This window comes from Pleurodeles waltl, chromosome 2_1 (genome assembly GCF_031143425.1).
Source record: "Pleurodeles waltl isolate 20211129_DDA chromosome 2_1, aPleWal1.hap1.20221129, whole genome shotgun sequence".
NCBI lineage: Eukaryota > Metazoa > Chordata > Amphibia > Caudata > Salamandridae > Pleurodeles > Pleurodeles waltl.
In genome coordinates this window covers 31,389,831-31,511,726 of record NC_090438.1, presented here as the reverse complement: position 1 = coordinate 31,511,726, position 121,896 = coordinate 31,389,831, and the positions used below count along the sequence as shown (strand labels likewise).

Sequence of the window (121,896 nt, the reverse complement as noted above, 5' to 3'; positions counted from 1 at the left end):
ACCAATGAAACTGAACTGTGTCATATAGTATAATAAACAATTTTATTTCTATCTGTAAATACTTTACATTTGGTAATATAATAAGGTAAGAAATGTGCAAATCAGTATATAGATAGTTAAATGCAGAGGGCTAAACTGCAACACCAACACACATACACACTCCCAAAGAATGCTTCCTTCCATGGGCTCAGTCATTAGTTAAATTACAACCCTTCATTACAAAGAAATCCATACTACATATTGGGGGTCATTCTGACCCTGGCGGTAATTACCGCCAGGGCCGGGGTCGGCGGTAGCACCGCCAACAGGCTGGCGGTGCTCCGCCGGGCATTCTGACCGCGGCGGTACAGCCGCGGCCAGAAGCGGAAAGCCGGCGGTGTACCGCCGACTTTCCGCTGCCCATGGGAATCCGCCATGGGGATTCTGACACCCCATACCGCCATCCTGTTCCTGGCGGTTCGCCCGCCAGGAACAGGATGGCGGTATGGGGTGTCGTGGGGCCCCTGGGGGCCCCTGCAGTGCCCATGCCTATGGCATGGGCACTGCAGGGGCCCCCATAAGAGGGCCCCACAAAGAATTTCAGTGTCTGCTTTGCAGACACTGAAATTCGCAACGGGTGCAACTGCACCCGTCGCACCTTCCCACTCCGCCGGCTCCATTCTGAGCCGGCTTCCTCGTGGGAAGGGTGTTTCCCACTGGGCTGGCGGGCGGCCTTTTGGCGGTCGCCCGCCGGCCCAGTGGGAAACCCTAGAATGACCGCCGCGGTCTTTTGACCGCGGTACGGTCTTCTGGCGGTTCCCGCTTGGCGGGGGGCTCCCGCCGCCCGCCAAGCTTAGAATCACCCCCATTGTATTTATATGTGTACATTTTGCACAAGATATGTTTTTCTCAAACAGTTTAAAAATGACAAACAAACCATGAAGACAGGCACAACCAGCAACAGCTCCAGGCATTGGCTGGCTGGGAACACATGCTCTCTAGGCATTGGCTCATTGGCTGGCAGGGGACACGGGCTCTTGCATGCTCTTCAGACATTGGCTGGCTGGGAACACTAGCTCTTGCATGCTCTCCAGTGATTGGCTGTGTGATGACACTGAGTCTTGCATGCTCTCCAGGCATTGGCTGGGTGGGGACACTGACTCTTGCATGCTGTGTAGGCATTGGCTGGCTGGGGACACTGGCTCTTGTATGCTCTCCAGGCGTTGGCTGGCTGGGAACACTAGCTCTTGCATGCCCTCTAAGCATTGGCTGGCTGGGGACACTGCCTCTTGTATGCTCTCCAGGCATTGGCTGGCTGGGAACACTAGCTCTTACATGCCCTCCAGGCATTGGCCGGGTGGTGACCGTAACTCTTGCATGCTCTCCAGGCATTGTGTGGCTGGGGACACTTGCTCTTGCATTATGGTGACCCAATTTTGAGGAGCAAAAACTGGGACAGGTCAGACATAAAAGTAGGACTATAGACATTACTCTCACTTTTTACACACACACACACTTTTTTTTTTTTACAAGACTACATATATAAAATTAGCTATGGCTTGACCGCCCAACCTGCCCTCACCCACCTCTCTCTGCTGAGAGCAGACAGGGTACTGTGCTGCCTGACAGTAACATATAAAATACTTAAATTATTTCATACTTTGTAGGCCTCTTTAACTTAAGGAGTCCAGAGGTCACAAGGATACAGATCACAGGTAGGAGGTAAAAGGTTACATAACTGTCGGTCTAAGGCTCAGAGGCCACAAGTCCAGAGATCACAGATTGGAGGCCAGAGGACATCGCATCATGGGTCAGAACTTGGCACAGTTGGAGCAGTTGCTGTTTTTGAGGGTCTTGTTTTTCAGGGTGGGGAGGACGACGTTGGGGTCCCTCTTGGAATCCGTGCCCTCCTCGTTGGCGATCATGTTCTTTATCAAGCAACTCGCAGCCTCCTCGATGTTCAGATTGTCCTGATGAGAGGGAAAATCAAAGAATCTTTTATACAGCCTACAGGTAAGAGGCGTCAGGTAACCGTGAACAGTGCCGTGGGCCCTGGTGCAGCCTACAAGTAACAGGCCTGAGGTGAGTGCGAGCAGTGCCGCGGGCTGTGGTGCAGCCTACAGGTAACAGGGCTCAGCTGAGCATGAGCAGTGCCACAGGCCCTGGTGAAGCCTACAGGCAACAAGCCTCAGGTGAGCAGTGCCATGGGCCCTGCTGCAGCCTAGATGGAACAGGACACAGGTGAGCATAAGCAGTGCCGCGGGCCCTGGTGCAGCCTACATGAAACAGACCTCAGGTGAGCATGAGCAGTGGTGCGGGCCCTAGCGCAGCCTACAGGTAACGGGGCTCAAGTGAGTGTGAGCAGTGCCGCAGGCCCTGGTGCAGCCTACAGGTAGCAGGCCTCAGGGGAATATGAGCAGTGCCACGGGCCCAGGTGCAGCTTGCAGGGCTCAGGTGAGTGTGAGCAGTGCCAAGGACACTGGTGCAGCCTACAGGTAGCAGGGCTCAGGTGAGTGTGAGCGTTGCAGTGGGCCCTGGCGCAGCCTGCAGGTAACAGGGCTCAGGTGAGCGTGAGCAGTGAGGTGGGCCCCGGTGCAGCCTACAGGTAACAGGCCTCAGATGAGTGTGAGGAGTTCCATTGGCACTGGTGCAGCCTACAGGTAACAGGCTTCAGGTGAGCATGAGCAGTGCCGCGGGCCCTGGTTCAGCCTACAGGTAACAGGCCTAAGGTGAGCATGAGCAGTGCCGCGGGCCCTGGTGCAGCCTACAGGTAACAGGCCTCAGGTGAGCATGAGCAGTGCCGCGGGCCCTGGTGCAGCCTACAGGTAACAGGCCTCAGCTGAGTGTTGGCAGTGCTATGGGCCCTGGTGCAGCCTACAGGTAACAAGCCTGAGGTGAGTTTGAGCAGTGCCGTGGGCTTTGGTGCAGCCTACAGGTAAGAGGCCTCAGGTGAGTATAAGCAGTGCCATGGGCCCTGGTGGAGCCTACAGGTAACAAGCCACAGGTGAGTGTGAGCAGTGCCATGGGCCGTTGTGCAGCCTACAGGTAATAGGGCTCAGGTGAGTGTGAGCAGTACTGTGGGCCCTGGTGCACCCTACAGGTAGCAGGACTCACGTTAGTGTGAGCAGTGACGTGGGCCCTGGTGCAGCCTACAGGTCGCAGGCTTCAGGAGAGTGTGAGCAGTGCCGCAGGCCCCTGGCGCAGCCTACAGGTAGCAGGGCTCGGGGGAGTGTGAGCAGTACCCTGACCGTGGTGCATCCTACAGGTAACAGGCCTCAGGTGAGCGTGAGCAGTACCGCGGTCCGCGGTGCAGCCTACAAGTAAAAGGCCTCATATGAGCATGAGCAGTGCCACGGGCCCTGATGCAGCCTACAGGGAACAGGAGTCAGGTGAGCATGACCAGTGCCGGGTGCCCTGGTGCAGGCTACAGGGACCAGGCCTCAGGTGAGCATGAGCAGTCCCGGGGGCTGGTGCAGCCCACAGGTAACAGGGCTCAGGGGAGTGTGAGCTGTGCCGCGGGCCCTGATGCAGCCTACAAGTAACAGGCCTCAGGTGAGTTTGAGCAGTGCTGCGTGCCCTGGTGCAGCCTACAGGTAGCAGGGCTCAGGTGCAGTTCCATGGGCCCTGGTGCAGTCTACAAGTAACAGGTCTCAGGTGAGTGTGAGCAGTTCCATGGGCCCTGGTGCAGCTTACAGGTAACAGGGCTCAGGTGAGTGTGAGCAGTGCCGCGGGCCCGGGTGCAGCCTACAGCTAACAGGCCTCAGGTGAGTGTGAGAAGCACCGCGGGCCGGGTACAGCCTACGGATAACATGCCTCAGGTGAGTGAGAGCAGTGAGGTGGGCCCTGGTGCGTCCTACAGGTAACAGGCCTCAGGTGAGTGTGAGCAGTGCCACGGGCCCTGGTGCAGCCTACAGGTAACAGGCCTCAGGTGAGTGTGAGCAGTGCCACAGGCTCTGGTGCAGCCTACAGGTTAACAGGCCTCAGGTGAGTGTGAGCAGTGCTGTGGGCCCTGGTGCAGCCTGCAGGTAACAGGCCTCAGGTGAGTGTGAGCAGTTCCATTGGCCCTGGTGTAGCTTACAGGTAACAGGCCTCAGGTGTGTGTGAGCAGTGCCGTGGGCCCTGGTGCAGCCTACAGGTAAGAGGTCTAAGGTGAATGTGAGCAGTGCTGCGGGCCCTGTTGCAGCCTACAGGTAACAGACCTCAGTTGAGCATGAGCAGTGCCACAGGTCCTGGTGCAGCCTTCAGGTAACAGGCCTCAGGTGGGTGTGAGCAGTGCCACGGGCCCTGGTGCAGCATACAGGTAACAGGTCTCAGGTGAGTGTGGGCAGTGCTGTGGGCCCTGCTGCAGCCTACAGGTAACAGGCCTCAGGTGAGTGTGAGCAAGGCCGTGGGCACTGGTGCAGCCTACAGGTAACAGGCCTCAGGTGAGGGTGAGCAGTGAGGTGGGCCCTGCTGCAGCCTACAGATAACAGGCCTCAGGTGAGGGTGAGCAGTGAGGTGGGCACTGGTGCAGCCTACAGGTAACAGGCCTCAGGGGAGCGTGAGCAGTGCCGCGGGCACTGGTGCAGCCTACAGGTAACAAGCCTCAGGTGAGTGTGAGCAGTGCCATGGGCCCTGGTGCACCCTACAGGTAGCAGGACTCACGTTAGTGTGAGCAGTGACGTGGGCCCTGGTGCAGCCTACAGGTCGCAGGCTTCAGGAGAGTGTGAGCAGTGCTGCGGGCCCTGGTGCACCCTACAGGTAGCAGGACTCACGTTAGTGTGAGCAGTGACGTGGGCCCTGGTGCAGCCTACAGGTCGCAGGCTTCAGGAGAGTGTGAGCAGTGCCGCAGGCCCCTGGCGCAGCCTACAGGTAGCAGGGCTCGGGGGAGTGTGAGCAGTGCCGCGGGCCCTGGTGCAGCTTGCAGGGCCCAGGTGAGTGTGAGCTGTGCCGTGGGCTCTGGTGCAGCCTACAGGTAGCAGGGCTCAGGTGAGCATGAGCAGTGCAGCGGGCCTTGGTGCAGCCTACAGGTACCAAGCCTCAGGTGTGTTTGAGCAGTGCCGTGGGCTTTGGTGCAGCCTACAGGTAAGAGGCCTCAGGCGAGTATAAGCAGTGCCATGGGCCCTGGTGGAGCCTACAGGTAACAAGCCACAGGTGAGTGTGAGCAGTGCCATGGGCCGTTGTGCAGCCTACAGGTAACAGGGCTCAGGTGAGTGTGAGCAGCGCCACAGGCCCTGGTGCAGCCTACAGGTAGCAGGGCTCGGGGGAGAATGAGCAGTGATGCGGGCCCTGGTGCAGCTTGCAGGGCTAAGGTGAGTGTGAGCAGTGCCGGGGACGCTGGTGCAGCCTACAGGTAGCAGGGCTCAGGTGAGTATGAGCAGTGCAGAGGGCCCTGGCACAGCCCACAGGTAACAGGGTTCAGGTGAGCGTGAGCAGTGCTGCGGCCCCTGGTGCAGCCTACAGGTAAGAGGCCTCAGGTGAGTATGAGCAGTGCCGCGGGCCCTGGTGTAGTCTACAGGTTAACAGGGCTCAGGTGAGCGTGAGCTGTGCAGTGGGCCCTGGTGCAGCCTACAGGTAGCAGGGCTCAGGTGAGTGTGAGCAGTGCTGCGGGCCCTGTTGCAGCCTACAGGTAACAGGCCTCAAGTGAGTGTGAGAAGTGCTGCGGGCCTTGGTGCAGCCTACAAGAAACAGGCCTCAGGTGAGCGTGAGCAGTACCGCGGTCCGCGGTGCAGCCTACAAGTAAAAGGCCTCACATGAGCATGAGCAGTGCCACAGGCCCTGGTGCAGCCTACAGGGAACAGGAGTCAGGTGAGCATGACCAGTGCCGGGTGCCCTGGTGCAGCCTACAGGGACCAGGCCTCAGGTGAGCATGAGCAGTCCCGGGGGGCTGGTGCAGCCTACAGGTAACAGGGCTCAGGGGATTGTGAGCTGTGCCGCGGGCCCTGATGCAGCCTACAAGTAACAGGCCTCAGGTGAGTTTGAGCAGTGCTGCGTGCCCTGGTGCAGCCTACAGGTAGCAGGGCTCGGGGGAGAATGAGCAGTGCTGCGGGCCCTGGTGCAGCTTGCAGGGCTAAGGTGAGTGTGAGCAGTGCCGGGGACGCTGGTGCAGCCTACAGGTAGCAGGGCTCAGGTGAGTATGAGCAGTGCAATGGGCCCTGGAGCAGCCTGCAGGGCTCAGGTGAGTATGAGCAGTGCAGAGAGCCCTGGCACAGCCCACAGGTAACAGGGTTCAGGTGAGCGTGAGCAGTGCTGCAGCCCCTGGTGCAGCCTACAGGCAAGAGGCCTCAGGTGAGAGTGAGCAGTGCCATGGGCCCTGGTGCAGCCTACAGGTAACAGGGCTCAGGGGAGTGTGAGCTGTGCCACGGGCCCTGATGCAGCCTACAAGTAACAGGCCTCAGGTGAGTTTGAGCAGTGCTGCGTGCCCTCGTGCAGCCTACAGGTAGCAGGGCTCAGATGAGCGTGAGCAGCGTCATGGGCACCGGTGCAGCATACAGGTAGCAGGGCTCAGGTGAGTTTGAGCAGCGCTGCGGGCCCTGGTGCAGCCTACAGGTCTCAGGTGAGTATGAGCAGAGAGGTGGGGAGCGTGAACTGTGCCGTGGGCCCTGGTGCAGCTTTCAAGTAACAGCCTCAGGTGAGTGTGAGCAGTGCTGCACGCCCTGGAGCCGCCTGCAGTCAGCAGGCAACAGGTGAGTGTGAGTAGTGCTGCGGGTCCTGGTGCAGCCTACAAGTATCAGGCCTCAGGTGAGCATGAACAGTGCCGTGGGCGCTGGTGCAGCCTACAGGTAACAGGCCTCAAGTGAGTGTGAGAAGTGCTGCGGGCCTTGGTGCAGCCTACAAGTAACAGGCCTCCGGTGAGCGTCAGCAGTGCCGCAGGTCCCTGGGGCAGCCAACAAGTAAAAGGCCTCACACCTGAGCATGAGCAGTACCGCGGACCGTGATGCATCCTACAGGTAACAGGCCTCAGGTGAGCATGACCAGTGCTGGGTGCCCTGGTGCAGCCTACAGGGACCAGGCCTCAGGTGAGCATGAGCAGTCCCGGGGGCCTGGTGCAGCATACAGGTAGCAGGGCTCAGGTGAGCGTGAGCAGTGCCATGGGCCCTGGAGCATCCTACAGGTAGCAGGGCTCGGGTGAGTTTGAGCAGCGCCGTGGGCCCTGGTGCAGCCTACAGGTAACAGGCCTCAGGTGAGTGTGAGAAGTGCTGCGAGCCGTGGTGCAGCCTACAGGTAACAGGCCTCAGGTGAGTGTGAACAGTGAGGTGGGCCCTTGTGCAGCCTACAGGGAGAGTGCTCAGGGGAGTGTGAGCAGTGCTAGGGACATTGGTGCATCCTAGAAGTAACAGGCTTCAGGTTAGTGTGAGCAGTGCTACGGGCCCTGGTGCAGCCTACAGGTAACAGGTCTCAGGTGAGTGTGAGGAGTTCCATTGTCCCTGGTGCAGACTACAGGTAACAGGCCTCAGGTGAGAGAGAGAAATGAGGTGGGCCCTGGTGAAGCCTACAGGTAAGAAGCCTCAGGGGAGTGTGAGCAGTGCCGTGGGCCCTGGTGCAGCCTACAGGTAACAGGTCTCAGGTGAGGGTGAGCAGTGCCGTGGGCCCTGGTGCAGCCTACATGTAACAGGTCTCAGGTGAGGGTGAGCAGTTCCATTGGCCCTGTTGTAGCCTACAGATAACAGGGCTCAGGTGAGCAGTGAGGTGGGCCGTGGTGCAGCCTACAGGTTACAGTCCTCATGTGAGTGTGAGGAGTTCCATTGCCCCTGGTGCAGCCTACAGGTAACATGCCTCAGCTGAGTGAGAGCAGTGAGGTGGGCCCTGGTGCGGCCTACAGGTAAGAAGCCTCAGGGGAGTGTGAGCAGTGCTGTGGGCCCTGGTGCAGCCTAGAGGTAACAGACCTCAGGTGAGTGTGAGCAGTGCCGCGGCCCCTGGTGCAGCCTACAGGTAACAGGCCTCAGGTGAGTGTGAGCAGTGCCATGGGCACTGGTATAGCCTACAGCTAACAGGCCTCAGGTGAGTGTGAGCAGTGAGCAGTGCCACGGGGCCTTGTGCAGCCTACAGGTAACAAGCCTCAGGTGAGTGTGGGCAGTGCCGCGGACCCTGGTGCAGCCTACAGGTAACCGGCCTCAGTTGAGTGTGAGCAGTGCCACGGGCCCTGGTGCAGCCTACAGGTAACATCTCAGGTGAGTATGAGCAGTCCCGTGGGCCCTGGTGCAGACTACAGGTAACAGGGCTCAGGTAGGTGTGAGCAGTACCACAGGCTCTAGTGCAGCCTACAGGTAACAGACCTCAGGTGAGTGTGAGCAGTTCCATTGGCCCTGTTCTAGCCTACAGATAACACAGCTCAGGTGAGTGTGAGCAGTGAGGTGGGCTGTGGTGCAGCCTACAGGTAACAGGCCTCATGTGAGTGTGAGGAGTTCCATTGCCCCTGGTGCAGCCTACAGGTAACAGGCCTCAGGTGAGCATGAGCAGTGCCAAGGGCACTGGTGCAGCCTATAGGGAGCAGGCCTCAGGGGAGTGTGAGCAGTGCCGTGGGCCCTCGTGCAGTCTACAGGTAACTGGCCCCGGGTGAGTCTGAGCAGTTCCATTGGCCTTGGTGCAGCCTACAGGTAACCGGCCTCAGGTGAGTGTAGGCAGTGCCGTAGGCCCTGGTGCAGCCTACAGGTAACAACACTCAGGTGAGTGTGAGCAGTGCTGTGGGCTTTGGTGCAGTCTACAGGTAATAGGCCTCAGGTGAGTATAAGCAGTGCCATGGGCCCTGATGGAGCCTACGGGTAACAAGCCTCAGGTGAGTGTGAGCACTGCGGTGGGCCGTGGTGCAGCCTACAGGTAACAGGGCGCAGGTGAGTGTGAGCAGTGCAGTGGGCCCTGGTGCAGCCTACAGGTAACAGGCTTCAGGTGAGTGTAAGCAGTGCTGTGGGTTCTGGTGCGGCCTACAGGTAACAGGCTTCAGGTGAGCGTGAGCAATGCCGCTGGCCGTGGTGCAGCCTACAGGTAACAGGGCTCAGGTGAGTCTGAGCAGTGCCGCGGGCCCTGGTGAAGCCTACAGGTAACAAGCCTCAGGTGAGTGTGAGCAGTGCCGTGGGCCGTAGTGCAGCCTACAGGTAACAGGCCTCAGGTGAGTGTGAGCAGTGACGCGAGTCGTGGTGCAGCCTACAGGTAACAGGGCTCAGGTGAGTGTGAGCAGTGCCATGGGCACTGGTGCAGCCTACAGGTAACAGGTCTCAGGTGAGTGTAAGCAGTGAGCAGTGCCGCAGGCCCTGGTGCAGCCTACAGGTAACAGGTCTCAGGTGAGTGTGGGCAGTGCCGCGGGCCCTGGTGCAGCCTACAGGTAACAGGTCTCAGGTGAGGGTGAGCAGTGCCGTGGGCCCTGGTGCAGCCTACATGTAACAGGTCTCAGGTGAGGGTGAGCAGTTCCATTGGCCCTGTTGTAGCCTACAGATAAAAGGGCTCAGGTGAGTGTGAGCAGTGAGGTGGGCCGTGGTGCAGCCTACAGGTTACAGTCCTCATGTGAGTGTGAGGAGTTCCATTGCCCCGGTGCAGCCTACAGGTAACATGCCTCAGCTGAGTGTGAGCAGTGCTGTGGGCCTTGGTGCGGCCTACCGGTAACAGGCTTCAGGTGAGTGTGAGCAGTGCCGTGGGCTGTGGTGCAACCTACAGGTAACAGGCCTCAGGTGAGTGTGAGCAGTGCCATGGGCACTGGTACAGCCTACAGGTAACAGGCCTCAGGTGAGTGTGAGCAGTGAGCAGTGCCACGGGGCCTTGTGCAGCCTACAGGTAACAAGCCTCAGGTGAGTGTGGGCAGTGCCGCGGACCCTGGTGCAGACTACAGATAACCGGCCTCAGTTGAGTGTGAGCAGTGCCACGGGCCCTGGTGCAGCCTACAAGTAACAGCTCAGGTGAGTATGAGCAGTCCCGTGGGCCCTGGTGCAGACTACAGGTAACAGGGCTCAGGTAGGTGTGAGCAGTACCACAGGCTCTGGTGCAGCCTACAGGTAACAGACCTCAGGTGAGTGTGAGCAGTTCCATTGGCCCTGTTCTAGCCTACAGATAACACAGCTCAGGTGAGTGTGAGTAGTGAGGTGGGCTGTGGTGCAGCCTACAGGTAACAGGTCTCATGTGAGTGTGAGGAGTTCAATTGCCCCTGGTGCAGCCTACAGGTAACAGGCCTCAGGTGAGCATGAGCAGTGCCAAGGGCACTGGTGCAGCCTATAGGGAGCAGGCATCAGGGGAGTGTGAGCAGTGCCGTGGGCCCTGGTGCAGTCTACAGGTAACAGGCCCCAGGTGAGTCTGAGCAGTTTGATTGGCCCTGGTGCAGCCTACAGGTAACCGGCCTCGGGTGAGTGTAGGCAGTGCCGTGGGCCCTGGTGCAGCCTACAGGTAACAAGCCTCAGGTGAGTTCGAGCAGTGCCGTGGGCTTTGATGCAGCCTACAGGTAATAGGCCTCAGGTGAGTATAAGCAGTGCCGTGGGACCTGATGGAGCCTACATGTAACAGGTCTCAGGTGAGGGTGAGCAGTTCCATTGGCCCTGTTGTAGCCTACAGATAACAGGGCTCAGGTGAGTGTGAGCAGTGAGATGGGCCATGGTGCAGCCTACAGGTTACAGTCCTCATGTGAGTGTGAGGAGTTCCATTGCCCCTGGTGCAGCCTACAGGTAACATGCCTCAGCTGAGTGTGAGCAGTGCTGTGGGCCTTGGTGCGGCCTACAGGTAACAGGCTTCAGGTGAGTGTGAGCAGTGCCGTGGGCTGGGGTGCAACCTACAGGTAACAGGCCTCATGTGAGTGTGAGGAGTTCCATTGCCCCTGGTGCAGCCTACAGGTAACATGCCTCAGCTGAGTGTGAGCAGTGCTGTGGGCCTTGGTGCGGCCTACAGGTAACAGGCTTCAGGTGAGTGTGAGCAGTGCCGTGGGCTGTGGTGCAACCTACAGGTAACAGGCCTCAGGTGAGTGTGAGCAGTGCCATGGGCACTGGTACAGCCTACAGGTAACAGGCCTCAGGTGAGTGTAAGCAGTGAGCAGTGCCGCAGGCCCTGGTGCAGCCTACAGGTAACAGGTCTCAGGTGAGTGTGGGCAGTGCCGCGGGCCCTGGTGCAGCCTACAGGTAACAGGTCTCAGGTGAGCATGAGCAGTGCCAAGGGCACTGGTGCAGCCTATAGGGAGCAGGCATCAGGGGAGTGTGAGCAGTGCCGTGGGCCCTGGTGCAGTCTACAGGTAACAGGCCCCAGGTGAGTCTGAGCAGTTTGATTGGCCCTGGTGCAGCCTACAGGTAACCAGCCTCGGGTGAGTGTAGGCAGTGCCGTGGGCCCTGGTGCAGCCTACAGGTAACAAGCCTCAGGTGAGTTCGAGCAGTGCCGTGGGCTTTGATGCAGCCTACAGGTAATAGGCCTCAGGTGAGTATAAGCAGTGCCGTGGGACCTGATGGAGCCTACATGTAACAGGTCTCAGGTGAGGGTGAGCAGTTCCATTGGCCCTGTTGTAGCCTACAGATAACAGGGCTCAGGTGAGTGTGAGCAGTGAGATGGGCCATGGTGCAGCCTACAGGTTACAGTCCTCATGTGAGTGTGAGGAGTTCCATTGCCCCTGGTGCAGCCTACAGGTAACATGCCTCAGCTGAGTGTGAGCAGTGCTGTGGGCCTTGGTGCGGCCTACAGGTAACAGGCTTCAGGTGAGTGTGAGCAGTGCCGTGGGCTGGGGTGCAACCTACAGGTAACAGGCCTCATGTGAGTGTGAGGAGTTCCATTGCCCCTGGTGCAGCCTACAGGTAACATGCCTCAGCTGAGTGTGAGCAGTGCTGTGGGCCTTGGTGCGGCCTACAGGTAACAGGCTTCAGGTGAGTGTGAGCAGTGCCGTGGGCTGTGGTGCAACCTACAGGTAACAGGCCTCAGGTGAGTGTGAGCAGTGCCATGGGCACTGGTACAGCCTACAGGTAACAGGCCTCAGGTGAGTGTAAGCAGTGAGCAGTGCCGCAGGCCCTGGTGCAGCCTACAGGTAACAGGTCTCAGGTGAGTGTGGGCAGTGCCGCGGGCCCTGGTGCAGCCTACAGGTAACAGGTCTCAGGTGAGGGTGAGCAGTCCCGTGGGCCCTGGTGCAGCCTACATGTAACAGGTCTCAGGTGAGGGTGAGCAGTTCCATTGGCCCTGTTGTAGCCTACAGATAACAGGGCTCAGGTGAGTGTGAGCAGTGAGGTGGGCCGTGGTGCAGCCTACAGGTTACAGTCCTCATGTGAGTGTGGGGAGTTCCATTGCCCCTGGTGCAGCCTACAGGTAACATGCCTCAGCTGAGTGTGAGCAGTGCTGTGGGCCTTGGTGCGGCCTACAGGTAACAGGCTTCAGGTGAGTGTGAGCAGTGCCGTGGGCTGTGGTGTAACCTACAGGTAACAGGCCTCAGGTGAGTGTGTGCAGTGCCATGGGCACTGGTACAGCCTACAGGTAACAGGCCTCAGGTGAGTGTGAGCAGTGAGCAGTGCCGCGGGCCCTGGTGCAGCCTACAGGTAACCGGCCTCAGTTGAGTGTGAGCAGTGCCACGGGCCCTGGTGCAGCCTACAGGTAACAGCTCAGGTGAGTATGAGCAGTCCCGTGGGCCCTGGTGCAGACTACAGGTAACAGGGCTCAGGTAGGTGTGAGCAGTACCACATGCTCTGGTGCAGCCTACAAGTAACAGACCTCAGGTGAGTGTGAGCAGTTCCATTGGCCCTGTTCTAGCCTACAGATAACACAGCTCAGGTGAGTGTGAGTAGTGAGGGGGGCTGTGGTGCAGCCTACAGGTAACAGGCCTCATGTGAGTGTGAGGAGTTCCATTGTCCCTGGTGCAGCCTACAGGTAACAGGCCTCAGGTGAGCATGAGCAGTGCCAAGGGCACTGGTGCAGCCTATAGGGAGCAGGCCTCAGGGGAGTGTGAACAGTGCTGTGGGCCCTGGTGCAGTCTACAGGCAACAGGCCCCAGGTGAGTCTGAGCAGTTTGATTCCCTGGTGCAGCCTACAGGTAACCAGCCTCGGGTGAGTGTAGGCAGTGCTGTGGGCCCTGGTGCAGCATACAGGTAACAAGCCTCAGGTGAGTTCGAGCAGTGCCGTGGGCTTTGGTGCAGCCTACAGGTAACAGGCCTCAGGTGAGTATAAGCAGTGCCGTGGGACCTGATGGAGCCTACAGGTAACAAGCCGCAGGTGAGTGTGAGCAGTGTGGTGGGCTGTTGTGCAGACTACAGGTAACAGGGCTCAGGTGAGTGTGAGCAGTGCCGTGGTGCAGCCTACAGGTAACATGCTTAGGGTGAACGTGAGTAGTGCCGTGGGATCTGGTGCAGCCTCCAGGTAACAGGGCTCAGGTGAGTCTGAGCAGTGCCTCAGGCCCTGGTGAAGCCTACAGGTAACAAGCCTGTGGTGAGTGTGAGCAGTGTCGTGGGCAGTAGTGCAGCCGACAAGTAACAGGCCTCAGGTGAGTGTGAGCAGTGCTGTGGGACGTTTGGCAGCCTACTGGGAACAGGGCTCAGGTGAGTGTGAGCAGTGCAGTGGGCCCTGGTGCAGCCTACAGGTAACATGCCTCAGGTGAGTGTGAGCAGTGTCTAGGGCCCTGGTGCAGCCTACAGGTAACAAGCCTCAGGTGAGTGTGAGCAGTGCTGTGGGCCGTTTGGCAGCCTACTGGTAATAGGGCTCAGGTGAGTGTGAGCAGTGCAGTGGGCCCTGATGCAGCCTACAGGTAACAGGCTTCAGGTAAGTGTAAGCAGTGCAGCGGGCTCTGGTGCAGCCTACTGGTAACAGGCCTCAGGTGAGCGTGTGCAGTGCTTTGGGCCCTGGTGCAGCCTACAGGTAACAAGCCTCAGGTGAGTGTGAGCAGTGCTGTGGGCCATGATGCAGCCTACAGGTAACAGGCTTCAGAAGAGTGTGAGCAGTGCCGCAGGCTGTGGTGCAGCCTACCGGTAACAGGCCTCAGGTGAGTGTGAGCAGTGCAGTGGGCACTGGTACAGCCTACAGGAGACAGGCCTCAGTTGAGTGTGAGCAGTGCCACAGGCCCCGGTGCAGCCTACAGGTAACTGCTCAGGCGAGTGTGAGCAGTCCCATGGGCCCTGGTGCAGACTACAGGTAAGAGGGCTCAGTTGAGTGTGAGCAGTGCCACGGTCTCTGGTGCAGCCTACAGGTAACCGGCCTCAGGTGAGTGTGAGCAGTTCCATTGGCCCTGTTCTAGCCTACAGGTAACAGGCCTCAGGTGAGTGTGAGCAGTGCTGCGAGCCGTGGTGCAGCCTACAGGTAACAGGCCTCAGGCGAGCGTGAGCAGTGCCATGGGCCCTGGTGCAGCCTATAGGTAACAGGCCTCAGAGGAGTGTGAGTAGTGCCATGGGCCCTGGTGCAGCCTACAGGTAACAGGCTTCAGGTCAGTGTGAGCAGTACCGTGGGCACTGGTGCAGCCTACAGGTAACAGGCCTCAGGTGGGTCTCAGCAGTTCCATTGGCCTTGGTGCAGCCTAAAGGTAACCGGCCTCAGGTGAGTGTAGGCAGTGCCGTAGGCCCTGGTGCAGCCTACAGGTAACAACACTCAGGTGAGTGTGAGCAGTGCTGTGGGCTTTGGTGCAGTCTACAGGTAATAGGCCTCAGGTGAGTATAAGCAGTGCCATGGGCCCTGATGGAGCCTACGGGTAACAAGCCTCAGGTGAGTGTGAGCACTGCAGTGGGCCGTGGTGCAGCCTACAGGTAACAGGGCGCAGGTGAGTGTGATTAGTGTCGTGGGCCCTGGTGCAGCCTACAGGTAACAGGCTTCAGGTGAGTGTAAGCAGTGCTATGGGTTCTGGTGCGGCCTACAGGTAACAGGCTTCAGGTGAGCGTGAGCAATGCCGCTGGCCGTGGCGCAGCGTACAGGTAACAGGGCTCAGGTGAGTCTGAGCAGTGCCGCGGGCCCTGGTGAAGCCTACAGGTAACAAGCCTCAGGTGAGTGTGAGCAGTGCCGCAGGCCCTGGTGCAGCCTACAGGTAACAGCTCAGGTGAGTTTGAGCAGTGCCGTGGGCTTTGGTGCAGCCTACAGGTAAGAGGCCTCAGGTGAGTATAAGCAGTGTCATGGGCCCTGGTACAGCCTACAGGTAACAGGCCTCAGGTGAGTGTGAGCAGTGCCATGGGCACTGGTGCAGCCTACAGGCAACAGGCCTCAGGTGAGTGTGAGCAGTGAGGTGGGCCCTGGTGCAGCGTACAGGTAACAGGCCTCAGGTGAGTGTGAAGAGTTCCATTGGCCCTGGTGCAGCCTACAGGCAACAGGCCTCAGGTGAGTGAGAGCAGTGCTGTGGGCCCTTGTGCGGTCTATAGGTAAAAAGCCTCAGGGGAGTGTGAGCAGTGCTGTGGGCCCTGGTGCAGCCTAGAGGTAACAGGCCTCAAGTGAGTGAGAGCAGTGCTGTGGGCCCTTGTGCGGTCTATAGGTAAGAATCCTCAGCGGGAGTGTGAGCTGTGCTGCGGGCCCTGGTGCAGCCTACAGGTAACAGGCCTCAGGTGAGTGTGAGCAGTGCCACGGGACCTGGTGCATAATACAGGTAACAGGCCTCAGATGAATGTGGGCATTGCCGGGGGCCCTGGTGCCGCATACAGGCCTCAAGTGAGTGTGAGCAGGGCCACAGGCCCTGGTGCAGCATGCAGGTAACAGGCCTCAGGTGAGTGTGGGCAGTGCCGCGGGCCCTAGTGCAGCCTACAGGTAACAGGGCTCAGGTGAGTGTGAACAGTGCTGCAGGCCCTGGTGCAGCCTACAGGTAAGAGGCCTCAGGTGAGTGTGAACAGTGCTGCAAGCCCTGGTGCAGCCTACAGGTAAGAGGCCTCATGTGAGTATGAGCAATGCCGTGAGCCTTGGTGCAGCCTACAGGTAACACCTCAGGTGAGTGTGAGCAGTGCTGTGGGCCCTCGTGCAGCCTACAGGTAACAGGCCTCAGGTGAGTATAAGCAGTGCCATGGACCCTGGTTGAGTCTACAGGTAGCAGGCCTCAGGTGAGTGTGAGCAATGCCTCAGGCCCTGGTGCAGCCTACAGGTAACAGGCCTCAGGTGAGTACAAGCAGTGCCATGGGCCCTGGTGGAGTCTACAGGTAACAGGGCTCAGGTGAGCATGAGCAGTGACTGGTCCCTGGTGCAGCATACAGGTAACAAGGATCAGGTAGTGTGAGCAGTGTCGCGGGCCCTGGTGCAGCCTGCAGGTAACAAGCCTCAGGTGAGTGTGAGCAATGCCGTGGGTCCTGGTGCAGCCTACAGGTAACAGCTCAGTTGAGTGTGAGCAGTGCCGTGGGTCCTGGTGCAGCCTACAGGTAACAGCTCAGGTGAGTCTGAGCAGTGCTGCGGGCCCTGGTGCAGCCTACAGGTAACAGCTCAGGTGAGTGTGAGCAGTGCCGCGGGCCCTGGTGTAGCCTACAGGTAACAGCTCAGGTGAGTGTGAGCAGTGCCGCGGGCCCCGGTGCAGCCTACAGGTAACAGGGCTCAGGTGAGTGTGAGCAGTGGTGCGGGCCCTGGTGCAGCCTACAGGGAACAGGGCTCAGGTGAGCATGAGCAGTGCCGCGGGCCCTGGTGCAGCCTACAGGTAACAGGCTTCAGGTGAGCATGAGCAGTGCCGCGGGCCCTGGTTCAGCCTACAGGTAACAGGTCTCAGGTGATTGTGAGCAGTGCCGTGGGCCCTGGTGCAGCCTACAGGTAACAGCTCAGGTGAGTGTGAGCAGTGGTGCGGGCCCTGGTGCAGCCTACAGGGAACAGGGCTCAGGTGAGCATGAGCAGTGCCGCGGGCCCTGGTGCAGCCTACAGGTAACAGGCCTCAGGTGAGTGTGAGCAGTGCCGCGGGCCCTGGTGCAGCCTACAGGTAACAGGTCTCAGGTGATTGTGAGCAGTGCCGTGGGCCCTGGTGCAGCCTACAGGTAACAGCTCAGGTGAGTGTGAGCAGTGCCGTGGGCCCTGGTGCAGCCTACAGGTAACAGCTCAGGTGATTGTGAGCAGTGCCGTGGGCCCTGGTGCAGCCTACAGGTAACAGGGCTCAGGTGAGGGTGGGCAGTGCTGCGGGCCCTGGTGCAGCCTACAGGTAACAGGCCTCAGGTGAGTGTGAACAGTGCTGCAGGCCCTGGTGCAGCCTACAGGTAAGAGGCCTTAGGTGAGTATGAGCAATGCTGTGAGCCCTGATGCAGCCTACAGGAACAGGGCTCAGGTGAGTGTAAGCAGTGCGTGGGCTCTGGTGCTAGCAAGGGAAACAGAGCCACTGCACCCAGGTAGTGAAAAGCAGCCCCTGCTGGGGTGCGTTGGGGCGTGGCACTGTGACTGCTGCACTAATGAGAGCCACAACAAGAATTGTCTGCAGAAAGGACAGTGAATGTTAGAGGGAACATGTATCAGGACAGTTTCAGAGTGAGATCTGTCTGCAGACAGGACAGTGCATGTACGAATGAACATATAGAAGGAGTGTGTCAGGACGCGCTGTGGGACAGGGAGGGACAGAGCTCAGGTGTGTCTTGTCTGTCAGCTGGTGGGGCAGTGAGTCTCACGGGCAGTACGTGGAGAGCACCTGGGACAGTGCCATTTAAGGGGGCATGCACATGAGGACAGCAGAGATAACAAGGGCACCTGTGTGCCCCCCCCCCCAGCCTTGAAGTACTGGTGTCACCGAGTAACCGGTTCACGTGGCTGCCATGGTTACCCATGAGAGTACTGATGAAGCAGAAGATGAAGGTTTTGATTTAGTAACGCTTAAACGTAGTGCTGAAATAATCATGTGTGACATTAACCGAATTAATTAAGATTGTACGGGGACAAAATGTGCCCTCAGAGTAGTTTGCCATCATTTATACGCGTGCTTTATATAACGTGGTGTGGTAGAACTGCACTAATCCGACATAATCATAAACGTGTGCTACGATTTGCTTGTTTGAAATGTTTTAGCTTAGCATTACTTTAGCAGAGGCTTTGGCCTAGTTGCCTGGTCTCACGGTTTAGATGCTCGTATTTTTCCACTGTGCTAATAAACGTGTATTTTGCTTGAAGCTGTACTTTTCCACAGAAACTGTTCACATGCTTATCTTAAAGTTGGTGCCAGCCTGGCATATTTTCTCTTAAATTCAAGGCCGACTTGCAGGTGCGGACAATGGAGGCTCTGAGAGTAAGCTAATTGGAAAACAATGTTGCAATTTGCGTACCCATCTCCAAGGATAATGTATGCTTAAGTAAAAGCTTGAGAACTGTCGTGTTTGATTGGTCAATTTGAAGCTAACCTATGAACCCACCAATGGAGACCCTACTGGACTTGAACTGTTGTCTATAAAACCCAGGTGCACGAGAGGAAAGCTCTCTCTCTGTCATCGGACATCCTGCCATTTTGACTTCGTAGCTATTATGACCCACTTTGCTGCGACGCCATTTTGAGAGACTTTGATGCTTTCTCTAAATCGAGAGAAAGAGACCTTAATGATTCTTGCCCTAGAGACTGTAACTTTGATTTGATCCCTTTGCATGAAGTAATAGTTTTACCTTGCCGCCGTGAGGCATTTGCCCCGTTCACCCCTGCCCTTTTGTCCTGCCCCATGCTGATCGAGTAACGGTACCCATGCTGACCGAAGAACGGTACCTGTGAGACGAAGACTTCCTTGTATGCTGATTGTAATTGGTAAATATGAGAAGAAATTGTAAAATTGCATTGTGTTTCTTTTAGGTAACCAACTGCTGATTTTGGTAAGAGCCCTAGCTAGGAGTTTTCTAAATTGATGTTGCCAAATTGTTTTTTTTGCATGAAGTCCCACATGCTGATGCTAATTTGAGGATAGACGAGGATTCCATATGTTGTACGATGCAATTGAGATCTTGTTATGCTGACTAAATGTACGCAATTAGTTCATTACAGATTATCGTATTAGTGATTTGCATTGCTATTATCGAATGCCTTGTGATTCAAATGCTTCATAGATTGCACTTGTTTCGACGTTATGGACAGCTATTAATGTTCATATATGTTTATCATTTGGTGTTGAGACACATTTACATTGTGCTAGCTTTGTTAATATAGGGAAATAAATTCACTAACTTTGCAATAAACTGGTGTGGTTATTCCTGACTGAAAGGTCAGGGTTCGCCGAAATGTATTCTGGATTAATTGTAAAGTGTTATGTTGTTCAAGGTGTTGCTAATGTTCGTTATTGATTATTGATTAAGAGGAGACTGACCGGATTAAGAGTACAGAGAGTTCCCACTTAGTCAAAAGATTCATCGACCTAAAGAGCGTCCGAACGCAGATAAATTGTTACCACGTTCCGCTCTATCAGTAGATGGTAGCAGAGGACGGTTACGTCTTTTGGGACCCTGTACTATTAAAGTACATGGTGTCGAATTAACGGTTACACATTTTGAGACCCCATTCGAAAAGATGAATTAGATTTTCTTGGGTAGAACGGATTGACAAGATGATGATGGGCTAGGTCCACCGCGACTTTCCCGGGATCTCGAAGCTTGCGAATGGAGAGAAAGGAGATGTGGAAACAGCGTTGGCAGTACTAGTGATGGTATGAGTGAAGTTAGGGTTTTGCGCTTGCACAGCTTATTGCCGCAGGGTGTGTGAAAAGGTTGCGAGGGTTTTCCTTTAAGGATAGCGGAGGTGCGACTCCGAGTGTAGAAGTAGAGAAGTCGTCGAACTTCATAGAAATAGCGGAGGTGCGGCTCTGAGTACGAGAGTAGGGAAGTCGTCGAACTTCATGTGCGTCTGGCGCTTTGTGCATAAAAAGGTCCACGTGGTTGTTGTTGTTGGGACGGGCCCTGCGAGGTCAAGAGACTCCGGAGTATGTTGATCCATGTTGTGGTCTGGGCGGTTTAGTAGGTTGATCGGGCGTGGTCAACGAGTGGGTACGTGTGTTAGGGAGTGATAGAAACTTCGACTTCGGGCTTTGACGAGATTCTAAGTGCACTAGAACAGATCATTGACAAGTTGAGAGTAGGTCTGCAGGTCAGATTTGCTTGCGAATGTGGGGACTGAGAAAGACCGAATAGCGGCCGAGGCTGGTGAAAGAGATCGAATAGTGGTCACGGTTGGTGAAAAGTCCCTAAGGTCCTGAAGCGATTATGTTACCCTTCCTGTAGTAAACTGACAGATCTGTTTTAGTTTTTGGTAGCTCGCGATACATGCAAAAAGTTGTTACGGGAGGAACTGAGTGAAGGAGGACTAGCCGCGAGGCTTTGTCAGCCGCAGTGTGTGTGAGTGTGACGTCACTAAGAGCCGCGCTGGGATAGGTTGGTTGGAGAGAAGGGTCGCGCACGGATTGGACGCAGTCCGTGGCACTCAATTGGAAGGGGAAAGGCAGGTGAAGAGTATTCCGGGAATTAAAGTCACCTATTGATTACAAATTTTGTGGAATAAAAGTGATCTATTGATTATAAACTTTGTGAAATAAAAGACGAGAAAATGAAATTCCTTAAAGCATTCAGGAGCGCGATGAAGGGGGAGTCTTACATTAAAGCGAGCGTAGGAGAGGAGACGCCACCCGAAGGTACACCAGCTTACATTGTAATGGAGGAAAAAGGAGTAGCTCCGTGTCTTTGGCTAAAGCAATGGCACAAGTGGACAGAGAAACATGGGAGCGTAGCATTCCCGATACATGGGACATTCAATATAAGGGTCCTAGAGAATTTGAGATTCACGATGTATGACATGAAGGTACCTCCAAGGCCAGCACAGTTTGAGGCTCTAGCAATCTGGGAACTCATGGCTAGACAGCAACAGAAAAACAAGTTTGAAACAAGGATGAGGAAGGTAGAAAAGACACTAGCGGATGCTAGGTGGGATAATGCGCAGAAGGTGTGGAGGTCAGATGTATTGCAGGGAATAAAATTGTTCCCCGCAATTACTAAGGACGAAGAGGAGACAGGTAAGAAAGCTACCTGTAAGACAGACAGGAAGTGTTCCAAGGACAGAGAGGACGAGGAAAAGTTGAGAAGAGAAGAGGAGTTAGAGGATGAGGAGTTGATAATGCAATTGCTAAACGACCGTCCACCGCCTTATGCAGAGAATGGACAAGGTCCAAGTACCAGTTCTGCCCCTCCGGCATCGGTACAGAACAGTGAAACGCAGAATTCAGGAGCACCATCGGGATCTAAGGACCCGAGTTTACTGCTCACCCCACAGATACCGCAGGTCAGGAGAATGTATCCAGATGTGCCCGTGTTGAAACCAGCAGAACATTATCAGCCGCAGATGCCAGGGTACTACAGCAGTGACAACAATGGAGGGATGATTCTAGATCCAACCGTAAGGGGCGTACAGAATGGTTACAACCCAACAATGGCACAAGCTGAATCAACTCAGTTTATGATGCCTCAAAAGCAGATGCAGGGAGGAAATGTTCATGCTCAAATGACGGGGAGTCAGATGGGCATGCCGGCAATGATGGCCCATAATATGGGGATGAACATGCCTCAGAATATGGGAAATGGACAACATCCAGATGCGATATCACTGCCCATTACCGTAGGTCCAGTGGTACCTTTGTATAGTCAGCCTAACTTAGGTATGAGCAGTCAGGGACAAATGCTGCAGAATGGGACAGAAAGAAGGTGCATAGAGAACACTCCAGGGATAACCCCGATAGTGGCTCAGCCAACTGGGTCTGGGTCCTTGATGGAGTTTAGTCCCGTATGCGCTCAGTCAACACTGGTGAGGTCGAGCCCCCCACTGATAATACCTCTCACATCGAACACTGAAAAGCTGCCACAGCCATTGATGGCAGTCGATGTAAACGCTACCCTGATGGGAGTAAATGCGCAACAGCTGACACAGCGGTTCAACAGTTTAAATTCCACACAAAGTTCAGACAGTGGGAAAGGAGACGATTACTTGAGCAGGATGAGGCTGAACATGGAAGCACAAGAATTGGTGGAAGGGAATATGGGTGTGAACAGGTTAGAATCCTACACGGAAGAGGAGTTGAGGTATCTATGTCCAAAGATCACAAAAGAAGTAAACAAGGTACATAAAAGTTTGCAGGAAGTAGCAGACAGGAACGGGATTGACATAGGCAAGACGAAACACTTGAGCAGGAGCTATAGGTTGGATTTTGGGACCACAGATTTTGAACACATGAGATCAGCAGGCATGAAGGCACACCTTAGAGAATTGTTGCAGAGTGCCCAAGTGTGGAGGTGCTTAGACAAGTGGGAAAGCAGATGGGTAAAGAGGAAGGATAAGAGGAGGGACAGTGCCACAGAGCACAATGAGAAAAGACCGCAGAGCAGCGAGACCGTAACCATGTTACCCATGAGGGAGACAGCAGGGGGAAAATTAGTACATGTACCATGGCACAGGAGTGATATTCAGTCTTTTACGAATGATTTTCCCAAAGGGAGAAGCCGATCGAATGGTATCAACAGACTGATAGGTTTGTGAAGCTTGCAAAATGTCTCTGGGAAGACCTGAACACTTTATTTGAGATTGTAGTTCCGGCAGATTTGTGGGAGGATTGCAAAAGAGCTGTAGGTTGGCCGACAAGTGAACCAGAGAGAGACAGAGAGACGGGTGCACCATCACCTATGGTGATGTGTCTGTACTATAAGGTGATTGAGCATTTGAAGACGAAGGTTGCCGCGAAAAATGTGGATTGGCAGAAAATTGATCGAACTGCCCAAGAGGCTAAAGAATCGATTCATAGTTACTATGAGAGGTTGTTTAAGGCGTTCAAGAATTACAGTGGCACGGAAGCAATTGAGGCGAAAGATATGCTTCATTTTGTGTTCAGATTTGTGGAAGGGCTGAGACCAGAGATAAGTCAGATGATAAAATCGCATTTGATCTGCTGGCAGTCGAAACCGATTGATGAAGTCTTGACTTATGCGAAGTACTGTAGCGACGAAATTGAGGTGAAACAGAAAAAGCTGAAAGAGAAGGTGATGATGATGCAGCTTAAGGCGGCTCAGACAGGCTTGCAAGGTCTGCAAGGGCTGCAAGGGTTGCCAGGGATGCAAGGGTTCCAACAGCAGGTACCGCAACCGCAGCCGCAGTTGCAGGGAAACATGGTGTTTCAGCAACCGCAGCCGCAGTTGCAAGGAAACATGGCGTTTCAGCCACAGGCCAGAGGCAGAGGCAGAGGAGGTTTTGTGAATAATGGTCCGGATTTGAACACTGTTGTGACGGGTGTGCAGGCAATGAAGAAAGTAATGCTGTGTCACGCGTGCGGAAACGTAGGTCACTGGAAACGCGAGTGCCCGATGGTGGTGCAGGAAGGTGCAGGTGTAGGTGCAGGTGTTGGTCAGCAAAACAATGATGTCAATGCATTTCAGACAATGAGAGGACCGAAAATGAGAGGTCCAAACGCAAATTTTCAGACTGTAAATCAATTGCAGGGATTACAACCTATGCAGCCGCAGCAGATGCAGATGCCCCGTGTGCAAATGACGCAAATGCAGCCGATGCAACAGCAGTTACCTATGGTACCTAATCAGCAAATGCAAATACCATTGGCACCAATGAGTCAGCAGCAAGTGATGGTTCCTCCACAGGTAACGGGTCAGGTAATGAGTACAAATGGCACCGTACAACAGTTCCCCTTACACAGTGAGAGTGGAATAAACAACGTATGGGAGAGTGAAAGTTCAGGAGAAGAAGGAGATTGTGTGCTTGCGGCATCCTTGGAAGTTGATCAAAGGGGTCCGTACGTAGAGGGAAGAGTAATGGGTCATCGTGTGTCATTTTTGGTTGACACGGGAGCCACACGTTCAACAGTTAAGAGCAGTGAAGTTCCAAATTTGCCACTCTCAGGGAGGACAGTTCAAGTGGTGGGAGTAGCAAACAGACATCTGACGAACCCGATAACAGATCCGGTTCCAGTCAGCATCGGTAACTACCAAGGGGTACATCAGTTTGTGGTGTGTGACTCAAGTCCGATAGCACTGTTAGGGAGAGACCTATTGTGCAAATTGGGTTGTTCGATAATGTGTTCAAACAAAGGAATCACAATAGAAACGAGCAATGATGGGGAGGAAGAGGACAGTGTAGAAGGGGATGAAATGGAAACAGTCGACGAAGAGTATCCTCTGATTTGTCTCTTCCCGATGATAACTGAAGAAGATATCCCAGCAGAATTGCGGGAGACAGTCGGAAAGGAAGTGTGGGACATGACAGGGAAGGAGGTGGGATTGATGAAAGGAGTAGAGCCAGTAAAAGTGATGGTAAAGCCCAATGCGATCTTTCCCCAGACCCCACAATACCACATGCCACAAGATACCCTCATGAAAGTTGCCCAACTTATTGACGAATTCGTGAAGCAGGGAGTACTGAAAGAAGTATTAAGCAGCCCATGTAATTCACCGATAATGGGTCTAATAAAGCCAAGTGGGAAAGTCCGACTTGTACAGGATTTGAGAAAAATAAATGACATCATAATAAAATGCTGCCCTGTCGTACCGAATCCAGCTGTGATAATGTTCCAGATTCCTTGCGAAGCTGAGTGGTTCTCAGTCATCGATTTGTCACAAGCATTCTTTTCTGTGCCTCTTCATGAGGACAGCCAATTCCTCTTTTGTTTCAAATTCCTAGACAGAGTATACAGTTGGTGTCGAATTCCTCAAGGGTTCTCTGAGTCACCGTCGATATTCAATCAGGTTCTAAAGAAGGACTTGGAAGAGTTAGAGTTGCCATTCGAGTCAACCTTAGTACAGTACATTGACGACTTACTGGTTGCATCAAAGACAGAAAGTGGCTGCACAGCCGATACCATTGCTCTGTTGAACCATTTGGGAGGGAATGGACACAAGGTGTCTCCTTCCAAACTACAGTTCTGTCAGAAGAAAGTGAAATACTTGGGTCACCAAATAGAAAAAGGGTCACGGAAAATAATGAAGGAAAGAATTACCAGTGTACTTCAAATGAGTCCACCAAAGACAAGGAAGGAGGTGAGGAAGTTTTTGGGAATGGTGGGATACTGTCGCCAGTGGATTCCCAACTTCTCGTCTCTAGCGAAGCCTTTGCTGAAATTGACCCAGAAGGATGCCTTGGATCAGATCGAACTGAAAGGGGATGAGATGGATGCTTTTGTTGAATTAAAGGAGTGCATGTGCAGGGCTCCAGCTTTAGGTATGCCTGACTACACGAAGCCTTTCACATTGTTTTGCCATGAACGTGATGCATGTTCTTTGTCTGTCTTGACCCAAGCCCATGGTGGCGTGAATAGACCAGTAGCGTATTTTTCAGCTACTTTGGATCCGGTTGCAGCAGCACTCCCAGGGTGTTTGCGCGCCGTAGCAGCAGTTGGTATCAGCCTCACTCAGAGTGAAAGAATAGTGATGGGACACCCAGTAACAGTCATGGTCCCCCACTCAGTTGAGATACTTTTGACCCGCTCCCGAACGCAGCACATGACTGGAGCAAGACTCACAAGGTATGAAACGACTATTCTGGGCTCACCGAATGTGCAGCTGAAAAGGTGCACCACGTTGAACCCAGCTACCTTGCTTCCTGGAGAAAATGCTGAAATTGAGAACGCTGAAGACGTCAAGCATGACTGCCTTCAGGTGACTGAATTTTGCACAAAACCCCGACCGGACATCAGGGATACAAAACTTGATGAAAATGACCAAATTCTTTTTGTTGATGGTTCATGTCTAAGAGATGGGGTGGGAATTTTGAAAGCAGGATATGCTGTATGTACTGTGACAGGGGTCTTGGAAGCGGGATGGCTCCAAGGAGTCTATTCTGCACAAGTAGCAGAACTTGTAGCCCTTACTAGAGCATGTCAATTGTCTGCATTGATGAAAGTCACCATTTACACGGATAGCCAATACGGGTTTGGGATTGTGCATGACTTTGGACAACTGTGGTCACAGAGAGGTTTCCTGACTTCTTCAGGATCCCCAGTGAAAAATGGGGAGAGAATAAGGGAGTTGTTACATGCCATTCAAGTGCCAGCTGAAGTTGCAGTGGTAAAGTGCAGTGCTCACACGAAAGGACAGGATTATGTGTCTCTGGGAAATGCCTATGCAGATCAAGTCGCAAGGTTTTGCGCTTTGAACTGTATATTGCTAAGGGATGATTGGAATACAATAAGTGAACCAGAACTCGAACCAGCTGAAGCATTTGCCTTGAAGGTCGTAGATACAATAGAAGAACTAAAAGCACTACAGAATAATGTCAGGGAGGATGAAAAAGATTCCTGGATTAAATCACAATGTATAAAGAGACAAGACGAGCTATGGGTTTCACATGAGGGAAAATTTGTTTTGCCAAATAGTCTCTTATCACAGCTTGCGCGGTTCTATCATGGGCAAGCTCACCTAGGGAGAGATGCCATGATAAGATTGTTCAAAACTGATTGGTTTAACCCCAGATTTCGCCAAGCTGCAGAAGCAGTTTGCCATCGATGTTTCACTTGCCAGCAGATGAACCCAGGAAAGGGAACAGTTGTGAGCGCGAGTCACATTGGTAGGGCAAGCGGTCCTTTTAGCCGAATGCAGATGGACTTCATTGAAATGCCTGTGCATGGGGGTCTGAAATATGTGTTGGTGATTGTGTGCATTTTTAGTCACTGGATTGAGGCATACCCCACACGTAGAAATGACAGCCTTACAGTTGCCAAGCTATTGTTGAGGGAGTTGATACCACGTTTCAGATTCCCGATCTCTTTAGAATCAGATAGGGGAAGTCACTTCAACAATGAGGTAATGAAGTTACTTTGCGAAGCACTGAACATTGAGCAAAAGCTGCACTGTAGCTATCGCCCTGAAGCATCAGGACTGGTGGAGCAGATGAATGGTACGCTGAAATCGAGAATGGCAAAAATATGTGCATCGACAAATTTGAAATGGCCTGACGCATTGCCCTTAGTGCTAATGTCAATGAGAAACACTCCCGATAGAAAGACTGGATTATCTCCACATGAAATACTCATGGGCAGGGCTATGAGACTTCCTGCAGTTCCCGCAAACATGCTTTTGAATATTACAGATGATATGGTGTTAGACTACTGCAAAGGACTGGCTGACGTGGTTCGCTCTTTCTCTCACCAGGTGGAAGCGACCACCTTGCCACCGATCCAAGGTCCAGGACACGCACTGAAAGCAGGTGACTGGGTCGTGATAAAGAAGCACGTGAGGAAGTCGTGTCTGGAACCCCGTTGGAAAGGCCCTTTCCAAGTGATCCTGACGACAACTACCGCTGTGAAGTGCGCGGGGGTTCCCAACTGGATTCACGCCAGTCACACAAAGAAGGTGCTGTGTCCCACAGATGAGGAAGTTGAAGCGCTGAAATTACCAGTGCCTGATAAAACAGTGCCGAGTGTTGAGACAGAACAAAAGCGAACTGAAAGCGAACAAGCAACAGCAGGAGAAAAAGAGATATTATTGGAGAACGAAGAGTCCGACTCGCTTGGGGAAGACCAAGGAGAAAGTTCAGACAGCGACGAAGAAGCTGCAGGTGACAAAGAGCCTGAAGCAGCTGAGGGTAGCAAAAAGCCTGAAGCAGCTGAAGGTGACAAGGAACCTGAAGCAGCTGAAAGTGATACAGAGCCTGAAGAAAGTAACGGTGACGAAGGGCTCGAAGAAAGTGAGAAAGCAGGAGAGCCTGAGCAGAAGGGGGCTTTCCCAGAAACAGACGATACTGAAAAAGAAAAGGAAGACGTGATTGATTCCCCTGAAGGTGGGGACAAAGAAGAGCAGAACGAAAAAGCTCAAACCTCTGCAGAAAAGATCGCAGGTCCATCAAATGGACACGGTGCAAAAAGAAGATTAAGGGCCTGATTCTAACTTTGGAGGACGGTGTTAAACCGTCCCAAAAGTGGCGGATATACCACCTACCGTATTACGAGTCCATTATATCCTATGGAACTCGTAATACGGTAGGTGGTATATCCGCCACTTTTGGAACGGTTTAACACCGTCCTCCAAAGTTAGAATCAGGCCCCAAGTATCTCACCGATAAAAGAAAAGGGTAAAGAAGGTTTGAACGAAGGAGGAAGGCCGAAAGTGAAAGAGAAAAGAAAGGAAGTGACTGTCGTGGAACAATCGTCAAGTGAAGAAAAAGACTTGGCGAAGGAGGAGAGTGCCAGCGAAGCAGAATCGAAAAGAGAAGCAAAATTGAAAAGGAAAAGGATACCAAACAGGAGGTATTCTGGTCCTGAATGGGCATATGCGGTAAACGATGATTGGACTGATGAGTTTGTATCTCTAAGCATCGAGAACGAAGAAGAAGAAGAGATACCAATAGAAAAGAAAAGTTTCATAGACTCTGTTGATTGAAACGGTAGTAAATGGTATTGCTTGCTGCAATCTAACGTGAGACAAACAACAGCTGAGACATTGCTAAACCGAATTGAGACAAATGCTGCTAACCGATAAGTGACTGGCCTTTTGAAGAAGACGGTGTGAACATTGTGCTCGTTCATCTTTGTAACTGATTTGCTAAGTAGTTTCATTTATAAGTGCTTCTAGCTCTCTGATTCTATACAGATCATGCCTGGGTACGCTATGCAGAATAATAGAAAGAGATATTGTAAATATGTGTGTATAGGCTTGGTACTAACATGTGTATTAATAATAATGGCAATTGTGTTTGGAATGCATGGGAAGGGTGAGAAGGAAAATATTGCTGCTTCTACTATTGTTCCTGTTACTGTCACTGAACTAACACCATTGAAAAGACTAGCAATGGACGAGAGGCTCTTGCATGATAAGAAAGAGCTTTCGTATAACGTTTTCTATCGCTTACTAACAGAGTATGTTGAGACTATGGATGCGAAAGATTGTTATGTGTGTACCCAGATTCCGACATCAGTAAAGGAAGGGGTGACTTATCACCACATGCCTCTTACATACGGGATTACATGTAGTATAGTAATGTCTAGGTTTTATGGTCAAGCTAACATACAGTATTTTTTCTCAAATTATGATGTTACCTTTGCTTACGTTCCTATAATAGCGCAGCTAAGCGAGACTGCAAAATATTGGGATTACAAAATTATGAGGGACTTTTTCGAGCCAATGCAACCTTTTGAAACGGCTCACGCTCATAGGGAAAATCTTACCTGCTCACTCTCTGCAGTAGAAATAAGCTTTTTAGATCGCACAGATGATGGAAGGGCTCAAATGAAGGCGAAATTAGAAAAGGAGCTGCAGAAGAGGACTTCAGTAGATAATTATGATTTTGCTGCTATAAAGACACAAGGGAAAATTGCTTTAGATGCTTGGCATGTAGGGAAATTTTGTATATATCGAGGTGAATCTTACTATGACAATATTTTTGTAGGAGCGAGTGAATGCAAACATACGTTTATTTTTAAGGCCAAATGGACATTCATGATGGACGGACTTGACCCTGTCATTCCAGGGGTGTATTACATTTGTGGGCATAATGCCTATTATCGTCTTCCAAAGGGATGGTGGGGAAGATGTTATTTGGGTATAGTGTTTCCAAAGGTTTATCAACTGGATGACATATCGATGATTGAAAAGACACCTGGATCCCATCGTATCCAGAAAAGAGAGACCGCAGCTGCTGTGGTAGGTGATATATTTGGAGCTATGATTCCTTCATTGGGAGTTGTGCTGAATTCCATCAAAATAAGAAAGTTGTCTACTATAGTGGATAACATGCTGACAAAGTTTTCAGGTGCTATAATCCTGATGGATGCTGAGCTTGCAGCGGAAAGAGCTATGACTCTTCAAAATAGGCTTGCTTTAGACATTCTTTTAGCAAAGGATGGAGGCGTTTGCAAAATGATTGGTGCACGTCACTGCTGCACCTATATACCTGATAATAGTGTGAAGATTAAAACTATGCTTGCTAATCTAACAAAAGAAAGTGCAGATTTGAAAGAACTGAAAGAACCAGGAGTGTGGGAGAAGGTTGGAAAGGGACTTGCTTCAGTGGGACATTGGATTGGGGGAATTTGGAATGGAATATTATTGAAAATAATAGAAGGGATATTAATAGTGATAATTTGTGTATTTGGAATTTGGGGAATAAAAAGGGGAATAATAATGATTATGGAGAAAATTAAAAGAAGAAAGGAGGAGAAAATAACGAAAAGAATGGCAGAAGAATACAAAGCGCAAACTAGGGGAACTAAAAGGAAAAGGGAGCTGACAGAATTTTAATGGGATAAAATTTGTGGGCTAAATTTGTGTGATGACAAGTAGTCATCAGAGGAGGGATTGATGAAGCAGAAGATGAAGGTTTTGATTTAGTAACGCTTAAACGTAGTGCTGAAATAATCATGTGTGACATTAACCGAATTAATTAAGATTGTACGGGGACAAAATGTGCCCTCAGAGTAGTTTGCCATCATTTATACGCGTGCTTTATATAACGTGGTGTGGTAGAACTGCACTAATCCGACATAATCATAAACGTGTGCTACGATTTGCTTGTTTGAAATGTTTTAGCTTAGCATTACTTTAGCAGAGGCTTTGGCCTAGTTGCCTGGTCTCACGGTTTAGATGCTCGTATTTTTCCACTGTGCTAATAAACGTGTATTTTGCTTGAAGCTGTACTTTTCCACAGAAACTGTTCACATGCTTATCTTAAAGTTGGTGCCAGCCTGGCATATTTTCTCTTAAATTCAAGGCCGACTTGCAGGTGCGGACAATGGAGGCTCTGAGAGTAAGCTAATTGGAAAACAATGTTGCAATTTGCGTACCCATCTCCAAGGATAATGTATGCTTAAGTAAAAGCTTGAGAACTGTCGTGTTTGATTGGTCAATTTGAAGCTAACCTATGAACCCACCAATGGAGACCCTACTGGACTTGAACTGTTGTCTATAAAACCCAGGTGCACGAGAGGAAAGCTCTCTCTCTGTCATCGGACATCCTGCCATTTTGACTTCGTAGCTATTATGACCCACTTTGCTGCGACGCCATTTTGAGAGACTTTGATGCTTTCTCTAAATCGAGAGAAAGAGACCTTAATGATTCTTGCCCTAGAGACTGTAACTTTGATTTGATCCCTTTGCATGAAGTAATAGTTTTACCTTGCCGCCGTGAGGCATTTGCCCCGTTCACCCCTGCCCTTTTGTCCTGCCCCATGCTGATCGAGTAACGGTACCCATGCTGACCGAAGAACGGTACCTGTGAGACGAAGACTTCCTTGTATGCTGATTGTAATTGGTAAATATGAGAAGAAATTGTAAAATTGCATTGTGTTTCTTTTAGGTAACCAACTGCTGATTTTGGTTCCTAGCTAGGAGTTTTCTAAATTGATGTTGCCAAATTGTTTTTTTTGCATGAAGTCCCACATGCTGATGCTAATTTGAGGATAGACGAGGATTCCATATGTTGTACGATGCAATTGAGATCTTGTTATGCTGACTAAATGTATGCCATTAGTTCATTACAGATTATAGTTTTAGTGATTTGCATTGCTATTATCGAATGCCTTGTGATTCAAATGCTTCATAGATTGCACTTGTTTCGACGTTATGGACAGCTATTAATGTTCATATATGTTTATCATTTGGTGTTGAGACACATTTACATTGTGCTAGCTTTGTTAATATAGGGAAATAAATTCACTAACTTTGCAATAAACTGGTGTGGTTATTCCTGACTGAAAGGTCAGGGTTCGCCGAAATGTATTCTGGATTAATTGTAAAGTGTTATGTTGTTCAAGGTGTTGCCTATGTTCGTTATTGATTATTGATTAAGAGGAGACTGACCGGATTAAGGGTACAGAGAGTTCCCACTTAGTCAAAAGATTCATCGACCTAAAGAGCGTCCGAACGCAGATAAATTGTTACCACGTTCCGCTCTATCAGTACCACTTAGGCCCTTTTTGTTTCTATTGCAATTGCATGAACAGTAGAGGAGCTTTGTTACTTTTAGGAGAAACGAAAAACGGACTGGACAGAGGGAACCTGGTGACTGAGGCGTACTCTTTGTTGAGTTGATAATGCAGGGTACTGGAGTAGGGTGACCACAATTTGAAAGTAAAATACCTGAACATTTCGTAAACATGGAAAAGGGACTACAATTTTGCTTCAGCCGAGCGCGCAGGATGGTAGCGCTCATCAGCACAGAATTGCAGCAGAGGCACTAAGAACATAAATAAAATGCAATTTTAAAGCTAGTGTCATGCTGGTTAATTAAATTGCTTTCTTATGACACCTGCTAACTGTCCCTGCTTTGGAAAACATAAAAGCGCACCTCACACCGTTTACAGTCGACCCACTCTAAAAACCGGGACATGAGCTAAACTTCCCGAAATCTGCCAGGAGAGCTGGTGAAAAACTGGGACTGTCCCTGCAAGTCCAGAGCGCCGGGTCATCCTGCACTGGAGTGTATGGCCTGGGCTCAAGGAGAGGTGCGCGTACCTTGGCTGAGGTCTCGAACCAGCCGCTGAAGCCGTTGTCCCGGCAGAAGTGGTCGAGTCGGGGCAGGTCGGTGCCCAGCCCCTCCAGTAACTGGTCGCACTTGTTGGCCAGCAGGATGATGGGGATTGGCTTGCCACTGTGGAGGGACACCTTGGAGTCCAGGTCATCCTTCCACCTCGGCACGGCCTCGAAGGTGGAGGCGCGAGTGACGTCGAAGACGATGAACGCGCCAACGGCATCGCGATAGTACAGGCGCGTCATGTTCCCAAAGCGTTCCTGACCTGTGAATAAGGAGAGGAAAAGCAACAATAAGGGTTCAGGTAAAGAGAAGAAAATCTAGAATAAAAAACGCAGGGCCTGATTTAGATCTTGGTGGATGAGTTACTCCATCACAACGGTGACGGATATCCCCTCCGCCAAAAATAAATCTCATAGGATACAATGGGATTTAGATTTCAGCGGACGAGTGACCAGTCACCCTCATGACGGAGGAACTTGTCCGCCAAGAACTAAATAAGGCCCCCTATCTCCTCTCTAATCCATCTATTCATCCCTCCAACCATCTGCATGAACTCACGGACCCTCACTAATGAGCACAACTAACCCCTGTCCACTAAACCCACCACAAAGAAACTGAAGCAAATGTGTGCAATGGATTCCTTGAGGGCGCAAAACTCATCCCACTAGCCCCTGGATTCACCTGCATTCCATGTTCCGGAGTAGCGTGCTACTCGCCACAAAGCACTTCAATGTCTTGTCCGGGGTAGTAAGCGCTATATAAATGTAAATACAACACACTAGGAGTCCAGGGAAACAGAAGAAGATTTTGGATAAAGAGGGGGAAGTCTGAGATAACAGGTCAGGTGAAGGGAGGACAATGAGTGTTTGGGTGCAGAGAGGGGATACAGAATAATAATTCAAGTAAAGAGAGCACAAGCTGGAAAAATAATTCAGGTAAAAAAGAGAAGAATCCAGAAGAAGAGTTCAGGTAAAGACTAAAAGGAGATGTGATGAAGAGAAACTGTCATAAGAGATTTGTTGGAGAAAAATTTAGCTGGAATGAGAGTTCAGGTAATCCAGAACAAGACTTTGGGTAACAGGGGAGATTGATGGGTAGGGGGTCATGCAAGCGAGAAGATTCCGGGATTAGCGTTCAGGTAAGACAGGTGAGCGCGGAATACGTTCTATGTACCTGGGACCTAGGAGGCTTGTGACTAGCAACCAGGTGCACCACTACATCTGGAGCAAGAGGGCTAGCCTCTGACCCTCCAAGAGAAAGCCCTCAAGCTGTTCAGACAGGGTAGGATCCAAGGGAGAAGGTCAGACCCTGGAGAGGAGCCTCCACCCTTCCTCCACCACTGCTACAAAAATGGGAACTAGCATGATTTAAGAATGTTTGTTCTACAGCAAATTAGCCATAAACAATTTCAACACTGAAACATGAAAACCTGGGGTACACATCATGTGCAAAAAATGTAAAAAATCAACTTTATGTACAATTTTAGTGACTTGTTTTTCTTTCTTTTTGTGTGCGTCGGACGCCTTAGTGAGTCAAGCAATGACTGTTCCTATCAGTGTATTGATATTTAAGCCCTAAGCTCTGATCCTGGCAGGGTCAATTCAGCCTTCTATCCTTCTGAGGTTGATAAATTGACTACTGTCAAACTGTGCGTTGGTAACAGCAAGTAATACATCTTTTCGAAATGTTGGAACAGTGGAGCTGGTTTATTTTTATCACTGCTGGCTGCAGTGCTTAATTTGAGCCAGTGCTTGCCGGTGGGGGCCACCTGCACTCATGTTTGAGCAGCGGCACTTATTTTCCCCAGACCAAATGTTTCCCGAGAGCAAAAGAAGAGAAACACACAAGTGGGGGAGAAGGATGAAGAGAAAGATGGAAAAGCAGCACAAAGGTGGAAAGCAGGGATCTGCAGGAGTGAGACGAAGGTGAAGGGAGTTCCTGGCAGTGGGTTAAAGAGTCCTGGGTGCATTTGAGACTACGCAGCCCTGCTATTCAGCCTCCAACCTTTCATTGCACCGGCTTGGGCTTCTGGCGTAGCCACTCTTTCTTTTACAAATTAAGCACCAGCTGGCTGACTGGTCCAGTATTTAGTGGAGCACCTGACACCAGAAAATCAGATCTAGACAACATTAAGGAAGAAGTAGGACACTACAGAGACGCAAAAGCAAGAACTGAAGTCCAGTGATTGACTCAGTGCCAACCCTGCCAGCCTGCCTGCTGACCCCGACCATTGCGACAAGGATGCCTCATCCTGCAGCTGCTTGTGCCTCCAAAAGCCTGGGGGGACTGCCAGCCTTCAGCCAAGGACCAGGAACTCCTGTGGAGTAACAGAGCTGCTCCCCTGAATTTTGCAGGCACCCAAGACAAACTGCGAGGACTCCGGACCACCAAAATTAGAAAATGGAAGGCACCGCTGAACCTGTGCCCCCCAGCCTGAGTCGAAGTGGCCCAATGGTGCCAGTGTGGTCCCCGGAGAAGAAGCCACCTTGAGCCAAGTCCCCCTGCCTGGTGAGACCTGAGTCAACCTATTTGTTAAGCCGGACTGGACACCAAGTCCGCACCTGCAGACTCTTCTTGCAGGCCCCCTCTACTGCTACTGCCTCCGGTGACCGAAACCCGATGCCGCAGGACACCTAAGGACACCTCTGCACCAGCCATAATGGACCCAGGGAAAGAGGACCAATGGCGCCCCCACATCCCTGAGCATCACCAGTTCTGGATCCCCTTGTTTGTTCACTCAAAATGGCCCCCAAGTCTCTACCTACAGCACCGTTCTAACCGGACCCATCCCCATTGATTTCAATGTGGCACCTGACACTGAACTGCACCTCCGCACCTGGCTGCCCCAGTGCCACCCGAAGTGACCTGTTGGTGTGGCCTAGGACCCTGCCCTATACTCACCTTAAGTCTGTATTGGTCCTGTCAGTCACTGTTGAGTCCCTGTTTGCCGTATATGTTTTTGCTCCATAGGTTAACACTGCAGCTTCAGAAAATTGCACTGTCGATGTAGGAAGCTGGCCTGGTGTGTGGTGAGCAGCTATGGTGTTATCACCTTATACCAGGTGTCCCCTATTAGTGAAGTGCAGTCAGTGTCTAGAAGCCAGGCTCTCTAGAGGGAGTTAGCTGTGGATGAGCAGCCAAGGCTTATCTAGGAGACGTGCAAAGCTTATGCAATACCACTGGCGTCACACAGCACTTACACACATGAAAGAACCACACAGTGTTACAAAAATAAAGGTACTTTATTATAGTAACGCAAATACTAAAATACTGTATACGCAATACTCCACTAGGAGGTGAGTAAACACACTATTATGTACACATTAGAAGTCAGTGATTAGAATAGAAAGCAATAGCAAACAGTAAAACAATAGACAATAGTGAGGGCCGCAAGGGGGAAACCAAACCATGTACTAAGTGGAATGTGAAAGGCAGTCCCCCACCAAGGAAGTGGAATCTGTAGAGGGGAGCTGGAGGAACTAGGAACCCTAAAAGGTAAGTACCAGGGTGCCCCCTCAGCGACCGGGAGAGAAGAGGTAAGTACCTGTTTTTTCCCCAAACCCACAAGAGAACTTTGGAAAAAGACTGTGCAAGACACATACAAGACTGGAAGAAACCAAAGGTGGATCCTGACAGAAGAGGACCTGCAAAAGAAAGGGACCAAGACCAGTTCCAGTTGGGGTGTCCGGCTGTGGCAGGAGCCACTACCCACTCTTCTGTGGATGCAGGACCAGGTCGACGATCAATGAAGAAAGTCAGCAGTGCAGCATAGGAGCCAAAAAGAAGTCCTAGACGTGATGCAAGTGATGTCCTACGTCGGCGGTCATGTCGCAGTCATTCAGTGGTGCTGGAAAACCACCAACAAGCCTTGGCAAATGCAAGAGTTGGTGGAGAAGGTTTTGCAAGGCTGAAGAGGACCATTAAGGCCCAGGGGACTCCACCCAAGGCGGGGAGTCCGGGGTGACCCTCAGCAGCTGGGAGAGTCACAAGAAGAGGAGGCAGCCCCCACAGGCAGAAGGCAGTGGGGCCCACTCAGCACACCTGAAGAGGAGTCCCACGTCACTAGAGCAGCAGGCAGGAGACTGTGCATTGCAGGAAGAAGTGCTGGAGGCTGGGGCTACACAGAGCCAGAAGATCCCTTGGAGGAGGAACAAACAAGCCTTGGTAGCTGCAAAAGTCATGGTGCACAGGGGTAATGTCGTGTAAGGGGAGGCAAGGGCTTACCATCTCCCAAGTTGGACAGATGGTAGAGAGGATCGAGGGGACTACTCCAGACTACCACCTGTGTTGCAGGACCCATGCAGATCCAGAGAAGAGACGCAGCAAGTCGCCTTTGAAGTTAGTGCCTGCAGATGCAGGGAAGTGACTCCTTCACTCCAAGGGAGATTCCCTCCTTGCTTCTTGTGCAGGCTGATGTCTCGCCGACCCCAGAGGATGCACAACTGGGGAAATGTTGCAGCTGCTTGAAGGACCTGGGGAACCAATGTTCCAGTGCGGAGTTGCCACTGGAGTTGCAGGTTATCGGTTCCTGGAGGGTCCAGTTGCCATCCCAGTGGCTAGAAGATGAAGTAAACAATGCAGAGCAGTTCTGCTTGAATCTTGCACGTCGAATCTGCAGACCCACCCAGGAAGGAAACCCTAAATAGCCCAGGATTGGTCACCTCGCAGGGTGGTCACCTATCAGGAGGGGGCAGTGATGGCAGAATCAAGTGGCCACCTGGAGGAGCTCTGGGCACCACTCCTGGGGTGGTGATGGACAGAGGAGTTACCACTCCTCTTTCCATTGTCCAGTTTCATGTCAGAGCAGGGACCGGGGGTTGCTGGACTGGTGCACACTGGTTTATGCAAGGAAGGCACCAAATGTGCCCTTGAAAGCATACCGGTGGCTTGGAGAGCCTACCCCTCCCAAGCCATGTAACACCTAGAGCAGCAGGAGGGCAGAAACCTGTCTGAGGGGTGGCAGCAGAAGACTGGTAAGAGCAATGCTGGGGGTCCTCTAAGGGGTCCCCAGAGTGCCTTGAATCATACATCCAATACTGGCAACAGTATTGGGGTATGATTCCGACATGTTTGATGCCAAATGTGCTCAGGTTCGGAGTGACCATTATGTAGCTGGACACAGGTAAAATGTCTTCCCCCACTTACAAAGTCCAGGTAAGTGGACCTGGCGTTCATAGGGGCACCTCTGCTCATGCAGGGGTGCCCTCACACACAGATACCTGCACTTTGCCATCTGGCCTAGGAGGGCCTGCCATAGGGGTGACTTACAGTGACCTAGTGCAGCGACCTGTAGGAAAGGGTGCATGCATCTTTTTACGCAGTCTACATTGGCGGGCCTGCAGACACATTTTACAGGGACTCCAATGGGTGGCACAAAATCCATGGGGCTGCAGCCCATGGGGAACCCCTATGGCCCCAATGCCCAAGGGTCCTAAGTATCATATACTAGGGACTTATCTGGGGGCACCAGTATGCCAATTGTGGGGTGTGCTAAGTTCTAAGGAACCAAATTTAGAGGGAGAGAGCACATTCACTGGGGTCCTGATTAGCAGGATCCCGGTAAACACAGTCAAACCACACTGACAGCAGGCAAAAAGTGGGGGTAGCCATGCCAAGAAAGGAGGTACTTTCCTACAGTCGACTTTTCAAAACTGTAAGAATTTCTCTTTCTAAAGATACTTACCTGATCGCATTGATTCTGGTGTCTAAACATATATAAAGATACTGGTTATTCTTGTAAATTGGTGTGGCTCTCCTTATTGAGTCATGTGTCTCATTTATTGACTGTGTGTGTATTTGCAGATGTCTCACTCCTCTCTGATAAGCCTAAGGCTGCTTGACCACACTACCCCCTAAGAGAGCACCTTGGAATTGGTAGAGTAAGCCCCTGTCCAGTCATAAGGGAACCCCTGGACTCTTTGCACGGTATACCTTATTTTGGTATACCATATAAAGAGACAGCTTCCTACAAAGTCCCACTGTGATGCCTTGCTGTGTCCTGATGAATGAACCCCGCTTGTGAGCTAAATGCCTGTAATGCAAAACTCAGTCTCTGCTCCCTGTAGGGACATGTGTGACCTGACATGAAGCACCCACTCTCTCTCCCCAGGATCCTTTAGGGGATATAGCTTCAATGTTGTGGAATCTCGTAGTCTAACATCTCCCAGGGTCCTGACTGATCACCCCTGGGACCGCAGTGTTACTCCTCTGTTCCCCGCAGAGGCATTTGTGACCTTGAATCAGGGACTCACTCCTTCCCCTGGGAACCTTTGATGTGTGGTCTGTGCCTCATGGGTTCTCACAGTCCAGCATCTCATCCACAAGATCTCAGTCTGGTGCTTCTGAAGCAACTGCTGGCTCCAGTTCAATGTCCCCCGTCTTCCAAGTGAATCAAAGATGAGGTTTTGCCCCAGTTGAACTCCATGTTCTGTTGGATCAAAGAGTTTGGGCAAGGGAAGGCTGACCTTGCTTGACCCACAGTCCACCTCAGCAGGGAGTCTTTGTGTCAACAGGGATTTTGCTCCACTATAAGGTCCTTCCATAAACAGGACCTTTATGCTAGTAGCATGTGAGCACCTTACCTCCTTGGGTCACTCAACCATCACTGCTCGTGTCCTCAGCACCACCTGTGCAGCTGAGGGAGAGGACACCCTGTGATCATCTCACCTCCTTCGGTTGATCCATCATTGCATGGGCCCTTAGCAGGTCCTCGGTACCACCTGTGCAGCTGCTGGAGAGGGCACCATGTGATCATCTGACCTCCTAGGGTCACTCCTCCATCACTGCGCAAGCCCTCAGCACCACCTGTGCAGCTGAGGGAGAGGGCACCATGTGGTCATCTCACCTCCTTGGGTCGGTCGTCCATCACTGCACGAAACGTCAACACCACTTGTGCAGCTGAGGGAGCTCTCCGGATGTGCCTTGCCACCAACCATCACTGCCAACCTAGTTCCGTCTGTACCACAACCTCTCTTCTATCAGATGCTCCTCTGCGTGGTCCAGTCTTCATGGGTCCTCCTTTTCCTCCTTGTTCTCTACTTCCTATTTTCACCACTTCCTATGTACCAGCCCCCTCTTTCAGCTGGGAGCTAGAACATACCTTAAGTAGAGGCAGAAGTCATCACTCGAGGTGGTGCTTCACAATCACACCCAAAGCTCCTTACAGAGAAGGCCCCCTGGATTGTCCCTTCTGGTTTTAGGGGTTATTCATGCAGGGGTTATTATTACCCCTGGAGGTAACATGGAGTCCCGGAAGTAGAGCCGGCCTCAGAGGGGCAATCACCCTCCAGCCTGTCCGGCACCAAGGAGGCAGCTTTTAAAGAACACATTCATCTGCAATGGAAGGGACTACAGTTTATATTGTATCTCCACATGTCTCAAGAGGCAGCCTGAACTTCCCTCCTTGAAAAAGACATACAAAGAAAATCCCAAGCAGATCACAGCCTCAGTTAAAACATAAAGAACCAAATTACACAAGGATGGAGTGTAAGAAGCTTGGACCCTAAGATGGTTCCTTAATTCAAGGAGAAATGCTTGCAATGTGTTGTTATTTTGCAGAATTACACAAAATGTTAAAAGTTTGAAATTTAAAAAAGTCCAACTTTTGCTCATGCAGTTTAGAAGGAGGACAAATTATCACTGGCAAGGCACATTATTTCAGCTTTAGTTTCATGGTAAATACACTTACTGCATCTTAATATTTAGAAATATACATCAATCAGAGTATGGTCCGTGGGCCTTCATAACATATAGAACAAGCACTGGCATAGCCATTATATCTGCCCTCTTTATAAGTAAGTGGGCTTTTTTTTTACTAGAAAGTTGTGTGTATGTAAAAATTAGTCAATGTATGGATGAAGAAATTAATGAGTGAGAGCATGGATGAATGCATTTACACACTCATATGTCCTTCTTTCATCCAGCCATGAACTCATCTACTCATTGTCTTCAAACTATAGGTCCACCCATGTATTCCCTCACCTGCATGCTTACTTGAGATGCCAGTTCGGGTACAGAATCGATGTACGCCAAATTATCACAGGCTTATATATGGTCTAACACGCATTTGCAATATAATAGGTGTGAGAGGAGGCCTCTTTTTGCATGGTTAGCTTCCACTTTGTGCCTGATGTTGATGTGTTCTAGAAGTTGGTAGTGCCCAGGGCCCCTGCTAAACATGTTCCCTGGGCTAGATATCTTTCCCTAAAACTGATGTGATGCTTGGCACAGTTGGTTATACTCTTAAATACCCCTGTAAGTCCCTAGTAAATGGGTACCTCAGTACCCAGGGCAAGAGCTATTAAGAGTAGGTCCCTGGGGGCAGCAGCACTGATTGTGCCACCCCCAAGGACCCTGCACCCAGCACTGCCATTGCAGGCTGAATTTACTGGGCAACCCTAAAACGATAAATTCGACATGGCACACTCTCTGTGTGTTCTGTCCAACATACACTGCATATACTATGGGTAAGTCACCCATCTAGCAGGCCTTTCAGCCCAAAGGCAGGGTGCGCCATACTATATGTGAGGGCATAGCTGCATGAGCAATATGCCCCCACTGTGTCCTTGCTAAACCTAGGACATAGTGAGTGAACAGAGCAGCCATTTTAATGTTTGTACTGGGCACTGGTCAAACATGAATTCCCCAGCTACGTAATGGCCACTCTGCACCCTGGGTTGTTTGGTATCAAACAGCTCAGAATATTAAATCCAAACTGATACCAGTGTTGGATTTAACCTTAAATGTACCCAGAGGCCACCTTAGAGGAGCCCCCTGCAAAAGCTAACCCTAACTGGCAGAGTTGCTGGCTGGTTTCATCCAGCTGCCACTCCAGACAGCCAATATACAAACCTGGGGGAGAGCCCAGGCTCTCTGGTTTGTAAGACAATGCCCTTCCTGGGTGGAGGAGCTAACTCCCCCTCCCTCAGGAATGTGCAACATCCTGGCGGTGAGCTTCATAGGGCTGCAGCCCCTGAAATTCGAGCCCCAGGCCTGCTGCTAGCAGCAGAGGGCTTCCCCCTTTGCAAACCCACACTTTTGGCTGGAGCAAGGTGGAAAACCAGACAAAGGTTAGGAGGAGTGGTCTTACTGAGTATGCACCGACCCTAAGGGCTTGCATGCGAAGTGGACCCTCTGATTCAGTCTTCTCCCTCTTGGAATGGAGAGATAAAGCCAGTGAGATTTAAGGAAGTGACCCTCTTCACAGGAAGTGGTCACTGTAGTGGGTGTAGCCACCCACGGGGAAGTGTCCCATTGGACACTACCAGGTTCCCCCTAAAACACCCACTAAATTCCATATTTAGTGGGTTCCCCTAGACCTAGACCAAGATTTTTAGATTTGAAAAGGACTCAAAGAAGATTCAAAGAAGACAAGAAAACCAGCACCAGAGAAACCGCCAGGATGAGAACTGAGGACCTGCTGCACCAGAAGAGGCGCCAAGACCTCTGCTTGCTGCACCAGAGTCCCGACAATCGCGACAGCGGAGGAGCTGAACACTGGACCGACCCCAAGAAACCTAGCGGACCTCCAGGCTTAAGGATCACCCCAGATCTCCCTCCTGAGTGAAGGCACCACTCAAGAAAAGCAAGTAAACTGCGAAAGACCAAGAAACCAGTGAAGGACATCACCGATATCTCCACGACCGTTAGTCACAGCTGGCCACAACAATACACAAACAACAGTCTGGAAGTGCCCCCAACTGTACCGAGTTTGGTGGCGCTGCAACCGCTGGTGGCTGAGATAGAGCAATACCCTTGGTTCTGATCAGCTGACGTCGGACCAGGAGAAAACCAGCTCCCCCAGAGCTAACAAAGGATCAAGAGGAGGCTCCAGTCGAGGGACTTCAGGAACACCTTGGACCTCTGACCAGGGTGCCCCCGTTGACCTGCAAGTGACCCCAAAAGAGACTTACCTCCAGAGGACTTTGTTGCGCACAGCATCCAAGACCTCCAAAACACCCGCACCTGGCCACACTGGGCCTTGCATCGCGGGTTCTGCCATGTGCCCCAGGTCCCCAACCCCTTGTGACCTCAACAGCCAAAGGGGACCCCCAAGCACCACTTTGAAATTGCAAACCAGCTCCTTTTCCAAGTGGCCCATCTAGGTGGCCCTGTGCCTGTGCCAAGAACTTTGCCAGCGCTGCTCCCGCTGAAACCAGGAGTTGTTCGAAGCTCTCTAGCTGGCACAAGGTGCCCACCGACCTCTGCGACCATCCTGCAAAAGAAGAGACTGGTAACTCAACCGTACGATTTTTTATGCATTTTTAAAAGTGGCTGCCTATTGATTCCTATGGTGCGTAATTACGCACAGAAATACTAACTTTGCTAAAACTTTAAAAAGGCAAAACAAGAAAAGTACTTAACCTATTCTAAGGATTTTGGTCTTAACAATTATATATAAGTATTTTTATAAATTCTGGTCATGAGTTATTCATTGAGTGTGTGTGGTGCAGGATTGGATTTGTGAGTACAGCAGATACTTAGCACATCTCCTGGATTAGCCTAACTACTCGACCAGCTGCCATAAAAATTAGAGCATTAGGTGGTCTGATTTTTACCCCTGAAAACTAACATGTGGTTGTTCGGACCCTCTGCATAGTGTACTTGGTTTTTGTACACTACATAGAGGGCCAGCCTCCAACATTTGGTGGCAGCAGTGGGATAAAGACTTTGGGCCTGATTCTAACTTTGGAGGACGGTGTTAAACCGTCCCAAAAGTGGCGGATATACCACTTACCGTATTACGAGTCCATTATATCCTATGGAACTCGTAATACGGTAGGTGGTATATCCGCCACTTTTGGGACGGTTTAACACCGTCCTCCAAAGTTAGAATCAGGCCCTTTGTGTTTGCTGATACTACTTTCACAATTATGTCAACACATGAATAACTCTCCAAATTGTCTTTTAGATAATTGTTTTTGATTTTTCTAATTGACTAACGTTTTGTACACATTTTTTAAAGTACTTGTTAGGGCCCTGGCTAGGTTCCTACAGCTGTAGAAAATGTTTAAAAGTATTTGCTTTAGTTGGTTATCCAAAAAGGGGATTCCAAAAAGCTCCTAACTTTAGTAAGATAAAAATGTCTGATTCAGAGTCCAGAAACCAGGAGCTCAACCTGGAACCTTATGAGGCATATAGCTATGACCAATTAAGGAAACTCTGCAGACTTTACAAAATTCAAACTGGAAAAAGCCCCAAAACACAGAAACGTAGGTTTCTGGTGGCCCAGTATGAAAAAGATCATCCCCCAGCTGATGATGATGATGACTCTGAGGAGGAGGAAGATACTGTGGTAAATGGAGATGAGGGTAGCTCCTCTTCTCACACAAGCCCTGTAGCCTCCACAGATACAGACCTGAAAATTGCAAGGCTGGCCAAAAGACTGGCTTTAGAAAGTCAGCTTTTGGAGATAGAACAAAAGAGAAAAGAGGTGGGCTTGGCACCCATCTCTGGTGGCAGCATACAAGTGTTGAAAGAAAAGGCTTCCAACATTAAACTCCCAAAAGGAGTTGTCCCTCCCTTCGCAGAAGGGGATGATATAGTTAAATGGTTTTCTGCCTTTGAAAAAGCCTGTATTGGGTGGGGAATTGAAAAGAAGCACTGGGGCACACTGAAGTAGAAGTTATTCTCAGGAAAGTTCAGGGATACGCTCCTGACACTGAATGAGGCAGATTCTAAGTCCTATGACCTCATGAAGGGTACCCTAATTGAGGCCTTTGGATTTACAACTGAAGAGTATAGGATAAAGTTCAGGGAGGCTCGAAAATCCCAGAGCCAAACCTGGGTTGACTTTGTGGACTATTCAATAAAAATCCTAGGTGGTTGATTAGCTGGGAACAAGGTACACGATTCTGATGGGCTATATAATTTATTTATGAAAGAGCATCTGTTGAGTGATTGTTCTAATAGTAGATTACATCAACATCTGGTAGACCTGTGTCCACTTTCCCCTCAAGAGGTGTGGAGGAAGGCAGACCATTGTGTCAAAACAAGGGTTACCAAAACTACTACTGGTGGGGGAGACCAAAAGAAAGAGGCCGAATAGCCCCCAAGGGAAAGATGGGAGCCAGGGTAAAAACAACAAAGAGTCTTCTCAAGGCCCCTTAAAATCTTCACAGGAGAGTGTGCCTAGAGACCGCTCACAGACCAGGGAAGGGTACAAAGGGAAACACTTTGACCCCAAAAAGGCTTGGTGCTCGGACTGTAAAACAAAAAGGCACTGAACCGGAGACTCTGACTGTAAAAACAAAAAGAATGCCTCTAGTCAACCTGCAGTAAATGCAGTTGCCAATATCCAAATGGGGTCAGAGGTGTGGCCTGACCATGTCAGTGTCCCCACAGAGGCAACCTTAGCCACTGAGGGTGGGGTAGAATTATCCTTTGCTGCTTGGCCAAGTAATATGTCCAAATAGAGGCAGCACCCTATGATTAATGGGGAGAAAATATAAGCTATAAGGGATACAGGGGCTAGCATCACTATGGTGTCTCAGCACCTAGTCCCCACAACTCAGTTCCTAGTAGGGAGGTCTTATCCTGTCACCAGTGCTGACAATGAGACCAAGTTCCACCCCATGGCTATGGTAAACTTTGAATAGGGAGGAGTAGCAGGGCAGAAAGAAGTGGTTGTGTCCTCATCCATCCCTGTAGATTGCCTACTTGGCAATCTTCTGGAGCATTCCCCCTGGGCTGAGGTAGAGCTAAAGACCCATGCAGCAATGCTTGGAATACCTGAGTGGGCTTGTGTGAAGACTAGGGCACAGAGCAAACATCAGATAGAAAAAGGAGAGCTGGATCCTGAAATAGTGGATCAGCCTCCCAAGAGAAAAGGGAAGAAGACTGGGGGACCAGCTTCACAAAAGGCAAGAAGACTGTGGGACCAGCTGCACAACAGATCCCAAGACAGGACCCCTCCTCAGGAGGAGAAGGAGTCACTCATCTTAGAGGGAACTGAACCTGAGGAGTTTGGGCCTTACCAGCCAGAGCTCTTGGGCCCAGGGGGGGGGCACTCTAGGGAAGATCTGTGCCAGGGAACAATGAGAATGTGTCCCACTCTTGAAGGCCTGAGAGAGCAAGCTGCTGAGGAGGAAATAGCAAATGTCAGTGGGACCCACAGGGTCTACGGGGAGGAGGGGCTCCTGTACACTGAGGCCAGAGGCCTCAATCCTGGAGCAACCAGGAGGGTGGTAGTGCCCCAGAAGTTCAGGGACTTCCTTCTCACTTTAGCCCATGACACCCCCTACCAGGGCACCTGGGTCAGAATAAAACATGGAGTAGGTTGGTTAACCACTTCTACTGGCCAGGAATGTCCCAAACAGTGAAGGACTTTTGCCAGTCCTGTCCTTCTTGCCAAGCCAGTGGCAAAACAGGTGAGCACTTAAAGGTCCCTTTAATTCCACTACTTATGGTTGGGGTTGCATTTGAGAGGGTAGGGGTTGACGTTGCCCCCCTTGACCCTCCAACAGCATCAGGACATAGATACATCCTAGTGGTAGTGGATCATGCCACAAGGTATCCTGAGGCTATTCCCCTTAGGACCATCACTGCACCTGCAGTGGCCAAAGCCCTCCTGGGTATCTTTCCCAGAGTGGGGTTCCCTAAGGAGGTAGTATCAGACAGTGGGTCAAACTTCATGTCTGCATACTTAAAACATATGTGGCAGGAATGTGGAGTGACTTTTAAATTCACTACCCCATACCATCCACAGACCAATAGGCTGGTAGAAAGTTTCAACCAGACCAACGGGCTGGTAGAAAGGTTCAACCAGACCCTGAAAGGCATGATTAGAGGACTCCCTGAAAATCTCAGAAGGAGATGGAATGCCCTACTTCCTTGCCTGCTGTTTGCCTACAGGGAAGTGCCACAAAAGGGAGTAGGTTTTTCACTCTTTGAACTTTTGTTTGGACATCCTGTTAGGGGACCACTGAGTCTTATAAGGGAAGGCTGGGAGAGACCTCTCAAAGAGCCCAAACAGGACATTGCGGATGATGTGCTTGGCCTACGTTCCAGAATGGCTGAGTACATGGAGAAAGCCAGCAAAAATCTTCAGGCCAGCCAAGAGCTTCAAAAGCTTTGGTATGACCAAAAAGCTGCTATGGTGAAGTTCCAACCAGGGCAGAAAGTTTGGATACTGGAGCCTGTTGCTCCAAGGGCCCTCCAGGACAAATGGTCCGGGCCCTATCCCATTCTTGAAAGAAAAGGGGAGGTCACTTATCTAGTGGACCTAGGCAGTTGCAAAAACCCCACAAGAATCGTTCATGTCAACCGCCTAAAACCCTACTTTGACAGAGCTGATGTGACCATGCTCATGCCCAGTAGTGTTAGTCCCAAAACTCATTCCAAGGGTGACAAGAAAGAAATTAGGTTTTGTATGGACTACAGGGGCCTCAATTCAGTAACCAAAACTGATGCACACCCAATTCCAAGAGCTAATGAACTCATAGACAGACTAGGGGCAGCCAAATATCTGAGTACTTTTGATTTAACATCAGGGTACTGGCAGACTGGCCTGACCCAGGAGCAAAAGAGAGGTCCCCATTCTCTACTCCTAGTGGGCATTATCAGTTCACTATTATGGCCTTTGGACTCAAGAATGCACCTGCCACCTTCCAGAGGTTGGTGAACCAAGTCCTTGCTGGGCTGGAAACGTTTATTGCAACTTACTTAGATGATATAGCTGTCTATAGTTCCACTTGGCAGGATCACCTGATCTACCTGGGGAAGGTCCTTGAGGCCCTGCAAAAGGCAGGCCTCACTATCAAGGCCAGCAAGTGCCAGATAGGGCAGGAAAAGTTGTTTACCTGTGCCACCTGGTTGGTGGAGGCCAAGTACAACCTCTACTACCCAAGATTCAGACTATTCTGGCTTGGGAAGCTCCAACAACCCAGACCCAAGTCAGGGCATTCCTTGGCTTGACTGGATATTACCGGAGGTTCGTGAAGGATTATGGCACCATAGTTGCCCCCTTCACAGAACTGGACAGTGAGTTGTCAAGAGGCCTTTGACACTCTGAAGAAAGCCATGTGCTCTGCTCCAGCATTTCAAGCACCAGACAACTCAAGGGAATTCATATTCCAGATAGATGCTTCAGAGTTGGGGATAGGAGCAGTCCTCTCCCAAAGGAATGATGATGGACATGACCAGCCAGTTGCTTTTATTAGCAAAAAGCTACTCCCTAGGGGACAAACATTGAGTGCCATAGGGAGGGAAGCCTTTGCTGTGGTTTGGGCTCTGAAAAAGTTGAGGCCATACTTGTTTGGCTCTCACTTCACCGTTCAGACTGACCACAGGCCTCTCAGGTGGCTACAACAAATGAAAGGTGAAAATCCCAAACTGCTTAGGTGGTCCATCTCCCTACAGGGAATGGACTTTGAAGTGGAACACATCAACATCAGGCAAAAAGTGGGGGCTAACCATGCAAAAAGAGGCCTCCTCTCACACTATAGGTCTCACATTTGTGATAGAGCTATTGGTGTTGTAAATGACAATGGGCCTGATTACAACATTGGAGGAGGGTGTTAATCCTTCCCAAATGTGACGGCTATACCACCAGCCGTATTACGAGTTCCATAGGATATAATGGACTCGTAATACAGCTGGTGGTATATCCGTCACATTTGGGACGGATTAACACCCTCCTCCAAAGTTGTAATCAGGCCCAATGTCTTTTACTTATGTGTTTTAGTTTGGAGTGTAGTGGATGTATGCCAGGTGCCACAGCAAACCACCCAGCCCTGTTGCTGCAGGAGAGAGGACACGACAAGGCTACCATCTTGGGAGTGTTTTTGCCTAATTTCTATAGACTGGCTGTGATACCCTAGAGATGCAACCCTTTTCTAGTGTGTTTATCTAAACTTTTATAGCACCAAACAAGGCACATTTATGGCATTTAACCCAGAGAATTAGGAAGTCAAGAGTTAGGAGCAAAGAAAAGGGGCAGACCCATATTTCTGTGTGTTAAAGTTTTAAAGGAATTATTCCTCTACATTGGCAATACCAGTCTAACTTTTAAAAACATTGACTGCATGCAAAGAGAATAACAGAAGAGGCAGCTTAACTGCAAATGAATTACAGCGATTATGTTAAGAATGGCACCTGATTTGCAGCGCTATGAAATGGCAGAACATATATTACCAAGCGCTATATTAAAAAACAAATACTTTTTTCCAAACTGCCCCAAAAGGCACCAGACAAAGAACCCTAGGGGAGAGGATGTGGTATAAGGGCCAGAGCTGCTGGCTTTGGAGCTGGGGAACACGGTTTGAGTCTCAGCGCCGGCTCAACATCCTGTGATTCAGCGCAAATCACTTAATCTCCCCTTGCTACCAAAAATGAATGTGTAATGTAACCGGTGCTCATGTAAAGTGCTGTAATACGTTTGTATCGAGTTTGCACTATATAAAAGTGCAAAAATAAATAGATAAAGAGCTCCAATATGTTCGTGTTGAGTTTGTGCTATATAAACCTGAAAAAAATAATAAAATAAAAAAGCCCCCATTGGCAACTCAAAGAAACAGAAAGATTCCGTAAACCAAGGAAGACGAAAAAACAATATCTCACCATGAACGAAGCGGAGAGGCAAAAGGAAAAATAGTGCGCCACACTAAGGTACAAACCCGATCGTGCAATATTCCATGTAAAAGGGTCAGTCTCCAAGGCGGTAACAAAACAGCCTCAACTTGGGACAAATATAAAGCATTTACCAATGACATCAAGGGATTTTTGAAAGGCAGGCCCAGAACCGAAAGAAAGTGGTGGGCGTAGTTAAAGCCCTCAGAATAGATTACAACATATCAAGAAGAGCAGCGCTTGCGTGCTGCTATGCTCAACCTCAAAAGTGAGCCGCTGAGTGTGTTGGCTGGTATACACACTCAGTCATTTAAAAAAAAAGAGCAGATGCTACTCGATTTGGATGGTACTTGGTGCAGGAATATTCTCCTCATGCAGGATGAAATCCCGTAGCAAAATAAATGTACTTGAATCAATGTGTGCCACAGCAATGACTTCTTGCCTACTGGGTCAGGAGGTATATGGAATGCGCGGGGGTGCTGCTGCACCCGCTGCACCACCACATTGGCGCTGGCTCCATTAGGAGTCAGCGTCAATGTTAATGCTCAGTTCACCGCAGGGCCAGCGGGGGAAACACTGTTTCTGCCCGCCAGCTCTGCTGTGAATCCTTAATAGGGCTGGCGGGGTTCAGGCTGCACAGGTGGTCTGAAGGCGAACGAGTTAGGCGGGCGGCCTCCGCCACACGCCGAACTCATAATGAGGGCCTTAGGCCCTGATTTATACTTTTTGACGCAAAACTGCGCTAACACAGTTTTGCCTCAAAAAGTATAGCGCCGGCTTGCACCATTCCAGGACGCCAGCCGGGCGCCATATTAATGGAATGGCACAATCCAGCTAAAAGGGTGGCTAGCGTAAAAAAAAATTGACACTAGCCGGATCGGGGTGGCGTTATGGGAGAGGGGGGTTAGCGTTAAAAAATGACGTTAGGCTGGTTACAGTAAAAAATGATGACTCTAACCAGCCTAGCGTCATTTCTTGATGCTAAACCTACCATACCACATGACTTCTGTCTTATAAAAGACAGGAGTCATGCCCACCACCCCAATGGCCAGCACAGGGGACAAGGGTCCCCTGGGCATGGCCATTGCACTCTGTGCCATGTATGGCAGCTCATATCTGGGCCCCCTATGGCATTTAAAAAAAAAGGTAAGTACTTACCTTTACTTACCTGTACTTACCTGGGATGGGGTCTCCCATCCTCTGCTGTCCCTCTGGTGTGGGGGGGGGGTTGTCCCTGGGGCCTGGGGAGGGCACCTGGGGGCTCTTTCTATGGTTTCCACCAAGGAAATGAGCCCACAGGTCCCCTAACGCCTGCCCTGACCCAGGTGTGAAATAATGGCGCTAAGCAGCTTAGCGCCATTATTTAGGCCCGCCTCCCTCCCATGCACCATTTTTGCACAGGAGGATAAATAAGACACCTGGGCCTTAGAGTCATTTTTTGCCCGGGAACGCCTACCTTGCATCTCATTGACTCAATGTAGTTTTCCGCAGGCAAAAATGACATCAACTCCAATATTTTGACGCTAGACGGGTCTAGCGGCAAAATATAAATATGGACTTAAGTTTGCGCTGAAATAGCGTAAAAAAATGACACTTTTTCAGCGCAGAGTATAAATATGCCCCTACGTGTGCCAAATTAGGAGGTAGTTGCTTCACAGTAAGGGGTTCCATGTTACAAGAAGTCACTCTGAAAGCATCCAGGGCCTCAAAGGAGACACTTAGAAACTCACAAGGTGTCAGCCAGAGGCCACCAGGAGGGTCGAGTCCAGGTCCTGTTGCCAGGGTCTGGTGGGCAGCTGCAGGAAAGGCCTCTTGCAGCTTGTTGTATCCCTGTTGCTTAAACAGGAGGTCAGCCTAACCAATGGGGTCATAGTTCCCGGGGATACACCTACCAACACTTGGGCATTTTCATGATGGCGAAATTCTTTGGCCACACTAGACTTGGGCTCGGAGGGCTGGGTGTGTGTACGTGTATGGTGAGTGTACTTAAGTAATCCTAGTCTCCTTCCACATCTAATACCAAAATCCAGTTTCAGGCAGCAACTGTTCCCTCAATAAAGCCAGACACAAAACAAATGTAGGGGTTCCCAAAAAACAGACAGTGGATGCACAAGAAATGTTTTGCCGTTGTATTTTGCTTCCTTTTAATTGCACCCCACAGTGTGATATATAAACCCAGCAGACCTGTTTAGTAAGATTTGGGATATTCAAGCAGGAATTCGAACTGTAATATCAAAACGGACGCTCACCGCCCTGCCCGGCCTATGGAATCAGGTTCGGAGACGTTATCTCTGCCCAATCAGGTCAGCCTATTGTTTGCTCCTGGGAGGCACTCACACCGTTTTCACACATACTCAAATGCTAACTAATGGCTAGCAGAGGTCAGAGGACAAATTAAATTGAGCCTCTAGGAACTTCAGGCAGGGAAATGGTAACTTTCTAAAATTAATTTTTCTTAATATATATTAACATCTGAACACACCATTGAATTTACTTTTTAATAACTATTAAAAATAGTTGTTCAATCATTTTTCTAGCTAGTCCCATTCCCAATACGATACCAGATTTTTTTAACCTGCACTCTGGTTTTCTAAATCAACAGCTACCACAGTAAAAAATAGCTTTCGGGGGCTACTCACTGTAAGGACATGTTAATATTAAGGGCCTAATTTACAAGAAACTGGTGCATCTGAACAGTTTCCTTGTGTCACGCTGCGCCTCCCTAATGACACCATGGGAGCACTGTATTTATAATACAGCGCACCATGATGCTCTTTACGCAGTTGTGGCACTTTGCTGGACTAGCGTAAAAGATGTTGACGCTAGTCCAGCAAAGCTCAGGGACGCCCATTGAAAAGAGCCTAGGGTCAGTTTAACGCCTGACCTGGGCAGGCATTAAAAAATTATGCTAGAATGGTGCTGTGAAATCTTGTAGATTTCACTGCTTAATTTTTTTGGGCCTCCCTGCGGGAAAATGCCTCCCTTGCATACATTATACCTTGATGCAGGTATAATGTGGTGCAAGGGATCACAAACTGGCGCAATGGTGGCATTGTACCAGTTTGTAAATACAGCGTAGGGTGGGGGACTGTTTTACATCGACGTAGCATTAAAAAAAATATGCTACGGCAACACAAGGGGTTTGTAAATGAGCCCCTAAATTTCTACATGCCCTGCTTTTAAATATCATGCACCATGCCTTAGGGACGACATAACCTGTGTAAGGGTAACTTATTCATCTTTAAAAGGGAGGTGTTGATCTGTTAAGAGAGTTTATTTTTGACAGGTCAAATTGCATTTTTTACACTGCTGTAGTCAGGCTACACTGGTAGGCCTGGCACCATGTTTTACACGGTTACTCTAATGGATGCCACAATAAATACTGCAGTTCACTAGTGACTTACAGGCCCCGGAAACATTTTGTACCACATACTAGGGACGTATAGGTAAGTTAAATATAGGATTTAGGAATAAGCAAATTCAACCATGTTTAAAGGAGGATTACAGACACTTTACCACAGGCTGGCAGGGTTAACGTACACAGAGGTCTAACACTAGCGAAAATATAGCATCCGGCAAAAGGCAAAACAATCCAGGGTGAGGCAGATAAGGTGAATTTCCCACAACGGTGAGATGTTTTGACCTCTTCTGTAACAGCAGGACATGCCTGGGGTGCACCAGCAGTGGTGGTTGGGAATGGTGCAGCCTGACTGAAGGGACGGTGCTAGGCACAGAAGCAGGGACCACACAAGGGAGGGCAACAAGCAACGACGTGACTAACAGTGGAGGGCTTTTTTTGCTGTGCAAAAACAGTGATTCTTCAGATACCAATGATGCTATGAATCCCCTCCCTCAAATTATGTTTCATATATTGGACCAAGTTTCATCCTCTTTGTGGCCTCATCATGCCAGTGATGAGATCTGTATTTTAACTACAGACCCTGACAAGATTCGGTTATCTTTCAAGCGAACGCTTCCTTGAATACTTCAGTACCCATTACCTCCCAACGCAGAATCAATAATCAACCCCAACTTAGATGCTGGAGTGGCACAACTTTTTACAACTGCACAGAAACCTCTTTCTAATCAGTGGCATCGTGCAGACAATATTACTCTGCAGGATCCCACTTCCCTCAAACTCTTATCTTATCCAGAAGCCTGCTCCCGCACCATAAAATGCGAGGAGGAGGTCTTTGCTTCTAGGGCCGTGATTGGCTTGTTCTGCCTATTTAAACAAGTTAGATGCCACAAAGCAAAGGCAGCACTCGCGTAGCATACGAATTGCGCTAAGTGCATCGTCGTCATGCAGTAAAGCCGGTAGTCAGAAGATGAGATGGCTGGAATATCCACTTAAATTATTTGTAAGATAATAGACCTCCGACTGTACATTATAACAATGCTGTGAATAACCAAGGAGCTCCAGGTTAATTTAGAGGAACAAGGTCAAAGGATTAGTTCCTTTGTAAGGTCATGGAACTCCGAGGTGACTTGAATTATTCTTGTAACATGCAGCAGAGGGTATTTTATTCCTTATAATACCTGGTCATACTATCACAGATCCCACAAACTGCTTAAAACCTTGGGCCCGTATTTATACTTTTTTTAGTGCCGCATTTGCGCCGCTTTTTGACGCAAAACGGCGCAAACCTACAAAATACAATGGTATTTTGCAAGTTTGTGCCGTTTTTGCGTCAAAAAACGACGCAAATGCGGCGCTAAAAAAGTATAAATACGGGCCTTGGTGTCTTGAAGTTTCATGTAAAAAGGATAGCATAATTGCACACATAAAAACAAAATCCGAATCTATAGTCTGAAATCAATCATTCTAAAAAAGCATACAGTAGTTTGTTGCAAAAAGATATTAGAATCAGGATAATGTAAGCCAGATTTAAATATGCTGATGCTCATAATGATCAGTAACATGGAGAGATTTTATCTTTCTGTAATGACCTCTAGCGTGAAAACAACAAACATGTTGCCATAAATATCCCATTTCAGCTGATCACTGTTAATTTTAGGTAACAACACAGGTTAAAAAACGAAAATCCAGTGTAGGAAAGGACCCTCTTTTTGGCATGGTTACCCCACTTTTTGCCTGATGTCAGTGTGTTTTTGTTTGTGTTCAATGGGGTCCTGCTAACCAGGACCCCAGTAACTGTGCTCTCTTTTCTAAATTCAGTTGTTGGGTTTTTACACTCCACAATTGGCATACTGGTGCCCACATGTAAGTCCCTAATATATGGTACCCAGGATATTGGGGCACCAGGGGTCCCCCATGGGCTGCAGAATGCATTATGCCACCCATGGGAGCCCATTCAAAACCTCTCTGCAGGCCTGCCTTTGCAGCCTGTGTGAAATGGTGCATGTATCCTTTTCACTACAGGTCACTGTAGAACACAGGTGCCCCCACGAACTCCAGCTCTGTTTTCATGGACTTCGTGAGTGCGGGGAAGCCATTTTACGCGTGTACTGGACATAGGTCAGTACCTATGTCCAGCTACATAAAGGTAACTCCGAACCTAGGCATGTTTGGTATCAAACATATTGGAATCATACCCCAATACTGATGCCAGGATTTGTTGTATGATTCCATGCACTCTGGGGGCTCCTTAGAGGATCCCTAAGGAGTGCTCCTACCAGCTTTCTGGGGTTTTCCAGGCAGCCCACACTGCTGCCACCCCTCAGATGGGTGTCTGCCCTCCTGCTACTTGATCAACTCAAGCCCAGGAAGGCAGAACAAAGGATTTGCTTTAGGAGAGTGGGGTAACACTCCCTCCCTTTGAAATAGGTGTTACATGGCTTGGGAGGAGTAGCCTCCCCAAGACACTGGTATGCTTTGAAGAGCACATTTGGTGCCCTCCTTGCAAAAACCAGTCTGCACCGGTTCAGGGACCTCAAGTCCCTGCTCTAGCGTGAAACTGGACAATGGAAAGGGGAATGACCACTCGCCTGTCCATCACCACCCCAGGGGTGGTGCCCAGATCTCCTCCAGAGGGTCACTTGATTCTGCCATCTTGAATCCACAGTAGGCAAAGGCCTCTGGGAGCATCTGAATGGCGAGATCAGGCAGGTGATGTCAGAGCCCTCTCCTGATAGGTGGTCACCTGGCTAGGTGATCAATCCCCCTTCCAGGGCTATTTAGGTTCTCCCTTTTGGGTGGGTCCTCAGATTCGGCTTGCAAAATTCCAGCAGGACTCCTCTGCTACCTCTACTTTGACTTCTGGTCATTGGAACTGCGATTGGACCATCCAAGAACCGACAATCTGCATCCATGACGAAGATTCTGCTTGTAACTTTGTTTCCACAGCTCCTTCTAGCTTCTGCAACATTTCTCTGGCTGTGCATCCTCAGAGGGTGGCAAGTCTTCCTTCTGCACGAGAAGAAAGAAGGAATCTCCCTTGGAGTGAAGGAGTTACTCCCCGGCATCTGCAGGCACCAACTGCAAGGATGACCAGCTGTATCGATCTCCTCTCATCCTGAGCTGCGTGAATCCTACATCACAAGTGGTGGTCTGTAGTGGTCCCCTCGGTCCTCCATGCCAATGGTACAACTTTGCCGTCCCAAGCAGGACAGTACCCCATGCACCATGTCTCTTGCAGCTACCAAGGATCGTCAGGTTACATATAGTCCCAGCACTATTCCCTGCCATGCACAGCCCTCTGCGTGCTTTTCCTGTTGCGTGGGACCCTTCTTCAGTTGTGCTGTGTGGGCTCCTCTGCAACTTCTGTGTCCTCTTCTAGTGCATCTCTTGTGGGGGCTGCCTTTTCTTCTGTGGACCCCCTGCATTGCTAAGGGTCCCCTGAGACTCTCCCATGGGTTGAATCTTCCTGGACCTTGCTGGTCTTCGGCAGCTCAACTTTTCTTCTACCAAGGCTTGTTGGTGGCTTTTCCACGCCACAAACAGACTGCAATCTTCCATCCGGCATGGGACGTTGACTGCATCGTCCACGAACTCTTCTCTGGCCCCAGGGCTGCATTACTGACCGTCATCGTCCTCAGTCGACCAACTCCTGCAACCACAGACGGGTGGGTAGTGGCTCCTGCCACCACCAGACACTCTTGCGACTTCTGGACGTGGTCCCCTTCCTTTTCAGGTCTTCCTCTACAGGAATCCACTGCTGGTTTCTTTAAGTCTTGTCTGGGTGTTGCATTATCTTCTTTTTAGTCCTTTTGGGTGGTTTGGGGAAAATCCAGTAACTTATTCCTTTCTTCCTGGTTGCTGGGGGCACTGTGATACTTAACTTTGGGGTTTCGTAGTCCCCTAGCTCCCCTCTACACATTCCACTTACCTGGAGGGGGAGTCCTGTGTTCGCATTCCATTTGTTTAGTACGTGGTTTGGGTCTCCCCAGGGTCACTATTGCCTGTTGCTATTGCACTGTTTTCTACTTCTTTTTATGCCCATGACTGATTACTAGTGTACGTATCTAGTGCGTTACCTACCTCCTATTGGGGGGTTGCCTCTCTTGTACTTTTTGGTAATTGTGTCACTGAAATAAAGTACTTTTATTTTTGTACAACTGAGTGTTTTCTTTCATGTGTATAAGTGCGGTGTGAATACAGTGGTATTGCATGAGCTTTTCATGTCTCCTAGATAAGCCTTGGCTGATCACACACAGCTACCTCTAGAGAGCCTGGCTTCTAGACACTGACTACACTACACCAAGAGGGGATACCTGGAGCTGGAATAAGGCGTAAGTGCCTTAGGTACCCACCACACATCCAGCCCGCTTCCTACCGCCAGTTTTTGATTTTGTTGTTTAAACAGCAGGAATTCTGTCATTACAAATCAATTGAAGTAACTTATTACAGCTGAGTGGCTATGTCATTTCTTTGTTAAAGATGTCTAGAGACAACACATCTCAAGTGTAATAAGGACATTAGACAGGTTTTTTATGCAGGACTTACAGGCTCCGATTTATTATCTATAGAATCATAGATGGGTGACAGTGATTAGTAGGGTTTAGTTCACCGAGGGGTTCAGAGTGATACCAAATAACCAATAAGAGTGAAGCACCTTTATGGAAACATGTTTTTTGGGGGGGTCTATTGTGCTTCCACAAGGGGCAAAATAACTTTACACTTTAGTTTAGCCAATTTAAATGATTTTCATTTAGGTTATTTGTGTATATCACACATTTTGTGAGAATATATTACAAATCTGAAATGACTTCTGCTCTGATGACCAATGCTGGACCCTCCTGTCAAATATTTCCAAATCACTTGGGACCTATAGGCTTTAAATCCAAACAGTTCAATTAGAGTGAACCATAAACACAACTCCAGGCTGCATTTGTGGTAATTGAATGCCCAGCGCGTGAACAGAATGGGCCAGATTTATGGAGATTTGAAGCAGGGCAGGGCGGCGAGTCACCGTGCTGCTCTGTCCTGCGTCCAAGGGAAAGAAGAGGAGTGTGCTGTATCTATGGCATATGGTGCAGCCGTGACCTTTCCCCCTGGGCTGGTGCTGTTTTGGCAGCATAGAGCTAATGCAGGCACCCTAGCACCATGGTGCAAGGGAGCCTGCGCTGCATGCAGGATGGTTTTTGTGCAGGGAGGGGCACCTTCCTGCACACAAACAATCCTGGTTGGCTTTTTCCTCTTTCTGTGTGTGCTGCAGGATGATAAAGATATTTCTCCTTGTTGCACCGGTCCTGGGCAGGCGTAAGGTTTTAGCATCCCCAGGTTTACATGGTCATGTAAATCTGGGTATACGTCAAAATCCATAGGCGGTGCGTGGGAAAACCCACTGCATCGCCCATGGAACGCCCTTAGAACGCTGCCCTGGCGCAGAGTAAGACAAGGCAGTGACTTGCGTCGTCTTTCCTTACGCCATATCCACGAGACCACAGAAAGCCACGCAAAGTGGCCCTGCTTGACTGATAGATATGGTTGAGAGGTTCGAGCCGCACTGACACACCGGCAGTGCAAGGGGCTCATAAATATGCCCCAGGGCCCCTGGTGACACAGAGTCATCTGGTGCCCTGGGGGAGGATGCCCCAATGCCACTGGTGATAGAGTCATCTGGTGCCCTGGGGGAGGATGCCCCAGTGCCCCTGGTGACACAGAGTCATCTGGTGCCCTGTGGGAGGATGCTCCAATGCCCCTGGTGACACAGAGTCATCTGGTGCCCTGGGGGAGGATGCCCCAGTGCCACTGGTGATAGAGTCATCTGGTGCCCTGGGGGAGGATACCCCAGTGCCTCTGGTAACACAGAGTCATCTGGTGCCCTGTGGGAGGATGCCCCAGTGCCACTGGTGATAGAGTCATCTGGTGCCCTGGGGAGGATACCCCAGTGCCACTGGTGATAGAGTCATCTGGTGCCCTGGGGGGAGGATGCCCCAGTGCCACTGGTGATAGAGTCATCTGGTGCCCTGGGGGAGGATGCCCCAATGCCACTGGTGATAGAGTCATCTGGTGCCCTGGGGGAGGATGCCCCAGTGCCCCTGGTGACACAGAGTCATCTGGTGCCCTGGGGGGAGGATGCCCCAGTGCCCCTGGTGACACATAGTCATCTGGTGCCCTGGGGGAGGATGCCCCAATGCCACTGGTGATAGAGTCATCTGGTGCCCTGGGGGAGGATGCCCCAGTGCCCCTGGTGACACAGAGTCATCTGGGTCCCTGTGGGAGGATGCTCCAATGCCCCTGGTGACACAGAGTCATATGGTGCCCTGGGGGAGGATGCCCCAGTGCCACTGGTGATAGAGTCATCTGGTGCCCTGGGGGAGGATACCCCAGTGCCTCTGGTGACACAGAGTCATCTGGTGCCCTGTGGGAGGATGCCCCAGTGCCACTGGTGATAGAGTCATCTGGTGCCCTGGGGGAGGATACCCCAGTGCCACTGGTGATAGAGTCATCTGGTGCCCTGGGGGGAGGATGCCCCAGTGCCACTGGTGATAGAGTCATCTGGTGCCCTGGGGGGAGGATGCCCCAGTGCCACTGGTGATAGAGTCATCTGGTGCCCTGGGGGGAGGAGTGCTAATTGTCTTGACTCTGATATTTGCTTGAACTGGTGAATAGAACGCCCATCACTTCTTGGTCTGACTTCCTGTTCTTGCTGCGGTTCTGATAAGCAGCTCCAGGAAGTGTCACCAGCCTTTTAGACCTGATAGTATCTGAGGAACGGAAGAACTGGTGAACTGTGTGCACCCCTAGCCCTGGAGCAGTGAGAGTGCCATGAGTCAAGATTGAGGTACACCAGGTGAGGACTGGAAGAGCAGGGGAGCTGCAGTTCAGTACTGAGGTACCTCAGTAGAGCTGTGAGTGGAGCTTGTACCTGAAGAGCAGGGATGCTGAGGTTTAGAAGTGAGGTACCTCAGTAGAGCACAGATGTTTATGTACGTCAATACTGTGACCAAGTAACACCACGGGGAACTTCAGTGACAAGGCTGGTGCTGCATTAAATGAGCCTTCGGGTGAATGATGTCACAAAACCCAAGCAGACGTCATCAAACATGGGCAGATTGTTCTCTACACTGGCTGGACCTTTAGGGCTACTCTGACATCACCACAGATCACCAGAAGGGATGCACAACTACAACAAATGAGCACACACCAGGCCCACGTCAGCAGAGCCCCCCCAGCCCCCAGCTGGAACTGGGTGATTCAGTCTACGCCGTGCACTGAACTGCAGATTGTTCCGGGGTCTCCAAGGAGAGGTCTCTGTTCTACAGACTGATTTGACCTGGACCCTGTCGGCTGTGATGGACCTGTCCAAGAGCCGGCTCGCCCGGGCGTGCGACGTCCCTTATATACACAAAGGGCCATGCTTATGACCCTAGTTGAATTGTATTTGCAATGTGCTGCATGAGCGGCACAACTCAAAAATGAGATTTATGAGGCCAGGCAGGGCCAGGCAAGGCCAGCCTAGGGGCGTCGCCGGTCACCTCAGGCTGCAGGGTCCCCATCAGTAGACAATCCCCTGCCAGGTGTTACACCTGCCTTCAGGGAGGGACCTCACAATGACCTGGAAACATCTGGTGACGTTGCTTCATGACAGAACGTCAGAGCTTGTCAACTTGGTAGGCAGTTAGGTGCTTCCCGACTGCAGGACATCTGCTCCTTAAAACAAGCATTGGCAAAGCCAGTAGGTCTTGCCTTTGGGACCTGCTGGCGGCGCCAATGATTATTAACCATGCTGTACAGCATCCTTGGTTTGTGCAGCATGGCTAAAGAACGAAAAAGAAGCCTATGACGCAAATGGTCACGTCATTTTGTAGGCACGTGCACACCACTTTGTTTCTTTTCATTTACCATTTCAAGTTGGATTGGTAAATAAAAAGAGGAAGTAATGTGAAATCGTTTTATTTGAAAGCGACCCAGGAGGCCGGTGGGAAGGGCGTGGAAGCAAGATGGAGGGCGCAGCTGAGAGCAAGGTGGGGCACGAGGGTGGAGAAAAGAAGCCCACAGGCAAGAAAGCAACGCGAGCTGGGGGAGGGGGCCGGGGGCGAGATAGCAACATTGTGGGAGAGCACTGGGTGAATGTATCACGAGGGAGGTGGGGAAGAACAGTGTGCACAAGAGAGTGCAACACACCCCATGGACGGGGCAACAGAAGCACACTAGGGAGACAGCTGGAAAACATATGCACTCTCATGGAGTGCTCATACAAAAAGAGTATCACCTAAAGAGTGAGCAGTGGAAGGACACTAGCAATGCGACAATGGCCATGCCCAAGGAGAGGGACAAACACCAGAAGAAAGAAAGCCAACACAAGCTAACGAATCAAAAGCAAGCAACTGAAAGTGACAATAAAGCCAACCAATGGTAAACAATGGGCGGGCTCTAAGCCCACTGTATGCTAACAACAGGTCTTTTCGCTATAGACAGCTTGCTTTGCCAGTTAGGTGAGACCTAAAAAGGGTGCACTGGGCCCTACTCAGGCTGCACTTTACCCTCCATTACTCTTCTAGCGGCCTTGGCCTATCTGCTTGAGTAGAGGCTACATGGCTGCCGGCTCATCTTGGCGAGTCCAACACATGACTCGTGACAGCCAGGCATCGGCCAAGACGAGGGACTCACCCTGCCCTGGTTCTGTGCGTCGAGGAACTGAGGTCTGCCCTTCATTATGATGATGTGGAGGGCTTCTCTTGCCCATTGAGGTGGGGGTTGAGGGTTCGGCACTTCAATGGTTCGCATCATTTGAGAAAGGACGAACTCTCAAAGTGCTCCCGTGACTTTGGGGGTGCAGCGGGCATCTTCCTAACATTCTTAGATCTTTTAGTCGGAAATCCTTCTCCTGTGCAGATGACTCTCAAACTGTGGTCTGTTTAGATCATCAATGCCCAGTTCTCTACCTAAAAGTACCAGCTGGCATTCAGCAGAGGACGGGCTCAGCAACTGGAAATGAAATGCGAGGAAATAGAAATCCAAGTATTGTTAAAGAACAGAAAATAATTGTCCAATCACTATTGCGATGACCCAGGTGTCGCCACTTAGCAGTGAGGACCCAGGTGTCCCCACTCACCTGCGAGGACCACGGTGTCCCCCTACCTGCTCTGCCACAGTTACTTTCACTCACCTGAGATGACACAGGTGTCCCCACTCACCTGCAATGATACAGGTGTCCCCCTACCTGCTCTCTCACAAGTGCCCTCACTCACCTGTGATGTTCCATGTGTCTCCACCCACTTGCGATGACACAGGTGTCCCCACTCAGCTGTGATGTCCCAAGTGACCCCATTCACCAGCAAAGACACAGGTGTCCCCACACACAGGTGTCCCCACTCACCTGCGATGTCCCAGGTGTCCCCACTCACCTGCGATGGCACAGGTGTCCCCACCCACCTGTGATGTCCCACGTGGCCCCATTCACCTGTGATAACCCAGGTGTCCCCACTCACAGGTTACCCCATTCACCTGCGATGACACAGGTGTCCCCACTCACAGGTTACCCCATTCACCTGCAATGATACAGGTGTCCCCACTCATCTGTGATGTCCCAGGTGACCCCATTCACCTGCGATGACACAGGTGTCCCCACTCACAGGTGTCCCCACTCACCTGCGATGTCCCAGGTGTCCCCATTCACCTGCGATGACACAGGTGTCCCCACTCACAGGTGTCCCCACTCACCTGCAATGACACAGGTGTCCCCACTCACAGGTTACCCCATTCACCTGCAGTGATACAGGTGTCCCCACTCATCTGTGATGTCCCAGGTGACCCCATTCACCTGCGATGACACAGGTGTCCCCACTCACAGGTGTCCCCACTCACCTGCGATGTCCCAGGTGTCCCCATTCACCTGCGATGACACAGGTGTCCCCACTCACAGGTGTCCCCACTCACCTGCAATGACACAGGTGTCCCCACTCACAGGTTACCCCATTCACCTGCAGTGATACAGGTGTCCCCACTCATCTGTGATGTCCCAGGTGACCCCATTCACCTGCGATGACACAGGTGTCCCCACTCACAGGTGTCCCCACTCACCTGCAATGACACAGGTGTCCCCACTCACAGGTTACCCCATTCACCTGCAGTGATACAGGTGTCCCCACTCATCTGTGATGTCCCAGGTGACCCCATTCACCTGCGATGACACAGGTGTCCCCACTCACCTGCGATGTCCCAGAGCTGGAGTCGAACGACGGTCTCTGGCCCCCACTTGAGAACTTTGAGTGCGAAGTCCACTCCGATAGTGGCGCGATAGTGCTGTGAGTAGACCTTGTGCACGTAGCGCTGGATAATGGACGTCTTGCCCACTCCGAGGTCCCCCACAACCAAAACTTTGCAGAGGTGCTCCGTCAAGGGCGTCCCCATGATGTGGGCTGGGCCTCCGGCGCTAGGGAGCCAGAGAGAAGGCGTGAGTGGTCAAATACCCTCTGGTCCAACTCCTGGAAGTGCAATTCTCTACTCCACCACCCAGTGGCCACCTCTCCCAGGTCACTAGAATCCCCTACGGAGAATACAGGGCCTTTCTTCTCCCAGGTCACTAGAATACCCCACAGAGACCATACAGGGCCTTTCTTCTCCCAGGTCACTAGAATACCCCACAGAGACCATACAGGGCCTTTCTTCTCCCAGGTCACTAGAATACCCTATGGTGACCATACAGGGCCTTTCTTCTCCCAGGTCACTAGAATACCCCACAGAGACCATACAGGGCCTTTCCTCTCCCAGGTCTCTAGAATACCCTATGGTGACCATACAGGGCCTTTCTTCTCCCAGGTCACTAGAATACCCCACAGAGACCATACAGGGCCTTTCCTCTCCCAGGTCACTAGAATACCCCACAGAGACCATACAGGGCCTTTCTTCTCCCAGGTCACTAGAATACCCTATGGTGACCATACAGGGCCTTTCTTCTCCCAGGTCACTAGAATACCCCACAGAGACCATACAGGGCCTTTCCTCTCCCAGGTCTCTAGAATACCCTATGGTGACCATACAGGGCCTTTCTTCTCCCAGGTCACTAGAATACCCCACAGAGACCATACAGGGCCTTTCCTCTCCCAGGTCACTAGAATACCCCACAGAGACCATACAGGGCCTTTCCTCTCCCAGGTCACTAGAATACCCCACAGAGACCATACAGGGCCTTTCCTCTCCCAGGTCACTAGAATACCCTATGGTGACCTTACAGGGCCTTTCTTCTCCCAGGTCACTAGAATACCCCACAGAGACCATACAGGGCCTTTCCTCTCCCAGGTCACTAGAATACCCTACGGAGAATACAGGGCCTTTCTTCTCCCAGGTCACTAGAATCCCCTACGGAGAATACAGGGCCTTTCTTCTCCCAGGTCACTAGAATACCCCACAGAGACCATACAGGGCCTTTCCTCTCCCAGGTCACTAGAATACCCTATGGTGACCATACAGGGCCTTTCTTCTCCCAGGTCACTAGAATCCCCTACGGAGAATACAGGGCCTTTCTTCTCCCAGGTCACTAGAATACCCCACAGAGACCATACAGGGCCTTTCCTCTCCCAGGTCACTAGAATACCCTATGGTGACCATACAGGGCCTTTCTTCTCCCAGGTCACTAGAATACCCCACAGAGACCATACAGGGCCTTTCCTCTCCCAGGTCACTAGAATACCCTACGGAGAATACAGGGCCTTTCTTCTCCCAGGTCACTAGAATCCCCTACGGAGAATACAGGGCCTTTCTTCTCCCAGGTCACTAGAATACCCCACAGAGACCATACAGGGCCTTTCCTCTCCCAGGTCACTAGAATACCCTATGGTGACCATACAGGGCCTTTCTTCTCCCAGGTCACTAGAATACCCCACAGAGACCATACAGGGCCTTTCCTCTCCCAGGTCACTAGAATACCCTACGGAGAATACAGGGCCTTTCTTCTCCCAGGTCACTAGAATCCCCTACGGAGAATACAGGGCCTTTCTTCTCCCAGGTCACTAGAATACCCCACAGAGACCATACAGGGCCTTTCTTCTCCCAGGTCACTAGAATACCCTATGGTGACCATACAGGGCCTTTCTTCTCCCAGGTCACTAGAATACCCTACAGAGACCATACAGGGCCTTTCCTCTCCCAGGTCACTAGAATACCCTACGGAGAATACAGGGCCTTTCTTCTCCCAGGTCACTAGAATCCCCTACGGAGAATACAGGGCCTTTCTTCTCCCAGGTCACTAGAATACCCCACAGAGACCATACAGGGCCTTTCCTCTCCCAGGTCACTAGAATCCCCTACGGAGAATACAGGGCCTTTCTTCTCCCAGGTCACTAGAATACCCTATGGTGACCATACAGGGCCTTTCTTCTCCCAGGTCACTAGAATACCCTACAGAGACCATACAGGGCCTTTCCTCTCCCAGGTCACTAGAATACCCTACGGAGAATACAGGGCCTTTCTTCTCCCAGGTCACTAGAATCCCCTACGGAGAATACAGGGCCTTTCTTCTCCCAGGTCACTAGAATACCCCACAGAGACCATACAGGGCCTTTCCTCTCCCAGGTCACTAGAATCCCCTACGGAGAATACAGGGCCTTTCTTCTCCCAGGTCACTAGAATACCCTATGGTGACCATACAGGGCCTTTCCTCTCCCAGGTCACTAGAATACCCCACAGAGACCATACAGGGCCTTTCTTCTCCCAGGTCACTAGAATACCCCACAGAGACCATACAGGGCCTTTCCTCTCCCAGGTCACTAGAATACCCCACAGAGACCATACAGGGCCTTTCCTCTCCCAGGTCACTAGAATACCCTACGGAGAATACAGGGCCTTTCTTCTCCCAGGTCACTAGAATACCCTATGGTGACCATACAGGGCCTTTCCTCTCCCAGGTCACTAGAATCCCCTACGGAGAATACAGGGCCTTTCCTCTCCCAGGTCACTAGAATACCCCACAGAGACCATACAGGGCCTTTCTTCTCCCAGGTCACTAGAATACCCTATGGTGACCATACAGGGCCTTTCTTCTCCCAGGTCACTAGAATCCCCTACGGAGAATACAGGGCCTTTCCTCTCCCAGGTCACTAGAATACCCTATGGTGACCATACAGGGCCTTTCCTCTCCCAGGTCACTAGAATACCCTATGGTGACCATACAGGGCCTTTCCTCTCCCAGGTCACTAGAATCCCCTATGGTGACCATACAGGGCCTTTCTTCTCCCAGGTCACTAGAATACCCCACAGAGACCATACAGGGCCTTTCTTCTCCCAGGTCACTAGAATACCCCACAGAGACCATACAGGGCCTTTCTTCTCCCAGGTCACTAGAATACCCCACAGAGACCATACAGGGCCTTTCTTCTCCCAGGTCACTAGAATACCCCACAGAGACCATACAGGGCCTTTCCTCTCCCAGGTCACTAGAATCCCCTACGGAGAATACAGGGCCTTTCTTCTCCCAGGTCACTAGAATACCCCACAGAGACCATACAGGGCCTTTCTTCTCCCAGGTCACTAGAATACCCCACAGAGACCATACAGGGCCTTTCCTCTCCCAGGTCACTAGAATACCCTATGGTGACCATACAGGGCCTTTCTTCTCCCAGGTCACTAGAATACCCCACAGAGACCATACAGGGCCTTTCTTCTCCCAGGTCACTAGAATACCCCACAGAGACCATACAGGGCCTTTCCTCTCCCAGGTCACTAGAATACCCCACAGAGACCATACGGGGCCTTTCCTCTCCCAGGTCACTAGAATCCCCTACGGAGAATACAGGGCCTTTCTTCTCCCAGGTCACTAGAATACCCCACAGAGACCATACAGGGCCTTTCCTCTCCCAGGTCACTAGAATCCCCTATGGAGAATACAGGGCCTTTCTTCTCCCAGGTCACTAGAATACCCCACAGAGACCATACAGGGCCTTTCTTCTCCCAGGTCACTAGAATACCCCACAGAGACCATACAGGGCCTTTCCTCTCCCAGGTCACTAGAATACCCTATGGTGACCATACAGGGCCTTTCTTCTCCCAGGTCACTAGAATACCCCACAGAGACCATACAGGGCCTTTCCTCTCCCAGGTCACTAGAATACCCTATGGTGACCATACAGGGCCTTTCCTCTCCCAGGTCACTAGAATACCCCACAGAGACCATACAGGGCCTTTCCTCTCCCAGGTCACTAGAATACCCTATGGTGACCATACAGGGCCTTTCCTCTCCCAGGTCACTAGAATACCCTATGGTGACCATACAGGGCCTTTCCTCTCCCAGGTCACTAGAATACCCTATGGTGACCATACAGGGCCTTTCTTCTCCCAGGTCACTAGAATACCCCACAGAGACCATACAGGGCCTTTCCTCTCCCAGGTCACTAGAATACCCTATGGTGACCATACAGGGCCTTTCCTCTCCCAGGTCACTAGAATACCCTATGGTGACCATACAGGGCCTTTCCTCTCCCAGGTCACTAGAATACCCCACAGAGACCATACAGGGCCTTTCCTCTCCCAGGTCACTAGAATACCCCACAGAGACCATACAGGGCCTTTCCTCTCCCAGGTCACTAGAATACCCTATGGTGACCATACAGGGCCTTTCTTCTCCCAGGTCACTAGAATACCCCACAGAGACCATACAGGGCCTTTCCTCTCCCAGGTCACTACAATACCCCACAGAGACCATACAGGGCCTTTCCTCTCCGAGGTCACTAGAATACCCTATGGTGACCATACAGGGCCTTTCTTCTCCCAGGTCACTAGAATACCCCACAGAGACCATACAGGGCCTTTCCTCTCCCAGGTCACTAGAATACCCTATGGTGACCATACAGGGCCTTTCTTCTCCCAGGTCACTAGAATACCCCACAGAGACCATACAGGGCCTTTCCTCTCCCAGGTCACTAGAATACCCCACAGAGACCATACAGGGCCTTTCCTCTCCCAGGTCACTAGAATACCCTATGGTGACCATACAGGGCCTTTCTTCTCCCAGGTCACTAGAATACCCCACAGAGACCATACAGGGCCTTTCCTCTCCCAGGTCACTAGAATACCCCACAGAGACCATACAGGGCCTTTCCTCTCCCAGGTCACTAGAATACCCTATGGTGACCATACAGGGCCTTTCTTCTCCCAGGTCACTAGAATACCCCACAGAGACCATACAGGGCCTTTCCTCTCCCAGGTCACTAGAATACCCTATGGTGACCATACAGGGCCTTTCCTCTCCCAGGTCACTAGAATACCCTATGGACCCCATACAGGGTCTTTACTTTCCCCGGTCACTAGAATACCCCATGGACACCAGACAAGGCCTTTCCTTTCCCAGGTCACTGGACTACCCTATGGACACATTATGTGCCTTTCCTTTATCAGGGCACTAGAATACTCTATGGACCCCTTACAGGGCCTTTATTCTCCCAGGTCACTACACTACTCTATGGACACCCTGCAGGGCCTTTCCTATCCTAGGTCACTAGACTACTCTTTAGACACCCATAAGGGGCATTTCCCTTTCCAGGACATCAGTCTTCAGTAGACCAACCATTCTCAGGGAAGTAGACCAACCATTCTCAGGGCAGAAGGCCAACCATTCTCAGGGCAGTAGATCAACTTTTCTCAGGGAAGCGGACCAACCATTTTCAGGGCAGGAGATCAACCTTTCTCAGGGCAGCGGACCAACCATTCTCGGGGAAGTAGACCAACCATTCTCAGGGCAGGAGATCAACCTTTCTCAGGGCAGCAGACCAACCATTCTCAGGGCAGTAAACTAGCCATTATCAGGGCAGTAGATCGACCATTATCAGGGCAGTAGACCGACCCTTCTCAGGGCAGTAGACCACCTTTCTCTGGGTAGTAGATCAACCATTCTCAGGGCAGTAGACCAACCAAGCTCAGGGCAGTAGTCCAGCCATTTTCAGGGCAGTAGATCGACCATTGTCAGGGCAGTAGACTGTCCATTCTCAGGGCAGTAGACTGCCGTACTCAGGGTAGCAGACCAATCATTCTCAGGACATTAGACCAACCAGTCTCAGGGAAGTGGACTAACCATTCTAGGCTAGGACAGTAGACCAACCATTCTTATGGCAGCAGACCAACCAATCTCAAGGCAGCAGATCAAACATACTCAGGGCAGTAGGCAGACCATTATCAAGGCAGTAGATCAACCATTCTCAGGTCGGTAGGCCAACCCTTCTCATGGTGGTAGACCACCCATTCTCAGGACAGTAGAATAACTATTCTAGGACAGTAGATCAACCATTCTCAGGTAGTAGACCACCGTTGAAGGACAGTAGACAAACCATTTTAGGACAATAGACCACCATTCTCAGTCAGTAGACCACCATTCTCAGGCAATAGACCAACCAGTCTCAGGGCAGTAGATCAACCATTCAAAGCACAGTAGATCAACCATTCTCAGAACAGTAGACTAACTATTCCTAGGACAGTAGACAAACCATTCTCAGGGCGTTAGACCACCCATTCTCAGGACTGAAGACCAACCAACCTCAAGCCAGGAGATCAGTCATTCTCAGGGTAATAGACCACCATTCCCAGGGCAGAAGACAAACCATTCTCAGGGCAGTAGACAAACCATTCTCAGGGCAGTAGACCTACCATTCTTAGGGCTGTAGATCAAACATTCTCAGGGCAGCAGACCAACCATTCTCAGGACAGTAGATTAACCATTCTGAGGGCAGAAGACCAACCATTCCAATGGCAGTAGACTGACCATTCTAGGACCGTAGACTCACCATTTTCAGGGCAGTAGACCAATCAATCAATTAATTAGGAATTTGTAAAGCGCACTACTCACCCATGAGGGTCTCAAGGTGCTGAGGTGGGGGGTAGGAGGTGGTGCTACTTCTCGAACCGCCAGGTCTTGAGAAGTCTCCTGAAGACCACCATTCTCAGGACAGTGATACAACCATTCTCAGGGGAGTAGACCAACCATTCTCAGGGCAGTAGACTGCCATGCTTAGGACAGTAGACCAACCATTATCAGGGGAAGTAGGACAACTCTTCTCAGGGCAGTAGACCAACCATTCCCGTTCTCAAGGCAGTAGTCCCTGTGAATACTAGCCCTCGCATACAGGAGCCCTAGCCCTTGTAAACACTAGCCCTCACATACAGGAGCTCTAGCCCTTGTGAACACTAGAACTCACATACAGGGGCCCTGGCCCTTGTGAACACTAGCCCTCACATACAGGGGCCCTGGCCCTTGTGAACACTAGCCCTCACATACAGGGACCCTGGCCCTTGTGAACACTAGACCTCACATACAGGGGCCCTGGCCCTTGTGAACACTAGCCCTCACAAACAGGGGCCCTAGCCCTTGTGAACGCTGAACATCACATACAGGAGCCCTTGTGAACACTAGACCTCACATACAGGGGCCCTAGCCCCTGTGAAGACTGGACCTCACATACAGGGGCCCTGGCCCTTGTGAATGCTGAACATCACATACAGGAGCCCTTGTGAACACTAGACCTCACATACAGGGGCCCTAGCCCCTGTGAATACTAGACCTCACATACAGGGGCCCTGGCCCTTGTGAACACTAGCCCTCACATACAGGAGCCCTAGCCCTTGTAAACACTAGAACTCACATACAGTGGCCCTTGCCCTTGTGAACACTAGCCCTCACATACAGGGACCCTAGCCCTTGTGAACACTAGACCTCACATACAGGGGCCCTTGTGAACACCAAACCTCACATACAGGGGCCCTGCCCCTTGTGAACACTAGACCTCACATACAGGGACCCTGGCCCTTGTGAACACTGGACCTCACATGCAGGAGCCCTAGCCCTTGTTAACACTAGACCTCACATACAGGGACCCTGGCCCTTTAGAACACTGGACCTCACATACAGGGGCCCTGGCCCTTTTGAACATTGGAGTTCATATACAGGAGCCAAGCCTTCTCAGGACACTAGACCTTGTGAACACTAGCCCTCACAAACAGGGGCCCTAGCCCTTTTGAACACCAGACCTCACATACGGGAGCCCTAGCCCTTGTGAACTCTCACATACAGGAGCCCTTGTGAATACTAGACCTCACATACAGGGGCCCTTGTGAACACCAAACCTCACATACAAGAGCCCTAGCCCTTGTGAACACTGGACCTCACATACAGGGACCCTGGCCCTTGTGAACACTGGACCTCACATGCAGGAGCCCTGGCCCTTGTTAACACTAGAACTCACATACAGGGGCCCTGGCCCTTTTGAACATTGGACCTCACATACAGGAGCCAAGCCTTCTCAGGACACTAGACCTTGTGTGAACACCAGCCCTCACATACAGGAGCCCTAGCCCTTGTAAACACTAGAACTCACATACAGGAGCCCTTGCCCTTGTGAACACTAGCCCTCACATACAGGGACCCTGAACACTCGACCTCACATACAGGAGCCCTGAACACTCAACCTCACATACAGGAGCCCTAGCCCTTGTGAACACTAGACCTCACATACAGGGGCCCTGGCCCTTTTGAACATTGGAGTTCACATACAGGAGCCAAGCCTTCTCAGGACACTAGACCTTGTGAACACTAGCCCTCACATACAGGAGCCCTAGCACTTGTGAACACTAGCCCTCACATACAGGGGCCCTGGCCCTTGTGAACACTACACCTCACATACAGGCGCCCTGGCCCTTGTGAACACTAGCCCTCACATACAGGGGCCCTGGCCCTTTTGAACACCAGACTTCACATACAGGTGCCCTAGCCCTTGTGAACTCTCACATACAGGGGCCCTTGTGAACACTAGACCTCACATACAGGGGCCCTTGTGAACACCAAACCTCACATACAGGAGCCCTGGCCCTTGTGAACACTGGACCTCACATGCAGGAGCCCTAGCCCTTGTTAACACTAGACCTCACATACAGGGACCCTGGCCCTTTAGAACACTGGACCTCACATACAGGGGCCCTGGCCCTTTTGAACATTGGAGTTCACATACAGGAGCCAAGCCTTCTCAGGACACTAGACCTTGTGAACACAAGCCCTCACATACAGGGGCCCTAGCCCTTGTGAACACTAGCACTCACATACAGGGGCCCTAGCCCTTTTAAACACCAGACCTCACATACTGGAGCCCTAGCCCTTGTGAACGCTGAACATCACATACAGGAGCCCTAGCCCTTGTGAACACTGGACCTCACATACAGGAGCCCTAGCTCTTGTGAACAGTAAACCTCATATACAGGGGCCCTAGCCCTTTTAAACACCAGACCTCACATACTGGAGCCCTAGCCCTTGTGAACGCTGAACATCACATACAGGAGCCCTTGTGAACACTAGACCTCACATACAGGGGTCCTAGTCCCTGTGAACACTACACCTCACATACAGGGGTCCTAGTCCCTGTGAACACTAGACCTCACATACAGGGGCCCTGGCCCTTGTGAACACTAGCCCTCACATACAGGGGCCCTAGCCCTTTTAAACACCAGACCTCACATACTGGAGCCCTAGCCCTTGTGAACGCTGAACATCACATACAGGAGCCCTTGTGAACAGAAAACCTCCCATACTAGGGCCCTGGCTCTTGTGAACACTACACCTCACATACAGGGGCCAAGCCTTCGCAGGGCACTGTCTAAAACCTCGCCATTGCTGTGCACACCCTCGCCAGTACAGTCCACACCTCACCAGTACAATCCTTACTCTCACCAGTGCTGTCCACACCATCAAACGTACAGAGCACACCCTCACCAGTATCGTCCACACCCTCAGCAGTGCAGTCCACACGCTCTCCAGTACAGTCCATATCCTCACTAATACAGTCCACACCCTCTCCAGTACAGTCCATATCCCCACCAGTACAGTCAATACCCTCGCCAGTACAGCCCATATCCCCACCAGTACAGCCCATACCCTCTCCAGTGCAGTCCATATCCTCGCCAGTACAATCCATACGCTCTCCAGTACAGTCCATATCCTCGCCCGTACAGTCCATATCCTCACCAGTACAGACCATACCCTCGCCAGTACAGTCCACATTCTCTCCAGTACAGACCATACCCTCGCCAGTACAGCCCATATCCCCACCAGTACAGCCCATACCCTCTCCAGTGCAGTCCATATCCTCGCCAGTACAGTCCATACCCTCTCCAGTACAGTCCATACTCTCTCCAGTACAGTCCATATCCTCGCCAGTACAGCCCATATATTCGCCAGCACAGCCCATGTCCTCGCCAGTACAGCCCATATCCTCCCCAGTACAGTCTGGGTAGCTGTCAGTGCAGCCCGTCCCCTGCCAGGAACAGTTCATGAACTGCACAGCACATAACACATGGCCCTGATTGCCCTGGTGAGTTAATGCACCCCTGGAGCCCGTCTACTGCACAGTACGGTCCCATTACCCCCAGTACAGTATATGCACCCCCACAGACACCCATACCCCCCTATGCACCCCGACACAAACTTGTTCTCACCAGTGCAGGCCTCTGTGTCCCTTCCGGGAAGGTGGGGTGCGGGTGGCTCTATGCCCCTTCAGTGCCGACAGAGGTCTCCCCGTCTCCTGCAGTTCCTGGCACTCTCATTCAGATTTTGCGGACACTCGTTTGTCTCCGGGGATGTCGCTCAGGTCAGGTCTCCGGCTGACAGTCTCGCCAGACCCTTGTCTCGCAGGATCTCGGTCACTCCTCTGTCTGCTGCTGGGACTGTCGTGCACACGCTGCTGACAGTCTCTCGCTAGCAGTCTGACAGTCTCTCGGCAGCAGTCTGACAGTCTCTTGCTAGCAGTCTGACAGCCTCTCGATAGCAGTCTGACAGTCTCTCGGCAGCAGTCTGACAGTCTCTCGGCAGCAGTCTGACAGTCTCTTGCTAGCAGTCTGACAGTCTCTCACTAGCAGTCTGACAGTCTCTTGCTAGCAGTCTGGCCGTCTCTCGCCAGGAGTCTGACAGTCTCTCGATAGCAGTTTTACAGTCTCTCGCTAGCAGTCTGACAGTCTGTCGCTAGCAGTCTGCTGCAGATGGTGATGACAGTCTCTTGTATCTCGTCTCCTGCTGTGAGTCTCGTTCAGGTGCTTCTAGCAGTCCCTTGTCTCTGGCGGATGTATCTCTTTTACTCTGCTGACAGTCTCGGTGAGTCTCGTGCTGATGAGGCTGTCAGTCTCTTGCTACCGTCTGCTGCAGATGCTGCTGGCAGTCTCATGAAGATTCTGCTGACAGTCTCTGCCTCTTGCGCCCAGGCGACGTGGCTCAACCCCTGTACCCTGCTGACAGTCTCAGCAGACGCGGACCTGAAACGCTGCTGAGAGCCTAGTGTCTCCTGCTGGGAGTCTCAGCAGGTGCTGCCAACAGCCTCTAGTGTCCGGCGGTTGTGGCTCAGCTGACAGTCTCGGCTGCTGTAAGTTCCTTGTCTCTGGCGGGTGTGGTCCAGCCCCTGGTACCAAGCTGACAGTCTCAGCAGTCGCTGCTGTGAGTCTCGTAAAGGACCTACAGACAGTCTCAGTAGACGGTCTCAGACGACGCTGCTGTGAGTCTCGGGAACACCCAGCTGACAGTCTCAGCAGTCGCTGCTGTGAGTCTCGTGAAGACCCCGCTGACTCAGAAGGCGCTACTGACAGTCTTGTATTTCCTGCTGGGAGCCTCTGCAGGTGGTGCCGACAGTATCTCGTGTCCGACGTGTGTGGCTCAGCCTCTTGTACCCAGGTGGAAGTCTCAGCAGACACTGCTATGAGTCTCGTGAAGGCCCACAGACAGTCTCAGCAGACAGTCTCAGCAGACGACAGTCTCAGCAGACAGTCTCAGCAGACACTGCTATGAGTCTCGTGAAGGCCCACAGACAGTCTCAGCAGACAGTCTCAGCAGACGCTCTCAGAAGACACTGCCATGAGTCTCGCGGAGGCCCTAAAACGATCTCAGCAGACAGTCTCAGCAGACACTGCTGTGAGTCTCGTGAAGGAGCACACACGGTCTCAGCAGACGCTCTCAGCAGACACTGCTTTGAGTCTCGTGAAGGCCCACCGACGGTCTCAGCAGTCAGTCTCAGCAGACACTCTCAGCAGACACTGCTATGAGTCTCGTGAAGGCCCACAGACGGTCTCAGCAGACAGTCTCAGTAGACGCTCTCAGGAGACAGTCTCAGCAGACACTGCTGTGAGTCTCGTGAAGGCCCTACAGATGGTCTCTTGCCTCCTGCTGGCCCTCGGACCCTTGCCATGCACCGAGGGCGTCACGCCTCCTTGCTGAGTGTTCCTCACATGGGAGTGTGAATGAAGTCTGCCCTCAACGCTCACTCACACCCTGGTGCCAGTCCCTCCTCTGCCAGGGCCGGGCATGTGTCTCCCATCACAGCTGTTCACCGTGCAGGGTCTGGTATACAACTGACACTGTCCCAGCCCTGTCGACCTTTCAAAGGCATTGGCCTGACATATGATTGGCACCACCCCAGCCCTGCTGTCCTTTCAAAGGCACCAGCCTGACATGCGACTGACGCTGCCCCAGCCCTGCTGGCCTTTCAAAGGCACCGGCCTGACATGACTGACGCTTCCCCAGCCCTGCTGTTCTTTCAAATGCACCGTCCTGACATGCGACTGACGCTGCCCAGCCCTGCTGGCCTTTCAAAGGCACCGACCTGACATGTGATCACCTTTTCTCCAACCCTACTGGCCTTGAGATGTTTTACCTGAACACCTGACTCTGTGCCAGAGCCCTACAATGTGCAGGTACCCACAAGACCCGGGGGCCTTTGGGCCTCACCCCCAGAACACCCCAGCTCCCTGCTGTATCTGCAGCACAAGTAATGCACTACCAGGGGGCGGTTGGTCAAACTGCTGGGGCGTAATACTTGCCAGGAGTTCACCCCACTTTTTCAGAATTTGCCTCTGCTGTGCCCCATATGTGCAGAATGCCAGTGCCAGCATTTTGATGAGGGTGCCTGTTAGACCTGACAGCCTTAGGGTGGTCACCCCTAACTTTATGCCTGCCTCCCTCCACTTTCTGGACTCTGTTTTTGCTGGCTTTTAGATTCTGCGCACTTTACCCCTGCTAACCAGTGCTAAAGTGCATTTGCTCTCTCCCTTTAAACATGTTAATCTTGGATCATACTTGATTGGACTATTTAATTTACTTATAAGTCCCTAGTAATGTGCACTATATGTGCCTAGGGCCGGTAGATTAAATGCTCCTAGTGGGCCTGCAGCACTGGTTGTGCCACCCACTTAAGTAGCCCTTTTACCTTGTCTCAGGTCTGCCATTGCAAGGCCTGTGTGTGTAGTTTCACTGTCACCTCGACTTGGCATTTAAAAGTACTTGCCAGGCCTAAACCTCCCCTTTCTCCACATATAAGTCACCTCTAGTATGTGCCCTAGGTAACCCCTAGAGCAAGGTGCTGTGTGGGTGAAAGGCAGGACATGTACCTGTGTAGTTTACATGTCCTGGTAGTATAAAACTCCTTAATTCGTTTTTGCACTACTCTGAGGCCTGCTCCCTTCATAGGCTTACATTGGGGCTGCCCTCTTACAGTATTGAAGTGGTAGCTGCTGATCTGAAAGGAGTAGGAAGGTCATATTTAGTATGGCCAGAATGGTAATACCAAATCCTGCTGACTGGTGAAGTTGGATTCAATATTACTATTCTAGAAATGCCACTTTTAGAAAGTGAGCATTTCTTTGCACTTAAATCCTTCTGTGCCTTACAATCCACGTCTGGCTGGGCTTGGTTGACAGCTCCTTGTGCATTCACTCAGACACACCCCAAACACAGGGTACTCAGCCTCACTTGCATACATCTGCATTTTGAATGGGTCTTCCTGGGCTGGGAGGGTGGAGGGCCTGCTCTCACACAAAGGACTGCCACACCCCCTACTGGGACCCTGGCAGACAGGATTGAACTGAAAGGGGACCTGGTGCACTTCTTAGCCACTCTTTGAAGTCTCCCCCACTTCAAAGGCACATTTGGGTGTAAAACAGGGTCTCTGCCCTACCTCATCAGACACTTGCTGGAGAAGAAACCTGAACCAGAAAATGCATCCTGCCAAGAAGAACTGCCTGGCTGCCTAAAGGACTCACCTGACTGCTTTCTACAAAGGACTGCTGCCTTGCTGTTGCCCTGCTACCTTGCTGAACTCTTGTCTGGCTTTAAAAGTGCTCTCCAAGGGCTTGGATAGAGCTTGCCTCCTGTTCCCTGAAGTCTCAGGACCAAAAAGACTTCTCTTTTTCATTTGGACTCTTCGTGCGCCGAAAATTTTGATGCACAGCGTGCTCCGAGGCGAGAAAATCGGCGCACACTGACGCTGATCGATGCAACACCTTCGGGGCGACCGGAACTTCGACGCACGGCCTCGCAAGGAAAACGCTGCCTGACTTCCAGAGGGGAAATCGATGCAACGCCTGCTGTGAGACCGAGAATTCCACGCACAGCCTCCTGGAACATCGCGCAGCCGGAAAACAAGCCAAAGAATCCACGCACAGACCCCGGGACATCTGGTAATCCCGCGACCCACAGAAAGAGACTGTCAGCATGCCAGAAAATGACGCACGACTTCCCCGCGTGAAAAATAACGACGCAAGTCCGTGTGTGCAGGGGAGAAATCGACGCACACACCATTTTTCCACGTAACTCTTCTTCTGCCGCCCTTTGCGGAGATTTTCCACTTTAAAGCAGGTACTTTGTGCTTGAAAGAGACTTTGTTTGCTTTTTAAAGACTTAAGACACTTTATATCACTTTTCAGTGATATCTCTAAAATTTCACATTGCATCTTTATTCGTTTTGACCTACAATTATCCTGATAAATATTATATATTTTTCTAAACACTGTGTGGTGTATTTTTGTGGTGCTATTTTGTGTTATTGTATGATTTATTGCACAAATACTTTACACATTGCCTTCTAAGTTAAGCCTGACTGCTCGTGCCAAGCTACCAGAGGGTGGGCACAGGATAATTTTGGATTGTGTGTGACTTACCCTGACTAGAGTGGGGTTCTTGCTTGGACAGAGGGTAACCTGACTGCCAACCAAAAACCCAATTTCTAACAGTACCCATCATGCCAAGAATGACATACACTAGTCCAGTGGCAGGACTGTGCCATTGATTATTCCTCTGTGCCAAGGGCGACCCTCATGTCATCAAGGTTTGCTTCCCCAACCTGCACTTTTCCATGGGTGTGCCTATCTGTCAAGTGTCATTTCCAGTACTTCCGGGTATGCATTCTGCCAGGGAGCCCCCTTTATGCTAAGACTTACCCCCGACGTCCCACCGGAAGCATGGTGCAAGGGTGCCACATGTTTCCTCCAGTATGCCAGCGCCAGCATGTGTCCAATCCTCCCCATGTGCCAAGAATTGCTTCTAGTGTGGCAGAGCCTGTATACTGCATGGGTGCCCTCCCTTATGCCTAGAATTACCCTCGATATACCAGTGGCAGGATCTTACCTTGGGTGCCACCATAAGCCCAAAATGAAATGGAGTATGCTGTGGCCAGCGGCACACCCACAATCACAAAACACACAAACACACTATTACCCACTGCACTCACTCACTCACACTTATTCCCTCTCTCGCCCCTCTCCTGCTCTCACTCACTCATTCTCACTCCCACCTAGTCACTCACACACAAACACACTCTTACTCACTGGCACTCTCTCACTCACACTTATTCCCTCTCTCGCCCCCTCACTCTCATTAACTCTCACTCACTCATTCTCACTCCCATCTAGTCACTCACACACAAACACACTCTTACTCACTGGCACTCCCTCACTCACACTTATTCCATCTCTCTCGCCCCCTCACTCTCATTAACTGTCACTCACTCATTCTCACTCCCACCTAGTCACTCACACACAAACACACTCTTACTCACTGGCACTCTCTCACTCACACTTATTCCCTCGCTCGCCACCCTTACTCTTTCACTCACTCATTCTCACTCCTACCTAGTCACTCACACATAAACACACTCTTACTCACTGGCACTCTCTCACTCACACTTATTCCCTCTCTCGCCTCCTCACTCTCATTAACTCTCATTCACTCATTGTCACTCCCACCTAGTCACTCACACACAAACACACTCTTACTCACTGGCACTCCCTCACTCACACTTGTTCCATCTCTCTCGCCCCCTCACTCTCATTAACTGTCACTCACTCATTCTCACTCCCATCTAGTCACTCACACACAAACACACTCTTACTCACTGGCATTCCCTCACTCACACTTGTTCCATCTCTCTCGCCCCCTCACTCTCATTAACTGTCACTCACTCATTCTCACTCCCATCTAGTCACTCACACACAAACACACTCTTACTCACTGGCACTCTCTCACTCACACTTATTCCCTCTCTTGCCACCTTTACTCTCTCACTCACTCATTCTCACTCCCACCTAGTCACTCACACACAAACACACTCTTACTCACGTGCACTCTCACTCATACTTATTCCCTCTCTTGCCACCCTTACTCTCTCACTCACTCATTCTCACACCCACCTAGTCACTCACACACAAACACGCTCTTACTCACTGGCACTCTCTCACTCACACTTATTCCCTCTCTCACCACCCTTACTCTCTCACTCACTCATTCTCACTCCCACCTAGTCACTCACACACAAACACACTCTTACTCACTGGCACTCTCTCACTCACACTTATTCCCTCTCTTGCCCCCTCGCTCTCATTAAATCCCACTCACTCATTCTGACTCCCACTTAGTCACTCACACACAAACACACTCTTATTCACTGGCACTCTCTCACTCACACTTATTCCCTCTCTTGCCACCCTTACTCTCTCACTTACTCATTCTCACTCCCACCTAGTCACTCACACACAAACACACTCTTACTCACTGGCACTCTCTCACTCACACTTATTCCCTCTCTTGCCCCCTCGCTCTCATTAACTCCCACTCACTCATTCTGACTCCCACTTAGTCACTCACATACAAACACACTCTTACTCACTGGCACTCTCTCACTCACACGTATTCCCTCTCCCACCTCCCTTACTCTCTCACTCACTCATTCTCACTCCCACCTAGTCACTCACACACAAACACACTCTTACTCACTGGCACTCTCTCACTCACACTTATTTCCTCTCTTGCCCCTTCACTCTCATTAACTCCCACTCACTCATTCTCACTCCCACCTAGTGTAGGAAGTTGGCTCTGTATGCACTATTTCAAAGTAAGGAATAGTATGCACAGAGTCCAAGGGTTCCCCTTAGAGGTAAGATAGTGGCAAAAAGAGATAATACTAATGCTCTATTTTGTGGTAGTGTGGTCGAGCAGTAGGCTTATCAAAGGAGTAGTGTTAAGCATTTGTTGTACATACACAAGCAATAAATGAGGAACACACACTCAGAGACAATTCCAGGCCAATAGGTTTTTGTATAGAAAAATATATTTTCTTAGTTTATTTTAAGAACCACAGGTTCAAGATTTACATGTAATACTTCAAATGAAAGGTATTGCAGGTAGGTACTTTAGGAACTTTGAATTAGCGAAACAGCATATACACTTTTCACATAAATCACATATAGCTATTTTAAAACTAGACAGTGCAATTTTCAACAGTTCCTGGGGGGAGTAAGAGTTTGTTAGTTTTTGCAGGTAAGTAAACCACCTACGGGGTTCAAGTTTGGGTCCAAGGTAGCCCACCGTTGGGGGTTCAGAGCAACCCCAAAGTTACCACACCAGCAGCTCAGGGCCGGTCAGGTGCAGAGGTCAAAGTGGTGCCCAAAACGCATAGGCTTCAATGGAGAAGGGGGTGCCCCGGTTCCAGTCTGCCAGGTAAGGTAAGTACCCGCGTCTTCGGAGGGCAGACCAGGGGGGTTTTGTAGGGCACCGGGGGGGACACAAGTCCACACAGAAAGTACACCCTCAGCGGCACGGGGGCGGCCGGGTGCAGTGTGCAAACAAGCATCGGGTTTGTAATAGAAAGCAATGGGAGAGCAAGGGGTCTCTTCAGCGATGCAGGCAGGCAAGGGGGGGGCTCCCCGGGGTAGCCACCACCTGGGCAAGGGAGAGGGCCTCCTGGGGGTCACTCCTGCACTGGAGTTCGGATCCTTCAGGTCCTGGGGGCTGCGGGTGCAGAGTCTTTACCAGGCGTCGGGATCTGAGGAGCAGGCAGTCGCGGTCAGGGGGAGCCTCGGGATTCCCTCTGCAGGCGTCGCTGTGGGGGCTCAGGGGGGGCAACTCTGGCTACTCACGGTCTCGCAGTCGCCGGGGAGTCCTCCCTGAAGTGATTGTTCTCCATAAGTCGAGCCGGGGGCGTCGGGTGCCGAGTGTCAAGTCTCACGCTTCCGGCGGGAAACGCAAGTTGTTTTAAAGTTAATCCTTTGTTACAAAGTTGCAGTCTTGGGTGAACAGAGCTGCTGTCCTCGGGAGTTCTTGGTCCTTCTAGAGCAGGGCAGTCCTCTGAGGATTCAGAGGTCGCTGGTCCCTGGGGAAAGCGTAGCTGGAGCAGTGTCTTTAGAAGTGGGGAGACAGGCCGGTAGAGCTGGGGACAAAGCAGTTGGTGTCTCTGTCTTCTCTGCAGGATTTTTCAGCTTAGCAGTCCTCTTCTTCTTAGGTTGCAGGAATCTGAGTTCCTAGGTTCTGGGGAGCCCTTAAATACTAAATTTAAGGGTGTGTTTAGGTCTGGGGGGTTAGTAGCCAATGGCTACTAGCCCTGAGGGTGGGTACACCCTCTTTGTGCCTCCTCCCAAGGGGAGGGGGGTCACATTCCTATCCCTATTGGGGGAATCCTCCATCTGCAAGATGGAGGATTTCTAAAAGTCAGAGTCACCTCAGCTCAAGACACCTTAGGGGCTGTCCTGACTGGCCAGTGACTCCTCCTTGTTTTTCTCATTATCTCCTCCGGCCTTGCCGCCAAAAGTGGGGCCGTGGCCGGAGGGGGCAAGCAACTCCACTAGCTGGAGTGCCCTGTGGTGCTGTAACAAAGGGGGAGAGCCTTTGAGGCTCACCGCCAGGTGTTACAGTTCCTGCAGGGGGAGGTGATAAGCATCTCCACCCAGTACAGGCTTTGTTACTAGCCACAGAGTGACAAAGGCACTCTCCCCATGTGGCCAGCAACATGTCTGGAGTGTGGAAGGCTGCTAAAACTAGTCAGCCTACACAGGTAGTCGGTTAAGGTTTCAGGGGGCACCTCTAAGGTGCCCTCTGTGGTGTATGTTACAATAAAATGTACACTGGCATCAGTGTGCATTTATTGTGCTGAGAAGTTTGATTCCAAACTTCCCAGTTTTCAGTGTAGCCATTATGGTGCTGTGGAGTTCGTGCATGACAGACTCCCACACCATATACTCTTATGGCTACCCTGCACTTACAATGTCTAAGGTTTTGCTTAGACACTGTAGGGGCACAGTGCTCCTGCACTGGTGCCCTCACCTATGGTATAGAGCTCCCTGCCTTAGGGCTGTAAGGCCTGCTAGAGGGGTGACTTATTTATACTGCATAGGCAGTGTGAGGTTGGCATGGCACCCTGAGGGGAGTGCCATGTCGACTTACTCATTTTGTCCTCACCAGCACACACAAGCTGGCAAGCAGTGTGTCTGTGCTGAGTGAGGGGTCCCCAGGGTGGCATAAGATATGCTGCAGCCCTTAGAGACCTTCCCTGCCATCAGGGCCCTTGGTACCAGGGGTACCAGTTACAAGGGACTTACCTGGATGCCAGGGTGTGCCAATTGTGGAAACAAAAGTACAGGTTAGGGAAAGAACACTGGTGCTGGGGCCTGGTTAGCAGGCCTCAGGACACTTTCAAATCAAAACTTAGCATCAGCAAAGGCAAAAAGTCAGGGGGTAACCATGCCAAGGAGGCATTTCCTTACACAACCCCTCCCACCCCCAAACGAAAGAGGATGAGACTAACCTTTCCCAATAGAGTCTTCATTTTCTAAGTGGAAGAACCTGGAAAGGCCATCTGCATTGGCATGGGCAGTCCCAGGTCTGTGTTCCACTATAAAGTCCATTCCCTGTAGGGAGATGGACCACCTCAACAGTTTTGGATTTTCACCTTTCATTTGCATCAGCCATCTGAGAGGTCTGTGGTCAGTTTGAACTACAAAGTGAGTACCAAAGAGGTATGGTCTCAGCTTCTTCAGGGACCAAACCACAGCAAAGGCCTCCCTGTCAATGGCACTCCAACGCTGCTCCCTGGGGAGTAACCTCCTGCTAATGAAAGCAACAGGCTGGTCAAGGCCATCATTTGTTTGGGACAAAACTGCCCCTATCCCATGTTCAGAGGCATCTGTCAGCACAATGAACTGCTTGGAGTAATCTGGAGCTTTTAGAACTGGTGCTGTGCACATTGCTTGTTTCAGGGTGTCAAAGGCCTGTTGGCATTCTACAGTCCAGTTTACCTTCTTGGGCATTTTCTTGGAGGTAAGTTCTGTGAGGGCTGTCACTATGGATCCACATCCCTTCACAAACCTCCTGTAATACCCAGTCAAGCCAAGGAATGCCCTGACTTGAGTCTGGGTTTTTGGAGCTGCCCAGTCCAGAATAGTCTGGATCTTAGGCTGATGTGGCTGAACTTGGCCTCCACCTACAAGGTGTCCCAAGTAAACCACAGTTCCCTGCCCTATCTGGCATTTGGATGCCTTGATAGAGAGGCCTGCTGATTGCAGAACCTTCAAAACCTTCTTCAGGTGGACCAGGTGATCCTGCCAGCTGGAGCTAAAGACAGCAATATCGTCTAGATAAGCTGCACTAAAGGACTCCAAGCCAGCAAGGACTTGATTCACCAACCTTTGGAAGGTGGCAGGGGCATTCCTTAAACCAAAGGGCATAACAGTAAACTGATAATGCCCATCAGGTGTGGAGAATGCTGTCTTTTCTTTTGCTCCTGGTGCCATTTTGATTTGCCAGTACCCTGCTGTTAAGTCAAAGGTACTTAAGAATTTGGCAGCACCCAATTTGTCAATCAGTTCATCAGCCCTTGGAATGGGATGGGCATCTGTCTTGGTGACAGAATTAAGTCCTCTGTAGTCCACACAAAACCTAGTCTATCTCTTTCCATCTTTGGTGTGAGGTTTGGGGACTAAGACCACTGGGCTAGCCCAGGGGTTGTCAGAGTGCTCAATGACTCCCAATTCCAGCATCTTGTGGACTTCCACTTTGATGCTTTCCTTAACTTGGTCAGACTGTCTGAATATTTTGTTTTTGACAGGCATGCTATCTCCTGTGTCCACATCATGGGTACACAGGTGTGTCCGACCAGGGGTTAGGGAAAAGAGCTCAGCAAACTGTTGCAGGACTTTCCTACAATCAGATTGCTGTTGGCCAGAGAGAGTGTCTGAGTAGATCACTCCATCAACTGAGCCATCTTTAGGGTTTGTGGAGAGGAGATCAGGGAGAGGTTCACTCTCAGCTTCCTGGTCCTCATCTGTTACCATCAACAGATTCACATCAGCCCTGTCATGGAAGAGCTTAAGGCGGTTCACATGGATCACCCTCTTGGGGCTCCTGCTAGTGCCTAGGTCCACCAGGTAGGTGACCTGACTCTTCTTTTCTAGCACTGGGTAAGGGCCACTCCACCTGTCCTGAAGTGCCCTGGGAGCCACAGGCTCCAAAACCCAGACTTTCTGCCCTGGTTGAAATTCAACCATTGCAGCCTTTTGGTCATACCAAAACTTCTGGAGCTGTTGGCTGGCCTCAAGGTTTTTACTTGCCTTTTCCATGTACTCTGCCATCCTTGAACGTAGGCCAAGTACATAGTCCACTATGTCTTGCTTAGGGTCATGAAGAGGTCTCTCCCAGCCTTCTTTCACAAGAGCTAGTGGTCCCCTTACAGGGTGGACAAACAGAAGTTCAAAGGGTGAGAACCCTACTCCCTTCTGAGGCACCTCTCTGTAAGCGAAAAGCAGACATGGCAAGAGGACATCCCATCTCCTTTTGAGTTTTTCAGGGAGCCCCATGATCATGCCTTTTAATGTCTTGTTGAATCTCTCAACAAGGCCATTAGTTTGTGGATGGTATGGTGTAGTGAATTTGTAAGTCACTCCACACTCATTCCACATGTGTTTCGGGTATGCTGACATGAAGTTGGTACCTCTGAAAGACACCACCTCCTTAGGAAAACCCACTCTGGCAAAAATACCAATGAGGGCCTTGGTTACTGCAGGGGCAGTAGTCGACCTAAGGGGAATTGCTTCAGGGTCCACTACTACTAGTATGTACATGTTCCCTGAGGCTGTGGGAGGTTCAAGTGGACCCACTATGTCCACACCCACTCTTTCAAAGGGGACCCCCACCACTGGAAGTGGAATGAGGGGGGCCTTTGGGTGTCCACCTGTCTTACCACTGGCTTGACAGGTGGTACGGGAGACACAAAACTCCTTGACCTTCTGGGACATGTTGGGCCAATAGAAGTGGTTGACTATTCTCTCCCACGTCTTGGTTTGTCCCAAATGCCCAGCAAGAGGAATATCATGGGCTAAGGTCAGTATGAACTCCCTAAACTCCTGAGGCACTACCACTCTCCTAGTGGCACCAGGTTTGGGATCTCTTGCCTCAGTGTAAAGGAGTCCATCTTCCCAATAGACCATATGTGTTGCAGTTTACTTGCCATTGGACTCTTCAGCAGCTTGCTGCCTAAGGCCTTCAAGAGAGGGACAAGTTTCTTGCCCCTTACACAACTGCTCCCTTGAGGGTCCCCCTGGGCCTAAGAGCTCAACCTGACAAGGTTCTAACTCCAGAGGCTCAGTTCCCTCAGAGGGCAGAACTTCTTCCTGGGAAGAGAGGTTCTCTTTTTGTTGTTGTGTTGCATCTGGTTTCCCAGTTGTCTTTCCTTTTCTCTTGGTAGGCTGGGCCCTTTTTCCAGGCTCCAACTCTACTTTTTCACCCTGAGCCTTGCACTGTGCCCTTGTCTTGACACACACCAGTTCAGGGATACCCAGCATGGCTGCATGGGTTTTCAATTCTACCTCAGCCCATGCTGAGGACTCCAGGTCATTTCCAAGCAAACAGTCTACAGGGATATTTGAGGAGACCACCAACTGTTTCAGGCCATTGACCCCTCCCCACTCTAAAGTTACCATAGCCATGGGATGTACTTTAGTCTGATTGTCAGCGTTGGTGACTGGATAAGTTTGTCCAGCCAGGTATTGACCAGGGGAAACCAGTTTCTCTGTCACCATGGTGACACTGGCACCTGTATCCCTCAGGCCTTCTACACTTGTCCCATTAATTAAGAGCTGCTGCCTGTATTTTTGCATGTTAGGGGGCCAGGCAGCCAGTGTGGCTAAATCCACCCCCACCCTCAGAGACTAATGTAGCTTCAGTGTGACACCTGATTTGCTCTGGGCACACTGTTGATCCCACTTGGAGACTAGCCATTCCAGTGTTAGCTGGAGTGGAGTTAGAAGTGGTACTTTTCTTGGGACAGGCCTTGTCTCCAGCTTGGTGTCCAGGCTGATTACAGCTACGACACCAGGCCTTTTTGGGATCAAAGTTTTTACCCTTGTACCCAAAATTGGACTGTGAAGAGGCTCTGGGACCACCCACCTGTGCAGGTTTTTGGGGCCTGTAGAAGACTCTTTACTATTTTTATTTTTGGATGTCTCAACACTCTTCCCCTGGGGAGGCTTTGTGACCCATTTCTTTTGGTCACCCCCTGTGGAAGTCTTGGTCACCCTAGTCTTGACCCAATGGTCCACCTTCTTTCCTAATTCTTGGGGAGAAATTGGTCCTAGGTCTACCAGATGCTGATGCAGTTTATCATTTGAACAATTACTTAATGGGTGTTCTTTCACAAATACATTGTACAGCCCATCATAATCATTTACACCACTGCCTTGAATCCAACCATCCAGTGTTTTCACTGAGTAGTCCACAAAATCAACCCAGGTCTGGCTCGAGGATTTTTGAGCCCCCCCTGAACCTAATTCTATACTCCTCAGTGGAGAATCCAAAGCCCTCAATCAGGGTACCCTTCATGAGGTCATAAGAGTCTGCATCTTTTCCAGAGAGTGTGAGGAGTCTATCCCTACACTTTCCAGTCAACATTTCCCAAAGGAGAGCACCCCAGTGAGATCTGTTTACTTTTCTGGTTGCACAAGCCCTCTCAAAAGCTGTGAACCATTTGGTGATGTCATCACCATCTTCATATTTAGTTACAATCCCTTTAGGGATTTTCAACATTTCAGGAGAATCTCTGACCCTAGTTATGTTGCTGACACCATGGATGGGACCAAAACCCATCTCTTGTCTTTCCCTTTCTATGGCTAGGAGCTGTCTCTCTAAAGCCAATCTTTTGGCCATCCTGGCTAACAGGAGGTCATCTTCACTGAGGCTATCCTCAGTGATTACAGAGGTGCTGGACCCTCCTGTGAGGGAAGCAGCATCTCTGACTATCACAGTTGGAGTCAGGGTTTGAGGGACCCTGTTCTCCCTAACTAGGACTGGAGGGGGGGAATTCTCCTCCAGTTCACTAGCTTCATCGTCTGGGAGGTCATCCTCAGAGGGGTTGGCTTTGTCAAACTCTGCCAGCAGCTCCTGGAGCTGTATTTTGGAAGGGCTTATGCCAACTTTGATTTTCTTTATTTTAGAGAGAGACCTTAGCTCCCTCATCTTAAGATGGAGGGAAGGTGTGATGTCGAGTTCCATCACACTCTCTTCTGCATTAGACATTATGGGGGTCATTACAAGCTTGGCAGGCGGAAGCGGTAACCGCCGTGCGGCCGCCAATGCGCCCGCACTCCCGTGGACCCCATTACAACATCCCTGCTGGGCCGGCGGGTGCAAAAACCTAGTTTAAGCCCGCCGGCCCAGCGGGTATGAGGCCGCAACATAGGAGCCGGCTCCTAATGGAGCCGGCGGTGTTGCGGCCGTGCGACGGGTGCAGTAGCACCCGTCGCGCTTTTCACTGTCTGTGAAAAGCTGCACGGGGCCCTGTTAGGGGGCCCCAGGACTCCCCTTACTGCCAGCCTCTTCCTGGCGGTGCAAACTGCCAGAAACAGGCTGGCGGTAGGGGAGTCATAATCCTGCCCTGGTGGATTATCACCGCCGGGGCTAAAACGGCAGGAAACCACCGGCCCCGGCGGTGCGACCACGGCGCTACCGCCGCAGTCGTAATACGGGTCTCCGTACCGCCAGCCTGTTGGCGGTACGGATGCCACATTACCCCCCTATGTTTCTAAAAGTTGGAATACTTTTTAAGAATCTAAAACTATCTCTAGAATTTAATTCAAACTTTCACAACACTTTTAAACTCTAAAAGAGATGCTAACAGGGACTAACACAAGGCCCTAGCAGGACTTTAAAAAATTTAGAAAAATAGTTCAAATTGCAAAAATCAGTTTCTAATGACAATTTTTGGAATTTAGTCGTGTGATCAGGTATTGGCTGAGTAGTCCAGCAAATGCAAAGACTTGCACCCCACCGCTGATCCAATAATGTAGGAAGTTGGCTCTGTATGCACTATTTCAAAGTAAGGAATAGTATGCACAGAGTCCAAGGGTTCCCCTTAGAGGTAAGATAGTGGCAAAAAGAGATAATACTAATGCTCTATTTTGTGGTAGTGTGGTCGAGCAGTATGCTTATCAAAGGAGTAGTGTTAAGCATTTGTTGTACATACACAAGCAATAAATGAGGAACACACACTCAAAGACAATTCCAGGCCAATAGGTTTTTGTATAGAAAAATATATTTTCTTAGTTTATTTTAAGAACCACAGGTTCAAGATTTACATGTAATACTTCAAATGAAAGGTATTGCAGGTAGGTACTTTAGGAACTTTGAATTAGAAAAATAGCATATACACTTTTCACATAAATCACATATAGCAATTTTCAACAGTTCCTAGGGGGAGTAAGAGTTTATAGTTTTTGCAAGTAAGTAAACCACCTACGTGGTTCAAGTTTGGGTCCAAGGTAGCCCACCGTTGGGGGTTCAGAGCAACCCCAAAGTTACCACACCAGCAGCTCAGGGCCGGTCAGGTGCAGAGGTCAAAGTGGTGCCCAAAACGCATAGGCTTCAATGGAGAAGGGGGTGCCCCGGTTCCAGTCTGCCAGCAGGTAAGTACCCGCGTCTTCGGAGGGCAGACCAAGGGGGTTTTGTAGGGCACCGGGGGGGACACAAGTCCACACAGAAAGTACACCCTCAGCGGCACGGGGCGGCCGGGTGCAGTGTGCAAACAAGCATCGGGTTTGAAATAGAAAGCAATGGGAGACCAAGGGGTCTCTTCAGCGATGCAGGCAGGCAAGGGGGGGGCTCCTCGGGGTAGCCACCACCTGGGCAAGGGAGAGGTCCTCCTGGGGGTCACTCCTGCACTGGAGTTCGGATCCTTCAGGTCCTGGGGGCTGCGGGTGCAGAGTCTTTACCAGGCGTCGGGATCTGAGGAGCAGGAAGTCGCGGTCAGGGGGAGCCTCAGGATTCCCTCTGGAGGCGTTGCTGTGAGGGCTCAGGGGGGGCAACTCTGGCTACTCACGGTCTCGCAGTCGCCGGGGAGTCCTCCCTGAAGTGATTGTTCTCCACAAGTCGAGCCGGGGGCGTCGGGTGCAGAGTGTCAAGTCTCACGCTTCCGGCGGGAAACGCAAGTTGTTTTAAAGTTAATCCTTTGTTACAAAGTTGCAGTCTTGGGTGAACAGAGCCGCTGTCCTCTGGAGTTCTTGGTCCTTCAAGAGCAGGGCAGTCCTCTGAGGATTCAGAGGTCGCTGGTCCCTGGGGAAAGCGTCGCTGGAGCAGTGTCTTTAGAAGTGGGGAGACAGGCCGGTAGAGCTGGGGCCAAAGCAGTTCCGTCTTCTCTGCAGGGTTTTTCAGCTTAGCAGTCCTCTTCTTCTTAGGTTGCAGGAATCTGAGTTCCTAGGTTCTGGGGAGCCCTTAAATACTAAATTTAAGGGCATGTTTAGGTCTGTGGGGTTAGTAGCCAATGGCTACTAGCCCTGAGGTTGGCTACACCCTCTTTGTGCCTCCTCCCTGAGGGGAGGGGGGCACATTCCTATCCCTATTGGGGGAATCCTCCATCTGCAAGATGGAGGATTTCTAAAAGTCAGAGTCACTTCAGCTCAGGTTGCCTTTGGGGCTGTCCTGACTGGCCAGTGACTCCTCCTTGTTTTTCGCATTATATCCTCCGGCCTTGCCGCCAAAAGTGGGGCCATGGCCGGAGGGGGCGGGCAATTCCACTAGCTGGAGTGCCCTGGTGTGCTGTAACAAAGGGGGTGAGCCTTTGAGGCTCACCGCCAGGTGTTACAGTTCCTGCAGGGGGAGGTGATAAGCATCTCCACCCAGTACAGGCTTTGTTACTAGCCACAGAGTGACAAAGGCGCTCTCCCCATGTGGCCAGCAACATGTCTGGAGTGTGGCAGGCTGCTAAAACTAGTCACCCTACATGGGTAGTCGGTTAAGGTTTCAGGGGGCACCTCTAAGGTGCCCTCTGTGGTGTATGTTACAATAAAATGTACACTGGCATCAGTGTGCATTTATTGTGCTGAGAAGTTTGATACCAAACTTCCCAGTTTTCAGTGTAGCCATTATGGTGCTGTGGAGTTCATGCATGACAGACTCCCAGACCATATACTCTTATGGCTACCCTGCACTTACAATGTCTAAGGTTTTGCTTAGACACTGTAGGGGCACAGTGCTCATGCACTGGTGCCCTCACCTAGGGTATAGTGCACCCTGCCTTAGGGCTGTAAGGCCTGCTAGAGGGGTGACTTATCTATACTGCATAGGCAGTGTGAGGTTGGCATGGCACCCTGAGGGGAGTGCCATGTCGACTTACTCGTTTTGTCCTCACCAGCACACACAAGCTGGCAAGCAGTGTCTCTGTGCTGGGTGAGGGGTCCCCAGGGTGGCATAAGATATGCTGCAGCCCTTAGAGACCTTCCCTGGCATCAGGGCCCTTGGTACCAGGGGTACCAGTTACAAGGGACTTACCTGGATGCCAGGGTGTGCCAATTGTGGAAACAAAAGTACAGGTTAGGGAAAGAACACTGGTGCTGGGGCCTGGTTAGCAGGCCTCAGCACACTTTCAAATCAAAACTTAGCATCAGCAAAGGCAAAAAGTCAGGGGGTAACCATGCCAAGGAGGCATTTCCTTACAAATAGTCACTCACACACAAACACACTCTTACTCAATGGCACTCTCTCACTCACACTTATTCCCTCTCTCGCCCCCCTCACTCTCATTAACTCCCACTCACTCATTCTCACTCCCACCTAGTCGCTCACACACAAACACACTCTTCCTCACGTGCATTCTCTCACTCACACTTATTGCATCTCTCTCGCCCCCTCACTCTCATTAACTCCCAATCACTCATTCTCACTCCCACCTAGTCACTCACACACACAAACACACTTCTTCACGTGCAATCTTTCACTCACACTTATTCCCTCTCTCACCCCCTCACTCTCATTAACTCCAACTCACTCACTCTCACTCCCACCTAGTCACTCACACACAAACACACTCTTCCTCACGTGCACTCTCTCACTCACACTTATTCTCTCTCTCCCCCCACACTCTCATTAACTCCCACTCACTCATTCTCACTCCCACCCAGTCACTCACACACAAACACACTCTTCCTCACATGCACTCTCTCACTCACACTTATTCACTCTCTCGTTCCCCTCACTCTCATTAACTCCCACTCACTCATTCTCACTCCCACCCAGTCACTCAGACACAAACACACTCTTACTCACTAGCACTCTCTCACACACTGGCACTCTCTCACTCATACTTATTCCCTCTCTCTAGCCCCCTCACTCTCATTAACTCCCACTCACTCATTCTCACTCCCACCTAGTCACTCACACACACAAACACACTCTTACTCACTGGCACTCTCTCACTCACACTTATTCCCTCTCTCGCCCCCTCACTCTCATGAACTCCCACTCACTCATTCTCACTGCCACCTAGTCACTCACACACACAAACACACTCTTCCTCACATGCACTCTCTCACTCACACTTATTCCCTCTCTCAACCCCTCACTCTCATTAACTCTCACTCACTCATTCTCACTCCCACCTAGTAACTCACACACAAACACACTCTTACTCACTGGCACTCTCTCACTCACACTTATTCCCTCTCTTGCCCCCTCACTCTCATTAACTTTCACTCATTCTCACTCCCACCCAGTCACTCACACACAACCGCACTCTTCCTCACGTGCACTCTCTCACTCACACTTATTCACTCTCTCATTCCCCTCACTCTCTTTAACTCGCACTCACTCACTCTCACTCCCACCTAGTCACTCACACACAAACACTCTTCCTCACTTGCACTCTCTCATTCACACTTATTCCCTCTCTCGCCCCCTCACTCTCATTAACTCCCACTCACTCATTCTCACTCCCACCTAGTCACACACACACAAACACTGTTCCTCAATTGCACTCTCTCATTCACACTTATTCCCTCTCTCGCCCTTCCTCTCCCTCTCACTCATTCTCACTCCCTCTCCCACCTAGTCACTCATACACACAAACATACTGTTCATCACGTGCACTCTATCACTCACATTTATTCCCTCTCTCGTCCCCCTCACTCTCATTAACTCCCACTCACTCATTCTCACTACCACCCAGTCACTCACACACAAACACACTCTCTCTCATGTGCACTTTCTCACTCACATTTATTCCCTCTCTCGTCCCCCTCACTCTCATTAACTCCGACTCACCCATTCTCACTCCCACCTAGTCACACACACACATACTAACACATTCTTCCTCACTTGCACTCTCTCACTCACACTTATTCTCTCTCTCACCCCTCACTCTCATTACCTCTCAGTCACTCATTCTCACTCCCACCTAGTCACTCACAAATCAAATCATTAACATTTATAAAGCGCGCTACTCACCCGTGCGGGTCTCAAGGCGCTAGGGGGGAAAGGGGGGGTTATCGCTGCTCGAACAGCCAAGTCTTTAGGAGTCTCCGGAAAGCGGAGTGGTCCTGGGTGGTCCTGAGGCTGGTGGGGAGGGAGTTCCAGGTCTTGGCCGCCAGGAAGGAGAAAGATCTCCCACCCGCCGTGGAGCGGCGGGTGCGAGGGACGGCAGCAAGTGCGAGGCCAGCGGAGCGGAGGGGGCGGGTGGGGACGTAGAAGCTGAGGCGTCTGTTGAGGTATTCCGGTCCCTTGTTGTGGAGGGCTTTGTGTGCGTGGGTGAGAAGACGGAAGGTGATCCTTTTGCTGACTGGGAGCCAATGCAGGTGTCTCAGGTGTGCGGAGATGTGGCTGTTGCGGGGTACGTCGAGGATGAGGCGGGCCGAGGCGTTTTGGATGCGTTGCAGGCGGTTTTGGAGTTTGGCTGTGGTCCCGGCGTAGAGGGTGTTGCCGTAGTCCAGGCGGCTCGTGACGAGGGCGTGGGTCACGGTTTTTCTGGTGTCGGCGGGGATCCAGCGGAAGATCTTACGGAGCATGCGGAGAGTGAGGAAGCAGGCGGAGGACACGGCGTTGACTTGCTTGGTCATGGTGAGAAGAGGGTCCAAGATGAAGCCGAGGTTGCGGGCGTGGTCTGCGGGGGTCGGTGCGGTGCCGAGGGCCGTGGGCCACCAGGAGTCGTCCCAGGCGGACGGGGTGTTGCCGAGGATGAGGACTTCCGTTTTTTCAGAGTTCAGCTTTAGGCGGCTGAGCCTCATCCAATCTGCGACGTCCTTCATACCCTCTTGTAGGTTGGTCTTGGCGCTGGCGGGGTCCTTGGTGAGGGAGAGTACAAGTTGGGTGTCGTCGGCGTAGGAGGTGATGATGATGTCGTGCTTGCTGGCACTCTCTCACTCACACTTATTTCCTCTCTTGCCCCCTCACTCTCATTAAGTACCACTCACTCATTCTCACTCCCACCCAGTCACTCACACACAAACACACTCTTCCTCACTGGCATTCTCTCACTCACACTTATTTCCTCTCTCGCCCCCTCACTCTCATTAACTCCCACTCACTCATTCTCACTCCCACCTAGTCACTCACACACAAACACACTCTTACTCACTGGCACTCTCTCACTCACACTTATTCCCTCTCTCGTCCCCTCACTCTCATTAACTCCGAATCACTCATTCTCACTCCCACCTAGTCACTCACACACACAAACACTCTTCCTCACTGGCACTCTCTCACTCACACTTATTCCATCTCTCTCCCCCTTACTCTCCCACTCACTCATTTTTACTCCCACCTAGTCACTAATACACACAAACACACTCTTCCTCACTTGCACTCTCTCACTCACACTTATTCCCTCTCTCACCCCTCACTCTCATTAACTCCCACTCACTCATTCTCACTCCCACCCAGTCACTCAGACACAAACACACTCTTCCTCACGTGCACTCTCTCACTTACACTTATTCCCTCTCTCGCCCCCTCACTCTCATTAACTCCCACTCACTCATTCTCACTCCCACCCAGTCACACAAGCAAACACACTCTTCCTCTCTTGCACTCTCTCACTCACACTTATTCCCTCTCTCGCCCCCTCACTCTCATTAACTCCCACTCACTGATTCTCACTCCCACCCAGTCACACAAGCAAACACACTCTTCCTCACTTGCACTCTCTCACTCACACTTATTCCCTCTCTCGCCCCCTCACTCTCATTAACTCCCACTCACTCATTCTCACTCCCACCCAGTCACACAAGCAAACACACTCTTCCTCACTTGCACTCTCTCACTCACACTTATTCCCTCTCTCACTCCCCTCACTCTCATTAACTCCCACTCACTCATTCTCTCTCCCACCTAGTCACTCACACACAAACACTCTTCCTCACTGGCACTCTCTCACTCACACGTATTCCCTCTCTTGCCCCCTCTCTCTCATTAACTCCCACTCACTCATTCTCACTCCCACCCAGTCACTCACACAGACTCTTCCTCATGTAAACTCTCTAACTCACAGTTATTCACTCTCTTGTTCCCCTCAATCTCATTAACTCACGCTCACTCATTCTCACTCCCACCTAGTCACTCAAACACAAAGACACTCTTCCTCACTTGCACTCTCTCAATCACACTTATTCACTCTCTCACCCCCTCACTCTCATTTACTCCCACTCACTCATTCTCACTCCCACCTAGTCACTCACATGCAAACATACTATTCCTAACTTACACTCTCTAACTCACACTCATTCCCTCTCTCGCCCCATCACTCTCATTAACCCTCACTCATTCTCACTCCCACCTAGTCACTCACACACAAACACACTCTTTGTCACTTGCAGTCTCTCACTCATATGTATTCCCTCTCTCACCCTCTCACTCTCATTAACTCCCACTCACTCATTCTCACTCCCACCTAGTCACTAGCACACAAACACACTCTTCCTCACTTGCAGACTCTCACTCACACTTATTCCTTACTCAAAGCTCCTGATGTGGAGGTGCTCTGCTTGAATGATTAGGACTTAGTAGGCCCCTTGGGTCTCTGGCCCTGGTGTAAATGCACCTGCTGAACATTTGATAACTATACCCTGACTTGCTTCCACTCCCTCTTACGCTATCCCTTCACTTCAGTCCTTCTAGCTCACTCACTCTCTTTTATTAACTCACTCGCACTCACGTTCACTTATTCATACACTCTCACTATTCTCACTCACTTTCACTCTCATTAATGTGCTTAAGCACACACTCACTCACTCAATTTCATTGACTTTCAACCACTCACAAGCAGGCACTCACGCATGCACAGACAGTGCAGAGACAGTCAGTGTTTTTTACTTACCTTGCGTCCTTTGCTGGCCACTCGAAGGCTCCATAGCAGCAGAGGAGGAGCCTTTCATTATCACTTTATTTTTCTGCTTAGGCAGGGTGGGGCCAGCATCCTCTGTGTCAGTAGGGGGATGAGTGCTAGATGCACTCTAAGTGCGCATGTCAGTTTGGCAGCCCTTCTGAGGACGACCAAACCGACATGCGCACATAGAACTTTCACCGGGCTGTCTTGTGCAGCCGGGTGGAGACCAAGTCCAGACTCCCACTTCTTGGTGCTTGTCCCCGCCAGAAGCTGCTCAGTCATAAGGCAAATACTTCATAAAAAGTGGAGTTCCCCAGGCCCACTGGCACAGAGTGCTGGACTGCAAGGTATTCACGACCCTCAACCTTTCTCTATTCCCGCACGACTTGTTGGGGTTGAGATTGTAAAATGTCCCAGTGTTTGATGATGTGAAAGTTGTATTAACCTGGCAAGCAACATCAACAGGGGCAAAGCTAATATGGTGGCCTCCCACACCCTCCGCGCAAAGGATCAGTGTGCTGGCCAGCAGGAGCTCAGGGGGAAGGGGAATGGGACGAGAGAGAGAGAGAGAGAGAGAGAGAGAAACAACACTGTATGGCTTCACTTCACCTCGCCTGGTCCTCCTGCTCTTCAAGGGCGTGGATATCTACAATAAAGAATAGATGCTGGCCATTGTACTATGTCACATGATGTACCTCTTAATACTCTCAGCATAACACACTCTCTAAGGCTGCTGACAGCTCTGACTTCGTAGACCAAAATACTACATGGACCAGCTGGAAACTTTGGTACACGCTCTAATAACTGTATGTATTCTCAGGACAGGAGTTAAATCTGTGATTTAAATCATTCTTAACACACATAGCTCATCCCCTGCCACACAATGAATACACATTAGTGTTGTGCTTTCCACCTTTGACAATATGCATAACATTCCCCTCCCCTGTGATTACTTCAGCATCATGAATGAAGCTAGTCAGAGGCACAAAACTGTGCAGCAGAGTTTGTAGCCCTAAAGGTAAGACCTCAGTATTGAGTACGTAACTATATCAGGGCGACTGCAGTGTAGACTTCCTGTGGTCAACAAGGGGGCTCCAGTGTAGAGCATGTAATTCTGAGCGAGATCGCTCTAGTTTCAAGTCCATAATCCCAGACAGGAGGACTCCAACCCAGGGTTCATATCTATAACCCTATCCGGTGCACTCCCTGTAGACCAGGTCACTCTGGCAGGAAAGTGCGATGATATCCGACTCACCAGGGCACCAGCAGCAGCAACTGTAGGAATCCATTGCCTAACAAGGAGCAATGTACAACATATACTTACTCTAGGTTTGCCACTGCTGTAAATGTCTCTCAAGAGCCTCAGGGCATTCTGGGAACTGTAGTTTGCCTTTGTTCCTTTGGTGTGCTTCCAATAGTGTAGAGTAGAACCCTGCAGCCTCCCTCCAAGCAGTGCCTCCTCTCTGCATGCACCTCTTATATTCTTTACAGCAGAAAACTGGAATGCCCTTGAATTTCAAAAGATAAATTATCTGCTGATGCCTTACCTACACGTGTGCAGACCATGCATGAGGACAGATCACCGGTGGGTGGGGGTTCATCTCCAAAATGTCCCTCTGCTTGGTGGTTGGTTTGTCAATAATGACATTTAGGGGCATATTTACAAGCCCCTTGCACCTCCTTGTCCACCCTAGCGTCATTTTTTTAATGCCAAGGCAGCGTTAAGGAGGCCATTCCCCCGCGCCATATTTACAAAGTGGCGCAATAAATGTATTGCGCCACTTTGCAACCCTTAGCAACACATTATGCCTGCGCCAGGCATAATGTATGCGAGGGGGAGTTCCTCCGCAGGGAGGCCTAATAAAATGCACAGCGAAATTTACAGGATTCCAATGCGCCATTTTTTCCGTCATTTTTAACGCCAGCTCAGAGCAGACGTTAGAGCGGCGCTCCTGCGTGGGCCTCCCTTTGCCTTGCGGCACTAGTGACACATTTTTGGCACTAGTGCAGCAAAGCGCCACTACAGCACCAAAAAAGTTGACGCTGTTGTGCTAACGACTGCCATGGTGCGCAATATTGTAGATACAGCGCAACCGTAGTGTCATTAGGGGGGCTCAGGTGGGCTCAAGAAATGCAGCATCACAGCTGATGGCCACTTTCTTGTCAATCTGCCCCTTAGTTTCATGGCAGGGCGTGGAGTGTGGGCTGGGGAATGTATTTTTCTTTGATGCTTTCTGGGTGGTTTTGGATTCCAGAAAGTCCACTTCTTTCCTCATCCTTGCTCGGTGTTTGGATGTCAGACCCCCCTTTGATGAGCTCCTGTTGAGCTTTGAATCTCCATGTGTTCTTTTGCTTTGGACTCGGAAGTCTCTCCTGAGTAAGAGGTCAGTGTCCTGTGGCCTCTGCTCCTAGCGCTGCGGTACAGTGGCCAGGCTTCACGGCACTAGCACGGGCTGCACCTGATTCTTCTGAAGCAGGATTGGGTGAGGCAGGACCTGTGGGTGAATGTTCTGAGGTACATCGGAGTGTCATCGGTGCACTGATAGACTGAGGGGTGCAGGGGGGCCCGGGTAAGGGCTGAGCAGAGCCCACGCTTGGGCACAGCCTCGAGGAACCGCAGGAGGATGGGACCTGGGGGACCCCAGAGGGAAGACACCTGGGGGTCCACAGAGGGAAAACACCAGCCTCCCCCCCCTCAGAGGAAAGACACCTGGGGGTCCCCAGAGGGAAGACACCCCCTCCCCAAAGAGGGAAAACACCTGGGGGTCCACAGAGGGAAAACACCAGGGGATCCAACGTGAAGACACCTGGGGGCCCGCAGAGGGAAGACAACAGCTCCCCCCCCCCCCACCCCAGAGGGAAGACACCAGCCCCCTCACCCCCAGAGGGAAGACAGCTGGGGGTCCCCAGAGGGAGTACACCAGCCCCCCACCAGAGGGAAGACACCTGGGGGTCCCCAGAGGGAGGGAAGACACCTGGTGGCCACAGAGGGAAGACACCAGTTCTCCCCCCGCCCAACCTCAGGGAAGACACCAGGGGATCCCCAGAGGGAAGTCACCTGGCGGTCTCCAGAGGAAAGACATCCACCCCAGAAGGAAGACACCTGGAGGCCCCGGAGGGAAGACACTCCAGAGGGATCACACCTGGGGTCCCGCAGGGGAAGACACCAGGGGGTCCCCAGAGGGAAGACACCTAGGGGACCCCAGAGGGAAGACACCCCAGAGGGATCACACCTGGGGTCCCGCAGGGGAAGACACCAGGGGGTCCCCAGAGGGAAGACACATAGGGGACACCAGAGGGAGGGCCAGTGGGGAGCACGGTGGCCAGGTGCCCTGGACAGCAGCCAGAGGCCACCAGAGGGGGTGGACAGGCGGCCAGCGGAAGACGGCGGTCGGTAGAAACAGAAGGACCACTTGTGGAGGGGGGGCGCCCCCATAAGGAGTAGCTGGGGCGCAGGACAGAGAGGGGGTCCGGAGCTACATGTCGGGGTAGGCAGAAGCAAGGAAGGAGGTACAGGAGGCGGCCCCCGGGGCTGTGAGATGTCGGGAAAGATGAAGGAACGGGAGTGGGTGGATGAAAGGTGGGTGTGCTGTGGATGAAAGGAGTGTGCTGTGGATGAAAGGTGGGTGTGCTGTGGATGAAAGGAGTGTGCTGTGGATGAAAAGAGTGTGCTGTCGATGAAAGGAGTGTGCTCTGGATGAAAGTAGTGTGCTGTGGAAGAAAGTAGTGTGCAGTGGATGAAAAGCCTGTGCTGTGGATGCAAGGAGTGTGCTGTGGATGAAAGGAGTGTGCTGTGGATGAAAGCAGTGTGCAGTGGATGAAAGACGTGTGCTGTGGAAGAAAGTAGTGTGCAGTGGATGAAAAGCCTGTGCTGTGGATGCAAGGGGTGTGCTGTGGATGAATGGAGTGTGCAGTGGATGAAAGGTTGGTGTGCTGTGGATGAAAGGAGTGTGCTGTGGGTGAAAGGTGTGTGCAGTGGATGAAAGGTGTGTGTAGTGGGTGAAAGGAGTGTGCTGTGGATGAAAGGTGTGTGCAGTGGATGAAAAGCCTGTGCTGTGGATGCAAGGGGTGTGCTGTGGATGAATGGAGTGTGCAGTGGATGAAAGGTTGGTGTGCTGTGGGTGAAAGGTGTGTGCAGTGGATGAAAGGTGTGTGTAGTGGGTGAAAGGAGTGTGCTGTGGATGAAAGGTGTGTGCAGTGGGTGAAAGGTGTGTGCAGTGAATGTAAGGAGTGTGCTGTGGATGAAAGGTGTGTACAGTGGGTGAAAGGAGTGTGCAGTGGATGAAAGGAGTGTGCAGTTGGTGAAAGGAGTGTGCAGTGGGTGAATGGAGTGTGCAGTGGATGAAAGAAGTGTGCATTGGATGAAAGGAGTGTGCAGCTGATTAAAGGAGTGTGCAGTGGGTGAAAGGTGTGTGCAGTGGATGAAAGGAGTGTGCATTGGATGAAAGGAGTGTGCAGCGGCTGAAAGGAGTGTGCAGTGGATGGAAGGAGTGTGCATCGGATGAAAGGAGTGGGCTGTGGGTGAAAGGAGTGTGCTGTGGACAAAAGGCGTGTGCTGTGGACAAAAGGCGTGTGCTGTGGATGAAAGGAGTGTGCTATGGATGAAAACCCTGTGCTGTTGATGAAAGGAATGTGCAGTGGGTGAAAGGAATGTGCTGTGGATGAAAGGAGTGTGCATTAGATGAAAGGAATACGCATTGGATGAAAGGAGTGTGCAGTGGATTAAAAGAGTGTGCAGTGGATTAAAAGAGTGTGCAGTGGGTGAAAGAAGTGTGCAGTGGATGAAAGGAGTGTGGAGTGTGCAGTGGGTGAAAGGTGTGTGCAGTGGATGAAAGGGATGTGCAGTGGGCGAAAGGGGTGTGCAGTGGATGAAAGGTGTGTGCAGTTGATGAAAGGAGTGTGCAGTGGGTGAAAGGAGTGTGCATTGGATGAAAGGAGTGTGCAGTGGATGAAAGGAGTGTGTCCAGTGGGTGAAAGCAGTGTGCATTGGATGAATGGAGTGTGCATTGCATGAAAGGAGTGTGCTATGGATGAAAAGCCTGTGCTGTGGATTAAAGGAGTGTGCATTGGATGAAAGGTGTGTGCAGTGGTCGAAATGAGTGTGCTGTGTCTAAAAGGAGTGTGCTGTGGATGAAAAGAGTGTATTAGGGATAAAAGGTGTGTGCTGTTGCTGAAATGAGTGTGCAGTGGATGAAAGGAGTGTGCAGTGGATGAAAGGTGTGTGCTGTGGATGAAAGGAGTGCGCTGTGGATGAAAAGAGTGTGTTGTAGATGAAAGGAGTGTGCAGACTCCCTCCTATCACCCACGCGTGGATTTGTAGCCGTGTGGAGGACATAGCGCCTCTCTTCGGTTCTGTGCTGTAAGGTGCTGTGCGGACGTGCCCCTCAGGGTGATTTAGTGAACCTGCTCCTCAGACCCCTGGTGATGAGCTGCACAAACAGCGCTGCGCCTCCCTCAATCCCTCCCCCCAACGACCCCCTCCCCCCCAGCCACTCTACCACCCCCACTAGTGCAAGCAGCACTTGGGCTGCTGAGTCCGGGCACAGATGTCAGTCAGTCCTGCAGGGGTGTGAAATTCCCCATCACCGTGCGACTGACAGCCAGAACCACTCCCCTCCCGCCATCCCCCGGACCTCCCCCTCAGCCCCGGGCCCCTCGGCACGGTTCATGGAGGTTGGGACCTCACGTCCCATCTTCGTGGCAAACGCAGCACATGGGCTCTAATGTCGCAGCCTATACTTAAATCTTCAGAACACTGCAAAGGTTGAGTAAAGCGCCTCATACTTTACTGTAATCAATGAGCTATGTTAGTTGCCGTTGGGTAAAGCGCCTAGACGACTAATGCTTTACTGCGATCAATGAGCTATGTTAGTGCACGTTGGGTAAAGCGCCTAGCCGTCATTACTTTACTGCAACCAATGAGCTATGTTAGCGCACCGTGGGTAGAGCGCCTAGATGTCTAATACTTTACTGCAAACAATGGATTATTTTAGTGCACGTTGGGTAAATCGCCTAGGCGCCTAGACATCTAATACTTTACTGCAATCAATGAGCTATGTTAGTGCACGTTGGATGAAGCGCCCAGACGTCTAATACTTTAATGCAGTCAATGTGCCATGTTAGTACACGTTGGATAAAGCACCTAGGCGTCTAATACTTTACTGCAATCAATGAGCTATGTTAGCGCACCGTGGGTAGAGCGCATAGACGTCTAATACTTTGCTGCAATCAATGTGCTATCTCAGTGAGACTTCACCAGTGAGACCACACCAGGGTAACATCAGCAGAAAGAAGGAGTGCAGGCGTGACCCGGTTGCCCTCCCTGGGAACAGTGATCTGCAAACAAACAGAAGAAATGCAAACAGAGCCCTTTATAAATAACACTGCAGGTGAGTGAGGAAGAGGTGGGATTACCTGGAGTGCCCGACTGAAGTGCAAAGTGCCAGCACCCCAAAATATCTGAAGTAACCAGGAAGAGGGAGTAATCTCCTGAAATTTTTGAAAAAGACGATATATCAGCTTTCATGAGAAACGTAATTCCAACTTTGATGAACACCACCTTCACTGTACCCCTTGAATGTTAGTGTGCCCATCGTGTGCGCTCTCGAACTTTAAATCATTCATCACAACCTCGTGGTGTATTAGCTGCTGTTTGCGACATCAACAGGCGCCTCAGATTACCACTGATGCAAGGACATGGTCCCTACACACAGGACAAGTATTCATCACAGCAGACCTTTCAGCATCCACTAATCTCAAAAGGGAACAATTCTGGCGTTACGCTTGAGGCTGCAGAAGAGACATTGAATATGTTCTTCTGGAACCTGCGACCATGATTGCGACTTTTCAAGGGAAAACCAAAGAGTATTTTGATCCTCGTGACTTGGAATCCTTTTTGAATGACTTAGATGAGAAAGAATCAGAAATGGAACATAAATCTTCTCCACCCGCCACACGGGATCCATCGACGACTTCCAGTTCAGATGCTGAAGATCGAGGAAGATGGGAAACTGTTCAACGAAACCATCCCTTGGTGGTAACTTAAAAGCATCGAAGAAATATCAACCTGAAGTCAAATCTAGATGCCCTTGAGATCTTGATCATGAAGGATAGCTCTTATTTGAAGTTTCTTTGTTCCTCTTTTCCTTTTGTAACTACAATATGTCACTTGTTAAATATTATGTGCGACAAACTCAGTTGGTTTGCTGCCTCTCTTCTTCCCTGTCTCTTTTTAGTACTCCTTTCTCCTTACCTTCGACTGAAGTAACTTTATGATTCCTTAAAGTTATAGTCATACTTATGTAACCTTTTCTATTCTTCATGTGATCTTATTCCTGTGAGACATCGGGTGTTCTGTTTCATATTTCCATTTGTACTTGGCGTAGTTGTCCTCATCTCTGTTCCTCACGCCGCGGTATCTATTGTCTACTCCTTCAGTTTAAAGGTTTAATTTGTTAAGTGTAGGTTGTTGTTTTATCACTCTGTGTTGCACAATTTAATTTATATTGATTGTCATAATATATAATAATTTCTTATTTACTTCTCTCTTTGCTCTCTATTCTTCTTAATTTGCCTACCTTTACTGTTTCTGCCCTTCCAACAGATCACATTTCACTTAATATACTTTAATTTTCCACATGCTCTTATTAGAAAGGAGAGTTGATGGGGGCGGAGGGTTACAATTTTCCAATTCTTAATATATTTGCTATTGTCTCATATATAGTCCACCTTGAATCTTTAATATTTTCATACTCAGGTTTTTATTATTGTAACTAGTATTCTTTTTTGTTTATCTTTACTGTTACCCACTCTATTCCTCTTTCTCTCTCTTTTCTTTAGCTTAAGACATTCTTTTTTTCCTTTTCTACATTTATTTTAGTGTACTGGGTATTTTCTACACATTACATATTTCTAGCACCATTCTTCTTCTTTGCTTTATTTTACTGTTCTTTTTTCTATTTCTTGCACGGTCTTCTTGTTTTTACTCTCTTTACTTTGCAACCCTCTAGGATGAAGCCTCTGAAGATCATTTCTTTGAATGTTAATGGATTAACACATTTTATCAAGAGCAAAAAAATACTTACCTCTCTTGGAAAGCATAAGCCTGATATTGCACTGTTGCAACAAACTCATTTTACTGTGCTAGAGAGTGAAAAACTGGAGCGATATTGGATTGGTCATGTTATATATGCAAGTATCATTTCTAATAACCCTTCTAGAGATGATACCCCTACTTGTAAACATGGTGTAGCCATTCTCTTTCATAAAAATGTGCCTTACAAAGTTATTGAAATGTGCACAGACACCGATGGTAAATATGTTTTTGCCAAATTTTGTATTTGAAACTCTTTTGTGATTGTTGGTTCAATTTATGCACCTGCTGACTCCAAAACGAAATGTATTTCTCAGATTAGTAATTTGTTGCCCTCTTTTGGATTTTGGATCTAAACGATTAATAATAGAGGGAGACGGGAATGTCACTATTGATCCATTAATTGACAGATCGGGAAAACCAGATACTCACCATACCAGTGATAGACATTTTTTACCTGATCTTATTATAGACTTTACGTCACAAGAGCCGTGGAGATTACTACACCCAGACGGAAGGGAATTAACTTTCACATCATGCTCACATCGAATTCGATCAAGAATAGATTACTCCCTGACCTCTCCTTCACTGCTACAAGTATCACGCACTGGAATTCTCCCTTGTAGCTTTCTGAGCATGATTTAATAGATAATCATATGCATGTGGGATTATCACAAACCCCGAAGCCTACTTGGAGATTTAACATTTCTTCATATAAAACACCCCAAGAGAAATTGAAGTTATGCCAAAATGTTGAGCAAATTCTTAAAGAAAACAAGAACTCAGTAATTAACGCCAGTAGATTATGGGGAGCTGGCAAAGTTGTAATTAGAGGTATAATTATGAAGGATTCGGTCCTACTCAAAAAACAATTAAACATTGATAGGATTTCGCTAGAAAGAGAAGTCTCAAATCTTACAGACAGTTATAATGGAGCAGAATTCCCAAAGATATTAAAGAAACTACGTTTTGTAAAATTCAAACTTAACAATCTTTATACCGCTCATGCTGAAAAATGCCTCTTTTTTATTCGTCAGCGTCTTTATCAGAGAGGAGAGAAAGCTGGAAGACTGTTAGCGTGCCAATTGCATCTGCAAGGGTCCTCTGGAACTATTCCTGCCACTAAAAACTCAAATGGTAACTTACTCACTCTCTCTTCTAAAATATTGTAACAATTTCAGACTTATTACAAAACACTTTATTCTTCACTAAATTGTTTAGGCACCAAAGAGGAAGACTTTTTTGCGAATATAACTTTTTCAAAATTATCTCAAGAACAAAGAGATAGCTTTGAAGGGAAAAAAATGTACAAAAGCTATTTATTGTTCTGCTACCGGCAAGTCCCCCAGGAAAGATGGTTTCCCCATTTAATTTTATAAAATTACCAAAACTCTCTCAATCCCATTTTTGCAATCTTTCTTTAATGAAGCATTAAAATTAGGGCACCTTCCTTCTGACTTTTTACGCACTCGTATTACTGTTAATCCTGAACATGGTAAAGACCCATTTGAATGTTCCAGTTACAGACCCATTTCAGTAATAAACTCTAATGTTAAAATCCTGGCAAAGATTTTGGCTAATCGACTAAATTCAGTTATTACGTCGCTTATTCATCAATCTCAAGTTGGTTTTGTCTCATCTCGTTCTTCTTTGAATCATCTTCGTACGATTCCTTATTTATTATGTCATCAACAAAACGAAAAAGAAGAAAGTGTTTTATATTGTCTTTAGATGCAGAAAAAGCTTTTGGTAGAGTGAATAAAGATACCTTTGAACTATGGAAAGAAAGTGGATGTGGAGAAGACTTTATTACTTTAGCTAAAGGAATGTATCATTCTCCAACTGCAGCAATTACATGTAACAATGTTACATATTCTTATTTTAAGGCTCACTGTGGCACAAGACAAGTGTGCACACTATGGGCCGTATGTACGAACACATTTTCCCACAGACACAGAATGGGTAAAACCCTTTGCTACATCTGGCCCAATGCCCTTTGTTATTTTTCCTTGCATTAGAACCATTGGCTATCGTCATTAGACAAAATACCATCATCGGGGGTATTGTATATTCTACCGGTGAAGTGAAATAATGTTATTATGCTGATGATATTTTATTGACTCTTTCAACTCCTGAATCTTCGGTTACCTCTTTAATTTCTCTTTTAAACAATTTCTTAACTTTTTTGGGATACTAGATGAATCAGTCTAAATGTGAAGCTTTACCAATAAATGCTAGTACCACTATAAATTCTCTGGGCAATCTGCCTTTTAAGTGGAAAACGTTTCAATTTAAATATCTTGCGATTCTACTTAATATGATGTTGGATAATCTGAAACCTATTATTTAAAAACTAAACAAGGTTTTCAGTGTTGGTCCCAATTAAACTTGTCTTTGTGGGACAGAGGTCAAATAAAAATGAATACAATTCCTAAGTACAAATATGTATTTGCTATGATGTCATTACCTGCAGTGGCCACTTTCTTTAAAAGTACATCCTCTATAATATCTTGTTTTATTTGGTGAGAAAGTAAACCCCTTATAAGTAGTTTGAAATTATATTAATACTCATTAAAGAGAGCTTTGCACCTTCCTCATTTAGAAAATTACTGGTTAGCTCAACAGCTGGCACATTCCATCTGTATGCTTCCCACACATTGGAATACCCATCATGAGTTAATTTTGAACAATTTTTACTAAAAACAATTACCCCTCTGGCTATTTACTATGCTAAAAATGCAAAAAACACAACATCTTCAAACCCAATCATGTATTCTTCTCAATTACATTGGTAAAAAGCTCACAAAATTATAAAATCTCATGCACATTTACACTTTCAAGCCCCACTTTGGATTAATTCTGCAATTACCCACAAGGGAAAATAACTTAACTGGCATGTATGGAGTGATCATAAAATAAATACTTTATCAGATTTATTTACACAACAGAATTCTTTAAAATTATTTTCACAATTAGAAGAATATAATCTCCCAAAATCACAGATAAATAATTTCACTCTGTTATCCTCAGTTTTGGACTTCATAATAGATACATCCCGGATTCAACTGCAGATTCGCCTATAGCTAACTACATTTATAGATGGAAAATCTTTTCAAAGGAACAGTATTTGGTATATATTCAATATTAATTGATAGATCCTCTATTGATACATCCAATAATTTGAAAATATGGTGGTCTTCGTGACTTAATACTACTTTTTTGGATAAAGAATGGTCTATACTTTTAGAAAATTATAACAAAGGCGGTTGAGATTCTCGTTTGAAATGTATTTACTTTAAAATACTACTGTTGTCATTGGTCACCGGCCAAACATAATTCTTCTAATCTTAGTCCTAACTCCAGGGGCCAGATGTATGTCCATTTCATTTTGCAAGTCTCTAATTGTGACATTTTAGGCCAGATGTAGCAAAGGGTTTTACCCATTCTGTGTCTATGGGAAAATGTGTTCGTACATATCGCCCTTTGTGAGTTACAATTAGAGACTCCCAAAATGAAATGTACAAATGTGTCTCAAACATATTTAGTGATTCCCAATGTGGTCGCAAAGACCTACCTCATCAATATTCATGAGGTAGATCGCAATTTGCAACCCCATTGGGAATGGATGCACTGAACGGGATGGTGGCCTTCTGAGGACAGCAGACCACCATGTCTGTACTGCCTTTAAATAAAGCAGTTTTTTTTTAAATGCAGCCTGTTTTCCTTGAAGGAAAACGGGATGCATTTCAAACAAAAAATGAAAAGTCTTTTTTCATTTTTTCAGAGTAGGCAGTGATCCGTGGGACTAATACCTGCTATGAAAAAATATTCACACTTCCATTTACAAAGGGGCAGGGGTCCCCTGGGACCCCTTCCTATTTGCAAATGGGTTACCACCAACTTGAAGTTGGTGGTAACTGCAAATGTTTTGCGACCACATTCACGGTCACAAAACATTCCTACCTGCCGATATTAAGAAGGGACGCCCTAAATACGCTGCTTCCTAATTCCTAATTGCAAAAGCAAAATGCGATTTGGTAAACAAGTTGCTGAGTTGCACTTTGCTTTGGGACAGAGTAAAAATGATTTTTCCGGTCGCAAATGGCCCTATGGGCCGTTTGTGACTGAAAAAATGTTTCGTACCTCTGGCCCTAATCGTTGCAGATGTCAAGAACAAGGTTGTGATATTGTTCATATTTTATGGGAATGTTCCAAAATTCATCCTTTTTGATTACAAATTGAAGATTACTTAACAAAGTCTTCATCTGTTCGTGTTTCCATCACACCACGTTTATCGACACTGCATGATAGCAGTAACCTGAGAAGCATTTCTACACATGTATTTAGATGGTTGGCTACAGTTCTTGGTCTGTCTAAGATTAATACTTTACGGAATTGTAAGTCAAATGTTATACCAATGATTCAGTTTTGGCTGAAAGATATGTTCAAAGTAGCGCACTTTGTGAAAGTGATATATAAACTGAATGATAATTTACCTCAATTTGATGCTATCTGGGGCCCTTTTCTAGAATCGTAAAAACAAAAATTCATGCATATTTTCTACGATAAGAATCTTTTGGTATTTATTATGATACATTTGGACGGTTACTTGTTTATATTGATATCGTGGACAAATTTGATGTCTGATTATAAGTTTGAAATGGTTGTTGTTTACTGTTTAGGTATAAATTATTTTACTATATTTCTTGTAACTATTTATTTCTTGTCTATCACTATGTTTTTTAGAATCTAAAATGATTATTGTCATTAATATTCTGTACACTTGGTTAGGCCGGCAGCAGTCTCTGGGCGGGAAGCCGAAAATAAAGACCTCGTGAACATCACCCCCAGAAATATTGATGGTGATCGACAGTCTCACGCTTCTCCCCTCAAAGCCCATGAAGATCGAACTGTTTTCTTACCCAACACTAGCAGTTTGGTTTTTCTCTACATCAGATGTTAATTTTGAAGGCTTTTAATGTTTCTCTGAGCTACAAAGTGGTTAGGTCAGACATTGCCGGGTTGTCGGCATACAAGAAACAGCGTTCATGCCTATGACATCTTTCAAGCAAGGCAATGAATGGGGATAGTTGCTGCTGGTCGATCGGCTAAGGACAGATACAGCTAATGCTATAGCATTAGAGCCCACAAGAGAGGCTTACTGACCTGACCAAACCTTTTAGGCCCAAGTCTCAGGTGAAGTTCCACAACAAGGGAGCGGGCCTTTAACAAGTGCTGCAGTCGAGGCTGAAGGGCTACAAACCTATCAGAACATTCCACCACTGAGGCAGAAAAAGGGAGATAAAGAAAGGTTTACATCTGACTTTTGTTGTGTTAAAGTGTTGGAGCAGAATGTCTGTCAGCTATCAATGGCCCGAGCGACACTTCTGCCTTCAATAGAGCTCCCGACTTTCTACAATGTATTGTGTATTGTTCAAAGAACACAGGTTTTGAGAATTAAAATAAGTAAAAAGACATCAAGCCACTCTCTGCTAATTGTTAATCGTGAAAAATTCAACAACTAAATGATGTTATATAAGCTAAGCACACAGTGTGGGGAGGACTAGGAAGGAAGTATGTGTCGGGCGACACGGATGAGACAGGCCATGCAGACTTGCATCATCTCTGAAGACTAACAAGAAGACATTCAGCCTTCAGTTTAGCTCAAATGCCAGCAGAAGACAAGAATAGCAAACTCTGCTTTAACACTAAATATTAAGCCTTATTTCTGCACATCAGTATGCAAGAGTGAACCATGTTTGAACCTCAAAACTATCCTTTCCTTTTGTTGCAAAGATAAGTTTAGTGAATAGAAGCATGAGGGTGGGATTGCTATAAGATTTTACAGCAAATATTTTGGAATATGTTTTGTTGTTTGCACTTTTGTTAACCATTTCAGCTACTATTTTGTTAATTTTTCACTGTAGTTACAATTCATCTTGTGTGCACTAAGATAGGATTTTGATTTTAAAATAAATGTTGAAAGTACACCAATTGTTTAACAGTGTTCTTAAGTGTGTTTTCCCTTAATGAAAGAGAGGTTGGATTTCACCAACTATTCCGGTGATTTCTCATAGAGTTGTTCATTACCTGTAACACATCTAACTCAAATGTTGCTGAGTGTTGTGTTCTGTCTCAGGTTAGCACATTGACTAAGTCCTTGGTGCCAAGGGTTTAGAAAAATACATTCTGGGCCATGTTTCATAGGATGAACTAGAAAATGTATCTCCTTTGGGTTGACCCCTGCACAGCGCAATTTGTGACATGACAACATTGTTGTGGGTACCAGTATCCTGTTTAGCAATAATTTTGCAACCATGTTTGTGGTCCTTTCCCTACAGAAACAGAACATAGACATGGCAGGAGCCCATCTGCAATTAGGTACAAGGTTGCCGAATGGTAGGCACAGACTTTTCTTATTCCCATGGTTCCGGACCAGCACTCCTAGGGCCAACCCATTGACTCTGTGACAGTACAAGGAAAAGGGATTATTGAAACCAGGAAAGCCTGCAGCAGGCTCACAACTTAACACTTGTTTAGTTTGAACAGATACTTTATCGCTGACTTAGTCATCTTCAAGGGTTCATATGTTTCTTCTCTAATATAGTCTTGCAAGGGCGTTACCACTGGGGCATAGCCCATAATCCATTTTCTACAGTGTCCAGCTGCACCTAGACAAGTATGTCCATGGCAAACAGTTAGAATGGGACAACTTGCGAATTGCTTCGTCTTGGTCGGTAGACATGTTGCTTGTGCCAGTAGAAATTTCACAAACTGAGTACCGTACTCATGGGAGACAAAACTGTAGTTACTCTTTTGAAGCCTGTGTCCCTTTTTAGCCAATTCTATGAGGAGGTACATGGAGTCCACTTTGCAGTAATCTAGAGTAATAGATAGCAACAGTAAGTCATCAACATATTGAACCAAATTAGAACTCCAGGGAAAGACCAACATGTACAGATCTTTCTTTAAAGATTGGTTAAATATTGATGGATTCTCTATAAATCCTAGAAAGTCTTCACTTTCGAAGTTGAGACCCTTGGAATGAGAATGTGAAGAGAAACCAACTCTCTTTGTGTATAGATATAGAGTAAAAGGCAGAACAGAGGTCTACGCTGAACCACTGGGCTTCGCAGGGATGCAGGAAAAGATGATGTCAAGATTAGGGACTACAAGAAAGTTTGGTTTGGCCACATTATTAATAGCCCTAAGTTCTTGGACAAATCTATATATGTTGACCTTATTTCCTTTGAGTATTGACAAAATTGGGGTATTGCACCTGCTGACATTAGGAACCAAAAACCCTTGTTTCATCAAATCATCTATTAGAAGATTAATCCTTGCCTCTGCTACAGGCCTCAGGGGTTGCCAAGGTATCCTGGTAGCTTTTTCTGTGGGCCAAACAGATTTTCTCTGGTTCCATCAATGACATGAACCCCACATCATTGGCCCTTGTGGACTACAATGTAGGAAGCACTCAGGAAAGCAAATTGGTTAAGTTTGGAAACATGGCCGTTTTATTTTCATGAGACTAATTAGTATTCTTACAAAAGAGGGCAGGATGACCATTTCAATGTTGTTAGGGTATATTCAAATACACTTTATTGGGGGTAAAAACACTGTACAATAAAGGCTGCACAATATATACCACCCAAACGTGTTGGTGGGTGAGTAGGAAGTAATGTTTGTCATTGAAAAGTTCGAGGCAGATAGAGGCAGGATACGAAATGTGATGAAGGGCTTGATGGCTAGAAGTACAGGCTGGCTATGTGTACAAGCCCAAGAGAGGGTGGGGGGCAGATTCACAAAGGTAAACTTCACAAAGGGCATTTACGAGTAGTATCTTTACATCTGCACTCGAGGCCGAGACCGGGGGTCCTCCTTCTGTTTCTCCTTTTCCTGTGGTTTAGTGATCTGGTGGAATAGCTTGGGAGGAGGTGGAAGCAGTACAAGCACAAGCACAAACTCTGGCCCTAAGGTGACTGATTTGATGCTCCAGCTTCTCCTGAGTGGTTTTCATACCACGGACCTGGGATTCATCTTGAGTTTCTAAGCCTCCCCATGCATTGCAAGAAACTCCGTATATATCTTGTCGATGAGATACTTTTGTTCCATTTGTGAATTTTCTACTGTAGGAAGTTGGCTCTGTATGTGCTATTTCAAAGTAAGGAATAGCATGCACAGAGTCCAAGGGTTCCCCTTAGAGGTAAAATAGTGGTAAAAATAGATAATACTAATGCTCTATTTTGTGGTAGTGTGGTCGAGCAGTAGGCTTATCCAAGGAGTAGTGTTAAGCATTTGTTGTACATACACATAGACAATAAATGAGGTACACACACTCAGAGACAAATCCAGCCAATAGGTTTTGTATAGAAAAATATCTTTTCTTAGTTTATTTTAAGAACCACAGGTTCAAATTCTACATGTAATATCTCATTTGAAAGGTATTGCAGGTAAGTACTTTAGGAACTTTAAATCATAAAAATTGCATGTATACTTTTCAAGTTATTCACAAATAGCTGTTTTAAAAGTGGACACAGTGCAATTTTCACAGTTCCTGGGGGAGGTAAGTTTTTGTTAGTTTTACCAGGTAAGTAAGACACTTACAGGGTTCAGTTCTTGGTCCAAGGTAGCCCACCGTTGGGGGTTCAGAGCAACCCCAAAGTCACCACACCAGCAGCTCAGGGCCGGTCAGGTGCAGAGGTCAAAGTGGTGCCCAAAACACATAGGCTAGAATGGAGAGAAGGGGGTGCCCCGGTTCCGGTCTGCTTGCAGGTAAGTACCCGCGTCTTCGGAGGGCAGACCAGGGGGGTTTTGTAGGGCACCGGGGGGGACACAAGTCCACACAGAAATTTCACCCTCAGCGGCGCGGGGGCGGCCGGGTGCAGTGTAGAAACAAGCGTCGGGTTCGCAATGTTAGTCTATGAGAGATCTCGGGATCTCTTCAGCGCTGCAGGCAGGCAAGGGGGGGGTTCCTCGGGGAAACCTCCACTTGGGCAAGGGAGAGGGACTCCTGGGGGTCACTCCTCCAGTGAAAGTCCGGTCCGTCAGGTCCTGGGGGCTGCGGGTGCAGGGTCTCTCCCAGGCGTCGGGACTTTAGGTTCAAAGAGTCGCGGTCAGGGGAAGCCTCGGGATTCCCTCTGCAGGCGGCGCTGTGGGGGCTCAGGGGGGACAGGTTTTGGTACTCACAGTATCAGAGTAGTCCTGGGGTCCCTCCTGAGGTGTTGGATCGCCACCAGCCGAGTCGGGGTCGCCGGGTGCAGTGTTGCAAGTCTCACGCTTCTTGCGGGGAGCTTGCAGGGATCTTTAAAGCTGCTGGAAACAAAGTTGCAGCTTTTCTTGGCGCAGGTCCGCTGTCCTCGGGAGTTTCTTGTCTTTTCGAAGCAGGGGCAGTCCTCAGAGGATGTCGAGGTCGCTGGTCCCTTCGGAAGGCGTCGCTGGAGCAGGATCTTTGGAAGGCAGGAGACAGGCCGGTGAGTTTCTGGAGCCAAGGCAGTTGTCGTCTTCTGGTCTTCCTCTGCAGGGGTTTTTCAGCTAGGCAGTCCTTCTTCTTGTAGTTGCAGGAATCTAATTTTCTAGGGTTCAGGGTAGCCCTTAAATACTAAATTTAAGGGCGTGTTTAGGTCTGGGGGGTTAGTAGCCAATGGCTACTAGCCCTGAGGGTGGGTACACCCTCTTTGTGCCTCCTCCCAAGGGGAGGGGGTCACAATCCTAACCCTATTGGGGGAATCCTCCATCTGCAAGATGGAGGATTTCTAAAAGTTAGAGTCACTTCAGCTCAGGACACCTTAGGGGCTGTCCTGACTGGCCAGTGACTCCTCCTTGTTGCTTTCTTTGTTCCCTCCAGCCTTGCCGCCAAAAGTGGGGGCCGTGGCCGGAGGGGGCGGGCAACTCCACTAAGCTGGAGTGCCCTGCTGGGCTGTGACAAAGGGGTGAGCCTTTGAGGCTCACCGCCAGGTGTCACAGCTCCTGCCTGGGGGAGGTGTTAGCATCTCCACCCAGTGCAGGCTTTGTTACTGGCCTCAGAGTGACAAAGGCACTCTCCCCATGGGGCCAGCAACATGTCTCTGGTGTGGCAGGCTGCTGGAACTAGTCAGCCTACACAGACAGTCGGTTAAGTTTCAGGGGGCACCTCTAAGGTGCCCTCTGTGGTGTATTTTGCAATAAAATGTACACTGGCATCAGTGTGCATTTATTGTGCTGAGAAGTTTGATACCAAACTTCCCAGTTTTCAGTGTAGCCATTATGGTGCTGTGGAGTTCGTGTTTGACAGACTCCCAGACCATATACTCTTATGGCTACCCTGCACTTACAATGTCTAAGGTTTTGTTTAGACACTGTAGGGGTACCATGCTCATGCACTGGTACCCTCACCTATGGTATAGTGCACCCTGCCTTAAGGCTGTAAGGCCTGCTAGAGGGGTGTCTTACCTATACTGCATAGGCAGTGAGAGGCTGGCATGGCACCCTGAGGGGAGTGCCATGTCGACTTACTCATTTTGTTCTCACTAGCACACACAGGCTTGTAAGCAGTGTGTCTGTGCTGAGTGAGGGGTCTCTAGGGTGGCATAAGACATGCTGCAGCCCTTAGAGACCTTCCTTGGCATCAGGGCCCTTGGTACTAGAAGTACCAGTTACAAGGGACTTATCTGAATGCCAGGGTGTGCCAATTGTGGATACAATGGTACATTTTAGGTGAAGGAACACTGGTGCTGGGGCCTGGTTAGCAGGGTCCCAGCACTCTTCTCAGTCAAGTCAGCATCAGTATCAGGCAAAAAGTGGGGGGTAACTGCAACAGGGAGCCATTTCTTTACACAAGCCCCCCCCAGCCCACAGGCCAGGAGACTCAGCCCAAGCTGGGAGAGTCTTCCTAGTCTGTCAGGCGAGGAAGAGTAGGAGAAATAGGCTGGTTAGTTGCAGGGCCTACTCTGCCTTACATCCTTCTGTTCAGGTCATTCCCTTTGGGGAACTGACCTACTTCCACAGTGATAGGACCTAGTCTGAATTGCCTCTTGTCTGCCTCTTCAATGTCTCCACCCATTCTTTCTATCTTGGTCTTAGAAGTATCCACCTCTGCTAACCTTATCTTGGCCAGGGTTACCCCTAGCTTACCCAGAGAGGTTACCCAGAGCTGGAGTAACCCCACCATGACCAATAGGGTCAGGGGGCCTAACTTGCTATTTGGCATGGGGTCAGACCACCATGCTAAGGATAGTGCAGCCATAAAGGCTAACACCCAGCAGAGGCCACTGACAGCTGTCAGTGCCCAGAACCACACCTTTAGCTCTTCACCTAAAAAAGAAGGGGCTAAGTTACAGGCTTCTTTGGGTTCAGGTTGCCTGTCTGCTGTATTGGAGTGGGGGGTTACCACATCTTGTAGTAAACACCCTTCTTCCACTCTTTCTTCTGTTAGCTGAGGAGCCACCCACTCAGGTTTAACAGTTGCCTGACTAGCCAGGACTTCTTGTGGGTCAGGTTGGACTTTATCAGGGCCATTTTTGGAGTTCTCCCCTACTGGAGCAGAATCTCCTTGGCTTGCTGTAACCTTGGCTAAAGGTTGTCCACCCTTCCTACTCTGTTTTCTTTTCCTCTTCTTCTGGGGCCTGCTTGCATTTACTGCAGAGGCAGGACTTCCAGAATCCTTGGGAGAGGACTGGCACTGGACCAGTTCCTCTCTTGAGCTCTGACTAACCTCTGGGTAGTCATTTCCAAGGAGACAATCAAGGGGGAGGTCTGTACTGACTACTACCCTTCTCCAGCTAAGAGTGCCACCCACTTCTATGGGCACTAAAGCCACAGGCCTCTTAGTGACCCTGTCTAGGCTAACTCTTACCCTGGCAGTCTCACCTGGGATGTACTGGTTTGAGAGCACCAGCCTGTCATGCACAATAGTGTGACTGGCACAAGTGTCTCTCAGGGCAGTGGTTGGGATTCCATTCACCAGTAGGTGGTGGAAGTGTCTGCTTCCCTCTGGAATCTCCAACTCACCTGTTGGGCCCTGTTTCCAGTTGAAGGCTAGGAAGACCTCCTCATCTGAGGAGTCATCTCCCATGGCTACACTGGTTACCCCAGGAATTTTGTTCTGGGGTTTGTTTTTGGGACAAGAAGTGTCCTTGGTGTGGTGCCCAGACTGTTTACAGTTGTGGCACCATGCCTTAGTGGCATCCCAGTTCTTACCCTGGTACCCACCTTTGTTTTGGGTTGTGTCCTGGGGCCCACCCACCTGTTCTGGTTTTTGGGGGCCTACAGAGGACTCTTTTTCTTGGTTTCTAGTGTTACCCACTTTCTCCTGGGAGTTTTTGTAACCCCTTTCTTTTGGTCACCCCCAGTGGAAGTTTTGGTTACCCTAGTCTTGACCCAGTGGTCTGCCTTCTTTCCCAATTCTTGGGGAGAAATTGGACCTAGGTCTACCAGATACTGATGCAACTTTTCATTGAAGCAGTTACTTAAAATGTGTTCTTTCATAAACAAATTATAAAGCCCAACATAGTCACACACTTCATTTCCAGTTAACCAACCATCTAGTGTTTTTACTGAGTAGTCTACAAAATCAACCCAGGTCTGGCTCGAGGATTTTTGAGCCCCCCTGAATCTAATTCTATACTCCTCAGTGGAGAATCCAAAGCCCTCAATCAGGGTACCCTTCATGAGGTCATAAGATTCTGCATCTTTTCCAGAGAGTGTGAGGAGTCTATCCCTACACTTTCCAGTGAACATTTCCCAAAGGAGAGCACCCCAGTGAGATCTGTTTACTTTTCTGGTTACACAAGCCCTCTCAAAAGCTGTGAACCATTTGGTGATGTCATCACCATCTTCATATTTTGTTACAATCCCTTTGGGGATTTTTAGGATGTCAGGAGAATCTCTGACCCTATTTAAGTTGCTGCCACCATCGATGGGACCTAGGCCCATCTCTTTTCTTTCCCTTTCTATGGCTAGGAGCTGCTTTTCCAAAGCCAATCTTTTGACCATCCTGGCTAACAGGGGGTCATCTTCACTGGAGTTATCCTCAGTGATTTCAGAGGTGTTGGTCTCTCCTGTGAGGGAACCAGCATCTCTGACTATTATTTTTGGAGTCAGGGTTTGAGGGACCCTGTTCTCCCTAGATAGGACTGGTAGGGGGGAATTTTCCTCCAAGTCACTATCCTCTTCCTCTGAGTTGCCACCCTCAGAGGGGTTGGCCTTTTCAAACTCTGCCAAAAGCTCCTGGAGCTGTATTTTGGTAGGTTTGGGGCCCATTGTTATTTTCTTTATTTTACAGAGTGACCTTAGCTCCCTCATCTTAAGATGGAGGTAAGGTGTGGTGTCGAGTTCCACCACAGTCACATCTGTGCTAGACATTTTGCTTCTAAAAGTTGGAATACTTTTTAAGAATCTACAACTGGTTCTAGAATCTAATTCAAACTTTTACAAACTTTTAAACTCTAAAAAGAAATGCTAAACAGGATCTAACACAAGGCCCTAGCAGGTCTTTTAAGAATTTAGAAAACTTTTCAAATTGCAAAAATCAATTTCTAATGACAATTTTGGAATTTGTCGTGTGATCAGGTATTGGCTGAGTAGTCCAGCAAATGCAAAGTCTTGTACCCCACCGCTGATCCACCAATGTAGGAAGTTGGCTCTGTATGTGCTATTTCAAAGTAAGGAATAGCATGCACAGAGTCCAAGGGTTCCCCTTAGAGGTAAAATAGTGGTAAAAATAGATAATACTAATGCTCTATTTTGTGGTAGTGTGGTCGAGCAGTAGGCTTATCCAAGGAGTAGTGTTAAGCATTTGTTGTACATACACATAGACAATAAATGAGGTACACACACTCAGAGACAAATCCAGCCAATAGGTTTTGTATAGAAAAATATCTTTTCTTAGTTTATTTTAAGAACCACAGGTTCAAATTCTACATGTAATATCTCATTTGAAAGGTATTGCAGGTAAGTACTTTAGGAACTTTAAATCATAAAAATTGCATGTATACTTTTCAAGTTATTCACAAATAGCTGTTTTAAAAGTGGACACTTAGTGCAATTTTCACAGTTCCTGGGGGAGGTAAGTTTTTGTTAGTTTTACCAGGTAAGTAAGACACTTACAGGGTTCAGTTCTTGGTCCAAGGTAGCCCACCGTTGGGGGTTCAGAGCAACCCCAAAGTCACCACACCAGCAGCTCAGGGCCGGTCAGGTGCAGAGGTCAAAGTGGTGCCCAAAACACATAGGCTAGAATGGAGAGAAGGGGGTGCCCCGGTTCCGGTCTGCTTGCAGGTAAGTACCCGCGTCTTCGGAGGGCAGACCAGGGGGGTTTTGTAGGGCACCGGGGGGGACACAAGTCCACACAGAAATTTCACCCTCAGCGGCGCGGGGGCGGCCGGGTGCAGTGTAGAAACAAGCGTCGGGTTCGCAATGTTAGTCTATGAGAGATCTCGGGATCTCTTCAGCGCTGCAGGCAGGCAAGGGGGGGGTTCCTCGGGGAAACCTCCACTTGGGCAAGGGAGAGGGACTCCTGGGGGTCACTCCTCCAGTGAAAGTCCGGTCCGTCAGGTCCTGGGGGCTGCGGGTGCAGGGTCTCTCCCAGGCGTCGGGACTTTAGGTTCAAAGAGTCGCGGTCAGGGGAAGCCTCGGGATTCCCTCTGCAGGCGGCGCTGTGGGGGCTCAGGGGGGACAGGTTTTGGTACTCACAGTATCAGAGTAGTCCTGGGGTCCCTCCTGAGGTGTTGGATCGCCACCAGCCGAGTCGGGGTCGCCGGGTGCAGTGTTGCAAGTCTCACGCTTCTTGCGGGGAGCTTGCAGGGATCTTTAAAGCTGCTGGAAACAAAGTTGCAGCTTTTCTTGGCGCAGGTCCGCTGTCCTCGGGAGTTTCTTGTCTTTTCGAAGCAGGGGCAGTCCTCAGAGGATGTCGAGGTCGCTGGTCCCTTCGGAAGGCGTCGCTGGAGCAGGATCTTTGGAAGGCAGGAGACAGGCCGGTGAGTTTCTGGAGCCAAGGCAGTTGTCGTCTTCTGGTCTTCCTCTGCAGGGGTTTTTCAGCTAGGCAGTCCTTCTTCTTGTAGTTGCAGGAATCTAATTTTCTAGGGTTCAGGGTAGCCCTTAAATACTAAATTTAAGGGCGTGTTTAGGTCTGGGGGGTTAGTAGCCAATGGCTACTAGCCCTGAGGGTGGGTACACCCTCTTTGTGCCTCCTCCCAAGGGGAGGGGGTCACAATCCTAACCCTATTGGGGGAATCCTCCATCTGCAAGATGGAGGATTTCTAAAAGTTAGAGTCACTTCAGCTCAGGACACCTTAGGGGCTGTCCTGACTGGCCAGTGACTCCTCCTTGTTGCTTTCTTTGTTCCCTCCAGCCTTGCCGCCAAAAGTGGGGGCCGTGGCCGGAGGGGGCGGGCAACTCCACTAAGCTGGAGTGCCCTGCTGGGCTGTGACAAAGGGGTGAGCCTTTGAGGCTCACTGCCAGGTGTCACAGCTCCTGCCTGGGGGAGGTGTTAGCATCTCCACCCAGTGCAGGCTTTGTTACTGGCCTCAGAGTGACAAAGGCACTCTCCCCATGGGGCCAGCAACATGTCTCTGGTGTGGCAGGCTGCTGGAACTAGTCAGCCTACACAGACAGTCGGTTAAGTTTCAGGGGGCACCTCTAAGGTGCCCTCTGTGGTGTATTTTGCAATAAAATGTACACTGGCATCAGTGTGCATTTATTGTGCTGAGAAGTTTGATACCAAACTTCCCAGTTTTCAGTGTAGCCATTATGGTGCTGTGGAGTTCGTGTTTGACAGACTCCCAGACCATATACTCTTATGGCTACCCTGCACTTACAATGTCTAAGGTTTTGTTTAGACACTGTAGGGGTACCATGCTCATGCACTGGTACCCTCACCTATGGTATAGTGCACCCTGCCTTAAGGCTGTAAGGCCTGCTAGAGGGGTGTCTTACCTATACTGCATAGGCAGTGAGAGGCTGGCATGGCACCCTGAGGGGAGTGCCATGTCGACTTACTCATTTTGTTCTCACTAGCACACACAGGCTTGTAAGCAGTGTGTCTGTGCTGAGTGAGGGGTCTCTAGGGTGGCATAAGACATGCTGCAGCCCTTAGAGACCTTCCTTGGCATCAGGGCCCTTGGTACTAGAAGTACCAGTTACAAGGGACTTATCTGAATGCCAGGGTGTGCCAATTGTGGATACAATGGTACATTTTAGGTGAAGGAACACTGGTGCTGGGGCCTGGTTAGCAGGGTCCCAGCACTCTTCTCAGTCAAGTCAGCATCAGTATCAGGCAAAAAGTGGGGGGTAACTGCAACAGGGAGCCATTTCTTTACATCTACTCTTTCTACATCAAAGCCACCATGTTCGGAAAAGGACTTCTTCGCATCTACGTTAGTGAATCCCACTCACTCTTTTAGATACTGGCACGTGGCTTTACCATACTGGTGATTCGGAGGGGCATATTAACAAGCCCCTAGTGCCATATTTACAAGGCAGCGTTAAGCCACTTTTTGGGGCTTGACGCCACCTTGGGGCTTGCAATGGGTGTTTCTGTGGGCGTTCTCCAGCAACACCCGTTGCCTTTTGCCATTGCCTCAGATTTATATGATTTTGTAAACCTAAGGTAGTGCCAAAATCTAACGCCACCCCTTGGGTGGTGTTAGCATGGCTCAATGAGGAAAAATGCTTTTATTTCTCATTGTTTTTCACTCTTTCTATGTATTCTGCGTTCTGCAGCACACATAGAAACAGCAAATCGCCATTAAAGATTGTTTTTGTACAGGAAGGTGTCCCTTCCCGCACAAAAACACTCTCCCCTGCACCATGATGCAAGGATGGCTGCATTGGTGCTTGGCAGCTAATTTAGTGCCGGCAACGGGAGAAACAGCAAAGGGAGAAATACGGCGCATCCCTGCATTTTAGAAGTGACGCATTGCGGCTCTGCCAATTTGGGCGCAGGAGCCGCGCTGCGCAACTTCTAGTAACTATGCCCCACAGTGTTTGCAGGAGCCCTTATGAGTGGAGGTTCACTATGTTCAGATTGTTCAGTTCCCATCACTGTGTTCTGCCTTCCATGCACATGGCTAGGAAGGGAAAGGGTTTGCCAGCCTTGAACTCCAGCTCATGCTAAGGGGGCAGGGGGGTGCTAGAAAGGAAATGTGAAACAGGGTAGGGTTACTCTCAGTTATTTCTTTAACTGATCTCTTAGAAGAGGGAGAGGAAAGGTGTCATACTCTCGCCCCCAAAGATCTCCCTGTGTTCAACTGACCTTTGGTTGGGCACCTGGGGTGGCTAGGCAATGGGCCAAGACTGCTAGATCATAGAGGGCCTGATTTTGACCCTGGCGGACGTCGGAGGCCGTCCGCCAAGGTACCGCCGCTGAATGACAGCACCGCGGTCAAAAGACCGCGGCGGCCATTTAGACATTTCCTCTGGGCCGGCGGGCGCTCTCCAAAAGAGCGCCCGCCGGCCCAGAGGAAATGCCCCTGCAACGAGGACGCCGGCTCAGAATTGAGCCGGCGTAGTTGCAGGGGTGCGACGGGTGCTGTTTGCACCCGTCGCGTATTTCAGTGTCTGCTTAGCAGACACTGAAATACTTTGCGGGGCCCTCTTACGGGGGCCCCTGCTGTGCCCATGCCATTGGCATGGGCACGGCAGGGGCCCCCAGGGGCCCCGCGGCACCCCCTACCGCCATCCTGTTCCTGGCGGGCGAACCGCCAGGAACAGGATGGCGGTAGGGGGTGTCAGAATCCCCCATGGCGGCGCAGCAAGCTGCGCCGCCATGGGGGATTCTAAGGGCAGCGGTAAACCGGCGGGAGACCGCCGGTTTGCCTCTTCTGACCGCGGCTGAACCGCCGCGGTCAGAATGCCCTGCAGGGCACCGCCGGCCTGTCGGCGGTGCTCCCGCCGACCCTGGCCCCGGCGGTCTTAGACCGCCGGGGTCAGAATGACCCCCAGAGTCTCTTTCTCTCACACATTCATCCTTCAAGGGTCTGCACTTCACCTCCTGGCGCTCCTGCTTATCTTCTCCATGTTTGCAGTAGTTCTGGAGGCCGCTTGGTCGGTACCATGGCATCGCATGCACACGTTCCATCTTTGGACTCCTCCAGTTCCTACCCAACCAGACTATTACCCGCCACCTCCCACCCTGACCACGCTCTTCTATGCGCTTACAAGAGATTCTGGACCAGCACAGAACAGTGCAGGCCAGGCAAGCAAACAAGAGAAGTATGGTAAGTGCAGTTAGGCTGCACCTAAATGTTGTCCAACGCGATTACTTTGTTTGGCCAAATCACCAGGTGCAGCGCTGGGCCGGCTCCACCCAACCTGCCGGGTGTAACTTCGCCCTTACCTCTTGTGCCAGGGGTCATCCAGTGGAGTCTGGTTGGTGCTGTCCTATTTGTGTCACAGAGATGGTTTCCTGCATACAATGCAACATCTTTCAAATAAAACACAACACTTTGAGGACACCTAGGAGTCTAAGATGCATTTAATGCAAAAATAGCATGAAAGTAGAATAGCACATGACAATTGTCATTTCAATGGACCAAAGCTTTCACCCAAAATCCAGTTGGAGCATATAATGCTAAAATCCATACATTTGAGCACAGTTTTATGCAGTTTTTTGTAGTACAAGTCTTTGGAAACTGCCTCTTGAATGAAGCCAACTGATGAGCAGGTGGCAGGATCTTCTCACTAGAGAGAAGATGTGGAGTTCTTACCAGATACAGAAACACAAACCAGCACTGACAGTTCATGCTTTGTGGTACCAATCCGCACAACAAGACTACGCTTACTACACAGTGCAGGAAACGTGCGATTGTGCCACAGTGTGTACAGTGGCCTCTGGGCCTAGAAGAGACTTGGAACTCAGCAGACACATGAGAGTTAATGTGCACTTCTGGGTAATATAAAATGATACTGCGATTCAGACATGGCTTGTATCAGTACATGTTAAGGCACACATGAGCATCGGCGAGTTAATAGTGAAGCCCTGGCAGTGAGGCACGGAAACAAAAGATTCTGCATA

At 49.9% G+C, this 121,896-nt stretch overlaps 1 protein-coding gene across 1 annotated transcript; it reads right to left on the bottom strand.

The window, feature by feature from the left end:
- Positions 1–741: 741 nt before the first annotated feature.
- On the bottom strand, positions 742–74,457 carry LOC138260590 (ras-related protein Rab-38-like). The gene is made up of 4 exons (XM_069209174.1): positions 72,597–74,457; positions 62,345–62,568; positions 32,200–32,480; positions 742–1,949 (listed from the first exon to the last, which is right to left on the bottom strand). The coding sequence occupies exons 2-4, from the start codon at positions 62,544–62,546 to the stop codon at positions 1,791–1,793; spliced, it is 642 nt and encodes a 213-aa protein (XP_069065275.1). The 5' UTR covers positions 62,547–62,568; positions 72,597–74,457; the 3' UTR covers positions 742–1,790.
- Between the last annotated feature and the right edge of the window lie 47,439 nt (positions 74,458–121,896).

Excerpts from the sequence above, each read along its gene's own strand:
- LOC138260590 (XM_069209174.1), bottom strand. The coding sequence starts at position 62,546 with ATGGGGACGCCCTTGACGGAGCACCTCTGCAAAGTTTTGGTTGTGGGG. Across the intron at positions 32,481-62,344 it reads CCAGCTCTGGGACATCGCAG|GTCAGGAACGCTTTGGGAAC; the intron begins GTGAGTGGGGAC and ends CCTTATTCACAG. Across the intron at positions 1,950-32,199 it reads GGTTCGAGACCTCAGCCAAG|GACAATCTGAACATCGAGGA; the intron begins GTACGCGCACCT and ends CCCTCTCATCAG.